Source organism: Gopherus evgoodei, chromosome 2 (genome assembly GCF_007399415.2).
Source record: "Gopherus evgoodei ecotype Sinaloan lineage chromosome 2, rGopEvg1_v1.p, whole genome shotgun sequence".
Lineage (NCBI taxonomy): Eukaryota > Metazoa > Chordata > Testudines > Testudinidae > Gopherus > Gopherus evgoodei.
This window is the reverse complement of record NC_044323.1, coordinates 243,940,276-244,070,090: the sequence shown is the minus strand read 5'-3', so window position 1 is coordinate 244,070,090 and position 129,815 is coordinate 243,940,276. Positions and strand designations below refer to the sequence as shown.

Sequence of the window (129,815 nt, the reverse complement as noted above, 5' to 3'; positions counted from 1 at the left end):
GTTTCAGAATCTCAGTACTCTGGTGAGTAGAAACTCTTTGATTTCCAGACAAAATACCTTTATGACCAGTTTATACCAATGCACTAGTTTTATAGTTCTATTTTTTCCATTGCTGCTAGGTGGATACTCTAATACTACTCTTACTACAAAAAGTAAGAAAAGGCAGAATAGGCTTTTACACTAGGCAAGACTTGAACTGCAATATACTGATACCTGATGGCTAATCAAGAGTGTCACTAAATGAGCTTTGTTCATCCCTGACAGCTGGAAGATAATTATAGGGACATAAGTTTAAATGGAAGGGGAAGAGAGGGGATGTTTCTGTATGTCAAATCTGCCTCCTGAACACAAGGCCCCAAATTATACCCCAAGTGCTACAACTTTGATGACCCCCCAGTCTGCACATGTGTGTTATGAGGCTAGAGCTCAGTGGGGGATATAGGATGATGGAGAGACCTTGAACTACTGGGAGCAGCCTGAAAGCAAAAATGATTTTTTTTTTCTTGGAGGAGAAGAACAAGTTGAAATGTGGAACACGTCTAGAAAGCTTGATCAATACTGTGTAAAAATGGGTAATTCTAGAATTAGAATTCTGTGCCTGTGCTAGGGAATAGCTGACAGAAGTGACAGACTTACCTTTTGGTGGGGGGAGGAAACCTACTGAAGCCTGAGACAACTCTGGTAGCATAACTTAGTTTCTTACGATCATGTGGAAAAAAGAAGTCTTGGCTATGGCTCTCTTCACCTGCAAAATGGCAAGCATGCCTAATGCTGATAGAAGACTTCTTAGAATATTGCATAGCAGTGGGAAGCCAGCCAGGTTTTCCCAAGAACCAGCCAAGTCAGTACAGATAAGCTGAAATCCTTCTTCCTGTTCTATATTGTGTGACTGGTCACCGGAACCTCTTGCCAGAAGCTCCAGATTTGGTCTCCAGTATGTTCTCTCCACAAGGCTGGAAGGCTGTAGTGAATAATGGGTAGTCATGGACTTGGGGTGGGACAGTAACAGAAACATTTTACAAAGCCCTTTTTAAGACCTTAAATGAAAGGGCTGCTGGGGTGAATTATGAAGTTTGCCAGGTGACTCAGTGCACTGATCCACTAATATAAGCATCTGTTGTCCAAGCAGTAACCAATCAACCTAAACTTCTAAGAGTATGGTGCACCTGGGTCTTGATTGGATGCTTCTCTCTTCTCTTGGGGAGCTTATAATTTTTATTTATAACTGTCCCTTTCTTTCAGAGCCAGGAGACGCAGGCACTGACATGCATTTAGAATAATAAAACTTGAAACGCTAGTGTTGAATGCGATTCAAAAATGTGGAAAAGGTGTGTGATGAGAGACAATGGACAATGGGAATCATTTTTTCCCTCCCTGGTTTTTATAGTTCCTCAGTGATAACTTGTTTTCTCCATACTCCTTTTGATCCTTTTCAAAGTGCTAACCCTATAACACATTCTGTTAATTTTTCATACGCTGTTTATAAATAGCTAGCCAATGTGGTGCCAAACTATGGAGGAAATAAGTTGCCTTCCCTATCCATTTGCATGGCTTTCGTAAAGGCTGCTCAGAGCAGTGGTCGATATGCATGGGAAGAGTTCAGGGGCTACTATCAAGTTGCTCCTTCCTGGAACAACCTGCTGCAAAGGGAGCAGAGAACAGGAAGAGCCATCTTTCTGCACCTCCTCTTTCCCACCTCGGTGCCAGTCAGCAGAGTCATACCTTTTGCTCTCCCCTTCCTGACCACAGATGGAGGTGCTCTGGGGAGCTCCAGGGAGCCTTGAGACTCTCAGAGCTAACATGTAACATCTAACTTTGTCTAATGCAGAGATTAATATAATGGAACATCTCTCTCTTCTACCTGCTGCGCGCATGTGTTGTTTCGTCCTGTATGTGCACCTGCAACATGCAGCACAGTGTCACATCTACCTGTAGCTCTGGGTTCTTAGATCTTGGTTGGACTTTTTTCTCATTAGTTGCATTTCCCATGTTTTTGTGATGATCAGTGGACTTTAAAATAAATCAACCAACCAAACAAACAAACAAAAAAAACCCAGTAGTGGGATAAATACTTTCCATATGAGCATTTAAATCTCTGTTTTGTGCTGCTGCTCTTGCAGACAGAAGCTGCAGGAGTGGCAATAAAAACAACAGAGCACTATTTTAATTGGAATAGAATTCCAGAAAGAGCGTGAAGAGTAAAACACAGGGCCCTTGGGAAATGGAAGTTTGGGAACGAATGAAACATGAATGAGTAGTTGCACTGGCTGTAGTAAAGATGCTTAAAAATTGTCAACAGGCAATAAGACATGGAGGCGTTTACGATATGTGAAGGATTCAAATGGAGGGGGAAAAGCAATAGTTCTCAATCTGAGCTTTGCTCAGTAAGCCAGAGTCAGGTGAGCCACAGGCTAAGATCCAACTATATAATTAAAGCAACAGGAAGGAGCTGGAATGGATTTCTGTGGATACGTTTTCACTTGATTTGATGGGCTGTCTGGCTGACAAAGGACAGAGAGAGCCTGGGGTTCATGTTTGCTGAATGTGGTTGAAAAATACATGACAGCATGACTTGTTGATCACGTTTCCTGTCAAATAATTACAAGGGGTTTATCTAACTGTGGTCGGAGCATGAGAAGAGTCTTGTAGACGAATATATTGGGAGTTTCATATGGCAGAAAAGCTGGTATGCTCAGAATGATTTACAGCAGTTCCATTGAACAACCAGCATTCTTCAACGGCTGCCCCCCTAGGTATGGGGTTACTAAAGTATTTCCCTGAATATAGGTGTGGAGCTATTGGACAAAAATCTATTTAAGTGCCTTCTGCTGTACATTCCCTGTTTCTACCCCATGGGAAATTGATTCTGTATTCCCAGGTTTGGCTAGGATCAAACTTTTACAGCCAGTTCATACCTATTTTTAATTCATGATGGGAGGAACTCCATGCCTGTGCAGAGATCTAGCATGTGGCCTAAGCAACAGTTGCACCCTGACTTGTTCTCAAAATGTGTCTTTCTGATTTTGTTGAACGTTAGGCCCACTTAGGAGCTAAGTCCAGTCAATGAAGGCATTTAGGTTAAGTGCTTTTCAGTCATGACACTGGTCAGTTGATAGGAGAGAACTGATCTACTCTTCGTTGAGGTAGTAAGGTATTGAGGAAGTTGGTTGATTGTGGGATTAAATTTCAATATTTGAAGATGAAGTAAAAGTAGGTGTGACTTACCGTTAGGAAATGGTTGTGTATAAGCACTGGGTCTTGGAGAGTACATGATGTGACTCTCTGTATAATATAAACAGAGAGTGAGGGGAATCCTAAATGTAGTAAGAACAGTTCTGCAGCATGTTAAACAGTGAGCAGAGCTATTTTTTACTTTGTAAGGAAAACATCAATTAGATTGAACAATGTTTGCTGTATAATGTAGATGCCTAATTGTCTGTAGATCGCCCCTTTGAATTTTCTTTGGGATTAGTTGCGCCTTGGGTTAGGAGGAAACTATCAACAACAAGAGGAAATCCTGTACTAGTACTGAATAGTCCTTATTCTAAAGGTACTTCCCTTCTTGTGGGAATTGTATATAATCAGATCAACACTCCATAAAACAGATGAATTATTTTAGAAGGGAGACGGCCAGCTTCTTATTTAAAAAGAGTCTGACGTTATTGTACATAAGAAATAGTCAATTGTTAGGCTGGATGACATTCTTCCACAAGTTGCCTGTTCTGCACAAAGGTGGGGCAAAGTTTAAGGCATTGGTTACAGGAAGTTTTTGCTCCTTAGAGACTTTCATGTTTTCTAGAGCACACAATGACAACTCAATGCTAAAATTACTTTTTTTGGATAGTGCACCCTCTGGAATAAATGATTAGACTTTACCCTGCTACAATTTGGATTTTCTGGGGATGTGAATGGTACATATATCTGTAACCCAACAACTAATGTCTATGGTGGGTAGCAAATTAACCTGCTGCAGAGAGCAGTCACAACTGCCACATAGAACGTGCACACAGAGGCAGAGACTAGAACCTTGGGGCTCAAATCCACAGCTTGTGTAAACTCAACATAGCTCAGTTGAAGTCCATGGCGCTATGACAATATATACAGCTAAGATCTGATCCTTGTACTTCAGATCTAACTACACAGGTTTTTGCCAGCAGCTAAGCCAGGGGTCAGCAACCTTTCAGAAGTGGTGTGCCGAGTCTCCATTTATTCACTCTAATTTAAGGTTTTGTGTGCCAGTAATACATTTTAACGTTTTTAGAAGGTCTCTTTCTATAACAGATAACTAAACTATTGTTGTGTGTAAAGTAAATATGATTTTTAAAATGTTTAAGAAGCTTCATTTAAAATTAAATTAAAATGCAGAGCCCTGGGACTGGTGGCCAGGACTCAGGCAATGTGAGTGCCACTGAAAATCAGCTCATGTGCCTCCTTTGGCATCCGCGCCATAGGTTACCTGCCCCTGAGCTGGCGTACTGAGATGGAGTGTTGGGCCAAATTTCCACTTAGAGTAGTAAAGAACAGGGATTTTTCTAATGTCTTTCTGTTGTGCCACTGAATCAGTCTCATTTTATGCAGACTTTAAGCAATAAGTTGGTTGTGATGAGACACTTCTTTAGCCTACATTGGTGCCTAAATTGTAACCTGTTTAGTGCAGATAAGGTAAAACGTTTGTTCTAGTTCATGTGCTATGTAAGGCAGTCATTTTCTTTCAGTGCCCTGCACAACAGACATGCCCAGGCTGCACCGAATAGCTACTGAAAGAGCTATGATTCATATTTCATATGATGATTTCCTTTAATAGTGTAGTCACCAGGCGGTGAAGCTACGCTACCGCTTTAGGTTAACTCTTATCTTTCATTCGGTCCATGGAAAGATTTTATTTGATTATATTTGACACCCACATGAACAGAACATAGTTCCATGGGCTTTAACAGCTGTATGTTTGATTGGCCCACCCTAGAAGAGCTATAAGAGAATGTGCTTGGTACCGTTGGAGAGGGGGTGATAATAGTGGTAGATAATATAATCACAAAAATACATTCAAACAACATTAGGAAGGTTGAAAAGTCAAGCACTGAAAAGTATCGAGATGCTGGAGCTGAAGGTACAATTTCAATTTGACACCCCTGTGCATATATACATTATGTGCACATTTCAGTGCACAAAGTGGACAGTGCTCTCAGAATGTGCAGTTATGCAATATTTGGTTTATCCTCATTGTTCCATGTGGGTCTCTGGGTGTTTTTTACTGCACTCTTTTTCAAATCCTATTCTGAATACAGAATTATTAATTTCCTCATTGGCTTTCCTATGGTGCTCCTCACTACAGTATCTGATGCTTCACACAAATGAATTAATGTCTTCACAATAGTCCTGTGAGGTGTGGTGGTGATGTTACTTCTGCTGGACAGATGGGGAATTGAGGCACAGATTAAGGTCAATAGTATCCACTAATTTTATGTGCTCAATTTGAGAGATCTAGTACCTGGTTTTTTAGAGTATTTAGCATTATAAAACACTCTCATGTTCAAAGTTGGCTTTCATGGCATTCCTCTGCAGTGGTGAGTGCTCAGCTCTTTTGCAAATCAGACACCAGAGTCTCAAGTCAAATAGACAGCTCCTTTGCAGAGCCGGTAGTCTGGCCTGGAGCATGATGCATACCTTCTGCTGCTGCCCCCAACAGCTCCGATACGACCAACAGCTCTTTTACCTCCACCCAAGAGGTCTCCTTTGAGACCTTTCTGAGCTGCTGACCTTTACCAGGACCTCCTCAGGATCTGGAAGCTAGTTTCAGTGACCAGGTCCATAGTGGCCACTGAAGGAGGAGGACCTTGTTGTAGAATCCCTGCTACACAACCCTCATCTGTTTATGCACGTGGTATAGTCTCTCTTTGTTTGCCAGAGGTTGGTCCTGGCTAGTGTCACCAGACTGAGTCCTCCTGGATTACGATTGGAGGCACAAGGTGGACCGCAGATGCTAGACCAGTGCATGGGGCTGTCCACCCTGTGTGTCCCCTGGTGTGTGCTCCAGGAGGTGTGAGCAGTCTTGCCTACCACTTCTCTTGCTTTTCTTGAGTGGTCCTGCAGGAGAGTGCTCCTTGCCTGCCCCTCATTCCAGTCTCGCTGGAACTTGTCATCAGGCCTCTTCCTCACAAGCCTCCCTGTCCACCTCCAACATGCAACCTAAGTTGTCTGAATGACATCCAGCCCCTCCATCGCTAAACCACCCCCAGAAAACATCTCATAGACTCAGAGACTGTAAGGTCAGAAGGGACCATTATGATCATCTAGTCTGACCTCCTGCACAACATATGCACTCATGCCGCATAACATCCACTTCCTCACCCTTGTGTTCTGCACTGTCACCAAGCGGCAGGACCTGTTGCCACCTTAGGAGGGCAAGGAACCCTGGTGGGCCAACCTTTGCTCCAGTCTGGTTCCATGGCCCACAGGGAATATCAGCTGGTGGCTCCTCCATGGAGCTGTGAGAACAGGAATATACCTGGGACAGTACAAACTCCCCTGACACCTGTCCTTTCTGCAGTGAGAGGGATACACTGGCACACATCTATGTCGGGTGCATCAGACTGCAGCCCCTTTTCTGGCTCTTCCACAACCTCATACTGAGGTTCTGACTGTACTTCTCCCCATACTGCCTCATTTATGCACGCTCCATCTGTGGATCTACAAAGTTGCAAGACCTCCTTGCTGACCTCCTCTTGGTGCCAGCCAAGATGGCTAGCCATCACTCCGGGAGGGGGAAGATGGATGTTGAGGAGGGAGCGCTCTTTGACTGTGGGGCCTACTTCTCATCCCTTGTGAAGTCATGCCCCCAAGCAAAGGTCCTCTGGGCAGTGTCTACTGTCTGACTCCTTAGATCCCTTTGAAGAGAAATGGGTGCTGTCGGGGAGTTCTCTTCTCAGTGTCCCCTTCTGATTCCCTGAGTTTTGCCCTATGATCTTAACTCCCATCCCTAATTTTCATTTGTTGCCCTTAGTATTCAGCAGTGACCTTTATTCACTGGCCCCTCTCTGCCCCTGGCTAAGGTGACAGGCTTAGGCCTGCCATGTTTCTGGAACTGCAATAGGTGCACAGCCCTGATTCATCCCTAGAGTAAGTCCATCATGTGCACTGAGTGAGGCTGGGGCCTGTAGTTAAAAACTGTATCATCATCATCATGCAGATACACAAGAGGGCTGACTTAGGTTTGCATTGGGAACCTAAATTCTGGCATTTTGTAACTTTTGAGGGCTTGATTTGACAGCATTAACATTGTGTGTGTGATTTCCTAGGTTTCTATAAAAGCAAACTTAAAAAAAGAGAAGTTCTGTCAGGTGGCCTCACGTAGGTCATTAGCAGGGTTGGGAACTTTAGATCCACCAAACTGACCTCCACCACTTGAGCTAATGGCATAACTGATAGCTGCATTGATTGTCATCCTCTATGTATATCAGCACTAGAGGGGGATCAGAGGTGCGCTGTGCCTGTGGTTTCACAGGTACTTGTAACAGAGCAATGGGGAGACTCGGGGATCTTGGGTTCCATTCCAGGCTCTGGAGAGGAATGTTCTCTAATGGGTACAGACTCTTCTTCCTGGTTCTCTTCCTCCGTCCCCCACAATTTGACCCCTTCTGCTCATCCCTTCCACTTGTCGCTGTCTCTTCCCGACTCCTGTCTCCTTTTCCTAGTCCTATCCTCTCTGTCTAGCTCCAGCCTCCACTCTTCAGGCTTCTCGTCCCAGTTTCTTTTCTAGCAAGTCCTAGTTCCATCCTGTGCTGCTACTCCTTGTCCCCACTCTCCTTGCCCAGCCAGTCCCAGTTTCCTACTCCCAACCCCTTGCTGGATCTGTCTCTCCCCTCCCTATGCCCACTGACTCCCAGTTCTAGTCTCCAACTCAGAGTCTTCATCCCATCTCAGTGTCTCCTGTTTCCCCTGCCTCCCGATCTGGCTCCCAGTCCCAGCCTCCTTGCCCAATCAGTTCCAGACTTTCTTCCCCCACCATTCTCAGTTTCTAGTCCCAGCGTTTCTCACCAGACTTCTTTCCCACACTACCTAGGTGCCAGCAGCAGCGTGTGTCAGTGAGAGCATAGGAGAGACAGGCTCTCATTCTTCATTCTGATGCCTGGCCCCAGCACAAGCTTGTACATATATTACAGGGCAAGTCCAACTTTGCCCCTGTAGCTGTGGGCTGGAGCATGATCAGTCCCATCACATGTTGGAGCTCTGAGTGGATGGAGCACGTTCATTCAGCATGGAATTCTTGGAGATTTTAGTTGTTGAGCTTTGCGAACAGGGGCTGCTAACAGGGAGTTTCGCAAGGGAGTTCTTCAGGTAAAGGAGGAGCAAATACAGCACCCTTGGGGTAAGTGGCTGTCTGCAGTGTGTGTTTGGGGGTTACTTGCTGTGTGCTGAGCTTGTGTTTGTCCGTCTGTCTGGCTGGCTGTTTGAAGGACCATGTGCTGTGACTGGCAGTTGGAGCTGTGAGTTTCAAAGGAAGGTTTGAAAGCTAGAAGCCTCTGTTTAATTGGCTGAGCCTTAGTCAGTGGGCAGGGCTATCAAGAAGACCAGGGCTTTACAAAGCAGTGCACAAGCAACCAGGGAGCTTTGTGACCAGGGGCTGCTAACAGGGAGTTTCGCAAGGGATTTTGGAAGGGGAGTGGGAAGGGGGCAAGGTTCACTTGCTGTTCTTTAAAACCTGTAAACTAAATTACACTCAAAACTTCTTAATTTAAACAAAACTCTTTCAATAACTAAGTAGCTGCAGGAGACAATGCAGGCAGAAGTCCAGCAGCAGAGTGGGGGCTATCCAGTTTATTGCACTGAGTGCAGTATGTATGATTACCTGCCCTGTGGGTGGGTGGCTTATGTGTGCATTCGGTGCAAGGACCTCCTGGCCCTCAGAGACCAGGTACGGGCTTTGGAGTCCAGGGTGGTGGAACTGCAGGAGCTAAGAGAAGCAGAGAGATATGTTGATAAGGCTTTCCGGGACACTGTAGAATTGTCCTACCTCCGGTCAGACAGCCCCTGCACTGTTGAGGAGGATTAAAGGCCCAGGGAAGCAGAGCAGTCAATTGGAGTAGGGGGAAACCTTCCCATAGTTGGGACCCTCCTTCCAGATGGTGTTAGAGTATCTTCTCGCACTGAGGTTACCTCTCTGGGGGAGGGAACTTCAGTCACTAGGAAAAGGAAGGTGTTAGTAATGGGAGATTTGATCATTAGAAACATAGATAGTTGGGTTTGTGATGACCGGGGTAACTGTATGGTGACTTGCCTGCCTGGTGCGAAGGTTGCAGATCTCTTGAGGCATCTGGATAGATTTATGTGTAGTGCTGGGAAGGAGCTGGTGGTCGTGGTTCATGTGGGTACCAATGACATAGGGAAGGCTAGGAGAGATGTCCTGGAGGCCAAATTTAGGCTGCTAGGGAAGAGACCGAAATCCAGGACCTCTTTGGCGGCATTCTCAGAAATGCTCCCAGTTCCATGCTCGGGCCAGGTAGGCAGGCAAAGCTTCAAAGTCTCAATGCGTGGATGAGATGATGGCATAGAGAAGAGGGGTTTAGATTCATTAGGAACTGGGGAAACTTTTGGGATGTGGGGAGCCTATATGGGAGAGATGGGCTCCACCTAAACCAAAGTGGAACCAGACTGCTGGCACTAAACATTAAAAAGGCTGTAGAGCAGTTTTTAAACTAGGAAATGGGGGAAAGCCGACTGCTGCAGAGGAGCATGTGGATCGGACAGAGACTTCTCTTAGAGGAGAGTGTATTGATAGAGATTCTCTAGGTTATAGTCAGGAGCAGAGGATGGAAGAGGATAATGTAAGGGCCAGATCAGATGAGAAACATTCACATAAAGAATCAGACATATCAGAAAAGGACAGACAAATAAACAATTACAAGTTTTTAAAGTGCTTGTACACAAATGCTAGAAGTCTAAATAATAAGATGGGTGAACTAGAGTGCCTTGTGATAAAGGAGGATATTGATATAATAGGCATCACAGAAACCTGGTGGACTGAGGACATTCAATGGGACACAATCATTCCGGGGTACAAAATATATCGGAAGGCCAGAACAGGTCATGCAGTGGGAGGAGTGGCACTATATGTGAAAGAAAATATAGAATCAAATGAAGTAAAAATCTTAAGTGAATTCACAAGTTTCATAGAATCTCTATGGATAGTAATTTCATGCTCTAATAAGAATATAACATTAGGGATCTATTATCGACCACCTGACCAGGACAGTGATAGTGATGATGAAATGCTAAGAGAAATTAGAGAGGTTATCAAAATTAAGAACTCAATAATAGTGGGGGATTTCAATTATCCCCATATTGACTGGGAACATGTCACCTCAGGATGAAATGCAGACACAAAATTTCTCAATACTTTAAATGACTGCTTCATGGAGCAGCTGGTACGGGAACTCACAAGGGGAGAGGCAACTCTCGATTTAGTCCTGAGTGGAGCACAGGAGCTGGTCCAAGAGGTAACTATAACAGGACCGCTTGGAAATAGCAACCATAATATAATAACATTTAACATCCCTGTGGTGGGAAGAACATCTCAACAGCCCAACACTGTAACATTTAATTTGAAAAAGGGGAACTATGCAAAAATGAGGGGGTTTGTTAAACAAAAATTAAAAGGTACAGCAACTAAAGTGAGATGCCTGCAAGCTGCATGGATGCTTTTTAAAGACATCATAATAGAGGCCCAACTTAAATGTATCCCCCGAATTAAGAAACACAATAAAAGAATTAAGAAAGAGCCACCATGGCTTAACAACCGTGTAAAAGAAGCAGTGAGAGATAAAAAGACTTCCTTTAAAAAGTAGAAGTCAAATCCTAGTGAGGTAAACAGAAAGGAGCATAAACACTCCCAAATTAAATGTAAAAATGTAATAAGAAAAGCCAAAGAGGAGTTTGAAGAACGGCTAGCCAAAAACTCCAAAGGTAATAACAAAATGTTTTTTAAGTACATCAGAAGCAGGAAGCCTGCTAAACAACCAGTGGGGCCCCTTGATGATCGAGATACAAAAGGAGCGCTTAAAGACAATAAAGTCATTGCGGAGAAACTAAATGGATTCTTTGCTTCAGTCTTCACACCTGAGGATGTTAGGGAGATTCCCAAACCTGAGCCGGCTTTTGTAGGTGTCAAATCTGAGGAACTGTCACAAATTGAAGTGTCACTAGAGGAAGTTTTGGAATTAATTGATCAACTCAACATTAATAAGTCACTGGGAACAGGTGGCATTCACCCAAGAGTTCTGAAAGAACTCAAATGTGAAGTTGCAGAACTATTAACTATGGTTTGTAACCGGTCCTTTAAATTGGTTTCGGTTCCCAATGACTGGAAGTTAGCTACTGTAACACGAATATTTAAAAAGGGCTCTAGAGGTGATCCTGGCAATTACAGACCGGTAAGTCTAACATCTGAACCAGGCAAATTAGTTGAAACAATAGTAAAGAATAAAATTGTCAGACACAGATGAACATAAATTGTTGGGCAAAAGTCAACATGGTTTCTGTAAAGGGAAATTGTCTTACTAATCTACTAGAGGTCTTTAAATGGGTCAACAAACATGTGGACAAGGGGGATCCAGTGGATATAGTGTACTTAAATTTCCAGAAAGCCTTTGTCAAGGTCCCTCACCAAAGGCTATTACGTAAATTAAGTTGTCATGCGATAAAAGGGAAGTTCCTTTCAGGGACTGAGAACTGGTTTAAAGACAGGGAACAAAGGGTAGGAATTAATGGTAAATTCTCAGAATGGAGAGGGGTAACTAGTGGTGTTCCCCAAGGGTCAGTCCTAGGACCAATCCTATTCAATTTATTCATAAATGATCTGGAGAAAGGGGTAAACAGTGAGGTGGCAAAGTTTGCAGATGATACTAAACTGCTCAAGATAGTTAAGACCAAAGCAGATTGTGAAGAACTTCAAAACGATCTCACAAAACTAAGTGACTGGGCAACAAAATGGCAAATGAAATTTCATGTGGATAAATGTAAAGTAATGCACATTGGAAAAAATAACCCCAACTATACGTACAATATGATGGGTGCTAATTTAGCTACAACGAGTAAGGAAAAAGATCTTGGAGTCATTGTGGATAGTTCTCTGAAGACATCCACACAGTGTGCAGAGGCAGTCAAAGCAAACAGGGTGTTAGGAATCATTAAAAAGAGGATAGAGAATAACAGGGCCGGCTCTAGCCATTTCGCTGCCCCAAGCACGGCGGCATGCCGCTGGGGATGCTCTGCCGCTCGCCGGTCCCGCGGCTCCGGTGGACCTCCTGCAGGCTTCCCTGCGGGGGGTCTGGTGGTCCCGCGGCTCCGGTGGACCTCCTGCAGGCTTCCCTGCGGGGGGTCTGGTGGTCCCGCGGCTCTGGTGGACCTCCCGCAGGCGTGCCTGCGGATGCTCCACCGGAGCCACGGGACCAGTGGACCCTCCGCAGGCATGCCTGCGGGAGGTCCACCAGAGCCGCCTGCCGCCCTCCTGGCAACCAGCAGAGCGCCCCCCGTGACGTGCCACCCCAAGCACGTGCTTGGCGCGCTGTGGCCTGGAGCCGGCCCGGAGAATAAGATGGAGAATATATTATTGCTCTTATATAAATCGATCTTTAATACTGTATACAGATGTTGTCTCCTCATCTCAAACAAGATATACTGGCACTAGAAAAGGTTCAGAGAAGGGCAACTAAAATGATTAGGGGTTTGGAATGAGTCCCATATGAAGAGAGATTAAAGAGACTAGGACTTTTCAGCTTGGAAAAGAGGAGACATGATAGAGGTATATAAAATCATGAGTGATGTGGAGAAAGTGGATAAGGAAAAGTTATTTACTTATTCACATGATACAAGAACTAGGGGTCACCAAATGAAATTAATGGGCAGCAGGTGTAAAACAAATAAAAGACAGTTCTTCTTCACACAGCACACAGTCAGCTTGTGGAACTCCTTGCCTGAGGCGGTTGTAAAGGCTAGGACTATAACAGTGTTTAAAAGAGAACTGGATGGATTCATGGAGGTTAAGTCCATTAATGGCTATTAGCCAGGATGGGTAAGGAATGGTGTCCCTAGCCTCTGTTTGTCAGAGGGTGAAGATGGATGGCAGGAGAGAGATCACTTGATCATTACCTGTTAGGTTTGCTCCCTCTGGGGCACCTGACATTGGCCACTGTAGGTAGATAGGATACTGGGCATTGATGGACCTGTGGTCTGACCCTGTACGGCCGTTCTTATGTAAAACAGGTGGGCAAACTATGGCCTGTGGGCCACATCTGGCCCATCAGACCATTTAATTTGGCCCTCAGCTCCTGCCAGGGAGCGGGGTTGGAGGTTTGCCCTACTCCGATGAGCAGGGAGCAGGGTCAGGGGCTTACCCCGCTTCACACGATTCCTAGGAAGCTGCCGGCATGACCCTCCTCCGGCTCTTACATAGTACACAGAGGCATGGCCAGGCAGCTCTGTGCGCTGCCCCATCTGCAGGCACCACCCCCTACAGCTCCCATAGGCAGCAGTTCCATCCTGGCCGCACCTCAGAGCTGAATGGGGGACAATATGCTTCTGCTTCCAGGAGCTGCTTGCGGTAAGCACTGCTCGCAGCTTGCACCCCTGAGCCTCCCCTGTGCCTCAACCCCCTGCCACAGCCCTGATCCCACTCCTGCCCTCTGAACCCCTCGATCCCAGCCCAGATCTCCATCTTGTACTCAAGACCTTCATCCCCAGCCCCACCCCAAAGCCTTCACCCCCAGCCAGAGCCCTCACCATTCCATGCCCCAACTGCTTGCCCCATCCCTGATCCCCCTCCTGCCCTCTGAACCCATTGGTCCCAGCCCAGAGCACTCTCCTGCACCCAAATGCCTTATCCCCAGCCCCACCCCAGAGCCCTCACCCCCAGCCAGAGCCCTTATACCCCAACCCCCTGCCTTAGCCCTGATCCCCCTCCTGCCCTCTGAACCCCTGGAACTGCCTCCTGCACCCCAACCCCCCCTGCCCCACCCTAGACCCCTCACTCCCCACCCCACACAACCCCAACCTGGAGCCCTCTCCCACACCTTAAACTCCTCATTTCTGGCCCCACACCAGAAACTTCACCCCCAGCCAGAGCCCTCACCTCCTCCTGCACCGCTACTCCCAATTTCGTGAGCATTCATGGCCCGCCATACAATTTCCATATGCCCATGTGGCCCTCAGGCCAAAATGTTTGCTCGTTCCTGTGCTAAAATCTAATAAATTGCTACTGAGCATTTGTGAACTGCAGTTTTTCAAAGACTTGTAACTTGGCCAAATTTGGGATGATTTTCATGGGAATAGCAAAAAGCACATCCCTGACACAAAGGCCACTGTCCTGCTAAATTTCCAGTCTCTGCTCCAAAGCATAGAGGGTGCTAGAGCTGTTCAAAGAATAGGTCACCAGAATTTCAACATGGGGTTTTTTCTTCTATCCTCATTCTCAGAACCGTTTTGGCTAAAAATTTCCAAAAAGAGTCAGCCTGAGGCAGACCTTGTTTTGGAAAATTTCAGCCCAAATGATTAAAGTTTGGCAAAGAGATATGCAACTGGAAATGTGGTCTTATAATAGGCAGAAGTTGCCCAACAGATCCCATAAGACAGAAAGGAAAAGAAGCTTCAGTTATTTAAAAAAGTCAAACTTTGGCTACTGCTGCAAACTGTCAATCACCACATACATTTGGCATAAAATATGCGGAAAAATTAGGCTGAGCTCTTGTCATAAACAGATGCTTAAGGGTTAATGCCTCTTTTACCTGTAAAGGGTTAAGAAACTCAGTGAACCTGGCTGACACCTGATCAGAGGACCAATAGGGGGACAAGATACTTTCAAATTTTGGTGGAGGGAAGTCTTTGTGCTTTTTGTTTGGTTCATTGTTTACTCTCGGGACTGAGGAATGGGACATCATTCCAGGTTCTCCAAATCTTTCTGAATCAGTCTCTCATGTTTCAAAATAGTAAGTAATAGCCAGGCAAGGCGGATTAGTTTTATGTTTGTTTTCTTAACTTGTAAATGTGTCTTTTTGCTGGAAGGATTTTTTCCTCTGTTTGCTGTAACTTTGAATCTCAGGCTGGGTGGGGGGAGTCCCTCTAGTCTATAGGAATCTGAGTACCCTGTAAAGCATTTTCCATCCTGATTTTACAGAGATAATTTTTATCTTTTCTTTCTTTAATTAAAAGCTTTCTTTTTAAGAACCTGATTGATTTTTCCTTGTTTTAGAATCCAAGGGATTGAGTCTAAACTCACCAGGGGATTGGTGGGGGGGGGGAAGAGGGGGGAAGGTTAATTCCTCTTTGTTTTAAGATCCAAGGAGTTTGGATCTATGTAAGCCTCTCAAGGCAACCCAGGGAGGGGAGAGTCTGGGGGGGAAAAGGAGGGAGATGGGTAATTTCTCCTTGTTTTAAGACCCAAGGGGTTTGGGTCTTGGGTTCCCCAGGGAAGGTTTTGGGGGAACAGAAGTGTGCCAGACACAGACTTCTGGTTGATGGCAGCATACCAAATTTAAGATAGTAATTAAGCTTAAAAGTGATCACACAGGTCCCCACTTCTTGAACCCTAAAGTTCGAAGTGGGGAAAAAACCTTGACAGCTGTAGTTTTCTTATTGCATGGGTTTTTTTTGTTTTTAAAAAAATTGCGAGTAGTCACCACAGCTATCAATTGTGGGCACTATTTCACAGGGGCTTTAAGAAAATATTGCTTCCTGTCATTGAAAGGTTGATAAATCATATTGAATGGAAGATTATATTTTTTTCATTCTTTTGTAGAGTGTTACTGAAATACCTTGTGTGTTAAGGTGAGATAGTCTTACTAAATTGTAACAGTTTATTTGTACTGGAGTCAAACTTCATAGTATACATCATCAGACCACGCTTTGCCTTTACCAGAAAGTATAAATTTCCCCCTTCTGGCCAGGGAGAAATGACAACAGAGACTGATGTTTGACACTTACTTCATTCTGACATGAAAACCATTTCCGTTCAGAGACTTGGAAGGTCCTGACTTGAAGCCTCTTGCTTTAACACTACACTGCTCTGGCCTCCTCCTCAGTGACAAAACAGCTATTTCAAAAGGCCCAGAAGAGATGCTGAGTTGGTATAATATGAGCTCACTTGGTGTTTAGTTGACAGAACAGTGCCACTCAGAGAAGCCTCAACTCCTCCTGTCATTCTCTTTAAAACTTCCTGAATTTGAATAGACTCTAATAAACAAATATTAGTTTGACCCTCCCAGCCCCTTATTTGATCAAATTCTTGATACAGCAGCTTCTACTTATTTCTATCTGTGGTACATATAGGGCTCCTATTATCACAATATCAGAAAGATGTTTTGTGAGGCAGAGAAGGGCTATTATCCCCATTTTACAAACAGAGAAATAAGGCTTAAGAGAGAAAGCTAGGCTGACCAGATAACAAGTGTCAAAAATCAGGACAGGAGGTGGTGGGTAATAGATGCTTATGTGAGAAAAAGACCCAAAAATTGGGACTGTCCCTATAAAATCGAGACATCTGGTCACCATAGATAAGGCATAATTTGCCCAGGAAACTCTATAGTAGAGAAGGGAACCGAACCTAGGGGCTCCTGATTCCTAGCCTAGTACCCCAGCCACTAGATTATTCTTTCAGTCTGGTCTCAGTATCTTAGCTTCATAGCTAATCATTTGATCAAAGGGTCTCAGTAACTGACCATGAGGAGCATATCAACGTATTTAAAATACATATGAGTAAATTAAACTGTTACACATAGGTTATTTTAAAAACTCATTCACCAATCCCTCCAAAATGGGTGCCAGTGGGAGCTGTGCAAAACATGGAGGTTTCACTCACAGGAGTATATATGAGTAGTTTCTTTGGTTTCTGTCCACGTGGGTTCCAACACACACCTTGTCTGCTTGAGTTGTGGTTTAAATTTTGGGTTCAGACACATCAAACTTTACAGGGTAATTCAATGAATATTAGAAAAGGGACCATGCTGCAATATTTTGACCTGTATTTATTTAAAATTAATATAAGTGATTTTAATATAATACATTTTAGGCTTTAACATAGATTTTAATAATTTCAAATTCAATTTTAATTTTTTTAACTAAACCTGTATTTAATTTAAATAAATTCAGTTTAAATATCAACAAAATCAGGGTTTTAAAAAAACATTAATTTTTATCCACTCTGATGCTGGAACTTCAGTCCATATCGTTTTACTACATCAGCTCTCCCGATGGCTTTCTATAAATCATTAACAACATTCAGAAGAATAGCAAGCTTTGTGAGAGTCTGCAGATGAGGGCTTTGGAGGTGGAGGAACAGGTGTCCCTATTAGTTCTGAGACTGGCCTGAGTGGAAGGCCTTCAGTCACTTTTTCAGAGTATTTTTGTCAGCAATGTATCATTGTAGAGGTGACACAAGAGTATTTGTTGATTGTACGAGATGTTTCCTCCTAAAGCTGTGAGTACCACTCTGCTCTGTATCAATTGCTGGCTGGAAACTTGTCAGTATCCTGGATCCTTCTCAGTCAATTGGAGAACATTGTTTGCTGTACCTTGTCCATTAGCCAGGTTAAAGAAAGGAGGTTAGATGCTAGAGAGAACATGGTGCATTATGGGAGATGTAGTCTGACTGGGTAACCCAGCCTATAGTGAACAATAGGATTATGAGGTACCTGGACTACAAATCCCTTGAGACACCATGGCAGCATTTCTAAATAAAACTATTTCAGTTTTCAGCCAATATATTTTGGTTTGTGAGTCCCTCCTCCACTCCCCAAAAAAGTAGTTTTTTTTCAAGGTACCCCCCCCTTTCCATTTTCCAGCTAGCTCTAGTCTTAGTGCTTATTCTTGAAGGATCATGTGTCTGAGTGTCTAGTTTGACGGTAGCAGTGTGGGCTGTGACCCACCATAGCACTTTGCCAGCTAGCCCTTATTAAAAGCGCTTCTGTGGCTTTTTTCTTCCTTTTCTTAATACTATCTATGCAAACTTTTGGCTCCTCTCATACCGGCAGCCCTTTGGTTCCCTTCTCCAGTATTATTGTTTCCTTGCTTGAATGTGCAGGTGGAGACAAGAAACAGAGCTGTTGTTATAATGCACATGACCAATTGTCGATTCTCAATGAATGGTTGTAGTAATTCCCGAATGTCCGATTGGCAACAAAATACTTTTCGTTATTGGGGAGATTCTGAGTGGGTTACACCATTTTAAGGGAACATTCAGATTAAAAAAAATAGGTTTGAAAGACCATAACTTCCTTTCTAGTGCCCTCAGCTATGCAGCTTCTTTTAGTATTAGCAGCTGAAAGTGACCAAAATACTTCCATTTGACTGGAACCAACTATCCACCTCCTCAAGTATAAGAAATTGAACAATCTCACTTAGGACCTGGTTCAGAACATAATAAAGTCAATGGACAAACTCAATGAAATGCAGCTGGAGACAAACTGTGAATTAAATCATCATAGCCCTGTGCACTGGCCCGGATTTTTTTATGTTGCCATATTTTGCTTGAAGGATATAGTTAGTTTTCAGTTTTGATTTGTGTTTTTTAGAAAACATAATCAAGACACTATCTAAGATTTAAATAGTAAGTGGAAAATATTGTAGCTGTTGGCCTGTGTTTATCTCATGACTCCTATACCATGGTAATTATATTCCTTTACAATATTCTAAATCACTATAATATTTCAAAATTGAAAAAAATCGAGTTTCCTGTTTGAATGATCAAAACAAAAGTGCTAAGACAGCATAAATCACTTCCTTTCAATGTGTCCATGATCGCCAAAAAACAGTCAGAAAATGCCATTTGTGTGCAGAATGCCCCAGCCATTTCACAGTGATCCCTATACTGCTGTAGCTATCCATTACATGATCCAAGTTGGAAAACCAGGTGTTATGTAATCAAGACTTGTGCAGCTCTAGATGAACCCCCCCACCAAACCCTAAGTAATTCTACAGCTCTTCATCTGGTCTATGTGTAATGCAGTTTATTTTTCAAAAAGTGGCACATAAAACACTTAAATCAATTTACCAACAATGAACTGGCTTCTGTACAATTTTTTGTGTGTGACTTAAACAAGTTTTCACAGGGTAAGTACAGTGCTGTTCCAAGGAGTATCACATGAAATAATGCCATCCAAATACTTAAAATGAAGTGTTACCTTGATATTTATGTTGCTTTATCCCCTAGTGGAATTCCCAAAGGAAGAACTGCTTCTGTCAAGAACTAGTCCTACCAGTGCTCTAAAACATTACCATATTGCATGACTCTACAGACAAAGTACAGGGGAAAAAAATATACACTCTGGAAACTGTCAACCTTTTCCTTTCTTTATTATCTCTGTGTTTTGGCCCCTAAAACTCTTTTCTCAGGTTATAACTGGTTTGTTATAAAGGAAATCCTTTCTGAAAGGCATCTGATCAGCAACACTTCAAGACTATGTAAAATTAATACACTTCATTGCTGCTCTACAAAATAAGAGATCCATGCCACAAACACACATAGAGATAGTCTTTCTTACTCCCATGAGTGTCAGTGGACTCTGCAGAATGGGTCTCACATTCTAAAAGATGGTGCTCTGTGCAATGGCAACTACTGCAATGGGTGTGTTCTGAACTGTTTGGCCCAGTGTTTCATTCTGCACTACTATGAAAAGCACCCAATCAGGAAGGATAGTCTTGTGGGTGAAGCACAGCAGGGAGGTCAGGAGGACTACATTCTACTCAGAGTTCTGTCACAGGCTTCCTGTGTGGTTTGGGTCATATCACTTACCGTCTCTGGGCCTCAGGGTTCCTCCTTTGTAACATGAGAATATTAAACCTTGCCTCATAGCTAGGCTGACAAACGAACTGAGATCCTTGGGTAGGAGGTTTTATAAAAATGAAAAGCGTAAGTTGCCAGATGCCTAGGTTTGATTTCTGGTCTTTTTCTCTGACCAGGATATTCACTCTGTGAACAGGAATGGGGGTAAACAGCAAAAGTTTGGAGTGGGTTGTAGCTTCTCCACAAAATTTTAGGGATAGCATTAATGAAGGATACATTGAGTTTGAAACAGTTTATCTCACTTTATTAAACGTGGACAAATTTAGTCATGAAACAAAATTGCTCAAGACAGCATTACTTTTTAAAACTTGAGTAAAAAGAACAGCTTTCAAATCTGTAAGACTTCCAAACAGTGATCTTCACCCTGGGTTTCTTGAAATGAATTCTTCAGCAACATCTGCAAGCTCTAAGTCATCAGGTAGGTCCTTGTGAACATATAAAATCAAACACCAGTTGAGTCATGATTGTCCCATTGTGGATCAAAGTCATGTTTGAATCTGATGTAGGACACCGAAACTATATTCATAGCACCGGTTACCACCACAATCAATTTTATCAGCGTCACCACTTTGGAAAACAGCTGACCAGCAAATGACTGCCATAATCTTTCTGTAAGCTGACAGTTGGCTTGCAAGGAATGAAGCTGAGAAATCAGTCGATCATGGTTTAAATTGAAGCCATACACTTGAAGCATGTCTTGAACTTGTGTTTCTGTTACATTTGGAGTTATGAGAGTTTCAAGCTTTTGAATAATTTGGAACAAACAGGTTACAAATTTTAAATTAATACTGGACACTATAAAATCAAATATTTCAAAGTAGATATATTTATAAAATTCCTTTGCTGAATTTGGATAGCTGGGTTCACCTATATGTAGTTGCATTTTCTTGACAACTTTTCTCTCTCTTGGACGCTTATGGATTCTGTTTCCGTTTAACTTTCCTGGTGCATTTGCTCCCAGAATAAGTTTTAACTTTAATCTGATCGGATGGACTGAAATGAAATTAGGTGGTATTTTCATAAGGGAGTGGCCTGTTGCTGAAATGTCTGACCCTTGCAGAGTTTTGGACAGATTGTCTAGGATTGTTTAGGACTTTCCGACCAAGTTCAATCCCAGAGAGGAAATTAAACATTTCCATTTGAGCTGTGAGGCCACCAATTGGAGCTCTCATTTCAGGATCTTTATATTCTTTGCAACCTTCCAAGTTGCACACAGTGCAAAGTAATTCTCAGAAATTGAAGCCAATGCTTTTTCACAGAAAGTCCATTTTACTGGACACAGACAGGATGTCTGGTGAGGTCCTTAACCATTCATATTTAATGTCCTGAAATATAGCATCTCATTTGGTGGTGTTTTAATTTTTTTTGATTTTTTGTAAACAGTTTCAAGAGTATCTCTTAGGATAGTATTATTTTTAATAGCGTCCTGGCATGTCCAGTTCACAGCATGCTCATAACAATGAGTATACGTAGCCCATGGTTCCTCCTGTTGCAGTTTCTTTTCTGCACTTGATACTAAGCCTGCCATACTAGGGACACCATCATAGCATTGTCCACAAGAGTTGTTGATTCTCAGATTTTTGATGCAATAGTATATCTTTAAATACTGATACAATTATCTCTGTTGATGTACAGGGTCCATTGTACAATCCAATGGACTCTCTAAAATCATTCATGTTATCACTCACAGATTTCAGGCAAAAACCCCCTTGGTTTTGTGTTGAAGTCTGTTTAATCTCCTTTTGTAGTATACCACTTTCCAGAACCTTTCTCAGAAATATCCCTCACAATTTTAAGAGCCATGATTTCTATTATCTCATTTTGAACAACTGGACTTGTGAATTTGTCTTGACTCTGTTTCAGCCACTTTGATCCTATTCTTCCTGCAAACAAAGCAACTGAATAAAGTTGCAGTCAACCTTTCCACTTAAGGGCATATTTTCAGCTTATTTAGTATAATGGCCTCACAGTGCAAATTCTTGTTGGGGATGATAACATATACTACTTACCATTTTCATTAGGATCTTCCTGTTTTCTTCTGAGAGTACTGAAAACTTAGCCTGTTACCACCATTCTTTGTGGTCTTTTGAAGAATATAAGCTGCTTTGTGGTGACATGAAGAAGCTTGGCGCCTCCTAAATTTGTCTCAAGGCTTTTTCCAATTAGATAATCCAGGCTGTGAAAGCTTCATCTGTGTATTTAGTCAAAAGTAGCGTGTGCCCAAAAGCAGTACAAAAGTAGAAACAAGTACACACTCACTAGCTTCAGAATAAGGAAACCAGTGAAACCATCAAACTGGATAAGCAGAAATAACAATTATTTTCCAGAGTTATGCACAAGGAAAGACTTAAGTCACAGTTGATGAGGTGTCTCAGAAATGCTACTGCTATCAGGCAACTGGCATTTGGTTCCTGTTGCAGGCAATGGTGGAGACAAATCAGTACTGCAACCAGCAATACTTGATCCACTTGTTGGGGGAAGCGTAGCTTCCTCCTTTTAAAAAATCAGCCATATTTGAAGTGATTTCATTTTAGCCCTTTGAAAATATACCCATTATATTGGTACTTCTCTCAGTCACTGCTCAGAAAGAGTAGTGTGGGATTGCAGGATTAAAAAGCACGCACAATATTCTCTGGCAAACTGAAACATTGAGGTGGCCTTTTGCTTTCAAATACTCACTGTGTACGTTGGAGAACAGTAGAGAATGTGGCAGAATGAAGAAAGGGGATTGTCTATACCTAATTTGTTGATTACACTGGAAAATAATTGTTTTTATATTTATGCTTATGTAATTCACTGGATTTCTCTCACCCAGAGTCTCTGACAAGAAAAAGATGGTAGCTAGAGACCCTTTGACAGCCAGGCATGATGGGACTGGAATCAGAGGCTGCAAACAGTCAGTCAAAGCATCGTAGAGCTCAAGGACAGAAGGGACTGCTAGATCAGTGGTTTTCCAACTTTTTTTTCTGGTGACCAAGTTAAAGAAAATTGGTGCCTGTGACCCAACAGAGCTGGGGATGAGGGGTTTGGGGTGTGGGAGGGTCTCAGGGCTGGGGCAGGGGTTGGGGTGCAGGAGGGGTTCAGGGCTCTGGGTTGGGAGTGCAGGCTCTGGGGTGGGGCTGAGGATGAGGGGTTAAGGATGAAGGGAAAGGGCTCTGGGTTGGGTGGTGGGGCTCAGGGCTGGGGCAGGGGATTACCTCTGGTGGCTCCTAGTTAGTGGAGCAGCAGGGGTACTAAGGCAGGCTTCCTGCCTGTCCTGGCACTACAGACAGCGCTGTGGCCTGGAAGCAGCCAGCAGCAGGTCTGGCTCCTAGGTGGAGGCGTGCAAGCAGCTCTGCTTGGCTCTCGCCTGCAGGCACTGCCCGCCCAGCTCCCGTTGGCCAGGAACTTGCCAATGGAAGTGCTTAGCCAGTGCTCAGGGTGGGGGCAGCGCACAGAGCCTCATGCCCCTCACTTCTCCTTCCAGAAGCCGGACCTGCTGCTGGCCGATTTCGGGGTGGAGCATGGTGTCACAACAAGTAGGGACTAGCCTGCCTTAGCTGGGCAGCACCGCTAATGGGACTTTTAACAGCCCCGTTAGCAGTGCTGGCCAGAGATGCCATGACCAAGTGCCTTCCATTCCGCAACCCAATACTGGGTTGCCACCCGCAGTTTGAAAACTACTGCACTAAATCATCTGGTGTGACCTCTAGTATATCACGGGCCACCAACACCAACCAGCACTCACACACTAAACCCAACAGCTGAACAGAGACTAACATATTACAGTCTGCAGGAGACTAGACTATTATGTGCCACAGGCAGAGAAGAGGTGGGACTGAGGTGCACCAGTGCTTGAGGCCCTGCAATGGGAGGGACATGATTAAATGAAATACCGTCCAGGATTATCTGGGTATGACCTGCATCCGCATGCTGCAGAGGAAGGTGAAATACCCGCAATCAAGATCACTGCCAGTCTGACCTGGAGAAAAATTCCTGTCCAACTCCACACATGAACATCAGTTAGCCCTTGTGCATATGAGCAAGAACAAGCCAGCTCAAGCACCCGAGAGAGAGAATGCTCTGTGCCACCTCAGAGCCCTGTCCAGTGTACCATCTCCAACAGGGCTATCCCTGATGCTTCAAAGGAAGGTGCAACCTCCCCCCGACCCCTGCCCCAAATACACTGAAGGGGGAAATCCCTTCCTGACCCTTGCTGGTGGCTGATTGAAACCCTGAAGCATTAGTTTTAGGAACATATGTCATAAACTGGAAATGAGCCCTGGGGCTGCTAAGCACTGCCTCCCACCATCACGAGCAACCATGTCACACATTTGCACTCCATAAATTTGTCCAGCTGTCACTTAAAACTAAGTAAGTTGTTTGCCCCCACAGCTCCTATTGGGAGACTGTTCCAGAACCGCACCCCTCTGCTGGTCAGAAAACTTTTAATTTCCAGCTTCAGTTTATTCATGGCCAGTTTATATTGATTTGTTCTAGTGCCAACATTGGGCTTTAGCTTAAATAGCTTGTCACCCTCCCTGGTATCTACCTCCCTAATGTATTTAGAGAGAGCACTTATACCTTCTCGGTCTTTTTGCTAAGCTAAATGAGGCAAGGTCTTCCAGTCTCCTGTCATAAGATAGGCCCTCCACTCCCCTGATCATCCTAGTAGCATTTCTCTGCATCTGTTCCAGCTGGAATTCAGCTTTCTTGAGCATGAGTGGCAAGAATTGTACACAGTATTCCAAAGGAGGTCTTACTAGAGTATAGTATAATGGCATTAATACTCCCCTATCTGCACTGAAAATGCCTTCCCTAATACATCCTAGGATCACATTTGCCTTTTTCACAGCTGCATCACATTGGTGGCTCATAGTTATCCTATGATTGACTCATACACCAAGGTGTCTCTCCTCTTCTGTTACTGCCAGCTGATAAGCCCTGAGCTTGTAGTAGAAATTCTTATTATTAGACCCTAAGTGAATGTTCTTGCACTTTATACTGTTGTACTCTAGTCTTCAAGGTCATCCAGATCTACCTTCCTGTATAATACTCCGATCCTCCTCTGTACTGACGATGTCTCCCAACTTTGTATCATCAGCAAATTTCATTTGCACATTCCTACTTTTTTTGCCAAGGTCATTAGTAAAAAATACTGAATACAATTAGTCCCATGGGCTCCTTGATTTCTGGCCTCCCATCTTCCTTTGTCAAAAGAGCACATGGAACTTTGAAATTGGGAGGGGGAGGAAGGAGAAGGGAAGAGTCAATCAAGAGGCTCTGGGAGTCAGCTACAGAGGAGTGGCAGCTGATTGGGCCTATCCCAGGTTTCCCTAGAGAAAGGGGATCAGAAGTCTTTGTGCACAGAGAGTGAGAAAGAGAACAGGTAGCCTTCATGAGAGAAGGAGGGAAACAGCTAGTCTGGCTGCAAAAAGGGTGGGAGAAGCACAGACCAGTAAGTCTCATCCAGGCACATAGAATTCTTCTTTGCAAGACGAGAATACTCTGTTTACTAAGCTATTTTCCAGCCAAGGAAGAAAGGATCCAGAGAGTTGTCTCTGCTGTAGGAGAGACTTTCAACCTTGCCTTGACTATCAAGAGCCAGCAGATACCCTGGGGGAAAGAGAGGGACTTTAAGCTGCTGAAACTATCAGAGACTGTCTTCCTGCTGGGTTGAACAGAACAGATTGTGAGTTATCCAGGGTCCCTGCTTCAATAATCATGTAATGTAAAAAAAGATATTCAACAGCAATCTCTCTTTTTTTTTTTTTTAACTCTAGTCTCCCTCCCCCAGATAAAAATGTTGCTACATCTCTGATAGGGAGTGATAACTGTAAACTAGCTATGGGGGTAGAATCTGTATAATAAGGAAATGGAATAGCATCTCTATAGCCAAATGCTATGAGCTGAGGTGATAACCTTCAGTAATAGGCTGGAGTTTCTTTCTTACCTATCTACCTACACTTATGGAGAAGTCCTTTTAAAAACTAAGAGAAAATATTAATCTTTCTGAATTATCCTTTAGAATTTTATAGATAATTCTATCCATGCCATAGCATTTCTTTAGGATGGTTAAAAAATGCACAGCAGGAGATCTTTCTTATGTTCTGTAGGTTTTTAGAATAATTTATACAGAGCCGTATGAAATCTCCACTGTGTTCACTCTTAAGTTCTATAGGACTTTTCTATAAAGGAATCCAGTCAAAGCCGTGGGGTTTCCCCACTCAAAGGGTAACACATTTAATGAGTCAAACTAAAATCCAGATCTCAGGACAAGTAACAGGATGTCAAACTTCGCAATGCTCCATACCAGGGCAGGGGTGCTGGAACAATTTGTATAGTGGGTGCTGAGCGCCATTGAACCAACTGTAAACCCTGTATGTGATGGAAACCACTTCAAGCCAGGGGATGAGGTAGCACCTCCAGTAACCGTAGTTCCAGCACCTATGTACCAGGGCCTTAGTGTAGGGCACTGATTACCCTAGTTGAAATGTAAAGTAATCTTAGTCACATGTTTAATAATAATATATTGCCCCCTGCTGGTCATGCATGATTTTACGTTTATTAAAAGCTTTTGTGAAAGCAAGTAGAACATATAAAAATCATTTTTAACATTATGGTTGTACAAATTTGATATTTTAATAATTTAGGGGTTATATTCCTAAAGTACATTTTAATATAAATGCTGAATGTCTGTTTAAAAATATGACTGTGTGTTTCCATAATACAATGAAGTATTGTACATTCCTGTCTGAAAAGCTGTGGCACGGCTCTTTCCTTAGTCAACACCTCCCTCTCTTGTTCTGTATCTTGGTTTTAAGGCTGCTTTCAGGTTGTTGTCTGTCTCCAGTGAGCTATGTGTGCACGCAGAACTATTGTCATGGACATAGAAACAAATTTTAGATTATTTTTCTTATTTTCAATACCATACAATGGTGCAGGGAGTTCTGATACTAGATGTAGATTATAGTTTTTACCTTTACAGGTGAATTATGGGCTGGATTTTTATGTCTACTTGTAATGTGTTCTGCTTATCCCCCATTCTAAGCCTTCTGTGGCTACGCACCTTTGTAGAAGGGAGAGTTCAGGGCTAAGCAGTCTCTTTCATCTGCTATGATGCTAGGCCTACGTTTTAAGTGCAAGAGTTACTTCTTTGTTTGTCTAGCCCACATGATCTGTTACTGAGCATCCATGCTAGCGTCATTCTCTGTTCCCTATCTTTCTGCAATTGCTCCTATCTGTTCCTTGGTTTTTCTTCTGTGTTGCCTGCTGTGTATCATCAGCTGCCTCCTAGGACTCTGACAATGCTAGGCTTGTCTAAAGTCACATTATCCTTGTTGTTCTTTTAGTTACGGAGGAGTCTGGGCAGCATAGCAAATAATGTGGTCCTCGTCCTGCTCTCTAGTTAGAATACTTTGTTGCCATGTATAAAATCATCACTGATGAAATATGCAGGTGGCCCGAAAACTGGGGGAGTGGTAAATAATGAAGACAACAGGTTACTGATACAGAATGATCCTGATCACTTGATAAGATGGGATCAAGCAAACAAGATACATTTTATTATGACTAAATATAAATACATATGCCTAGGAACAAGGAATATAGGCCAGACTTACAGGATGGGGGAAATCTGTCCTGGGAAGCAGACTCTGAAAAAGATTTGGGGGTTGTGGTGGATAATCAGCTGAATGTGAGCTTCCCATGTGACTCTGTGGCTAAAAGGGCTAATGCAATGCTTGGATGCATAAACAAGAATCTTGAGTAGTAGTAGAAAGATTATTCTAGCTCTATATTTGGCACTGAAGTTGTGATGAGTTGGATCACAGAAACCTCTTTGGGGCTACCAACTGATGAGCCAAGACTACTTCTGCCCCTGCTTTCCCTGCCAGCTTGGGACTCCAGCACCCTGTCTTGTGGAACCAGACATGCCCATCTGCCCCAACACTGACCCAGGGTCTGAACCACATGCCCCAAAGCTGCAGACTTCACTGAAAGCAACTTGAGAGGTGTTCCTGTCTTTAACACTCAGATGCCCAACTCCCAATGGGGTCCAAAGTGCAAATAAATCCGTTTTACCCTGTATAAAGCTTGTCATAAACAGATAGTTAAGGGTTAATGTCTCTTTTACCTGTAAAGGGTTAAGAAGCTCAGTAAGCTGGCTGACACCTGACCAGAGGACCAATCGGGGGACAAGATACTTTCAAATGTTGGTGGAGGGAAGTCTTTGTGCTTTTTGTTTTGTTCGTTGTTCGCTCTGGGGGCTAAGAGGAGCCAGATGTGCAACCAGGTTTCTTCAATCTTTCTGAAACAGTCTCTCATGTTCAAAATAGTACGTACTAGCTAGAAAAGGCGGATTAGTCTTATGTTTGTTTTCTTAACTTGCAAGTGTGTATTTTGCTGGAAGAATTTTTACCTCTGTTTGCTGTAACTTGTATCTTAGGCTATAGGGGAGGGAGTCCCTCTAGTCTAGTCTAGACCCTGTAACATTTTCCATCCTGGTTTTACAGAGATAATTTTTATTTTTTCTTTCTTTAATTAAAAGCTTTCTTTTTTAAGAACCTGATTGATTTTTTTCCTTGTTTAAGACCCAAGGGGATTGGGTCTAAACTCACCAGGGGATTGGTGGGAGGAAAGGAGGTGGGGAGAAGGTTAATTCCTCTCTGTTTTAAGATCCAAGGAGTTTGGATCAGTGTAGCCTTTCAGGGTAACCCAGGGAGGGGAAAGTCTGGGAGGGGGAAGGAGGGGAAATGGTTTATTTCTCCTTGTTTTAAGACCCAAGGGGTTTGGGCCCTGGGTCCCCCAGGGAAGGTTTTGGGGGGACAGGGAGTGTACCAAACACTGGAATTTCTGGTTGGTGGCAGCACTATCAAATCTAAGCTAGAAATTAAGCTTAGAAGGCTACAGGCTTTAGCATAGATGCTAAAGTTCAAAGTGGGAAAAATACCTTGACAAAGCTTATACAAGGTAAACTCATAAATTGTTTGTCCTCTATAACACTGATAGAGATGCACAGCTGTTTCCCCCCCCCCCCCCCCGCCCAGTATTAATACGTTATCTGGGTTAATTAATAAGTAAAAAGTGATTTTTATTAAATACAGAAAGTAGGATTTAAGTGGTTCCAAGTAGTAACGACAGAACAAAGTGAATTACCAAGCAAAATAAAATAGAACACATAACTCTATGTCTAATACAGTAAGCAAACTGAATACAGATAAAACCTCACCTTCAGAGGTGTTCCAGTAAGCTTCCTTTTACAGACTAGTCTCCTTCTAGTCTGGGTCCAGCAATCACTCACGCCCCCTGTAGTTACTGTCCTTTGTTCCAGTTTCTCTCAGGTATCCTTGGGGGGTGGAGAGGCTATCTCTTGAGCCAGCTGAAGACAAAATGGAGGGGTCACCCAGGGGTTTAACTTGACTTTCTCTTGTGGGTGGAGACCCCCTCCTCTCTCCTATGCAAAGTCCAGCTCCTAGATGGAGTTTTGGAGTCACATGGCCAAGTGACATGTCATATGTCCATGCATGACTCAGTTTTTACAGGAAGTAGCCATTGTTTACATGCTACCCTGAACATCCTCAGGTAGATGTCTTATGTGGATTGGAGCTTTCCAAGATTTATTGTCCTTTAAGTGTTTCTTGATTGGGCACTTAATTTGCACATTCCTTTCTCAAGAAGCTGACCAAATGCTTTACTAAGGCTACTTAGAAATCAAGCAAGTACACAGCCAATATTCATAACTTCAAATACAACAAGGACACATGCATACAAATAGGATGAATAGATTCAGTAGATCATAACCTTTACAGGGATATCTTATATGGCATATGTAGCATAAAATATATTCCAGTTATGTGATATATATATATACATTCATAAACATATTTCCATGAAGCCTTATGGGGTGCACCATCACAGAAGTAACCTGGTATACTGTGTCCAGTTCTGGTGTCCACAGTTCATGAAGGATGTTGATAAATTGGAGAGGGTTCAGTGAAGAGCCTCGAGAATTATTAAAGGATTAGAAAACATCTTATAATGATAGACTCAGGGAGCTCTATCTATTTAGCTTAACAAAGAGAAGGTTTGGGGGTGATTTGATTACAGTCTATAAGTACCCACATGAGGAACAAATATTTAATGGCTCTTCAATTTAGCAGAAAAAAGTATAACATGATCCAATGGCTGGAAGTTGAAGCTAGACAAATTTGGACAGGAAATAAGGCATAAATTTCTAATGGTGACAGTAGTTAACCATTAGAAGAGTATACCAAGGGAGGTGGTGGATACTTCATCACTGGCCATTTTTAAATAAAGAATTGGATGTTTTTCTAAAGGCTATGCACTAGGAATTATTTTGGGGGAAGTTCTGTGGCCTGAGTTATAGAGGACATCAGACTAGATCACAATGGTCCCTTCTCACCTTGGAAACTATGAATCTATGAATAAACTGACTGCTTCCAGGTCTGCAGTTGGATGAGATTTCACGTCAGTCACAGTGCAGTGCAGTGAAACAGTCATAATCTAAAGTGGCTGGCAGGGCTGGCTCTAGGTTATTTGCCGCCCCAAGCACAAAAACCAAACCAAACAAAAAAAAACACCCCTCCGAGAGCGCAACTGCCGAAGCAAAAACAAACAAAAACAGGTGGCTGGAATGCTGCCCCTGAAATTGTGCCACCCCAAGCATGTTCTTGGTTTCCTGGTGCCTAGAGCCGGTCCTGGTGATTGGACTCCAAAAGTTATCGAACGTATTAGTGAAAATATAATGCCGATTCAATGAAAACCCTTTGAAAGAAGAGCTTGACACTACATGCTCTAGACTAGAGATTCTCCCTGGTGGAGGCCGACAAAATAAAAATTGTCCACTGCATGGCGCCACTGCACCAGTATTTCTGAGGCAGTAAGGCAAACCTATAAGATTTTCAGGATTTCTATCTTTCTTGGCTATATCCCTAATGGGTGAATTGCTACTTCTAAACAAAATAGATGTTTCCCACTGCTCCCTCATTACTGAAAAACACTTAGAATGAGTGATACATTTTAAAGTGTAAGCAAACATTGCCTCTCCATTGTAAGACACAGTCCGTTTTTTGTTGTATACAGTAGTCTGAGAGCTATCCAATAGCAAAGGGCCCACAGAGACAAACTTCACTGCACTTTCTTGAAGAAGGATAGAATCGTTATTTCCTTCCTCCCAAAAGCTTGAGAAAAAGGGATTTGATTGCACAGGGCCTGTCTCTCTGTCCTCCTCCCCAAAGCCTGAGGAGGTGGAAATCTTTATTCTGCTACAAGGGCAGTTTAGGGGTAAGATCTGTCCAGTCATTCCCCCTCTTCTAGTCACCCAGCCTTTAGGAGAGGAAAGAACTTCTTCAGGTGAAGGGAGTAACCCCACCCCCCAGCTTTCAGGCTGCCACCTCTTCAGATATTCAGGAGACAGCTGATGCCAGTGGCTTTGCCTCTAAAAGGACCAGTAAAAGTAGGTTAGTGGGGGTAACTTTTTGGACGTACCATACTAACTGTTTGTACATATCATACCATAACCCCACACAGCTATTGCTGTGGGTTCGTTGGTTTATAAAGTGCTTTGTGATTCTTGATTGAAGGAAGGGATACAAGTTGCTATGGAAGTTAAGTATTGTTACAGTTTTGTTTCATTTATTTTTTAAAAACCCTTGAAATGTGATAACAAAGGGGAAAAAGTTTTAAGATGTGGACTAGAGATGAACCCAGACTCTGTACCCAAACAGCACTGAAGGTTAGGAGGGTGCAAGTTTGGGTTGGAACACAAACTTCATTTCTGGTTGCTCAAGCATTGTCCTTCTAATAACCTTGACCTAATTAATTGATAAACGAACTTAAAACACAGCAACATCTCAAGAGGCATGTGTGCACCTGCAAACTGGGGTTCACTGTGAGTGTACATAGAAAACAGTGCCTCTTTTGGAGTCTTGGCAGAGCTGCAGAGCAGAGATGTGCCGTTATAACTCACACAGCAACATTCATTTGCCTTTGCAAGGTAGCAAAGACGGTTACCAGTTGTTCTGTACCGTCTGCTGTGCCATTGTAAATTGGCGATGAGATGACGGTTATCAGTCGTTCTGTACCATCTGCTGCTGTCATGGGTGCTCCTGGCTGACCTTTGCTGAGGTTTGCCTGGGGCGCAGAGACAAAAATGGGAATGACCCGTTCCCTCCTTTATATTGTATCTAAAAATAGAGTCAGTCCTGCCTAGAATATGGGGCAAGTGTACTAGAGAACCAGTGTACCAGAGAGCACAGTGTCAGATATAGCAGAAATGATGAGCTGCATGCCATTCTAGGGGGTGCCCCTGCAACAACCCCACCCATTGCTTCCCTCCTCGCCCAACCCTCCTGGGCTACCCTTGCAGGGTCCTCCCATTTGTGTGATGAAGTAAGAAAGAATGCAGGAATAAGAAACACTGACTTTTTAGTGAGATAAAATGAGGGGGAGGCAGCCTCCAGCTGCTATGATAGTCCAGGCAGTACAGAATCTTTTCTTTAGACATAAAAGTGGGGGGGCTGATGGAGCTCAGCCCCCAGTTGCTATGATAAGGACGGTTATCAGCCTTTCTGAACCATCTGCCAGGAATAACCGGGAGTCATTCCTATTTTTACCCAGGCGCCCCCGGCCAACCTCACCTGAGGCCAGCCAGGAGCACTCATGGGATGATGGCAAGGACGGCTACCAGTCCTTCTGCACTGTACCGTCTGCCACCGGGGAAGGGAGGGGAGAGGATGCTGCTGTTCAATGCTGCGGCACTGTGTCTATGAGCAGCATGCAGTAGACATACGGTGACATTGAAAAAAGTCAAGAAACGATTTTTTTCCCTTTTCTTTCGGGGGTGTGTGTAAATTGATGAGATATACCCTGAACCACCCTGGACAATGTGTTTGACCCTACAGGCATTGGGAGCTCAGCCAAGAATGCAAAAGCTTTTCGCAGACTGCGGGGACTGTGGAATAGCTGGAGTCCTCAGTCCCCCTTCCCTTCCTCCATGAGCGTCCATTTGATTCTTTGGCTTTCCATTACGCTTGTCACACAGCACTATGCTGTGGACTCTGTATCATAGCCTGGAGATTTTTTTCAAATGCTTTGGCATTTCGTCTTCTGTAATGGAGCTCTGATAGAACAGATTTGTCTCCCCACACAGCGATCAGATCCAGTATCTCCTGTACGGTCCATGCTGGAGCTCTTTTTGGATTTGGGACTGCATCGCCACCTGTGCTGATCAGAGCTCCACGCTGGGCAAACAGGAAATGAAATTCAAAAGTTCACTGGGCTTTTCCTGTCTACCTGGCCAGTGCATCCAAGTTCAGATCGCTTTCCAGAGTGGTCACAGTGGTGCACTGTGGGATACTGTCTGTAGGCCAATACCGTCGATTTGCGGCCACACTAACCCTAATCCGATATGGTAATACTGATTTCAGCGCTACTCCTCTCGTCGGGGAGGAGTACAGAAACTGTTTTTAAGAGCCCTTTATATCGATATAAAGGGCCTCGTTGTGTGGATGGGTGCAGGGTTAAATTGGTTTAACGCTACTAAAATCAGTTTAAACACGTAGTGTAGACCAGGCCTGTGATGGCCAAGCATTTGCCCTGGTGTTACAGTATCCCCTGTATGCACTGCACTGTTTAAGGATCTACCAGCAATTTCAGTTAGTTGAAGTTCAGTGCTTAGGCTAAAAATGTTCACATCTGTCTGGAGATATAGTTAAGCTCCCAGATCTATGGCTAGTCACCTAAGGAAATGTTGAAGGTGCTGCACACACACACACAATTGCAAAAAGTTCAAATATTTAAAATGGCTGGGATAGAAAGGCTTTTAAAATGGGTGTTCTGAGTATTCTGGCCTTTCAGGAAGATCTTTAATCTGCAACCCCATTTTATAGATCAGTTTCACCAAATGTATAAATGGGGATCAGCTGGAAAGCGTATAATAATGGCATAATAGGAACGGTACTAAAATGGTGCCAAATCTTATTCGCCATTTGACAAGGCAGTAATGTGGTTCTGAAGGATCCTCAGGTGCCAGTATATTATCTTTGCTTGAGAAACGCTCACACCAAACCTGTTGATCTGAACCCCTCTGAACTTAGGAGAGCTCCTGGATGGTTTTCTAAAAGCTCTGTTCTAGGAATTATATGGGGTAAGTTCTATGGCCTGTGCTATGCAGGAGTTCAGATTAGATGATTGCAATGGTCCCTTCTGGCCTTGGAATCTGTGAATATACCTTTATAATGGGTGCAACCAAAATGCCAAATCCAAATACCTGCCAACTTTGGGAGTACGAAATCCAAATCCAAAGTTTGCTATTTGAACCAATTCCTAGTGTTTTCCATGTTGTTGCTGCCATAAAAACAGAGGAATTTAAACAACAAAACCAAGTTTTTGTGAAGGGCTTTATTCTTCCTATTGCTATATGTTGCAAAATCTGATATTTTGCTCATGCCCTTGTGCCTGTGTGGGCATTTGCTGATTGTCTGAGAAATGAGCCAAAAGCCCTGCACGGACTGAGTTTGGTTTTGGAAAAACTCGTTGGGTGGATTCTCCTTTTGCAAAACCAAACCCTGGGCTATTTCAGATTTGGGGGCTTGGAACCCCCCAAATTAATCATAAATATTTCTTGTCTTGGCCCATCTTTCTTTCGGAACCATCTCTCAGTAGCTTTGCTTTCCTGGATTTAAATCAGAAACTATTTGAAAATAATTATTCTTGATTTGGTTCTGGACCAAACCTGTGACTCTACATGGTGTGAGTCCAGATCTGGTTCTACAGCCAAACCTGCTGCTCAGCACCATCTCTAGCTATTTTGCCGTGTTCATTTAAGCCTGGAAGTGAGTTTCCTTAGGCTCTAATATCAATATGTTAACAGACAGCAAGTGTTGGGCCAGGATATGTGCTTGTTGTAGGACCTGACAGTGGTAATCCTGCATCCCCACATAACTTTTTACTGGTGGTTTCTTTTTTTATTACATTCTGTGCTCTGTAAAGTCACCCTTCAGGATTGCATTGTATCTCAGCCTCCGAGACACTTAATAATAAGCACTATGTCTCAACAATAAAAATATATAGTGTAGGGATTAATCCTATATTGGCAGGGGAATGGGCTCCTTGACCTACTCATAGGCCTTTCCATTTCTAACCTCCATGATGCTATGAAGTCAGTGGACCTTAACTTCACAGTGGCATGTGTCAGAGAAGTGATGGAGCGAGAGAACAGACAAGCCCTTTTTCAGTTCACAGAACCCCAATTCTTTATTAATCACAGCTTGCTCACAATGACATACAGGAAAATAGCACTAATGAAGAGTAGAATATGCAGGCAGCAACCTCCAGGGGGTAGGGACAACTTCAAAATGGCAGCTATTTTAGGGGTTATGTTAGGTTTGGTGATACCGTACTTGGCACAAGCACCTTGTCTAATTATTCCTGCCGCATCAGCCCTCTTTTTTTCTAGATGTCTTTAAAGTAGGTCAGGTTGACTAACACTGAAGAGGACAGGTCATGTTGAGTGGAAATCAGCAGTGTTTTAAAAAAAAAGCAACAACCAGCTCACAGGTCCCTGGTGGAAATATTCAGTAGCCTCTTGTACTTTTACACATGTAACACAGTAGCTTCAAATGAATATCATAGATCATGGCATCTACAGACAAAGCCACTTGATGCTGATTGATTGCTCCATCAATAAATCTTCAACTTGTGAATTAAGCTTGTGAGACAATTAGCATTTTTTATGGCTGTTGTGTACCATTTATAATTTTTCATAGCTAGTCTGTTTATAATACTCAGCTTCTTAACTTTGGCTCAGATTGATGTCCGTTGCCTTCTTTTATCAGTAGCTCTTATTAAAAAAGCAATATTTGTTGCCTCTGATCTGATGAAGGCAGACAAAATAAACATTGCAAATAACAATTTAATCTCCCATTCATTTTAATTCTACAAAGGGTAGATGTAAATAAATTATGAACAATGTTTTAAGAGCTTTTTATCTGGACAGCTTCATGTGGAGTCACAATACCTGTGATCTAGTTATTGTTTTAACAGAGCTTATTGATTACAAAGCCTTCTGGGTTATTAGGCGATGACTGGTCTCTAGCACCATAGACCTACTATTGACCTCATTGCATGGTTAGAATTAAAATAGCAGGGAATGGAATTAGACATGGGCTGCTTCAAATGAACAGACCTAGCAAATTCAACTGAGTGGAAATAGACAACATCAAAAGCCTGTTACAGGACATGTAAGATTATGAAATAACTTGCATAATGCAATACTTGTATTTTTTAACAAAAATGTAAGTATTTACAAAATAAGATCCAAGTTTTTTTTAAACATCAAGCAAATCATTCTGCAGAGAGACCATATTGTTTTTATTTTTGTTTTTGTTTTGTTTTTTATTGAGTTCTTGATTTTTTTTTAAACCATGTCATACATTTCCCATACTGATATCGCATGATCCATAATAATATAGGCAGGGGAGTTTACTAATGGTGGGGAGGTGTCTCATCCACCGTTGCTTTTTTCAGCCAGACAGTTCCACCTGGAGCTCCTTGTTTCTACGGACCTCTGCAGCATGCCTCTCCTGGAAAACACCAAGAAGGGAAAGGTCAAACCTCTTCTTTGCTGCACCTGCCCAGGACGATTCTTAATGGAAACCTCTTGCTCTCTGTGTAGAGTTAGCCTCAGTAGAACAACAATCTTTTGGGGGTGCTGCTCATGAAGGATGACATTCACCAGGCCAGCACACGGCTTATTCATTACTACAGTTCGACTTAAGTCCTGTTTTGAGGTCTTAAGTAGGATTTAAGAGTGACGTAGCCTCAATGGCATGCCCTCTGCACAGGAGGGAATTTCACCCTAAGGGTCTAATTCTTCTAGGTGCTGAATGCACACAACTCCCATTGCTTTCCAAAATGTCGCTCAAAAATTTAATCTCAGCTGAGGTGAACTGGCTTTAGGTAATTACCTTCTTGCTAGCAGGTTATCATATTTTTGTGTGTGAGAGGTGGTTATTATTACTGTTCATATTACAGTAGTATGTAGGAGCTGCAGTTAAGGATCATGGCTCCATCAAGGTAGCTGGAGAGCTCACACTCTAGATGACAGGACTCAACAGGAGGAAAACTAGACATATATGATGGGGAAGGGTGCAGGAATGAGTAACAAAATGAGCAGAGTTGAGCAGAAAAGCAGAAATTGCAGATCATCATTTACCCTAACCAGTGCCAGCAGGAGAAATTTATAGGCATCATTTCAGAGGTAGCTTTTAAGGATAATTTGACAGTTTTATTTATACTTATGTGGAAATGTTCCAATGCACAGGGATGGCATGTGAGGAAGCATGGAGGTGATTGAGGGAGAAGTGGACAAGCAAGCAATTAAGGTTGCCATCACTGGCAAAGTAAATGCCAGGATCAACAGCCTGACAAGGTACCATCCAGACACTGAACTCGTGGAAGACTTGTAATAAAAAGGGAACAATTCTAATTTAGGGTTAAATTTTATGCAGATGCAGTCTGAGGAAAAGGACTCAAGAATCCTTCCACTAAGGCATCTAGGCATTGTGAGAATGCTGGTCAGTAAGGGTAGCACGGCCACACTGGAAAAGAATCAGAACAACCCTCTGTCACAAACAGATGGTTAAGGGTTAATGCCTCTTTTACCTGTAAAGGGTTAAAAAGTTCACCTAGCCTAGCTAACACCTGACCAGAGGAACCAATTGGGGAACAAGACGTTTCAAAAAGAAGGAGGGAAGTTTTTCCTTTGTTCGAGAGTTTCAGTTTCAGCTGTAGTGAAAAAGATCAAGGAACCAGCCTCTGATCAGAGTAGTAAGTTTTAGAAAGGAATAAATAGGTTTATGTTTATTTCTTTGTAGCCTGTCTTATGCAAATTGAGGTAGAATCAAATTATGTATTTGGGTATTTTTTGTGTAACTAAATTTGTGCCCAGGGGAACATCCTCTGTGTTTTGAATCTATTGTCTGTGAGAGTAGCTGGTATGCTAATCTCTCCCAGAGGGTTTTCTTTTACCTTTCTTTTCTTTAATTAAAAGCCTTTTTTCTTAATACTTGATTGATTTTTCCTTGTTTTTAGATCCAAGGGGATTAGATCTGGACTCACCAGGGATTGGTGGGGGGAAAGGAGGGGGGATGGTTAATTTCTCCTTGTTTTAAGATCCAAGGGGTTTGGATCTGTGTTCACCAGGGAATTGGTGAAGTCCTTCAAGACTACCCAGGGAAAAAGGGGGTCCTTGGGGGAGGGGTGGCAACGATACCAGATCTAAGCTAGTAATTAAGCTTAGAAGTGTCCATGCAGGTCCCCACATCTGTACCCTAAAGTTCAGAGTGGGGAAGGAACCTTGACACCCTCAATGGACATTAATCAGACCTGCAGTGGTGAGCTTCTGAGAACCCTGGGCATCCTTGTCAGAAACAAGACACCAGTCATAAACGCACTCCATGACTAGCTTGCAACTTTCACAGTCAAAAGGCAAGGAGAGACCTAACTATATTCTCAAAGGTCAAAACTCATTGTGGTCTCATCCGAAGGAGCTGCTGATAGACTGAAGCAGTCATCTGGATGAATCAGACTGCACATTAGCCAAAATGTTTCAACAGGAGAGTTTCTGGCAGAGAATGGTTCTCTGTCCTATGCCTGGGCACAATAACATGCTTTCTATATGACTAGAATAAGTCTTTGTACTAATCTAGATGCTGCTGCAGGGGACAGACACCCACCCACCACCTCTGCAGTCTGTTTTAGTTTCTATAACTTTCAGAGACCACCATTATGCCTGGGCAGTATCCAGGTATGAAACTCCTCAGGGTTCAGCAGGGACATGGGAGTTGAGAGCCCCTACTCACAACTGATACTAACTGTTAGTGAGTTCATGTCCACCCTGTTTGAAAGAGCTGGGGATTCAGATATGCCTCATCACTGTGAAGGAGTCCAGAAAGAACACTATCTCAAGGACAAGCTGACATAAGCATGGGATAGCTCCTATATTGAAATCAGTGAGATCACCCAGAAGGGGCAATCTGAGTATTCCAAAGATGAGGTTCAGCCATGGACGATTTAGAGTTAGTGGGGTCCGGCAGGACCAAGCTTCTGCCCCCACAGCTGCCCAGCCCTGGAGCCCCTGTAGTTGGGGGGACCCCTGTGCCAGGGCACCCTGTGTTTCACTGTAAATCTGCCTCTGGGTTGAGCGGATGGCCAGCCCTGCAGATTCTCCTAAAACTTCTAGGTAAAATGGCAGCTGTCTTCAAGGTTCAGCTTTAGGCCTTTCTGTTCATCGCTGGCCAATTTGTCTTCTCTTTGGTCATTTCTGATTAGAATAATAACCATTAATGGCTGTAATACAAAGCTCTGTCCTAGTTAATTTTAGATTAATTGGAGCCACTGTAAATTCAGATACTCCTTATACCATGGGCCTGTACTCAGAAACAACAGCTGTGGAATGAATATGGGAAGCTTCCATCCAGAGTGTTTACAAAGCTGTATTTTTTGTCTCGCTGTTTGGCACATTTCTGGGGATTTTTTTTTCTTGCTGTCCTTTCATATAAACTAATTATCAGATTTCTATCTCATTCATGTATTTAGCTCTGAGAATATAATCTGAAAACTCAGTCACAAACACAAAATGACAACAGCAACAAAAACCCATGGCCAACTGCAAGTGAGAGTGCCTCCAGTGAGCATCCTATGTGAGATTTATACGTCATCATGTTCCTTTATGGGGACTGATCCAAAGCCCACTGCAGTCAATGTGAGTCTGTCCATTGGCTTCACTGGGCTTTGGAACAAGCCCATGGCAAACTTGTTGTGTTGTTCTCATTTGTAATTTGAAGGTCAAATTTTCATAGGTGGCCTCTAATTTTGTGTGGCAAATGTTAGCTGGCTAGGGTAGGACTGATTTCCAGAGGCTGATCTCTTGCCGTTTCCACTGACTTCGGCATCCACAAGTGGCATCTGATTGCGGGAGCCTTTGAGCACCCAAAAATTGGCGCACTTACAATTAGAGGCCAGTTCTGAAGATTTTGGACCCACTGTTTTATTTTTGCTCCCTCTTACATAGTCATGGTCAGCATTTTGGGATTTAAATAACAAACCCACAAGCACCCAAAGTTCTTAATTTTTGGTCTTCCACATTTCCCACCTGGATTTCACCTGCAGTGGGGAGAGGGCAGCCTCTTCTCAGAAGCATTCCCTTGACTTCATATATCTGTCATCTACTTGCTCATCTGGATGAACTGTGACATAAAGGGACTTCCTTCTGACATCAGTCTAGAGCATGCAGCTGCTCCTTTTGCCCTCCCTATTTCCTTTCATTACCCCAAGGACAACTAACAGTCTTTTTCCTTTGAGTTGCTGGACTTTGGGATATGTGCAAGCTTATTTAAAACAACGCGTCAAGGAGGTTAGGCACAATCCTGGGGCTCCCAGAGACTTGCTTGAAACAGCCTGTTACATCCTTCTTTAGGGTATAACACAGAATGCTGCCCTCTTTTTCTTGTCTAGCTCTGCTTCCTCATTTGCCATCTCTGATGCCCATTATCTACAGTTAACAAGGTGAGATGGTGTAAGATGGAGAAAAACATAGATCTAAAATGGACATTCCTCTTCATCAAGGACAACTGAGAGGTATATACACTTGTCTGCTGACATATTAGATGCTTCAAAATAGCAGCTTATATTGCATCCAAACAGAGAAAAATTATCATTCTCTGCAGAACAAGTTAAAAGGACTTTATCACATCTGGTGCCTTTTCCTGTGCTTTTTGCTTTCCAGGCTGGAAGGGTTGCATTAGGAATGGTAGGTACATTCAGCCCTTGGGGATGTATATTGAAGGGGTCCAAAAGATAGATCTAATCTCCCTCAATTAGGAGAGTGATTGCAACACAGTCTGTTTGGATGAATGTGGTTAAACATGAGACAAATGATTTATTCCACATTGTTCATAAATCCCGCGTAGAAGCCAGAAATTAAACCTAAGAAACTTTTCTTTGGCGTTTTTTCTGTTTTTGAACTCAGTAAGAAAATGGAACAGACAAACAGGCCTGAGAGCATATCAGAACTGGGTATAATAGAGAACTAGCTGGTACAGTCTGAGAAGGAGGCCAAGATTTATCAAAATATTAGTGATTTTTTTTGAGTTCTCGACTTGTCACCTTAGTGGGACATTGTTTTCAGAAATCCCTGAGCACTCATCCTCAGAAGATCAGCCCCCTTTAAGGTGCCTCAAGTTAAGGGATCTAAAAATGGAGTCACCCAAAATCACCAGTTACTTTTGAAAATTTTGGCCAAAATTCCTGCTGCAGGCTGTGGTGTGGAGTCATGACCTGATTACCTTTTCTTGAAGACGTTCAATAAGAGCGGCTAAATTAGCTTCACGTTTTTCTTTGATCTGTTCCATTTTCAGTATCAGCTTTTCCTCTGCCATTTTGCTGAAGTTATTGTTCTCCTCCAAAGCCTTCTGAAGGACTTCTCGCTCATGTTCTCTCTTTTCTGCCAGATGTTTCAGCACCTGGGCCTCCTGGGACTGGGAAAAAAGATACAGCCTGCTGAGGCAATTGTCTAGAGAATGTCAGAAGACAGTGCATAAGACAGTCTGAGTAAATAAAAAACACTAGTAAGCAAGTCTTTGATTAGAAAGGGCCACCTGCACTAAGTCTGGATTTTTGTGAGATCTGATGTTCTGTTTGTTCTTGAAATACTTGGAAAAACTAAATTAATAAAATATATAGCAGAGTAATAAGTAAATTTATTTATTTATAGTGGCAATAGATCTGAGGGGCATTCTGGAAAAACTGTTTTCCCCCACATCCGTTATAAGCAAAGCCCATTTCAATAACTGAGGTATGAAGACGTTGAACATATGTGAGGTATTCAAATAAGGACGCATCTGAAAGAGTATTTGAGGATTCTGGATTAGTAAGGCTACCATGTGACACTGTCTGTACCTGCCTTAAATATTTCAGTGGTAAGAGATGCAGTCATTTATGCATGAACATTTTATTTCAAAATCATACGAGATTTCAGTCTAAAAATATGTATTCTTTTATAATTGGGCTTCAGAAACAAGAGCTAGGATTTTTTTTGTTTTTCCTCAAGCTATCTTTGTTGAAATGGCCACAGATAGCTTTCAAGTTAACATTCCCTGAAGATGAATGTAGGAAGTTCAGATCTGATCTGGCTCCATTTTGTTTCTGTAAACAGGAAGAAGTTTATTTTTCCAAACAAAAGGCCTAAAAATATATTTTTTTTAATTGAAAGCTTAAATTCTGCAAAGACCATGAAATCTACAGAGGATCTTAAATGCATGCAATCTGTACCCTGTAGCCTATTACCCTTATTTATGAGCCCAATTGCCAGAAGCATGAGCTTTGCTATTAGTTTAGAATTACATTTAGGACACTGAAATTCACTTAAAACAAAATGAAACCACTGATCTTCTGATGCAAGCCAACAAGGTTGCAATGTTAAGACTGTTCCAGGAGCAACTCAAGTCCAAAGTAAATATATTTAAGGGGAATATTTGGAAATGATGAGCAACACTGTGGACTGTTCTATAAAATGAACCAGAGGGAGGAAGATGGAAGAATGGAGGAAAGGAATGAACTGTGGTAGGAGCCTGATTGTGCAGATTTCAGTGAAGGTTACCACTGTTTTGTGTGTAAACACATCAGAATCATAAATTTTAAGGTCAGAAGAGACCATCAGATCATTTAGTCTGGCCTCCAGTATATCACAGGCCCCCAACACCACCCAGCACTTGCACACTAAACCCAATAATAAAATTAGACCAACAAATATAGCCCACATTTTAGGAGCTAAATTGAGTTTTCACCAATAATTACAAATTGCAGTAATTAATGCTATTTCCTGTAAACCTCCTTGTAGTCACTGAAGTGAAGTGAAAGCACTGAAATTCTCTCACATGAGATAAAGGGTGCTGTAATAAGATTAAAAAGAAAATTCTGACAACAGTGATGAGCTACACACAAAACAAAGATTACCGACCAGAGAAATAGAACAGATTCCAAAAAATGCAGCAGAACTCATACTAGTGGCTCTTCACAAACTGCAATGAGGCACTGAGGTAGGAAATGTTCAGCTTTGGAAAGGAACAAATGGCCCTGTTTCAGATTAAAGAGGAAACCTACACTGATGAACTTCTGCCACGTGTGGTCTGTATGCTTTCATCTCTGGCATGGTTTCATGGACGTGCCGAAAGCGGAGGTGTTCAAACCATGGTCCTCAAAGCACTTGCTGGTGGTGCATGGTGAGTTGGCTGGGTACATAGCCAAATACCCCGCTTTGTTTCCCCCTGCTAAATCAGGTGCTGAGAGCTAACATCATATCAAATCTTTTCCAAATATTAATTTCCATGTAAGAAACCACTGTAGAGGCCAGAATTTCAGATGAAACAGAAAATGGGTTGGGCAATCACAAACAGAAGGGGAAGTGATCCACATGGCCATGACCAGGAGTAAAGGTACTTTATGTGACCGTGTCTTCCTTAAAATGTGGTCCACATGCTGAAGAATTTTGAGCACCCCTTACCTTAAAGGACCAGTACCTCCTTTTTGTATAAGAAGTGATTTCTGATGACTATTCCCTTAGAAAAAATGCTATAGTATTAAACAATAATATCCCCTAACACTACAGATGGTGTAGATTTAATAATTTGAGAGAGAAGTTTCATGAGGATTAAAAACATGCAAGTGCTGATAACCAAATGTACCCCATTATCTATTAATTCAATCAAACAGTTCCCCTTAAATAAAACAGCAGATATTCTGAGATATCCAGGGCTATTTAGAAGATATATTTGAAAATCAGCTTTTGCACTATGGTTCTGGGTAAAGCTTTCAAAATAAATCCCATTGGCTTTCAATGGTACTTAGGCATTTCAGACACTTTAGTTACTTTTGAAAATGTTGCCCATTTCTCAAGCTGTGTTGTCATGAATTCAAATCCCTTACTGTTTAAAACAGAATTTGTATTGGCATAAGTTGAATTTTATAGTAAAGATTTTGAATTCCATAGGAAAGTATACAGAGTTCTGGGAGGTGAGATAGCACATTGGCACTAATAGGAGTTTACCTGACTAAAAATTGGACAGGGCCTTGTTAGTCTTGTGTATTTTCATAATGTACAATATATGGCAGAGTTCTGATCTCTCAATATAAACGGCCTGGGTATGTTTATAAACTCTTCCATAAATACCCCAGGATTTAGCAACCTGGAATGGGACAGGAATTTGAATGGACAATTTCCAGTGTGAGATGAACACTAGTCTAGCTACAAGAAGTGGCAGGTAAAAAATAAATGGAAAAGAACAGGAGTAGAGCCTCAGTTAATGTAAATTTTTCCATTGATTTCAGTTTTACAGCAGCTGTGAATCTGGCCTTCAATGGTCTGATCACCACCATAGCCTAATAAAGCAAGACTTGGAGTGAAGCCAAATTGTTTTTCACACTGTAGTGGTGGAATGGTATCTGCCTCAAAAACATTTGGCAAAAGAACATTTCCTCCATGTCCGATCAAAGTCTGCTGCATATGTTGAAGGAGCTAAGGCAGTGATGGGCAGGGATGTGCTGGCTGCCACTTCCCACAGCTCCCATTGGCTGGAACGGTGAACTGTAGCCACTGAGAGTTGCAGGAAGCCGTGCCAGTGGAGTCAATGTAAACAAACTGTCTCATGGCCCACCAGTGGATTACCCTGATGGGCCGCGTGCCACAGGTTGCCCAGCACTGAACTAAAGAATGATTACTAACGTGACTGTGATTAGCAAACTAGGTCCTTAGTTACTTCTATTGGAATTCAGATTCTGTGCTGGAGCTCCAAAGGTAACACACATAATTCCAACAGAAACAGAAAGTCTATAGTTTACATCATTTGTCTCTTCCTAGGTATATTACTGTACACATTTTTGGCTAATATTAACTTATGTCTGGGATTATTATTAATTCCCAAACATAACATTTCACACTAGAGCACAAACAAGTTTCTTGCACACTTATAAATGTCATAAAATGACCATGCTGGGTCAGACTAATGGTCCATCTAGCCCAGTATCCTGTCTTCTGACAGTGGCTGGTGCCAGATGTTTCAGAGAGAGGGAACAGGGCAATAATCAAGTTAGCCCCCCGGTCATCCAATTTCCAGTTTCTGGCAGTCAGAGGTTTAGAGACACCCAGAGCATGGGGATGCATCCCTGATCATCTTGGCTATTAGCCATTAATGGACTTATCATCCATGAACTTGTATAATTCTCTTCTGAATCCAGTTATACTTTTGGCCTTCGCAACACCCCCAGGCAATGTGTTTAATCTCTGGTGCCTATTAATTTCATTGGGTGACCCCTAATTCTTGCGCTATGTGAAGGGATAAATAACACATCCTTATTTATTGTCTCCACAACATTCCTGATTTTATAGACCTTGATCTGGAAGCTGTTCCAAGCCCCTCATCGTTTGTGTTGTCTTTCTCTATACTTTTTCCAGTCCTGACATATCTTTTTTGAGATAGGGCAACCAGAACTGCGCTCAGTATTCAAGGTGTGGGCATACCATAGATTGATTATAGTGGTATTATGATATTTTCTGTTTTATTATCTATCCCTTTCCTAATGGTTGCTAACATTGTTAGCTTTTTTGACTTACAACATTATTTTGCCTTACAACGTCTGCTTACAAATGTTGTAAAGCAGTCTAGACACAGTCCTTCAACTCAAGCTGATATTCAAGTATGCTGAAAAAGAGGTGAATGCAGTAAAGTTGTTTATGACCTTATTTTTTTTTATTTTTATTTTTTTTAGTGGATGTTGTAAAAAGCAACAGCGATCCCAGTTTTTAAGAAGTGCTTTTATAGAAGCTCCATATCCCACATTTGGATGTTTACATAGACATATAGTCAACTAGACGCCCATTTTAAATGTCAAAGTGCCTGTAGTGTAGAGCTTGCAAATGCAGACTATAGAGGTTAGTCTTTTTAAAACATTCAAGTTGAAAATTGGGTTCAGCTGTACGTACATACAAGGATTTTCTATTTTCCCAGATTTATTTACTTTCCCATGACAAGTATATCCAAAAATATATTAAATCAGTTCTGTAGAGAGAAAAAGAAAGGATTACTCAAATAGCAGGAAGTGAACTAGCAGAACAATTCCTTTTAAAGCTGAAATTTGCACTTGAATGCATACCCTGACTGTATTAGTTTTAAGGATATATAGGGGCAAGTTCCAATTATGAACGGTTCACTTTGATGCTGCAAAATTAATCCAGTTGCTGGATTTTTTTTAATTAACACATTCAGTGGGAATTGCATTAACTTTGTATCTCAGAGTATTGTATATTGAAGAGATAATGTTAATGGAATAGAATGTTAAGCCAGGATAAAGGTCTCCTCCTGCAGTGTAAATGCCAAAGTAAAGACCAAGCATTTATAGAAAAACAACATTGAGATCAAGGAATGACATTTTCAGGGAAAATGAATTTAGTTATTTTCTTGCTGTTGCGCATCAAAGCAAGGGAATGGGGTAGAACTAGACACCATGCTGGCTTGCACAGCACCGGCTTTTTCACAGATTGTTGCCATTACATCTCATTCCTCGCATGGGACACAGTATGGATTATTATGTGTAGTGCAATAGTGTTTAGATGCCCCAGCTGCAATAGACACCCCACTGTGCTAGGCACTGTACAAACACACAGTGAGAGGCAGCCTCTGTCCTGAAGAAATTGTATTCTGTGTAGACAAAATGGACAAAAAGTGGGAGGGGAACAAATGCAGTGTAGTGCAGTGACTTGGTCACACAAGAGATCAGTGGAAGTGCTAGGAGTGGAATCATGGATGAAATCCTTCCTCTGTTGAAGTCAAAGGCAAAATTCCCAAAGACTTAAATGGCTGACTTTTTATCTTTGGTTTCCAGAGACCTTGTCCAGTGCCCATCTCACTAGTGAACGTCCTTTCTGGCATCTCTGTTTTCCAGTCTGTTTCCCCTGTTGAGCCAGCAGTGCTAAACTGTGTCTTGGTTTTGCAATGTGGAGAAATGTTCAGAGATGTCTTGTTGAGACTATCATTTGCTCTTTACAAACAGTTTTTGCATATAATTTATGTGTGAAAGACATTTGCAAGGAGCTTATGCATGTTTCTGGGCTTTGTGCATGTAAGGTCTATAATTAGCTCACATATATTAAGTGAATATATGTGTTTGGTTGTGTTCCCAAGGCTGCAGTCACAAAGAGAGGCTATATGTTGAAAATCTGGCTCTGTAGATTGTGAACTTCTGTATTTGACAGACTAAGAATGAGGCTTGTTTCTTCTTTAGCTATTTTAAACAACAACAACAACAATAATAAAAGTCTTGCTATTTTCCCCTCTAGATTTGTACTAGTGAATGAATATTTGTGAAAAGAGCTGGATTTACTACGCAGAAGCCAGGAGTTTTCTGTTCAGAAACAGTCACATACCATTGGTAATGGCAATGCAAAGTTCTCCAACTCCACCAACACACCTCAGCCTAATCCTGGAGTGTTCATTTCTAGCACTGAGAGCATGGGTCAGTCTCCAGGCCCATTCAATCCTTTCCTCTCTAGCAAAAGACAGTGGTGGGGGCAGAACAATTAGCGCTGACAGAAAGTTATTTTTACAATGGAGAGAGCTGTTTTGGGGAACTATTCTGAGGCCACCAACACATTTCATGGAGGCCATGAACCAGCTGTCTGATGTTAAAAACATTTAATCATTGATTGAACCAACCACATAGATATCAAAAGTTCCATAGCTCATTTACTAAGTCCTGGAGCCATAGTATTCTATTTTCAGTATATAATGCATCTTCTGAATAAGTCTGTTTCTAATTACTCTAATTTTGATTTATACTGATAATTAAATGCCATTCATCTAGTCCATTGATTGGCTGGCTCCGATTACAATTGGTATAATAAAGTGTCTGAATCTGGTCCGAAATGTTTCCTTTTAAAGCAAATTTGATGTCAGTGGTATATTAATGTAAAATGTGGGTTAGCAGTTTGACAATTGTGTCCCTTCCATGAAGCATCTCAGGGACAAGACAAAATGCATAGACCTTCCATTAACACTGATGAGTATAATGTACCTGTGTGGGGATGAGAATAGACTTGCTAGTATACATGAGTTCTGAAATTGCAATTGCAATTTTTTTTGTGAGGTTTTTTACTGGCTTCTGTGTAACTGACTCTTTGACTATATGGTATTTGATTTAATTGTTTTCTAGACTGGCACAAATCATATACAACTAGCCATGAGCTCTACTACATCTGAGTCCCTTACATTTCATTTTTGATTGCCTCTATTTTAGAACACTGTAGGGAATAATTTTGGATTTAACTGGATCCAGATATCTACTTTTTCATTAAATATGCTTTAAGGGAAAAATATCTTGCCATGATATGTTGATTTAACCTACTTCTTCCTCTAATACCACATTACTGAAGAAAATTATGGATATTCCCTGGTACCTAAGTAAATGGTAAATAGTTCTTACCATTAATTTTAAGCCAAAAGAGAAATGTCACATTTGGAGAAGAGAATTCAATATATTTTGAGGCTGAGATTTTCAAAGCTAAGGGATTTAGATGTCCAGTTTTCACTAGAAATGTATAGGAATTGAGTGTATAGTTCCCACCCTTACTGTACACAGATTTTCACCTGTAATTAATTATTTGTTATTTTGTAAAGCTTAAATACCAATATCACCTTTATAGCAGTCAATGGGACTTCGTAGTGCATAAGGGGTCATCCACATGCATCCCATTGCAGGGTGAAGGCCTAGAGTAACTACTGCAGTCAGTGACAACTTTTTTCTTAGCAGAATGGCATTGCCTAAGGCAGGGGCGACACCTTTAGCATGTGGCCCAACAGGATAATCCGCTGGTGGACTGTGAAACGTTTTGTTTACGTTGACTGTCCACAGGCATACCCCCCTGCAGCTCCTAGTGGCTGTGGTTTGCCATTCCCAGCCAATGAGAGCTGCAGGAAGCAACATGGGCCACAGGGACGTGCTGACCACTGCTTTCCGCAGCTCCCATTGGCCAGGAACGGTGAACCACGGCCACAGGGAGCTGTGGGGGACCATGCCTGCAGATGGTCAATGTAAACAAAATATCTTGCGGCCCACCAGTGGATTACCCTGATGGGCCATGTGCCGAAGGTTGCTGAGCCCCAGCCTAAGCCCTTTGGGCGGGGCTATTATAATATGAAAAGAAATGTCATAAAGAGCCATAGAGTTTGATACATTCCAATGCTATAAGACACAACTGTGCTTTGGATTAGCTGATTTTCCTTTGAGATGTGAGGACAGGATTTCTTAGTTAAGGGCCTCTTTCTCCTCAGTTTGGATTTTAATGGGTGTGCAGAACAATGTGTTTGTCTTCCCAAGGCACGCAATGTTTAGGAGTATATAGGAAAGCACTGTCAGCATTGTCATCAAAATAGCATAGATACAATGGCCTTATAGGCTGCTTCTGATTTCACATGGCCATGTAGCCCTAGTCCAAATAAAAGTATTGTTGTTTTGAAAAAATAAACCCCTTTCCATAACTATTTCAATAGAAGTTCCATTTTAAGACTCCTGTTTTCCTTCTTGTTGTTCGACTCCTTTTACAAGCCAAGGTGTCAGTGTTTGGTGGTGATGGGGAGGGTACTAAAGAACAACATCCTATTTCTGAGTATCCCACACTGTGTTTGGGAGAATTTTCATGCAAAATATGGTTGTAGGGCCTGATATTTCTAGTGGGCTTGAGATCAGAGTGTGAGTAAGACTACAATGAAATAATGATACATGAAATATAACAAAAGGAAAAATGCCTTTAACCAGCTCTCCTCTCTTCCAGAGCTAACTCAGAGGTCTGACTGTCAGTCAAAACTTTATATCTAGTGCCCAAGATCCACCTTGTAAATAACATACCTCTTCCAATGATGCTTTCTTGGGGAGAAACTGCTGTGTGAGGCACACACAGAATTATTGTAAATGGACTTTATTAACAGCAGATGGGAGAATAGTACACCAGAATATACTGTAACTTACATAGACGTACCATAAGTGGGAACTATGTTACTCATTCCAATACACTGCAGGGCTCATTCTATAAAAGAACTGCCCTTCATTTTGTATTCTGTCTCCAAGCACACACAGCTGCCATGCAGAGCAGCCAAAGGACAGTAAAGATTTTTAAACAAAAGAAAGCAAAACAGAAAGGAAAACTAGCTAAGTGGCAAATGCTCAGACTATCTATGTGCTCGTTGTTCACTTTCCCATTTCTCTCCCTACTGACCTTTCTAAAAATTTTAAGTGGAAAACAAATGTAGCCTCTTACTCCTTGGTGTTCTCTGGGAAAGGGAGTCTTTCAGGCCCAAATGTTGCACACACAATCAATTAGCTAAGCTGTCTTGGTATTTTATCATTTTCTCTCTTTGTGGATGTAGTGCACATCTTTAATTTTTCATTATTTTCCAAGCTCTTGGCATCAGAATTGTTTATCCGAAAAAAAGCAAAATGCTATTTCACACACATTCAATAGAGAGGCCACCTTCTGCATTTGTTTATTCACAAATTATTTTTTCCTGATAGGAATAATTTTAATAATTAATACTCATGCTGTCAGACTTCATGTTCTGCCAGTCACAATAAACTGATAGCTGGAGATCTGAGCTCAGGAATAACCTTGGGACTCCTGCTTCTTGATTCATACATTCCTAGATTTTATAGCCAAAAGGGACCATTATGATCATCTAGTTTGACCTCCTATATAACACAGGCTACTGAATTTCACCAGTGATTGCTTTATCAAGACCATAACTCAGGGATTCCCAAACTTTTTTGCTGGCACAACCCCATTTTAATGACGTATTTCCTGTCGAGGCCTCAAACAGCAAGGAAGGTGCCATTTGGAAGAGCAAAATGGCATCCTCCATGACAGCGTGACCTCGCACGCACCATATGCGTAAGGTCATGCCACATAGAGGACACCATTTTGCTCTACAAAATGGTGTCCTCTACACAGTGTGACCTCATACGTATGATGCATGCAAGGTCGGGCTGTTCAGAGGATGCTATTTTTGTGGAAAATCACATCTTCCATGCATTGTGACCTCACACACATTGTACATGTGAGGTCACATTGTGTGGGGCAAGCTGGAGTCCTCCTGTAGTAGAGATCACTGCAACTCCATCTGCTGATGGTGTAACCCTACTTGGGATTGCAACCTACAGTTTGGGAGCTGCTGCTATAACTTGTGGTTGAACTGGAAAAATCATGGAGCAGGTCCTCAAGGAATCAATTCTGAAGCATTTAGAGGAGAGGAAAGTGATCAGGAACAGTCAGCATGGATTCACCAAGGGCAAGTTACGCCTTACTAACCTAATTGCCTTCTATGATAAGATAACTGGCTTGGTGGATGAGGGGAAAGCAGTGGACATATTATTCCTTGACTTTAGCAAAGCTTTTGATATGGTCTCCCACAGTATTCTTGCCAGCAAGTTAAAGAAATATGGGCTGGATGAATGGACTATAAGGTAGATAGAAAGCTGGCTAGATCATTGGGCTTAACAGGTAGTGATCAATGGCTCCATGTCTAGTTGGCAGCCAGCATCAAGCAGAGTGCTGCAGGGGTCGGTCCTGGGGCCAGTTTTGTTCAATATCTTCATTAATAATCTGGAGGATGGCATGGATTGCACTCTTAGCCAGTTTTCAGATGATACTAAATTGGGAGAAGTGGTAGATACACTGGAGGGTAGGGATAGGATACAGCAGGACCTAGACAAATTAGAGGATTGGGCCAAAAGAAACCTGATGACGTTCAACAAGGACAAGTGCAGAGTCCTGAACTTAGATTGGAAGAATCCCATGCACTGCTACAGACTAGGGACCGAGTGGCTAGGCAGCAGTTCTGCAGAAAAAGGACCTAGGGGTTACAGTGGACAAGAAGCTGGATATGAGTCAACAATGTGCCCTTGTTGCTAAGAAGGCTAACAGCATTTTGGGCTGTATAAGTAGGAGCATTGCCAGCAGATCGAGGGACGTGATCATTCCCCTCTCTTTGGCATTCGTGAGGCCTCATCTGGAGTACTGTGTCCAGTTTTGGGCCCTACACTACAAGAAGGATGCACAAAACTTGGAAAGAGTCCAGCGGAGGGCAACAAAAATGATTAGGGGGCTGGAGCACATGACTTATGAAGAGAGGCTGAGGGAACTGGGATTGTTTAGTCTGGAGAAGAGAAGAATGAGGGGGGATTTGATAGCTGCTTTCAACTACCTTAAAGGGGGTTCCAAAGAGGATGGATTTAGACTGTCATCTAGGATGATACCAGATGACCGAACGAGGAGTAATGGTCTCAAGTTGCAGTGGGGGAGGTTTAGGTTGGATATTAGGAAAAACTTTTTCTTTAGGAGGGTGGTAAAGCACTGGAATGGATTATCTAGGGAGATGGTGGAATCTCCTTCCTTAGAGGTTTTTAAGGTCAGGCTTGATGATTTAGTTGGGGATTGACCCTGCTTTGAGCAGGGGGTTGGAATAGATGACTTCCTGAGGTCCCTTCCAACCCTGATAGTCTATGATTCTATAGTATATATTTTAGAAAGACATCTGTTGGAGTGAAGGAAAATATGTGTTCTGTAGTGTAAGTAAAATAAAGGGGGTTTACCAACCATGGAAAGGCTTTGAAAATATAGGAAAAATATGTAACATGGCCTTGAAAATAAAAGCTTCAAAAGTTGGAAGGAATGTGGCATCTAACAAGACAAATTTTGGGGAGAATGCAAAGCTTGGAATGTGGCCTGACTGGAACAACTGGACCTAAAAGGATGCTGATAAGAGAGGAGGAAAAGTCCTTGAAAAAAGCCTCTAAATTATAGAAGATTATCACAGTTTGGTTAAAAGTTCTGTGGTGAACTGGTAATAAACTTTGACATACCAATGTTTATACTGGAGAATGGGGTCCAGTCCCACACTGCCCAAAACTAGTTCTGAGCTACAGTTAGTGATTGGAGGTGACATCATTTGTTTGTTAGGGTATCACAAGATGAACTTTAAAGGTTCAATACTAATACCTGCCTGGTCAGCTGGAGCCAGCCAACATGAATTTAAGCACCCCTCTGTCTAGCCCATTTGTGAGTACTCTGATCAAACGCTTATGAATGTTTGTTACTGCACAGGTGTAATAAGCTTATTATTTAAACTTTTTAGGCATGTTTAAAGTAATTGTATAACTATCATTTGGCTTTTGGATTGACTAAAGGAATTTGTGGTTGAATTAGTGCCTGGCAATATCCTGTATTAATAAATAAATAATTTCAACCATATCCTACCTTTGAAGATGTGACGTAACAGAGAATCCACCAACTCCTAGGTAAGTTATTCCAACTATTAATTACCCTTATTGTTAAAAAATTGCCCTTTATTTTTAGTCTCCGTTTGTCTAGAGTCAGCTTCCAGCCATTGGATTTTGTTTAGTATCGCTGTTTATCTTTGAGTTACTGTTTGTGAAAGGTAGCTTCTGGCATTGATCTCCCATGCCATTGCATGCAAAAGCAAAAAATTAAAGAGGTTCATTGGCTCCTCAAGGTGGGGAGTGAGTAACTGTGTGGAAGGGCAGAGGCATGACCTCTTAGACACGAGGAATAATGCAAGAATCCAGGCAGAATCCCGGTCTCTGTCATATTCCCCACCTCCTCGCTGTTTGGTGTTTCCTCCACAGTGCTTCCCAGTCTCATTCCCCCATGACAGCATTGCTGACTGTGTGGCCTTAGTGCTAATAAGCCTTACTCAGTTGAGTGAAACTAACCTCTGCAGCTCCTCCTAAGAGAGTAGAAGGCATGGTTTGAAAGTTAAGGCTGCTACAATGGGAACAAAATAATTCCCAAGTGGAAATTCACAATAAAATCTCCAGCTTTGGCAAGGAAACATGTTGCACAGAGTGGGCTGCTACTTGGCTTCACTTCCTACTTCAACTGGTCAATCACCCTGAATTCCCCAAACTACTCATATGAGAGGTGGTGCTGGTGGTGTGTGTGTGGGGGGGTCTATTGGCCTAGCACAGAAGGAGAGCAATATTCTCCAGGTTCTATTTGCCTCCTCCCTTGAGGTTTGTGCCCTTGGCAACATGCCCAATGAGGCTTGGCTCATCTTTGTGGCATACAGTGGAGTGGAAAACAAGTGCCTTTGTCTCTAGTGATACTGCCAGAGAAGAGGAGAATCAAATGCCTTTTGCCAATGAATGAAGCAGCATGAAAGATGGCCTCAAAGGAGGCAATGTGTTCCGCTCCGACAGCCAGATGGTCAGTACTGCAATGGTGTTAGCAGATAGAGAGGCAAATCTAGTAAAACTGGCCACTCCACACAACAGGGGTAGACACTGCCCATGCTGTGATGCCTGGGTGGGAGCTTATCCTTCAACATTAATAAATAATAACGGTATTAAAAATGATGCATTGGCTTTACTGTATAATTGACAGCATGAATGTTAGAAAATATGACCATTATTCTGCATCCACTCTGGTGTTCTGCATTAGGGACTAGTGCAATTAATTTCCATCCAAATACAAAGCCATTAAGACAATTTCATTACATATGAGTTCTCTACTCTAATCCTAAAACTAGCAGAAATCCCTTTAGAGTCTAATTTTCATGCTGATTAATGGTGACCACAATGTATACTTCAACCTAGGGCTTTTCAAGTGTAGAAATCTGGTGTGGTAGCTAAATATTCCAAGGCCAATTCTTGCATCATGTTAGAGATCTGGTTGAGTTTTCCATACTGTTAAGAAATAAACTTCTTCTTCTTACAGTGATAATGAGCTCTCATTTCTTAATTGGAAAGGATGATGAGATCTTTCTGATTAACTACTTAGGGAGGAAAACATGTGCATCCCCATCCCCATTAAAATAATGGGATAATAATGGAATGCAGTAAGCAGGAGCCTGTAAATGGAATGGAGACCTCTATTGCTATCCAAAGTGCATCTCACTTTGAGATGCAGTATTTTAAAGAAATTCCTCAAACAGCAATACACATTAATTATAAATTGTATTCTGGTAGGGCCCACAGGAGAGGAGGAAAAGGGGGAGAAGAAAGGAAAGAAAATGATAAAGGGATGTGTATACAGTGATAAAAAGAGTGATAATCAAAAAGCTAGGGAATCTAGAGCACATATAAGGAGTCATTGAAATATATGCATCACTGTAGGGTTTTTCACATGAATCTGACAATTTATTAATGAACACTAATCAAATTAACAAAGTCCACTCTAACTCCAAAATAGTGTGAAATCAATTAATGACTTTTGTTAAAGGCAATCAATTAGTTGTACTTGATTTTATTTAAAACCATGCCCAAAAGACATGATCTAGAATGATTATGCCTGACAACTGTCAGGGACGGCTCCAGGCCCCAGCACGCCAAGCGCGTGCTTGGGGCGGCAAGCCTCGGGGGGTGCTCTGCTGGCGCCACGAGGGCGGCAGGCAGGCTGCCTCCGGTGGCTTGCCTGCGGAGGGTCTGCTGGTCCCGCGGCTTCGGTGGACCTCCTGAAGGTGTGCCTGCGGAGGGTCCGCTGGTCCCGCGGCTTTGGCGGACCTCCCTCAGGCACGGCTGTGGGAGGTCCGCTGAAGCCGCGGGACCAGCGGACCCTCTGCAGGCAAACCGCAGGAGGCAGCCTGCCTGCCATGCTTGGGGCGGCAAAATCTCTAGAGCTGCCCCTGACAACTGTAGTGCATGGGTAGAAAAGGATGATGTGGATCCTGTGGATCTCGTAAGTTACAATAACCCAGATACAGAAGGAAATGTGGAGATCATCATTCAAAATGAACATAATTGGTAGGGGAAAAGAAGGCATCAGTGCTGGCAACTCTTAAGCCAATTTCCAGTCTAATTATGTTATTAGCAGAGCCACCCACAGAGGGGGCAAGTAGGACAATTTGCCCCGCGTCCTGCAGGGGTCCCCACAAGAATATAGTATTCTATAGTATTGCAACTTTTTTTTATGGAAGGGGCCCCCGAAATTGCTTTGCCCCAGGCCTCCTGAATCCTCTGGGCAGCCCTGATTATTCAGTTTTATACTGGAAGAAATACACACTCTGATCAGTAAAATAACTTGGCCATGAAGGTTTAGATTTCACAGTAAAATATGCACAAATTATCAAGTTTCTTAACTGCTGCCATTTCATACCCATTTCTGTCTCTTTATGTCACAAGTATTCTAAATGGATTGAAATAAGGGTCAGATCCTCAGCTGGTGTAAATCAGCCTAGTCCCATTGAGTTTAGTGGGTCTAATTCTCCTTACACTTCGTTGACTTGGATGGGAGTTACTCCTGATTTAGACTAGTCAGTAACTCGGTGGAGATGGGGTGGGGATGGGGGTTTTATTTCATTCTTCTGAAAGGAAACCGTCTAGAAGCTGCTGCATGTGGTTCCAGGTTGCAGCATGAGCCCCTTAATTTCTTTGCTTATTTTCTTCCACCTTTTGACAAAATTCTACAAACTGTGCTCTTAATTTATAACAAATAAGATTCAAGAGACAGATTAAAGGCTCAGAGACAGCTGAGCTTGTTTAACTTTCAGGCACCTTAGGCCAGATTCTCTGAGGTGTAGCCACCTTACATCAACTCACCAGTGAAATCTGAGTCTAATGCCAGCTTAACTGGCCCAGGCAAGATCACCCCAAGATAACATAGATCATTTGGTGGCAAAGAGGTTAGAAGCTCTTCCTGCACTCTCATTCTGTGTGGCAGGGAAAAGATGGCCTGGCAGGAGGAAAGGGGGACTGGCCAGTACTGTCTCCAATCTTCCACTGCATTTTCAGTCTCCTGTGGTCATTGCAGCTTGGCATAATTTAGAGCAGCCCTGAGAATGCTCTAACATAGCAGAAGTCTTGTTAGTCCTCCAGAGAGCAGCCCTAAGTGCTACAGGCATGCAAAGACAAGCTTTAAATCATTTTGTACCCCATCCCCTGACATATGCACATTGACCAGTGCTGAGAATCTGGCCGTTTCTGTTTTAACATGGCCTAAAATATACATCATAAATGTAGTCCAACCTAAGCTTAAATTTATGGGATAGCTAAATCTGTCTCTGAAAATGTTTGACAAGGGAAGACTTCTTTGGCCCATTAATCAGGGTGGAAGCCGGAGAGCTGAGGTATAGTTCTGTCTGCTTGCTATAAGTACCCTGCATTTGTCTTTTTCTTTTTAATTGCCAGAAGGTCTGACATCTTTGTAGAATGTACATGAAGAACACACCCAGAAGTCTGAAATGCTGATTAAGTTCATAAAGGGGAACATCTTTATTCCACACAGTTCTAGCACTATATATATGGAGCAAAGAATGTGAATTTAAAGCTCCATAAGGTTTCCTGTCCACAGATACCTTCATTATATAACCCATACTTCCTGGCCATTAGAGCTGGTTGAATTTGGGGAGAGGGGGAAAGGTTGGCTAAAAAGTAGAAAGAATAAAACAGTTTGTTTCATTCAACATTTTTTTTTAACTTTTCTGATAAAAAATGGTCTTGCAATGAGTGTACCGTCAGCCATAAATGTCGGTGGAAATAATGTCACTATTATAATGCTCACGATAAATCTTCACTGCAAGATGATTTTTCATCAGAAATGATAGGAAACTTTGTTGCAATTGCATATGGCAAGGCACAGCTAAAAACCAAGGGTACCTTTCTCCTTTCCTCAGCAGCTTCCAGCTTTTTCTGGATCTCCTCACGGGACAGTTCTTTCTTCTTTGGAGAGGCTAAAGTCCGTGGTGCTTCTGAGACAGGAGATGGCGGCTTTAAGATCAGTTCAAAGGCCTGGCCAGAGGCACGTTTGTTGATTTGTTTCACTTCCATATCTAGAAAATAAAATTAAAAAGGTTAAACCCAACATTGGGGGAGAGAAATAGCATACTTTGGAAATGAAAGGGAAACGGCTGAGTATGTGTTGAAAACAGCTCTCATGAGAGGTACATTCCCATTTTTTAGTAACAGTGTAAGTATAAATTAATCCTATAAATATAAATACGTATGTCATTTTGGAAGGCTATAAAAGCATGTGTATATGTATATGTGTGTATGTGGGGATTTATACAGTAGTAAAGAAAGCTTAATATGGACAAATGTGTAAATCTGGTGTGAAACATTCTTTCACCAGCCCTTGCTATGTTTTGGTAGTTGCTTCATGAAAATGAACTACTATAAATTTACTCTTTGGTAATTCTCAGGGTTAGAAGAAGTTTATCAATGACTTTAGAGGGAAATACATATATAGGAAGTCATGGAGGAGTAATAGTAAAAATGTTCAAAACTATTGACACTTAATAGTAACAAACCTACTTTTGTAAACTCAATCTAGTTTTCCAAAGTTAAATAAAAAAGCAGTTGTTTGACCAAAAATAATCTGCATGTGCTTGATGGTCATGTGAAATTAATTGGTGATTGCAGCCCAGTGGTGATCAAGTATCCATACTTGAGACTATTCACCACCACATGTGATTATCATTTGGCACCATATTGCTCATCTCAGCAACCAAGCTAAGTATTGAATTGGAATGGAGACTGAACTAGAGTTTTTCATGCATCTGAGGCTGAGATGTCGTTATCAGATCACCTGGTGGTGCAGAGACTGATTCCTGCTGTACCTATCCTATGGATAAATCAATAATTTCTGTTTCCAAGGCTATCAATCCAGCAGTTTTGACTAGTGTTTAAATTAGATTTTAAAATGTTTCTTCAAAATTGTCTCCTTTTATGCTGATGAGGGGCAGGAATATCTCCTGACCTCTTTGGGAATTACAGATATGCTGTACTGCTTTTGTTTGCTGAAGCATCTGCTGAAACCCTGCTGCCTCTTAGCCTCTTTTGCAGCCCAGAGATGCAACTCCTCAAACAGTTTGTTCAATTCATAACACCCATCTACGTGCTCACAAGGAAAAGGCCCCAGACGTAATGAATTTAAAAGCATGGCATCTCAAGCCTGGGTGAGAAAAATCCAAGTTGACTAATTAAGAATTACCTCATTGGTGCCTGCTAGGGAAAGCATATTTTCTTGATTTTCTTGAGAATTGCATCAGCTGTGAATATCTGCAATTCCTGGATGGGTAGCATTTCTTGAGGTATTAAGTACAGTATAGCTAATTATAAAATAGCCAGCATTGGGCTTTTTTAAAATGAGATTTTAATATGTTGTTGTTAGGGCCAAAGAATCACCACAATGAGCAATAGGCAATTGGTAAGAACTAACAGCCAGAAATAGCAAGTGAATTGTTAAATCAGCAAAGCATTGACTAAATATTAGAAACTGTGAAAGTGAAATGAGTCATATCCCAGCACTGCCAAATTACTTAACAAGCAGGATAATTTCCAGTGAAGGTTACTCACCATCATATGTATAGATATTCATGTTGCGAGGTTCAGGGTAAAAACAAGAGCAGATCAGAGACAGCATGGACAGCTCCTTCATCTTTTCCTTATAGGCTGAAATAAGAGATTGTTAGTTTACATCTGTTTCCCAAATTTATTTCCATGAGTTTTTAATTTAGATCATAATTACAATAGTTAGCTATATGCCTGGTAGAACATCTGAATCCCAGCCTGAAAGATTTCTCCAAAATGTTAGCCTTTGACCACTCCTTCTGAATATGGGAATCTTTAATAGTATATGAATGTCAGTCACCCTGTACTGCCCAGACTGCTTCTGACCCCCATGTCTCCTACAACATGGTCTTAATTTCAGATCCAATGCCCTCTGGGTCTCTCTGACTTATATGAGCTGAGGACGGCTGACCAGCAATGTATTTTAATATTGGAATAGTGCCATAATCCACTCTCTCTGCAGCCAGAGGCAAGTGACACTCACACAAACTTTACAGTTCCTCCAAAATCTCATCAAGGTCTCTGAAGTTCTGGTTCATGGATTGTCTCTGGCAGATACTAAAGGCGTTGTCTGATACAAATGCAAATGTCATCCAAATAATTATTAAAAAAACAGAAATATAGATAATTCATAACAAGATTCTCAGCAAAATTCTTTAGAAATAATACCCTTAATACGCCAAACCAAAAAGGTTTTAACCTCCTGTCCTATTGAATTGATTTGTTAGCTCCCACATCCAGTTCCAGTGTAAATCAATCTCTACATGAAATGCACCTTAATTACCATTATTTATAATTTATTACAGTAGGGCTCATAGGCCCCAGTCAAGAATTGGAGCCACTTGGGCTAATAATAATAATATATAGATGTTATATAGTGTTTTTCATCCATACATCTTAAAACACTTTAGGAAGGATGTAAGTATCATTATCCACAATTTATGAATGAGGAAATAGACACAGAGAGGGTTAAGTAGCTTGCTCAAGGTTGCCCAGGAGGCCTGTAGCAAAGTCAGGACTAGAACCCATATCTTCTGAATAGTAGTCCAGTACCATAGCCACTGGTCCATACTGTACAAATGTATCCAGTAAGAGTGGATGGGAGGTAAATGCTGAGCATCCAAGGTTTGAAAATTTGCCTCCCATCTTCTCTTACAGGATACAAAAAGTGCATGCACATATGTGCCTTCAAAAAGTGCATGCATGCATGTGTCTCTTCAAAACCCATATTTGCATAGAGAAGTGCCTCTTAGAATGAGAAATTATCTAATTGCACACACAGAGGCAGGTACAAGTTAGCCTGTGGAATATAAAAACATGGCCTAAAATAACTATTACTGATGTTATTATAATTGACAGAAGCACAAATTCAATCTGGATGTCACTGCATCAAATCAATGAAGCTATACCAGTGATGGTATAAGTTTAAAATAATTAATAGAAATCAATAGATATATAAAACTTCCATTCAGTCCTTCATATGCATGTTGCTTGCTCTTTCTGATATTTTGTACTCAAGGAATTTGAGCATTTGCTCCGAGGGGCTGAGGGCCCTCAGCTCTCATGAAAGGCAATGGCAATTAGGGATGCACAAGTTTTCCGGGCCAGGTCTCAAATCAGCATTCAGTAGACTACTGCTTAGGGGCAACTTATAGATCTTGACTATGGGACTCCAATCAATCCACCCAGAGCACACATGACCTACTGTATGTTTCATATTAACCCATACTGACTGCCAAATACCCAGCACAAAGTTGCACCAAGAGATCTAACTGTCTGCATACTGAGGTTGGCAAGTCCTTTGTGGTTCTGTTTACAGATGTGAAAGAATTCAGTTACATACAAAAAAACTGTAAAGACAAGAATCCCAATCAATATTTAAATCAAACAATATTATGGAAAAGATTATCAAAGGCACAAAACAGGACCCCAGAAACATTTTTTGCACTGCTGCTGTTAAAGTAACTATCTTGCACTGAGAGGAATCTTTGGAATTAAGGCAGTCGTTGGGAACATTCCATCATTATGACATTCACATCTGAAAAAGAATTTTTTTTGTCCAAATGACATTTACACTAGAATCACTTGTTAGCATATGGAATCCTGCAAATGATTCCCTACATTTAAAATGGTGACATGTTTTAACATTGCAGAATAACACCTATTCGGTTAGGCCCCAATCCAGCAAAGCACCTAAGCACATGCTTAATTTTAAGAAAATGAAGAGTCTCATTGACGATTCACATGCTTAAAGTTAAGCACTCTGAAGTGGTTTGCCTGCTGAAGGCTACAAAATATTGTAAATGTGTGTATGAATTGGGTATCCTAACAATCCTGACTCTTGTTTTTAACTTTGCCAGCTATTTGATATTTGCATTTTCTAAAAGCATTCAAAACAATCAGAAAAAGTCTTTGTCCTGCTAGCTTGTCATCTACAGCACATAGTTTAAGAGATAAGAATGCCGTGCTCTGCTCTCATTCCTCTTAGTACTATAGCTGCACTAAAAGCACCTTGGGGGTGGTTCTCCTTTTACATCCTGGGCAGTGACAGAATTCAGATGATTTACTGGGCTATACAAGTACCAGGCTCTGTTTTGTATTGATTTAGTCACTCTTTGCCCTAGAAAGACCTTCAGCCAGAATTGTAAATTGGCTTGAATAATCCTGCCACATCCTAGAGGCCACTACAGCACCATCAGTCAAACATACAGATAATATAGCATATTACAGGAAAGGTTTTTCTGTTTTAGGTACTTTGATGGTCAGCATTACTGTACTATCTGAGCTTCTCACAATCTCTCTTAAATGTATCTACCCTCACAACAACCCTGTGAGGTAGAGAAGTGCTGTTAAACTATTATACTGATAGGGAACTGAGGCTAAGGGCTAGTCTACACTAGAATCGCTACAGCAGCACAGCTGTACCAATTTAGCTGTGTCAGTATAGCACTGCTAGTGCAGACACTCTATGCCAGTGGGAGAGAGCTCTCCCATCGGCATCATTACTCCACCTCAAGTGGCAGTAGCTATGTCAGAGGGAGAGCTTCTCCCGCAACATAGTGCTGTCCACACTGGTGCTTAGGTTGGTGTAACTTACGCTGCTCAGTGGATGGCTTTTTTAGCTCCCTGAGTGAGTTAAGTTATACTGAAGTAGGTGCGAGTGTGTACAGACCCTCAAGCTATGTCTACACTATGAGCTAAGGATGTAATTCTCCTGCTTGTGTATACGTACTTGCGCAAGCTCTCATTGGGCTAGTGGAAGTATAAATAGCAGTAGGCACAGTAGCATGGGTAGAGGCAACGAAAGCACAGCTTAGTTGGACTGAATACATGCCCACCAGAAACCAGTGGATATGTGTTCGGCACAGCTCAGCCATGCCTTCGTTGCCACCACTTGTGCTAGCTTGATGAGAGCTAGTGCGCATACGTGTATGCGAGCAGGGGAATCACACCCCTAGCTCATAGTATAGATGTAACCTAAGTGACTTGCTCAAGGGATGTTTGTGGCAGAACAGAGAATTGTACTCTGAGTCTCCTGACCTAAATCTTAGGTAGATGCCTCACCACTGAACCATCCTTCATGGAAAAGCAGGTTTTTTATTCAAAGAGCATTTTGGTAAAACCATATATTTGGAGACACAATGTTTATGACTGTGTAAGGAACAATAACTCACTTTATTTTTCCGGTGAAATACCATATAGCAAACCCTTTTTGATCCCTCACCATTACATTCAACTCAGGTACCTATTTAACATGTGTTTGCCAAAACCCTGTGGTTTGTTTTTTTTTAAACTACTTTACCAGTCCACACCGGATATAGAATTTAAGAACCATCCTTTAATGTAGTGAAGGGGAAGGAAGGTGTTCAATAACAGTAGTGATTCAGTTTGGTGGAAAACCCTGAAAAATGCTTTAAGTGGTAGATGATACCGAACATTACAATTTATGAGAATTACAGTAAAGATAATGAGCATATTTTAGCAATGGGGCAGGTGCAAACTCAAAAGTTGGAGGAGAGTTTTTTTTAAATTTAATTTTATTTGTTCTGAATTTTGAAATTGAAGGAGATGGGAAGAAAGATGGGCATGATTTAAAGTCCACAGGACTTTTTTCATTGACTTTGGATAAGGTTCAGACAATTGGATAACTAAGCTTTTCTGTGCCTAATGTCTCATCAGTTTTATATTTCATAAAATAGATAAGAATATAAATTGATGTAATGTGTCACAATGCAAAATGCCCTTTGTGGAAAACAGGAGAGGTGGGGGAAGGAGTGCTGAAAAAGTATTAGTACTATCCTAATAACATTGTACTTTAAGCTTTTATATGAATTGTTTTTTTATGAGCTATCATAATTGAGAGGGACCATTATGTTTAGCCTCTTCTTTAACTACAGTTAAGACATTGATGCCTGAGCAACATTTGCGTAGTGACAGCTAATTTCATATAATTGCTCTCCCCGTAACATGATTTTCCTGTTTGCATTCAAAGTCTGTGAATGAATCCTCCCCTCCTACAACCATATTCTAAATTCACATCACACAAGAATATGATACTGCAAACGACATCCACTCATTCACATGCTGTATCCATGTATGAATGCCAATTATCTTCCTCCATTTGTCATAATGACCGTTATTAACTATCAACATTTGGTTAAGATTTTCAGCTATATCATTTTATCATTTAAAATCATGTATTAACTGAAATATATATACACAAAAATGATGGCTCTTTTTGTTGATTCTTTTAAAACTTGTAAAGAAAATGAGGATTATAACAAGGTGCATTTTCCAGGGTGAGTTTTACAACTGGCTTTGCTAATTGTATGGATCTTCATTCAGTCACACGTTGTGCACATAACTGTTAACTACTTCTGTAATAAATGATGTTAATCTTGAGATTACAATAAGCTTTGATAAGGAAATGACTAGTAAAAAATGATATTGACCAATGAGGGCAATAGAACCTTCTCAGACTTATAGTTTCAATTACATATAAAGCCTTTAATTGTCTAGAACTAGTATTAAAGTTGGGGGGAGCAGGGGCGCAATGCTGCCACCCACTGGCTAAAAGCAGAGGGGAGCTCAGCCTTGCCAACTCTTGCAATTTGACTGAGTCTTGTGTATTTCTTATTACCTTGGCTCATGGAATCATATGAATATATCAGAATCCCAGCTTTCAATTTCTTTTTAACATAAGTTTCTCATTCTCATGGTTGTAGAGAAAACATGACCTGTGTGCAACCTGAAGGCTCAGAAAATAACTAAAATTTATTGCCAAATTTATTATTAAAAAAAATAATTTAAAGTCAATTTCATGATTTTGGGGGCTTGACTCAATTTTGAATACTTGGGGCTGGCAATACTGGAAGCGTCCCCTCCTCTCCCTGGCTCAGATGAACAACTTTCTGGACTGATCCCCCTTCTCCTGGACTGGTGCAGTGAGAACTTCCCGTCCTGTTTCAGTTCGCTTTAACCACTCTCTGAGTCTGAGTTACTCGTGTACTCATCTCACTCTGTTTCCCTCTCAGGCATGTCAGGCAACTGACATGAAACAGATTGTTCTTGAATTCCGAGGCTGTAGCTCAACTGGACCATCAGCAAAATTACCTTGGATCAGGGATCCTATCTATGGAATTCTCTCAGTAAAGAATCCCTCTGATGCTGCCCTCAGGCTGCTTCTATTTAGGTTGCTATATCTCTGCCCATTTTGGCCTCTCCTTTCCCACTAGCTCTTTCACTTTGGATTATTTCCTTTTGTCTAGTTTGTTTAGGAAAATGTCTAGTATCTCTAGGCTGAGTTACAATTTAATTTTACTTTTAATATTTTTGAGCTTTCTGGACACTCTGCTCACAAACAGGTACTTCAGAAATCAGTCAATGTATTGGGCGGGGGGAGTGTTTCCAACTCTTCTGATTTACTTGGGAGTTTCATGATATTTGGTGATTTTTCTTCAGTCCCCAGGGCCGGGAGTCATGAAATTACACGAGACTCTCACTCAGCTTTCATTTTAAACAAAAATAATTTCTAGCCCTCAGGGTTGTGGAGAAAAGTTTGTAAACATGAACCCAAGTGCACACTCAAGGGAGAGAAATCAAACAATTAATTATATTTTCTTAAAAATGTCATTTTTAAGGTAATTTCATGATTTCTGGGAGCCTGACTCAGGGTTTTTGAATGTTTGTCATTGGCAATGCTGAAAATAGGTTAACATGAATAGGATAGTCAACTTTGCTGTTAAAAGGTATTTCCTAATGAAGCAATATTGAAGGGCTGGAAAATCACTTGGATAATGATACATTGCAAAATAAATGTTATAAAATAGCAAATTTTGATGTACTTTACTAAGACATCATGAGGGCTCATAAGCCTTGAACCTAGGCCTGTGAGTTTCCAGGTTATGCATAGACTGTTGCTACCCAGCAGCACAATCAAATTCTTCAAGAAGGGGGTTAGTGAAGCACTAACTAACAAAGGGCCTTGCCCATGAAATTCCTGATTAGTGAAGATGTCCAGCTCTCTCCCGCTCCCATCAATTGGCTGGGATGCTCTACTTAAGCCAGAAAGAGGTTCAAGAAATTGAACAACTTAACCAGGGGTTGGCAACCTATGGCACACATGCCAAAGACAGCATGCAAGCTGATTTTTAATGCCACGCTGCTGCCTGCCGGAGCAGCGTGCCATTAAAAATCTTGCCTGGCCCAGCCCATTCTTCTTAGCCCTCTGCCCTCTTACCCCCCCACAGGAGAAGAAACACAGGCATGCGCATGGGGTGTGCCCAGGCACACCCTGATGCAGGGGTGGGCAAATGGCCCCACTCTCCCGGTGCAGCAAGCTGCAGGGTCCGTGCTCCAGAGCACCTGGCCAAGTGCAGCAAGCTGCCAGCCCCTCCCCCACCTTCCCTGGATCCGTTCTGCTGTGCATGCAGTGCTCTGGGCGCTGGGGCTGTGTTCTCTCGTGGGACAGTGTTTTTGGCTCCACGGGGAGGCAGACACCCTCCCCCATCCCCTGCAGCCATGGCGCCATGCACGCAGCGCTCTGAGGGATGGGGCTGCCTGCTCCCATGGGCCAGAGTGTCTGGCTCTGTGTGGAGCAGAACATGCTGCTAGGAGCCTCATGGTAAGGCATCCGGGACCTGGAGGGTTGGATAAGGGGGCAGGCAGTCAGGAGACAGGGAGCAGGGTAGGTTGGATAGGGAGTGGGATCCCGGGCAGGGGTGGTGGAATAGGGGAATATCCCCCCCAGCCCTCCACCTGACCTCCCCCAGCCCCCTGACCTGATCCTCCCTCACACACACTCTGCCCTGACCCCCGCAGCCCCGCACTGCCCTCTAGGCCCATGCCTTGAGCCCTGTGCCCCCCTCATACACACCCAGCACCCTGCTTGACTCCTTCACCCCCCCACGACCCCTGCCCTGACTCTTGTACCCCCCACATACCCAGCCCCCCCACTCCCCATGCACCCTCCCACATCCTGACTCTTGCACCCCCCAAATCCTCACCCCCACCCTGAGCACCAAATGAGAGCTCTTGCACCCCCTCCCATTCCCACCTACACCTCTCGCACCAAATAGGAGCTGCCCAGGTAAGTGTTCCACACCCAAACCTCCTGCCCCAACCCTGAGCCCTCTCCCTCATTCTAGCTCCTGGCCAGACCCTTCGCCCCCAGCCCTGTGCTCATGCACTCCCACTCTCAGCTCAGTGCAGAGAGAGGAAGAGACTGGGCTAGAACCAGGGAGAAGGTAGGTACCCACTGCATGTGAGCAGGGCAGGGACCCCAGACCGGCAGCGGGCTCCTTGCTGGCAGGAGCCGGTGGATGGAACCCCTGAGCAGCACTGGGCTGAGCCACACAGCCTGCTGCTGCTCTGGGGTTCTGACTGCCAGACCCTTGCCAGCCGGGGTCCTGGCTGCAGGCCCCACTCAGCCCGCTGCCGGCCTAGGTAAACAGAACCCCAGACCAGCAGTGGGCTGAGCGGGCTGGTGGCATGAGATCAACATTTTAATTTAATTTTAAATGAAGCTTCTTAAACATTTTGAAAACCTTGTTTATTTTACAATACAACGCTAGTTTTGTTATATAATATATAGACTTATAGAGAGAGACCTTCTAAAAAACATTAAAATGTATGACCGGCATGCAAAACCTTAAATTAAAGTGAATAAATGAAGACTTGGCACACCACTTCTGAAAGGTTGCCGACTCCTGAACTAGATGAATCACTGGAGAGCTACTATGGACACTGCCTGACTGCAGAGCCCTGCTTTCCAGCCTATTCCTGTCCTCCCTATCTCAGATTCCTGTCTGTCCCAGTTTCCTGCTTTCTCTCCAGGTCCCTGTTCTTACACCTGATGCTGACTTCCGACTCTGTCTCTGGTTCCTGATTCTAACTCTTAGGCATGACTGTCCTGGTCACTACAGACATATATGTAATGGAGTGCAGTTTCTTTGGACCATGGGGTTAGGTTAATCAAAGAGATAAATATGAAGATTAAAAATATGCTGGGAATTTCAAAGGAACCTAAGGGACTTAGTTGCCTAAATCCCATGGAAACTCAGTGGAAATGATGTGCCTAACTCCCATAGACACCTTCAAAAATCCTAGACTTAGTGATTAAATGGTGTCCGTTTATCAGCATTTGAAATGTTCTGAATATAATCTAGTGCCCACTGTCTGTTTTCTCAAAGTGGGCTGTTACGCGTGTGTATGTTGACTTTCTATTAATACAGAACTCTTGACCTGCGTGGTTGTGTGAAGAAGGTTGAAAAGGCCCTATGTGGGCCTCCATGGGGGCCTTCTGTTCTGTGTAAGTGGTGATAGTGGGATTTGTGAAGAGGGGAGGAATGGCTCTGCCACCTCTTGCCCCACAGCACACCAGCCAGTTCCGTGAAATGACGTAGAGGAATAAATAATTGGCTACTGGTATAAACCAGCAACTAATTACTGCCTGTCTGGAGAAAGCAGAGAAAGCAGGGAACAAATTAGGACAAAGTCACAATTCATTTCATGCTCATTGCCCTATAGTTGGGAAGACTGTTATGTCACAACATATCCCGGAGAAAGTTTCCTATTAATCATTTGGGCTATTTGTTTACATTTGAAAGCAGACTAATAAGGAATATAAATGCTATTTATTCACTGACATTTGAGAAATGAAGATATATCTATTCATTGTCCCTTTGCTGAATCTGGTCCATAAATAATAACCCATCAGGACCCTACGTGGAGTTCTTCCATCAAATCCTAGTCAATCAGTGCGCTGGTACTGACATCTCAAAGGGCCTGCACTACCACTGTGCTATTTCTTAGTAGTCACAAAGCACAACTCACAACACAGTCCACTTCCTTCCCCACATCTCTGCTCTCCGGCTTGTTGTCAAATCGTTAGCCTTCCAGGATGAATTCAAGTTATTGAACCTGAATCCAATTTTATTGTCTGCTTTGCAAACGACTGATAGGCAGAAAGGTAAGAGATAAGAGTAGATGAAGCATGAAATGCAAGATGTACAAGGTTCATATCACTGTGGTATACTATAACCACATTTATATTGATTTCTCAGGGATTTTATTGACAAAAACTGTTACATTCTGAAGGTTAACTTTGTTTATACTGACTTTGATGTGCTGGGCCCTTTTGCTTTGTAATAGTATGAGGGCTGTGTTATTCCTTTGAATGTCAAACTCAGAGCCATCTTTTAGCTGATAATTCTTTTTGTAATCCACAAAAATGTGCTGCATCCTTATTGTCAAATGAAACAGGGATTATATGATCATAATTGTAATTGATTTCTGATGGATTTAAACATAGCAGAAGCACATGGAAAGGTCAATATCTGTATTTGGCTCACATTTTGTGCTTTCTCATTCTTTTTGGAAAACATTATAGGCAACTCACAATATTGTTTATATAATCACCAGTGATTTTTAAAGGACTATTTTCCTCGCAGCATTATTCATCTTTTTATAGCATCTGAAAGTGTGCTTGGTGCTGGAAAGAGAGCACAAGAGACTGGCTTCTGTGCTGCAGATCTCCCTATGTAAATAATGGACTTGACAGAGAAATGAAATCATAACATCCACCAGGAATGAAGAGGGAGGAAGAAGGATATGGGTGTAATGGTACCCAGGGTGGTGTGGCATCTCACCACCACCTTCCCCTTAGCGTGAAGCAGTCTTGTCTGTCCCTGCTGTGGATCAGCTCCCTGAACCACCACCATCTGACAACATAAACACTATCTTCCTGATCCTGCAGGCCTTGCTCTGTCTGTACAGGTAGCAACAGGCCCACACCAGCCCCTGAATACCCTGCAGTGTTCAGCCCCTTGCCCACAGTACACAGCAGCTTGTAAGAGTCAACTCAGGACCAGCACTTTGCTTAGCACCACAGCACTTAGATACACTTATAGTGGGGGCAGGAGGGAGAGTTTTATCAGAGAATAGAGATCCAGGTGATAATGAGTAAGAATATTGGAAACAAATGGTTACATATCAAACTAAAGTATAGCTAAGTTTAGTCGCTAGAAAGCATGCTAACAGGTTAACCTGCTGTTGAAGGAAGCCTATCTCATCCAAAGTTCTTGTCGCAGCCCTAAAGCCTATGCTCTAACATGGCGTCTGTTTGGCCAATTGTCAGTCAAAAGGTCACATTGGTACCGTGTGCAACGCCGTAGTGCGGTGTGCAACATTATAGTGCCATGTGCCTATTCCCGCTCTTTTCCCCTGGTCAACTAAGGGTCAGACTAGTGCTGTATGCAAAAATACCAGTGTGCCTGTTCTCGAACCTTCTGTCAGTCAAAAGGTCAGTTGGTGCTGTGTGCAAAAGCATAGGGCTGTGTGCAAAAGTAGTATGCCGGGTGCAGCTCCCATTGATGTTGAGGGCACCAGCTTGGAACCTGGTTGGTGAAGGATCTAGGGACCAATCAGACGCTGACACAAGTAAGAGTGTCCAAATAAAACTGTACCTTGCGCCAAAATCTGCAGGAGTATCCTCGGGTTAGCTGAAAGGCCTGATCTCCCTTTCAGCCAGGGTCTCCTCCGGATTTAGCCGGCTCGATTCGCTTTCTTTTTTGGATTATTTTCCCGCCAATTCGTCATGCCCTTGGTGTCTGTACTGCTGGTCAGCTGCGCCTGGAAAGTGCTGTAAATACCCTGTTTGTTTACCTTCTTCCCTTTTTCCCCTCCCTTACTTGATACCAAGCTGTGTATATAGTATATGAGAGTCAAATTGTTGTATTGATTGCTATTGTGGTTAATTGTTGTATTTTACAATATTCGGTTAATGTGCGCACAGTTTACTTAGTTTTGTGTATCTGTTCTGGATTTTATTGAGCAGTTGATTATAGACTGCTTGGTTTCTTGTTGTTGGATGTAAATAGACTGTTTCAAGTTGTGTGTATATTCTTGTTCTGATAGTATTGTTAGTTGGTAAAAGTGCTCCTCCCCAGCCCAAGTTGCAACTCATTCCCCATTAATAAACAACCACTTGGTTTTGAATTACAATCTGTTTTTGTTTTGATTTTCCTCTCTCAATCAAATCCTTAGTCGAACCTGCATTGGTCTTGGACAGTTCTCTCCAGCATTTTCAACTAAGCCTAGCTGAGATCCCATGTCCATGAAGCAAATTCACTATCCTTTTACTTCCTAGGTGAGGGATGCCTGGGTGCCTGCTCTGCCCTCCAAACATAGGCAAAAAAGCCTTTTGAAGGGCACCTTAAGATCAGGTTCTCCCCTCCCACTATTTTCTTTTCCAGTTAGTTTCTTTCTGAAGGTCTTACAAGCCTTTATTTGCATTCAGTTCAGATTGGGGATAGAAGACCCATTGTGAATGAGACAACGCTCAATTTACATGTAAACAACTAGATGGATAGACATCTCTTTTCAGACAGAAAACCTGTTTTTCACCTTTGCTGGTGACCAGCCCCCCAGATACAGACTTTGAGAAAAAATATTTTCAGTATATATGCATGATTCTTTACACATGCACTGGGCAATGATATTGATGACCAGTGACACACCAGACTTTATTTGAGACATCACTTGCACCCCCTTGCCAGTTGGCATTAAGAGGTTACTGGGGCACAACAGGTAGCAGAAATACGGCTATGTGGGCTCTCTGCATCTGCCTTGGTGGCTGAAAGATTTTGGCTTTGGGTTTTTTATGTGTAAATGTACAAATGTTTTTTGTAGATGATGCTGCAGAAGTGAGTTTTTAGGGATGAATTAAATTGAGGGCCCTGATCATGCAAACACCTGATTGCTGTCATCACTAACCACATTGATTTCAACTCATGGAAATAAAGTTAAGCATATGCATAAACATTTTCAGGATTGGAGCCTAGACAAACAAATACTTGTGGGGATGCAGCAGTGGAGACAGGGCTGGACAATGAATTGAAGCCCACAGATTGCATCCAATGTATCCTCCTCTAACTGTAATGAGAATGGGTGCTGTTTGTAGTGTGTTCACTCTGGTGACAAGTATTGACACAGGACTGAAGTAATATGTACTCTCTGTAGTCTTGTAACTATTAAAGCAAAACAAAATCAATTTGGCCAACTCCTGAAATCCCTACTCGGCTTTTACTCAGACTTTACTCAGACTATGCTCACTCTCACTTCAGGGTTTGGCTCGTTGACTTTTATGCTGGACTCTCTGTGAGTTCTATGTGTGGGAAAATCAGTCAGAATGAGAATGAATTCATTTTCTACCAGCTTCGTTTAACTTGGGTATTAGACACTAAAATCTAATATCCAATGCACAGGGCTCGGAAACAACCAGTACTCACCGTATGCAGTACAACACCGCTCTGAAACCACTACTTTGTTCTCCAGAATCTCAGCTTTTTGAAAAACCTTTAAAGCTTTTTTTTCATTTAAAAAAGGGTAAACTTCTACCTGTTATAGTTGAAAAGAAGAACCTCATAAATATGAACTAAGTGTAACTAAGGACTTGTCTATGCAGGGAAGCGATTGTGAAATAAGCTAGGCTGTGGATTTAAAGTGCAATGGTGATTCTGCACTAGTTCTCTGTGAAGACGCTTATTCTGCACTTAATCCAAAATGGATTAAACTAAACCACACAAAGGCACTCGTAGTGTTTACATGAGGAGCTAGTGTAGAATAGCTATTCCACAATAATTAAAATTAATAATTACACACAAATATTTTAAATCAAATTTAATAATAATTCCACTCTTAGCAGTTACAGGTTATGTAGATAAGCCCTGATGCAGAGAAGTGTGCTTGAATCTGCATCGATCCTGGAAAACTAGCTCTGATTGAAGTGTGACTTGCCCAATTCATTAACTCAGCTGCCCAGCCATGTAATTGAAATGTCAACAGTTAACTATTTCATTCCTCATGCAAGAAATTAGAGGGAGGCTCACAGAGCTGCATGGTGTACTGTGAGTGACAGCTCACTTGAATGCCACAAGTGGATGGCATTTGGGAAATACTAATTTTTCCCCCAATCAAGAAGAAGCCAAGCTAGGGAGCTTAGGAAAGGTCACAGGCTTATTGAAGTCCCAGTGAGGGGGAGCACACACTATTATGTCTGAGACATCTATAGTTACCAGCATCCAGTTTTGGTGACTCACACTGCAGACCTTATTTTGTGGGTGGAGCTTGGAAGAATGCCATACCTTTCTCTCTCTGCAATCTTACCCTTGGTTGTGACTAAATGTGTAGCACAACTCAGGATGGGGTGTTGTGCACACAAAGGTTCCTTTAAGCCACTTTTGCACTACCACACTCCTGGGCTATCTGTGTACTGGACTGGTTTCTCCACTGTAAATTAGATCAACCTAAAGACTGCTCTAAATTATGCTCACTGCCAGTGGTCTGAAGGTTCTGGTATGGTACACAGAGATTAGCAGTATGCAGGAAAGCACTGGCTATGCCCCCTTTTATCCCTAGGAATGTCCCCTCTTCTGGCTGGTGGGAGAGATGGCATAGGAGCCACACTGTGGCCAACTCTGTTGGCTTTACAGTGCAGTGAGGCATTGTGCAAAGTAGCTCAATGCATGTGAGAATTTCTCCTTGTTTTCTGAATGAATTTTTGTAGAACACGGGAGAAGCATCTTTAACTGCATAATTTTATTGACTCTCAGGCAGTGTCCTCAGCTGCTTTTGAAGAAACCACAATGCTATCAACGGTGCAATTTATTATCAGGCTCAGAAAGCAAAGCAATAGGATGCATTTTTTAAAGAATCCATCACACATTGGTGTATAGGTGTGCAAGGTAACTGATGACCTGCCAAAATTGGAAGATCAGAAACTCAGGTTGGAATGACAACAGTAGAGGATACTGATGCCATATCAAGGGAAATATTAGCTGAAATAACTGGTAAAAAGACGAATCTTCTGATTCATATCACTAACATCTCAGAAAATAACATCCGTTATTGTGAGATAGTGTATGGGGCACACTGCAGGAATTAAAATCAGCAGAGGTGGGATCAAGATATATCCACTCGGACAGGTGTGTTGGGAGCAGGTTTTACCACCCACCCATGCTTTTGAGTGCAATATTGTGCTCCTGTAATCTTGTAAAAATAAAAAAAACAAAATCTATTTGACCGACTCCTGAAATCCCTACTCAGTTTTCACACAGACCCAACTCTCTCTCACTTCAAGATGTGGCTCACTGATTTTTATCTTGGACTCTCTGTGAGTACTGTATTTGGGAAAATCGGTCATAATGCAAATGAATTCATTTTCTATCAGCTTTGTTTGACTTGGACATTAGACACCAGAATTCCAATATCTAACGACTAGGGCTTGGAAGCAACTGGTATGCACCAGATGCTATACAAGCACCTCTCTGAAACCACTAATTTGTTCTCCAGAATCTCCGCTTTCATTTAAAAAGAGTAAGCTTCTAGCTGTTTATAGCTGGAAAGAAAACCTCAGAAATATGAACCAAGTGTAATTAAGGGCTAGTCTACCCAGGGAAGCTATTGTTAAATAAAGAATGGAAAGGTTTTTGGATTGGACACCATGGATCAATCCCTTACAAAGGACCCTGTATGAATTGCCGACTTCATTTACGAACTTCAGGGTCTGATTACTGCATGACAAAATGATGATGACAACCACCTTTGGCTTTACTGTGGAATAAACCAAAAGAGGGAAAAAAAGAAACGCAATCCAGAAAAACTGCTCATTGTGTTTAGAAAATATATGAAGCATTACAATTCTAATTGTCTTTTTTTGGACAATAATTCTAATAAGAATGCGTAAATGCATAGCAGAGGTCCATCCCAGTGAGAAAAAAGTAAATGGTACAAATCTAATCTGTTCTCATGGCAATTAAAGTTTTTTATTTAATATTTGTTTGCAATTTTGTAGCTCCTTTTGGAGGCTATGCCGAGATCATATGTTATAACTTAACATAAGTTATGTAGGCATGAGCAGAAGTATTTCTGATGTTTTCTATCTCTAAAGCAAGTTCTTTTTTAAAACTCATTTTAATGGAATCAAACATTAATGTCAAATGTTCTTCATAAGTTAACCTAGAATGGTAGTGCAATCAATGAGTATCATGGAATAGAATATCAGGGGTGGAAGGGACCTTAGGAGGTCATCTAGTCCAACCCCCTGCTCAAAGCAGGACTAATCCCCAAACAGATTTTTGCCCTAGATCCCTAACTGGCCCCCTCCAGGATTAAACCCCGGGTTTAGCAGGCCAATGCTCAAACCACTGAGCTATCCCTCCCCCATAATACTTCTCTAAATCATGGGAAACGATTACATTTAATGTTCAGGACTAGGTTTTAGCCCTCAGCCTCCACCTGTACATGTGCAAAATGGCATCTGCACATAACTATGCCATTTAACTATAAGCCCAGTTTCTCCCATGAATTAGGTAGCTTTGCAGTATGCCCACAGCATACAGCAGTTCTAAAGCCAGCATAGCATATGGACCCCAAAAATCTATTCCAAGCCTTGTACAAACAGATGTTACACTATTTAAAGGGTGCACTCAAATGTCTTGTTGGTTTTTTTTGCATCTGCAATATGTAAGCACAAATATGTGCATAATTAATTTTGAGCATGTAGATATAAAGGGTGGCTAGAGACTTGACTGAAAATTTACCCATAATGTTCAAATTAATCAGTGATCATTTCAGTGAGTATTCTCACCAAATTAATTACTTTATATGGCAATGGTATGATTTGTATTTAAAGTGCATAGTAGGATTCAAATATTCCTGTTCATTTTATTTTCTGATGTCATGAGGTTAATGCTCTGGAAGTCATTAACTTACCATTTTACATTATTTTTATTTACATAATTCTGTTTGGTGAAGCTATGAAAAACCAATCTACAGAATCCTGATTGTTATGGTCACTTGCAACATGAGTTAATGGAGTTATTTTGTTGAGCTAATGTAACATATTTTTAAAATGATATTTTAATGGCGTTTTTCTTGTCCTGGAAGAAAAAAAAATCTTATAGTGGTTCACAGTGCATTTGAGAACAGAAATGCATATGCTGCCCAGGCTTTAGATCAAAGCAGTTATAAAAAACCACTGGGAGTTGGGATGTTACTAACTGTGGGCCCCTAGCTCTGTGCATGGAAAGGGGACACTCCATGTACAAATCTCTCACCTGTGTGGAAGAGGGACTCTATTGTCTCCACAACACTGTCCCCACCCTGAACCCCATGGGGACCTAAGTGGTACAGGACCAAGCTGGGGGAGATATGGATATGACAGAACAGGAGTGGGCAGGATGGGTTGGGGGAGATGCATCTTCCCCCTGTCTAGCTCTGCAAAACCTCAGCAGTTAAGATAGTACAAGCCACAACCTGTATTCTCTTTTCTGCTTAGCACTTGCAGGTATCCTATGGGCCACCCTGGCCAGAGGACCCTCTGGTAGCTCAACTCCAGTAGGACTGAGAGGACTCTAATGAGTGCCAAAGCTGATTTGCAAGAGTCGAGGTTTCCTGTGGATTCCTAGCATCCATTCAGATCCCAGGGAATCTGTCAGATATTTGGATAGGCTCCAAAGCTTTTTCTTTGGAGGGCTCAAACTCTGTCCCCCTCCCCAGCAGGACTATAGGTGGTTATCTCTGGAAGATGATTCCCTTAGAGCTTTCCTCCCCAAATTCCGCTCAAACAGAAAATTCTGATCTGAGCTATTACAATGGATTAGGTAAAGAAAGAGCCAGAGGTGCCTTTTAAAATGGAGGGTGAATTCAAAGATTCAGTGTTCCTATGGTGGTTGTATTTCCTTTCCAACTACCTGTGCTCCTAACATTCCCCTTTAATGATGGTTTATAGTTGCCTGTCACTGGCGCCTCTAGGAAAATGAATGTTACTAATGCCATCCTGTAGAAGACTGAGGGGGATGTTCATTTTTAAGATACCTATCTCACTTCACAGGAGGTCACCCCCACCATCTCTAATGGACAAACACGGTGCAAGGTGGTTGTGTGTTTTAGTTCTGCATTAGTGGTTCACAGCCCAGAAAATAGCCAAAAAACATTGTCCTACAACCCACCATACCACTCACTCCCTTATGTGGCAAAGGACTGCAGGATTTGGGTCATGGGATGATATTTTTTCAGCTATTTGGTGAGTGACAGATCCAAAAGGGATTTGGGGATGTGTGCTGCTGGGGTGAGGTAGGCTGGTGCTCTTGGGGTTTCTTGTCACCTGTAAAACACACTGCCCTGAAGGTTGGTGCTGAATACTGTTCAGGGGGGAGGGGACAGAGGAGCTACTTGTGAGTACGGTGCTGGGCAGGAAGAGGTGGAGCCTGGGCAGAGGCTGCAGCAGGAGGAAAGAGTAAGGTTCCTTCCTCTACTGCCAACCTCCTCTCCAGGTCTTTGAGACCCAGAGATTTTACTGCTTTCAGCTGAGGGGCACAAAGCACTGAGTACCCCATTGCAACCCACTTTTGGGTCACACCTCGTTCAATCTGAATTGCAGTGTAGCTTGGAAATTAGCAGAGTATCTTCCGTTCACATTCTCAACTGCTACAGTCTCCTTCAGGCCAGCCCCTGTTTTTATGTGAGAAAGCCAAATACTTTTCTTCTTTTATGCTTTAGAAAATAAAAACGGAGCCCACAATTTAAAAGCTCTACTCAGTGTGGTTTTAATGCAATGACACTCATTCCAAGATTGCTTTAGCTGCCTGAGGTTTTAGCTAAATGGGGCTTTTATTATATTATGGCACTCTGTTTCTTCTCAGAGTCCTGTTACTGTGGCAGTCTTTGCGTCTGTTCTGCCATGACTTTATTTTTATATTGAGCTCTTGCAGATTTGCACAACAACTTGGAAAATAAGGATTGCAGGATCAGGTCTTAATAGGTGGGTTGGATTTTTTAATAGATGGATTTGCAGCCCTCCCAGAATGTTACTGCTTTTAAGGTGTATCCTTCATATTGTTTATTCAAATTGTTTTTGTACATTCGAATTCTTTCACATGCACACATGGGTTAGAATCTGCCACCTCCGTGACAGGTGTTACTGCTTCAATAGTGTGCTTGCAAAGTTGTGGGTACAGAAATAGGAGATGGTTGAAGTCCCAACAAAAATGAGACTCAGCATCTTATACAAATCACACACAGCAGCCAAAATATTGGTCTCCCAAAAGCATAAAGTAATATGTGAACTACAGAATAACACTTGACACTGCAGTATTTGGTATACTAGTTCCCCATGTGTGATGTACCCTAAATGTGACTTGGTAAATAAAAGTCAAATCAAGAAATAATTAGCTCAGGCTTTAAAAGCTTGTTGAAACTATCAGTAATATAATGCAATATGTACAGACGGCTTACTAAGAATTTGATTAAAGCCAAACAGTTCACTCCAGCATTTCCAGTGTCAGAATGTATTTACTAATGTGGCTTTGAAGATAATCAGCATGCAACCAGAATCTTAATCTCTACACAGCATGTAAAGTATCTTAAAGTAATTTTAAAGTTCAGATGTGAAAGCAAATGGATTCTCAACAAGTTGCCACAGCACACTTACCTCAACCCTGTTGTACCTAGGCACTGTACTATGTGTTACCCTGTGTCAAAGATCTCGAATTCTGGCCCAAGCTGCCTACATAGTGTGGAATCTTCAGGACCGCCATAGCTGCACAGGCAAACTCTCAGCCTGAGGTTTCTATCTTGTCCCTAGCAGTGGCTGTATAATGTCTATAAACCACCTAAGCTTCACCTGCTTCTCCGCTGTGTTGCCTTTTGTGCAGTGATTTACATCTGTGCAAAATGAGGTCAAAAGGGGTGTAAAATGCTGCCACTCATGAATTGAGTGGAGAATTCTGATGGGCTAGCATTTTGCAATCACTTTGCTCCAGTGTTAATGACAAAGCAGAGTGCAAGGCAATAAAGAGTCAGGCCCATGGAGTCCTTGTGCCAAAATGTTTAGAGTCTAAGCAGAAGAGGCAGACAAAGGGGTGGGAGGGAAAACAGAGAGGCAGAGAGGTGAAGCAACTTGCCTGGATCACAAAGCACATGAGTGGCAAAAATGGATGTAGAACGCAAGCCTCCTGACTCCCAGTTCAATGACCACACTGCCTCACTTATAATATAGTGGGATGTTACGCATTCTTGTTGGCCAAATACCGTTCAACATGATGCTCCTACAGATTAAAGTTAACTAAAGTATAATTGCTATTACCTATCTAATGAACCCATTTTTGATTAAAATAACATCTTTGCTGTGGGATAAATCATTGTTCTGAGGCCTGGATGATTATATGCAATGTCTTAGCACAACAGGACTATGTTGATGGAATAGGGCATTGTGTAACATTTAACTCAGAATTTCTTTGCTTTTCTAAACATATCAGTCTCAGCATCATGTATTTTGGAAGGGTAGTATTATGGTAATTTTATTTTTGATAATTATATTGTCTTCCATTTGGGATCACGCTGATATCCTAATGTGGTTTGGACAGACTTTCTCTGATGATTCATCATTTGATCTTATGTGGACCATTGGCAAACTGATGTCATTTTATTTCATGTTGACAGAGCAATGCCATGACCAGACTGTAGTGATGTAATCCTGACATACTGGTTGTCTTGCCATTATAATCTGGATTCCAAAGACTCACACTGTTGTTTGATTTCATCTTGGCATCATAGCATCTTAATTTTTTATTTCAATTGATATCTCTGTTTACGTTCTCACCAAAACTTGCATTGACATTACTATCAAATCACTGAAATCACTCTGTGGCCTTTCTCAAGAGGGCATGAAATTAGCTGTATTACCAAAATATTATGAAATATGACCAGCTTTTTGTTCTGTGTTTGGACAGTGCCTAGCGCAATGAGCTCCTGGTCCATAAGGAGGGCTCCTAGGTGCTATTGCAGTACAAATAAATACTACTACTAAATAATAAATAAAACTGCTCTTGCTCAATTGTTTTTCTCAAACTGTAGGGCCATCCTTAACTGGTGTAAACTGGCATAGTTCAATCAAATTGTCATAACTCCATTGATGAAGCCAGCCATTTTACAGCAGCTGAGGATCAGGGTCAGACACCAGATCCAAACAGTTGCTTTCAGTTGATCTGTAACTGGAACACAGGTATAAAAATGAGTTTCTTATAACAAGAAAGGATGTTGTATGATGAATAGTTGTATCCAAATTTCTTATTAATATACATCATATTCCACTTTTAAGAATATATTTTAAAATATCTTAGATCGCTTTCTAGTACTTTTAAAATTGTGCTTTGAAGGCACCAATGCAAGAGTTCAACTTCATCATAACACCAGGCACTGAAAATGAGCTTCTAAATTAAATTACATAGTGTAGCTCTCTGTTTGTTTTGGACAAATTTAGCCCTGAGTGCAATCAGCTAAATAAAAATTTCTATTAATATGTAGAATTAATGACTATAAATTGCAATACAGGCAGGCTCTTGATTTTTATTTTTGCATAATTAGAGATGTTCAGTGCTTGCTGAACCATTACAATGAGGGCCAAACCTATTGCTATTACTCTCACATTATAATTACCTTGAGAATCCATTTTAGAGATAACATATTGCTGTAAGAGCTGTGAAAGCAATGCCTCAGGTTAACCTAGATATGTCAGCTAAAGAAACTCCTATTATAGACTGTCTAAAAAAAGGACAGTTACCACCAGGATCTTCTTATTTTCAGAAAATGATTTCTGTTATCTGACATAATTTTGATTAGTATAATTTTCAGCATTCTGCATGAAACATACTTAATCCAAAAGCCAAATATGTGTAACCGTTTCCTCTTTTGTACTCCACAATTACAATTGTGTTTTGCCCCCACTGCTAAGTATCAGAATGCAAATGATAACACAGGCTGAGATTTTAAAAATCCCATTTTGTATGGAAACTTGGATTCAGGATATTCTGTGGGATATTTTAAACAAAAGATTTCCCATCAGTTTGTGGGAAAAAAAAAAGAGAGACGTTAGTTTGGATGCTAGTGTACACTTCCAACTGTCATATGTAAATGGTGTATTTAAGTGATAAAAGATATGCATTATAGTGTGTTAATTAATAATTGTATTTTAAATGTATATGACACAACAAAACACTAAATGACACATTATAGCAGACTATGGCAGCTAGTGAAGGCCCCAGTTGAGTCTTTACTTAGACTTGATGTCATAAACAGATAGCTAAGGGTTAATGTGTCTTACACCTGGAAAGAAGTACCTGAAACACCTGACCAAAGGACCAATCAGGAAATCAGACTTTTTCAGATCTGGATGGAGGGAAGTTTGTGTCTGAGTTCTTTGTCTTCTGCCTGTACTCTCTTGGCTATGAGAAGTAATTTTTTCTGTCTCCTGCCTTTCTAATCTTCTGTTTCCTAGTTGTAAGTACAAGAGATCAAATAGTAATTTATATGTTTTTTTGTATTTACATGTCTATAGTTGCTGGAGTGCTTTAAATTGTATTCTTTTTGAATAAGGTTGTTTATTCATATTTCTTTTAAACAATTGACCCTGTATTTGTCACCTTGATACAAAAAGACCATTTTTATGTATTTTTCTTTCTTTTTACATAAAGCTTTCTTTTTAAAACCTGTTGGAGTTTTTCTTTAGTGGGGAACTCCAGGGAATTGAGTCTGTGCTCACCAGGGAATTGGTGGAAGGAAGAAGTCAGGGGGAAATCTGTTTGTGTTAGATTTACTAGCCTGACTTTGCATTCCCTCTGGGTGAGGGGGAAAGAAAGATTAGTACTTCTGTTTTCCAAGGCTGGAAACGGGGAGGGTGGAATCCCTCTGTTTAGATTCACGGAGCTTGCTTCTGTGTGTCTCTCCACACCTGGAGGGGGGAAGGGAAAAGGTTTATTTCCCTTTGTTGTGAGACTCAAGGGATTTGGGTCTTGGGGTCCCCATGGAAGGTTTGGGGGGACCAGAGTGCCCCAAAACACTCTAATTTTTTGGGTGGTGGCAGCTTTACCAGGTCCAAGCTGGTAACTAAGCTTGGAGGTTTTCATGCTAACCCCCATATTTTGGACGCTAAGGTCCAAATCTGGGACTAGGTTATGATACTTGGTCTACCCACAGTTTTTGTACCGATAGAACTATGTTGGTTAGGGGTGTGATTTTTATTATTATTACAACCTCTGGTATGGATGCAGTTATAGTGGTATAAAAGAGCATTATTACAAACATAGTTTATTCTCCTTCCTGTACAGGAATAGCTATACTGCTGTAAATACTTTTATACTGATGTTTCTGCATCCCCACTTGGTGGGGTGAGGTTACACTGCTTAACAGTAAGGCACAGTTAAAGCACTACAACTTTTGGGGATAGACAAGTTGAGGCCCTGATTCAGGAAAGCATCTTAACTAAGGAAAACACTTAAGCACATGCTTATATTTAACAATAAGGGAAACTACTTTTGGTGCAAAACTCTTGCTGTTTTGAATAACTTTGAAAGCACAGCACGAAATATGCAAAGATGTATACGTAGTCAAGTCCCACCCCATATGTACAGAGCAGATTCTGTACTCAGGGAAACACAGGTCCTTCTAAGCAAAACATGAGAATAACCAGACAGCAAAACCATCAAAATCTTAACTTTTGGTTCTTTTGAAGATTGAAAACAAAGCAACTTCAGTGTTAGTTGTTAGTTTAAGAACATGCATCTTCTCTATTCACTGTAAGGCATATTTGGAATATAGTAAGGCAGGCACACTTTCAAGATTGACTAGAGATGTCCAAACATCTGAGTGCCCTTGCTAATGAAGCCAGCTATACTGCTTGAAGAGCGGAGAGGAGGAGGAGATAAAGGAAAATATTTACAAGGGTAGTAAAGAGAATAATTGTAACAGTCTTTGTAAGTATTGGCCCAGTAACATACTTAGTGGAAGTAAACCGGAAGTGTGTGAATACTCTAGTGGATCAGATGCCTTCAGGTCAGCTGGGAGAATCTGCTTGGAAAGAGTCACAGATAAAACACAGGGCCTATTCCTCAGCTGAGGTATCTCAATGGATCCTGCTATTGAACAAAAACATGAGATGGTACTGGAAGCAGGGCGTGCAGATTTTAGAGCAAATGTGTGAACCAGTACTTAGTATATTTGGAAATGTCTACAAGGATAAAACTTGAAAACAAATCCAAACGAAAATCTGTGTGATTTTATTTGCATGTTGAACTTATTTTTCTTTGTTTAGTAAAGCTGGCAATTTCAGAGTACTGGGAGTAACGATTGTCACTGTCATGGATAGGTGCTTACCCCAGACGTGTGATTGGTTTAACTTTCAGTAACCTTGACCCATGTCAGGTGACTGGACCAGAAAATAAAGGCTTTTCTCCTACTACCACTCCTGTGTGTCACACCTTTATTATGCTGTTTGAGAAGGAAACTAGATCTGGAGAAAATGGAGCCGCTGGAATCCTTCAGTATCAAATGGAATCTGGCAGAGAAATGGGGGTGGTTGTTTTAAGGATTTTCCTGCAAGTGAGTGATACTGATGAAAAGGGTTAAGTCCAATGCATCTGTTACACTGGGGAGGATTGCAGTGTATGTAAGGTGTAGTAATGCAATTCAGCTAAAGTATATGATGAGAGTGTCAGGAAAGCAGCTTCCATCAGGATGCGGGCCACAGATAACAAGTCCACCTACCTGCTGTGGCCCATAATATTCTACTATCACACATTCATCATCATTCCTATTAAAGCAGGTCTGAATTTTGATAACTCCTAAAACTGAGCTGTTATATTTAATTGGCAATCAATTTATTAAGGGATGAAATTCTGGCCCCACTGATGTCAATTGCAAAACTCCCATTGACTTTGAGTTCTGGATTTCACCCAATATTTAATCAATGGACTGGAAAGCATAATAGGAGGCAATGTTAATAATGTAACATTTGTGACCTATTTCTAATGTTAATGTCATTCTATGGTTTCCACTTCTTTCCATAGGATTTAAAACCAAAATAATGTTTTATTAATAATAATTACTTGATTTATGTTTCAACTAGTGCATTCTCCCAGTTCTTTATAAATAAATGAAAGTATTTTGATTGCCACTGTTAAGAAACTAATTCAATAATATATTGCTAGAATGTATCAGTAATAAGAACCAGGATTAGAAACATTATTGAATTATTTAACCGGAAAATATGAAAAATGTGAGGGTAACAAGATTGATTTTCCCCTATGACAAGATTTTGTTTGAATCCTGAATAGCTAGTGGTAGGGTGACCAGATGTCCTGTTTCTAAAGGGGCAGTCCTGTTTTTTAGGACTTCTTCTTATGTATTAGAACCTATTACCTCCCACTCCCTGTCCTGTTTTTTCATAGTTGCTATCTGGTTACCGTAGGTGGAGGAGCAAACAAATTTATTTAATTGACTAGAAGACAAGTGACTGCTGGAGAGAGACCTTCAACTGTAACATTACTGTAATAAAACTAGAATAAGAGCAACTGTCTGGAAGAAGCTTCCTGCATTACAAGTAGCTTTGGTCAGATTTGCATAATAGAACTGCAATGATTTTCTGCAGATCTAAAATCAATGCATAAATGTATGAGCTGTAACAATTCATGCATACTGTACTTTTTAAACCTGGTTGCAATTCTTAACCATGGCTTTCATGATATCTTTCTGCCTTCCCTCACAGACTATATGTCTTATCTACACATCATTTCCTGATCTTTAAGACTGCATTGAGAAATAGATTTCTGATTATTTAAAATTAGTGAACATCCCTAAGGCTCCAAACCTGGAAAAACTTATGCATAGGAGTTCTTCTGTCAAGTTCAGTGATGCTACTCATGTATGTAAAGGTACCCATATGAAAATGACTTTGCATGGATGGATCCCTGCACCCAGGCCCTTGGGTTCAGTTGACTTGAATGGGGCTCCACACTGGCACAGGGGTCTGCCTGTGTGGAGTTGCTGAGGGTGGGAACCATAAAGGGACATAGGCATTGAAAGGCTGAATGTCAGACTGCCTACATTTTAGGAACCGAAGAAATCACAGGAATGCTGTGATCCACAAAGCTGAGGAGGAGGTGGTAGTAATGGTTCCATCTGTACAGTTTTTATAGCACTCACCAAAGACATGGGAGACCCATATTCAAATTCTCCATCTCTGCCAAAGAGGAAGAAAGGATTTGAATAGTCTCAGGTGAGTGCTCCAACTACTGAGCTATAGTGTATTCTCATGTTGGGGTCCCTCTGTCTCTCCTTGTGAGGCAGTTCCCGTGTGGATAAATAAAGAAAGTGATTGAAACAGGGGGACTGGACTCTGGGTCACTCACTTGCTAGGTGGGTGCCCTAAATCACTAGACTACCGGGTCACTCCCTTGCTCTCTTTCCCTTTCTCTGGCCCAATGATTATTTTAGAATCTAATGATTAATTAAACCTCACCTAGTATAAATAATTTAAGCTAATTTACACCATCTGAAGATCTGGCCAAAGTACTTATTTCTTAATACATTTCAGAAATTAAAACGTGTACCCAGTACAAATTAATAGTACTAAAACAATTTACATTTTTCAAAGATTAACACTATTTTTTTTCTCTGCCACCACATCAGAAAATATGGAGTCTTGCAGGTTGCCCAATTTTTTTCAGTTATAAGGCTGTTTTTCATTGTTTATAACATTGCCAAATTTCAGCCATTTGGGCTGTAATTTTCTATGCCAGGTGTCTGCTGCAGGCTGAACTTTCTGGGAAAGTTTCAGCAAAAATAGTTCTGCCATTTCTGAGAATGGCAAACATATTTTGTTTTTCTAGGGAAACATACGTTGTTTTGTCCATTTTAAAATTCTTACAACCATTTAGCTAAGAAGGTATAGCATCTCCATGCTTTGGAACCAGGGCTTGACAGTCCGCAGGGAGGTGGCTGTTATGTCAAAAATGTCCCTTTGGCTTCTCCTGTGAAAATCCATGCAAATTTGGCCAAGTTATAAACCTTTGAAAAATCTCATCTCAATCTCCACACATGCTGGATAGAAATGTATTTGCATTTGGCTAAATTCCTCTGACAATTCCATGTACTGAGCATTCTCCATCCCAGGGCTGCAGGGACCAAGCAAGACTTTTCTGCACAGCTCCTCCCAGCTGCTGCAGGACTCTGTAGTGTCAAGCTCAGGAACTGAGTGCAGAGAGACTATCTTGTGTTCTCAGTTCTCCCCTTGCTGGCACCCATCCAGCATGAAGGAGGTGGACGCAGCCTTCCTAAAATGAAAATGGAACAATAGCTGGACCTAAGTGTCAGCAGACAGAGCAGATGTGGACAAGGAGCATCCTGGGGAGGAGGGCGAAGAGGGGAGATGGGGACTGGGAGCTAGTAATAGGGGGAACTACTGGGAACTGGTGGGAGAAAATAAGGGCAGAGGGAGCCAGCTGGGGAGTGTGGAAAGAGTGAGATGGGACGATGGGTGTGGCTGAGACACATTGGCTGGACAAGCAGATTGGGACAAAGAGTCTATGAGATACAGACTATGACTGGGGGCTGAGGTAAGAGAGGGGCTGGGACTCAGATGGGGAGCTTTGTGGGGAAGTCTGGAACTGGTTGGGCAAAGAGACTGGGATGAGGAACCAGGAGGGGACCAGAACAAAGATAAATTGAAGATGATGAAAAGAAGGGGTCATGCTTGGGGGTACAAGGACAGAAGCATCTGTGACCATGAAAGCGCACTTCTTTCTAGAACCTGAATGGAACTGTTTTTTCAGTTTTTTTTTTAAACCTAGGTAATGACATCCGAAAACAACACTGAAAGTTGGTTTGATTTTTTTATTGTTGTTTTTTAATATACTATTACATTAAAACATTTTCTTGCAGACTTACTTTAACTGTTTTGTGCATTGTCTTGTGTTCAGTGGCTGGGCATTTTTTTAGGTTGTTCAAACATCACTCACATCTTGACAGTATATTCTTTGTGTAGGAGAGGCTTTGTGGTTTAAAATTCTGGTGCACTGCTGACAAGATGTATACGTAATAAATTTGTACAGCGTTAGCAGTATCTTCACTGCATGTGACTCACTAGTATATTTACTGTTCAGGCCTCCTGCCACTAGAGGGCAAAGCCATTTATGCTAGGAGTTCACTGCACATTAAATTTCACCAAATAAGCTCCTGGCCTTCTTGAAATTTTACTAGTGAATAAACTGAATTCCACTTCTTTAGGGAGTAGCTTGAATCCCTAATTACATTCAGATTTAAAATGAATATCTTACTATTAATGTTTTCCAAGAATGAATTATTAATATTGCATTGTATTAATTTTTTAAATGTAGCATCTTGCTTTCCTGGCAAAAAGTCATTCTCTTTGGAAACATTTAGGTCTTCAATAAATGCAGAAGAATCACTTTATAAACCACAGTGAGTGTGGGCTGTAATTGTCTACTTATTTTTATATATATTAAAAAAAAGACTATGATACTGCAAACTATCAGACTGCAATCTTGACAGCAAAAAAAAAATCTAAAGGTATCTATTAAATTAGAAATGCAATCTTTTGTGTTACACCTTTTCAGTGTAATCTTTGGAGTGTCACATGCAGACTTCTGCGTAGTGTCTTATTGCAATGTGAGTACCTAGAGAGAAACTGTTTTTCCAGTGACTATGAAAATGCTGAATGGTGTCAGTTCATCTTTCTGCTCATGTGAAAGATTTGAGGATAACAAATACACACAAAATAGCTGCTTGTGATCTTTAATGAGGACTAATAAAAATGGGTTGCAAATGGCAATGCCACAAAATCTCTTTGAGAATTAATAGGGAAGGGGTGGCCAAACTTACTGGCCCTCTGAGCCGCATCTCTCAGTCTTCAGAAGTTTGAGAGCTGGTGCACACTTGCCATGAGCCAGATCTTGGGGCTTCAGCCCCACTGCAGCTGAAGCCCTGAACCCCAGCAGGTGCGTCCTGCAGGGCTGAAGCCCCTAGACCCACTTCTCCACTGGACAGAGGCTCCTACCCCACCACCTCACTGCAAGGCAGAAGTCCTGAGCTCCACCCGCCCAGTCTTGTAGGCGGAGAAGGGGAGGGGTTAAGAAGGGGGATTGTGAGCTGCATTTTAATGGTAAAAGAACCACACGTGGCTCGTGAGCCACAGTTTGGCCACTCCTGTAATAGGATCCAATTCATGTATTACATTTTAATTTTAAATATTTCCCAGTGAGATACACAGATTTCATGTTTTCATGCATGCATGTTGGGTACTGCAAGGCCGAGTCCTTATCAGGCAGAGTGTCATTTACTGGAGCTCTGACCTGGCTGGGGTCTGTAGGTGTTTCTGTAATTAAAATGTAAGTAATAACTCCCAATAATATTAGATACTTATGGGAGTTTAGTCAGAGTAAGAACTGCAGGAATGGGCCCAGTGTACATAGGAAGAGGAATAGAATAAGTGTACATTGAGAAATCTTAGGCCAAAAGGACATTTTATTTTTTAAAGAAATTTTAGAAAAGCTCGATAGACAGCTGGGAATGTATATAGAAGTACTAAATGTATATATTAACACGAATGAGTCTTTTAGTATATACATAGAGAGAGAGACAGTGTACTAAACAGATGGCAGAAAGTGAGAGAGACACTTAGGTCAGTATGCCAGGAAGTGCTTGGAATTAAGAAACACCAGCAGAAAGAGTGGCTCATAGCAGAGACCTTGATCAAGATAGAAGACAGAAAGAAGAAGAAGGCAGCAGTCAATAACAGCAAGACTAGAGCAGCAAAGGCCAAAGCTCAAAAAGAGTATGCTGAAGCCCATAGAGCAGTGAAGAGGAATATCAGGAAGGACAAGAGAGAGTATGTGGATGAACTGGCAGCAGAAGCGGAGCAGGCAGCATACAGTGGTAATATGAAACAGCTGTATGATACTACCAAGCGACTGTCTGGAAAGTTCAGCAAGCCAGAACGTCCCGTTAAAGACAAGCAGGGAAAGTGTATAACAGGAATAGAACAACAGATGAACAGATGGGCGGAGCACTTTGAGGAACTCCTGAACAGACCAGCACCACCAAATCCACCAGATATCAACCCAGCCAACGAGGACCTCCCAATTAATTGCGATAAACCAACCAGAGATGAGATCAGAAAAGCCATCACCATGATGAAGAATAGGAAGGTGGCTGGACCTGATGACATCCCAGCAGAGGCCCTGAAAGCAGACCTGGATGCTTCAGTGGAATTGCTGTACCTCCTCTTTGAGAAGATATGGGAAGAAGAAGTGATTCCGGTAGACTGGAAAGAGGGATATCTCATCAAAATCCCCAAGAAAGGAGATCTTAGCAACTGTGCCAATTATAGAGGAATCACACTCCTGTTGGTGCCAGGGAAGGTCTTCAACCGAGTCCTCTTAAAGAGAATGAAGGATGCTGTCGATCCACAGCTACGAGATGAACAGGCAGGTTTCCGGCAGAATAGATCATGCATGGACCAGATAGCAATGCTTCGCATCATAGTCGAGCAGTCTATGGAGTGGAACTCCTCGTTGTACATCAACTTTGTTGATTATGAGAAAGTGTTCGATAGCTTGGATCGAGAGACCCTCTGGAAGCTCTTCAGCACTACGGCATCCCAGCAAAGGTGGTCAACCTGATCAAGAACTCATATGACGGTATACACTGTAGAGTGATCCATGGAGGGCAGCTTACTAACAGCTTCCAGGTGCAAACTGGAGTCAGGCAAGGATGCTTGTTGTCACCACTTCTCTTTCTCCTCGTCATCGATTGGATTATGAAGACATCCACTTACGAGCGTAGGAACGGAATCCAGTGGACGTTGTGGACCCAGCTTGATGACCTGGACTTTGCTGACGACCTTGCACTCCTTTCGCACTGTAAACAGCAGATGCAAGAGAAGACCAACGTAGTGGCAGCCACGTCATCACAGGTTGGCCTCAACATCCACAAGGACAAGACCAAGATCCTTAGGATTAAATCCATCAGCAATGACCCAGTCACACTGAATGGAAGCCCCCTGGAAGAAGAGCAGTCCTTCACCTACCTAGGTAGCATCATTGACCAGCAGGGTGGCACAGACGCAGACATCAAAGTAAGGATTGGTAAGGCAAGAGCAGCCTTCTTACAGCTCAAGAACATCTGGAGCTCCAGAGAGCTGTCTTTGGCAATAAAAATTCGACTGTTCAACTCCAATGCGAAATCAGTCCTACTGTATGGAGCTGAAACCTGGAGGACAACCAAAACAACCATCAGGAAGATCCAGACCTTCATTAATAGCTGCCTCAGAAGGATTCTCCAGATCCGCTGGCCAGACATCATCAGTAACATCCACGTCTTGGAGAGGACCTGTCAACTCCCAGCAGAGGAAGAAATCAGAAGGAGAAGGTGGGGTTGGATAGGACATACACTACGTAAGCAGCCAACTAACATCACCAGACAGGCACTGCGGTGGAACCCCCAAGGCAAGCGGAAAAGAGGCCGTCCAAGAAACACCTGGTGACACGAACTTCAGGCTGATAGCAAAAAAATGGGCTATACCTGGAACCAGCTAGAGCGAATGGCCCACCATAGAGGACTCTGGAGATCTGTTGTTGGCAGCCCATACCCTGATTGGGGTGACGGGCATGAGTGAGTGAGTGAGTGATAGAGAGAGAGAGAGAGAGATAATTTTTCAAGTACAAGCTAACCTAAAGATTTTAAAGACTCCTTAGGAAATAACATTAATATAGCTTCAGGAAGGAAGTTGCCATATTCCTTGATCTGAGCACTGGGGTTTGTTTTTTTTAAACTTGTATAACATCAGACGATCTCCGAGCACTTCCATGCCTAACAAAATTGAATTTCACTTCACATCTCAGAAGTATAGGAATAGCGGTATCCTCATCTTTTTGATGGGGAAATGGAGGCACAAAGCAATTAAGCAACTTGCCCAAATTAAACAAGATGTCTGTGGCAGAACTGAGAACTAAACCCAGGTCCTGTGACTCACAGTTATGTGGTTTAACCACAAGGCCACCCTTTCTCTACAAAGTAAGTTTATTGTAATTACAGATTCTTCACATTTGAATAATTATTTATATATACATGCCGGAGATTAGAGTGATACTCTAACAATGAAAAAAATTGTTCAATAAAGCCTAATACTTGATGTTAATTCTATGTACCAGTTTAATTGCACAGGCCTGTAAGGGTAGCTTAAATTTACTTTCACTCATTAACTAATATTATTATCAGATTGCAGACAGGAAAGGGAAAGCATATAGATGTAACAAAGAATGACATAATCATAAAGCAGATATGCATGCTGGGTACTGCTCAGACACACAACATTTTGACGTACATTCTGTTTCAACAGATCACCATTTTCTAAGATGTGTTCCTATAGTTAGGCTCCTAGATCCATATGCAGGCATCTAAATAAAATTGTCCTGAGATTCGAAGATCTGAGTAATTATAACTCCCATTAACTCCAGGGTGAGTTGTGGGCCCTCAGTATCTCTTAAAATCAGGCCACTGTTTTGTAGATTCTTAAATATGGATTTGGGGACATGACAGTAGACACATCAATGTGAAAATGTTGGCACCTGTCTATTGATAGGGGGATACTTGCTCTAGGATTAGCATTGCTTATAAATCAAAGAAAGAACAGCAGCTTAGGCAGTATCAAAGGAATACAGAGCCTTAGGCCTCAGTCCTACCCTCAGATAAGTGTGTATGAATTACAGCAGATCCTGTGAAAGCAACTACCTGGTGTCAGTGGCCCCATGCACCTGAGGGCAAGACTCAATCCTGCTCATGTTGAGTTCAGTAGCAGAGCGCCAACTGACTCCCATGGGTGCAGGGTCTGGTCCTTAGTTTGGAGAGTCCACATCCCCCAAGCTGAATCCTCAGCCATCCATTTCATTGACACAGTAGTAGAATACATGTTCTTTATGCTAGAATCAAAGGACTGGAAGGGACCTTGAAAGGTTCACTGCACTCATGGCAGGACTAAATATTATCTATACAATCCCTGACAGGTGTTTGTCTAACCTGCTCTTAAAAATCTCCAATGATGGAGATTCCACAACTCCCTAGGCAATGTGTTCAAGGGCTTAACTACCCTGACAGGAAGTTTTTCCTAATGTCCAACCTAAACCTCCCTTGCTGCAATTTAAGCCCACTTCTTCTTGTCTTATCCTCAGAGATTAACAAGAATAATTGTTCACCCTCCTCCTTGTAACATTTTATGTACTTGAAAACTGTTATCATGTCTCCCCTCAGTCTTCTCTTCTACAGACTAAATAAACCCAATATTTTCAATCTTTCCTTATAGATCATATTTTCCAGACTTTTAATCATTTTGGTTGCTCTTCTCAGGATTTTCTCCAATTTGTCCATATCCTTCCTGAAATGTGGCACCCAGAACTGGACACAATACTGCAGCTGAGACCTTATCATCACAGAGTAAGGTGGAAGAATTACTTCTCGTGTCTTGCTTATAACACTCCCGCTAATCCATCTCAGAATGATGTTTGCTCTTTTTGCTACAGCGTTACACTATTGAGTCATATTTAACTTGTGATCCATTATAAACCCCAGATCCCTTTCTGCAGTACTCCTTCCTAGGCAATCATTTCCCATATTGTATGTGTGCAATTCATTGTTCCTTTCTAAGTGGAGTACTTTCAATTTGTCGGTATTGAATTTCATCCTGTTTATTTCAGACCATTTCTCCAGTTTATCCAGGTAATTTTGAATTTTAATCCTATCCTCCAAAACACTTGCAACATCTCCCAATTTGGAATCATCTGCAAACTTTATGCATTATCTAAATAATTTATTAAGATATTGAACAGAACCAGACTCAGGACCAATCCGTACAGCACTCCACTTGTTATGCTTGACTGTGAACCACTGATGATTACTCTTTGGGAATGATTTTCCAACCAGTTATGCACTCACTTTATAGTAACTGCATCTAGATTGTATTTCCCTAGTTTGTTTATGAGAAGGTCATGAGAGACAGTATCAAAAGCCTTACTAAAATCAAGACATACCACATCTACTGCTTCCCCTGTGTCCACAAGGCTTGTTACCCTCTCAAAGAAAGCTATTAAGTTGGTTTGACATGATTTATTCTTGACAAATCCATGTTGACTGTTACTTATCACCTTAGTATCTTCTAGGTGTTTGGAAATTGATTGGTTGATTATTTGCTCCACTATTTTTCTGGGTATTAAAGTTAAGATGACTGGCCTCTAATGACTAGTATTTGGCAGCAGATTTTTGGTGACCAAAAAATCTCCACAAATTTGATTCTAATAATAATAGAACCTGAAAGTATTTCTAATGCTGGACTTCAACAAAAGTTTAGAATCGTAGGATCTGTTCCTGCCCAGTTCAGGCAAAACTCTTATTAACTTCACTGTACCCTAGGCTCTCTTATTTTAATTACCATTTAAAGGTAATTTCCCATTGACTTGGTCTGATACTTTGAATATTAATTTTAATTTTCTGACATTAAAGGTTATTAAAAAGTTGGGTTCACTTTTATAAGAAGGAAAAACCTGAAGGTTTAGTAGGTTTGTACAATCTGAAGATGTATAATAATGGACAGGAACATATTTTTGGCTCTAGTCCAGCATGGTACTTAATCACATCTAAGTTTAAACACATAAATAGTCCCATTGACATCAGTAGGACTACTCATGCTTAGAGTTAAGCACCCACTTAAGTGATTTGCTGGCTGAGGACCACAGTGCTCAGCACCTTGTAGGATCAAATGCTTAGTTATTAAAATGTTATACAATATGATGTAAACAGTTACATTAAATAACAATATGCAGATTAATAGCTTCACATCTATATTTATTTACTGGATATAACAATAATGCTATATGCTGGTATTTGGGGAACACATATTTAACGTTATTATATAGTCTTCAGGATGTCTATCCAACTCTGAGTCCATAGCTAATTAGAGGGTTTTTTTAATAGAAGAAAAACTCTAAACCACTTTTATAGCATTTTAATCAATAGTACTGAAATATGCAAATTAGCTAAAGTATGATTGGTTGAGCATCATAATCCTGCCCACCCTTCATGTCACCCTTCATTACAATTTTGAAATCAAACTGAACAATAATAAAGTATTATTTACAATTTGTCAGCGTATTTCTCTTTGACAGAATCTTATTAAAATTAAGCAGATAGGAGGACCGGGATAGAAGGATAGTTTTGTGTAAGATTTTTGTCTCAACATGTTTTCATGTTAAAATAGCCTTTAAATGTACAAGACATAACATAGGGAAAATAGATTAATCTTTTCAGACTCATTTCTGAATTCTAATGAAATTACACACCACCTGAGCTTCAACCTCCCATTACCAGGATGCCAGAAGAACTGTGGGATATGGATTTCTCTGGTGCCTCCTTCACTGTGGTCATTCAGATGTATATAATGAATTATGGGTATACGAATAAACACATCAAATATATTCAGATTTTATTTGGAACAAAAATGTCAAAAGTTATGTATCATTTAGAGCAAAGGGGGGCATGGATCAACGTTCACATTGCACTGCCCATCAGTACCTGCCTCAAGCCAGCGAAGATAGTGATCCAACCAGTGGACCAAATATGGAGATGAATCCGGGCCACTTGAGGCACATACTGTACAGACGCTCAGAAGATTTAGGGTAAAATTAAAAGAAATGGCAATCCTATGTGCAGTCAGGTTATATGAAATATAGTGAATAACGCACACACATACAGAACAAAAACAACTGAAACCTAATTGGCCAATAATAAAAGCATATTGAAGCCTTGGTTTTTCATTCTGATGAAATTCCTGTTGAAGTCTAAAGGAAATTTTGCTTGAGTAAGGAGTTCAGAGTTAGGCCTTGTGTTATTTTAGTGTTGCAGAATATTAAGCAAATACCTATCTGTAAGAGCATGTTTAGTCCCATTGACGTCAATAGGACTAGTCACACGCTTAAAATTAGGCATGTGATTAAGTACTTTGCAGGACTGGGGCCATAAGCATTATGGGGAGCCTGATCTTACACAACTGAAGTTGATGAGAGTTTTGCTATTGACTCCGGTGCTGACATGATCTAGCCCTTTAGTGCTGTGTAATAATACAGTGTACAATAGGAAATTAATTAAACCACTGTGATTCCTTCCCCTCAATAGACAAGTGAGTAAAAGCTTCATGTGCTGGTCCAGAAGCAATGTGGCTTATTTAACAGCAAGTGGAGAGTTGCAAGTTGTAAATAACCCCTTTTTTCAGGTAAAACTAAAGCTTATTTTCTGAAGAAAACACATTCCTTTTCTGTAGAATCAAGCTCTTGGGATAGACAAAAAGGTCCTGTTATATTTTAGGACTTGAAGTGCCTACTAAAGTCAAATCTCTGTAAAAGTAAAGACTAGAGAAGTAGACAATAGAGCATTACTCCTTTGGGGAGTTTATAGAAAGAAACTATTTAATCCTTAATCAAATAGTTAAAAAAACAACTCTTCAATGCAATTAATATTTTAAAGAAGTTTTAAAAAATATGTGGCTGTATATCTTTGGGAGAGCAAAGAGGCTTGCTAATCAGGACCTAATTAATAGGCAGGCTGGGAAGATTTAGTCAGTCAGTCTCTAGGTAAATCTAATAATTTCAACCACCTCCCTGCTGCAGAAACCTTTATATTTGAAGAAAACCCAGATCATTAATCAAAGACTGAAGAGCCCTTTCTTCTATGGCGACAGAATTCCTAACAGGGGCCTTCTGCAGTGATCAGTCTCCAACTGACTACAAATTATCAATACTGATTACCAGCTTGCTGCAATGGGGAGGGGATGGCTTGCTCAGCACTGCAGGGCTGGCCAGACTCCCACAGCTCCTGTCTTAGTCTGTTTGCATCTACAGCTGTCCCATGCCTTTTCCCTACAGGTGACAATGCCAGGTTAAAATGGTTTCCACCCCTAGGGATTATTTCTCAGATCAAAGAAAGAGAATCCCAGTGTTGTTTTTAAATGTAGAACTAATGTCTGGAGGATTCATGTTAACTTTGGACAAATGATCAAGACTGAAACAGGGTTATTATTGCCATAGTGATTCGGTAGTGAGTACATGGGCTTGTTTGTTTTTTTTTTCTGAGGGCCAGATAAAGGCGTTTAAACCTTGCTTTCCTTATTCTGGGTGGCTGTTGTGAACGTGGGGTAGGGGGTGTTTGATAGGGAAGTATTTTGAAACTCTTTGATTTCTAAGGTATCATCCACGTTTTTCCCCTTTCCAAAGGAAGCAGAAAGGAATTTGATGATCTGGAGATCCTTTAAAAGACTGGTCTGCTGGCTAATGCATTTCGCTCCTTTCCACACCCTCCACTGCAACCTCTATTTCCACCCATTTGCACCACAAAGCAGTTAACCGCAGTCAGTGAAACAAAAGGAGTCGGGGGAGGATGTCTTGCTTGTGCCTCTTAATTTTAGCCCCAGACAGGGACGATTCCCCAGAAGGTTAAATAAAATGGCAACCATGGTTCCGAGCCTCGGCAGTCATTGGACATCTCGCCTTCTTGCTTCTCAGATACCAAAGGGAATGAGAGATTAGGCAAAGCCACGCACGTTAACTACACCCAGACCCAGAATGAGTGAGTGGGGATGGATGGGGCGGGGCTGCTGAGTCCACACATACAGTTTGCGTTCGCTCTAGTGGGACAAAGTAAAAAAGACAAGCCTGTCACTCCCGACAAAACAGGACATGGGGTGGGGAGAGAAGCTGCTGCGTTATCTAGAAAAAAATATCCTGGTAGGAGGATACCTTTATTAGCCAATGACCTACTTTTCTGTGTGCAGTCAGACTGCAGGGGTACAAGAGTCCAGGCTGCATGCAGAGCAAGAACGAGGTGGCTCTTTCAAAAGCCGTTTGGGTTTGTTCTCCTGGTGCTGTGCACACAGCCTTTGCGTTGCTAGCCCTCCCTCCTCCCCACTTCTTAATGTCTAAAGGGACTGGGGAGGTTACTGGGCGAGGGCTCCCTGGGCGTGCCTGGGACGAGACAGCTGCAGCAGCCGTATGGGTGGGGTCTGTCTGCCTGCATTGTGCCGGGCTGCTGGAGCCTGTGGCGCTAAACGCTGCAGGTGCCCTCTCCCCAGGAACAGCGGTGCACAGCGTTACACAAAGAAACCCAATGTCACCCCAGCCCCACCCCACCCCATCCCTCCTTAAAACAAAGGGCGGACCTGTTCTCTGTAAGGCGATCGGGTTATGTATCGAATTAGCGAAAGAGAAAAGTCTCTCTCTAAAGCCTGTCGCTGGGGGAGATGAAGGTGTCTTTCCTTTTCAGCAACGAAACTGATCAGTTTCACTGTGCAAGTGTTTTGCTTTCAACACATCATCTCCAAGAAATAGCTGAAATGAAGAGCGAGCAATATCTTGAGACCTGGCGATAAGGGGCTTTATAAAACCACACACATAACACATTTCAGAATAGGTAAGGGCACTTTTTTGGTGCCACTCACAAAAAAACTCTCTTTAAAACCAAATAAATCTCCTTGAAATGAGTGTGCAACTTATTTGCCTTAATCACCCAAGAGCAATCTGCCATCAGATCTTAGGCTAAGATTTCCAAAGAGCCCCGGGCTCCCAACCCTCCTCCCTGCTTTTTGATTTAAAAAAAAAAAAAAAAGATTTAACATTGTCTTGGCTTTTTCTAAACATTAAGGCCTCTTAGGGCAGCACCCAGGACAGCCGGTGGTCCTATGATATAGTGGCCGTTGCATTGGCTGAAGAAAAAGAGATGCGATTTCTTACCCATTGCTGTTTTAGCCATGGTGGGATGGATGTGCAGATTCTCAGAGGCTGTGAAGGCAAAGGGGTCCAGCTACAGCAGTGGAGAGGGAGAGAGAAGACTGAATAAGGCACTGAGTCAGCAGCGTGGGGCTGTGCAAGAGAAGGAGCAAGAGGCAGGAGCCTATGAATAATTATCACTCCTCTACCCAAGCAGATTGGCTCTAGAGGTCCCCTGACATGACTCCTGCGGAGCTAGAATCTCCAAGCATTAAATGTTGATCCACCAATGGTGCTGGAGTACAAAGTGCTAGAATGGAGTTTGAAATGGAAATCCGTCCTTGAGTGTCTCTCCCCCCCTCTTTTTAGTTTTAATAGTACAGTCCATGTCAAATGTTTTATGTCTTACATGAAAAGCCTATTGGGGTTGAAAGCTCTCCTGTTGCTACCTGGAAAATATGCACACATGCATTTTTAACACAATTTAACACCGATATGACAAAGGGGGAAATAATTCAGGGGTTTTTGGAGCAGTTTCAGCAATAACAGTAGTTTACAGCATTTTACCTCTGCACACTGCATTACTGTATATTGGCTGTTGCAACACACACATGCTTATACTGCAAGTTCTTGCTTTTCAGTATTTATTTTATGTTTCCCAGACTCATCCATCAATTATGCATTCAGTGGTAAAACCTACAGGATGGCAGGGATACTAATTAATGTTTACAAAGTGCTCTAGAAAATGCAAAGCAGTCTCCATGTGCAAATTGGTGGTATTATTTCATTATCACACTAGCCACCTCTTTGATGTACCATCAAAACAACAACGGAAATCTCCTTGGTAAAAGAATGTGGAATATGAGTGAGTGCTCAAAGACATCACCTGAAAGAGGATTGCCGGGGGCTTGAGAAATTATAAGGTATTTATCAGTTTTGGAGCATGATGAAGAAAAATCTGTTTTGTGGGCAAAGGAGAGGGAGCAAAAGAAATAATCGAGGGGGCAAAACGTTTTCCTTCATTATATTCAGGGGAAAGCCAGTGATGTGTCTGGAAACAATTTCAGAGAAATCTGGGTAGTGATCTGAAGCTATGGATGGAAATACGGTGTAACCCTAACATATGTTCTAGTTGGGAGAAAGTCACTGTCCAGGTGTAGGCAGTGTATAAAGCCTGGTATGGGGTTAAGTGGCGGATAGGTTGTCCCATCATCCTTTCTGCATTTATGTATCCTCAGCAATACCCAGCATAAGAAAATAACAGAGGTAAGTATTACAGCACTGGCACACATAGATGTAGGGATCTGGAAAATTTCTAGTTGGGGTAATGAATTTAGGGGTGGAAGGACCATGGGGCCATTCCAAGATCTCTCTCTCTCTCTCTCTCTCTCTCTTGCGATGATAGGCTTCCAGAACGTGCTTGAGCCAACAGTCCTCTTCTCCTTCCTCCAGATGTACAATTCACTATCACATTTGCCACAGCTTAGTGGTGTTCTTGTGTTGGACAATAGTTCAGTGTCATTTATCCAGTGCGGTTGATTATGCTAAGAAATGCAGCATCCGGGAACGAGGCCCAGAGGATAAGGTGAGGCTGTGGCCACTTTTCCTCTTGTCCTTGTGTTTGTCAGTTTCAATCTGCAGGGTGGTTATTTTTTTGTTAATGAGAGCAGAAGACTGGAAGTAGGGTGGAGGAGAAGAACCCTCCTACAGGCGGAGAAATACAGGCTGAAGGGTGTGGGTTGTATATAAACTCTTCAGCGTGGACATATCGCAGCGTCAGGGCTGTTTGAGGTGAGCTGTCAGCACAGCTTTAGTCTATTAGTCTACTGACGTTGGGAAGATTAGGTAGCTTGCTGGGATATGGTGAGGAGTTTAGTTCCCAGAGTGCCCGATCCAGGACTACTCAACCACACACGGTAGGAAAGTGGCTCCCACGGCCAACCATCCTTTGTGAGTGCAAAGGTTGGGTCAGAGGGCCATCTTTTCCGTGATGAGGTGGGTTGAGAAATTTAAAAGGCAGGGTGGAGGGTTTGGGAGGTGGGAAGATTTGGTAGGGGCGGGTCGTGAGTGAAATTAGGGGTGCTGCTGGGGTGAGGAGGAACAGGGATGGGTTTGTTCGCGGTTGCTGCTTCTCAGCCTGGAGTAGGGAAAGGTGCTGGAACTTCATGGAGGGACCTAGCCGGAAAGCCAGAGACTCCCACTTTAACTTCCCCCAGGGCAGGTTTCCCCCGCCCCCCGCAGTACTAATCCAGCAATGTGTAGTTCTAGTCTATAAGGGCTTATTTTGTATTCTTCTAGGCCTTCATCTGGGCCACCAACGAGCTGTTTCCTAGATAAACCGCTGCAATTGTCTGAGAACAATTATTCACAAAACAGAGAGCAACTGCTATAAAATATTTCAGGAAGAAGGCTGGAGCTCTCCTGGGTGCTGAAACTTCCCTAGGCCTCGAAAGGATTGTGCAATAGCCTCTCCTATCCCCCCTCCCATTACAGACACAACTAGAACCAGCGCAATTCCGACCCGCTGCATCAAAGGGGCTGAGGGTTGGGGGGGGAAAGGCAGGACGCTCTGCAGATCCATACACTGGTTAGCTGCTCCTGCCCCAAAAGGGCCGGTGTCACCACAGCGCAGACAGTCCCAGAGCAGCCGATGATGAATACGGGGCCCGGATAAATCTGGATTTGCTTCTTCCTATTGCCATTTTTATAATAAATAATAATAATAATAAGTAATAGCTAGGCACCCCCTAGGTCACATGCCCGCTGGGATAAGAATGCAACCGCCTCCCGCCCCCCAGCTAGGGCATCCAGCCGCTCTCAGCTCTCTGGCCGCAGCAGGGAGCCCGGGGAGTTGTCTCCAATGCTCAGCTGGCGTGCAAGGGCTGGGGGCTGCATTTCTTTGCTGCACCCTGACTCTCATAAACTGCCCATGGCATGCAGCACCTGGCACCCCCTGGGCTCTCTGCACAGCGTCGGAAAACTAGCCCCGCTTCCGCTTTGCAATAGCCTTGCCCTCCCCCAGAAGAGGTGTTTTGTTTTTAAAGCAGAGCAGCCGGGTCACCCAGCAGAGCAGGAGGGAGGGGAGTTCTCGTTTGTAAGGGGAGAATGGAAGGTTAATGGCTTCTAAGAGGAGCTGCCAGTGTCTGGGTTTCGGGCGGAGGCTTTTTCTTACAGTCCTCCTGCCAAGGACAGCAGCGAGCTTCCGATTGCCGCTGGCTTGTTACTGTGCAGTTTGGAAGCTGCTTCTCCTTCCAGGCAGCCCCCTCCCACTGCCGCGTAGTGGCTCCAGGCTGCAACTGACACACCCGGAGGACCCTGTCTGCTGTCCCTGGTCCACTCCACCCCAAAGCTTCCCCCCGCGCCACTCCCAGAAGAGAGCAACCCCCCCCACCGTGTGATTTGCAAAGGAGTCTCTGAATCGTGCAGCTGATGGTTAGCTATACAGGCTATCTGAACGGGCAGAATCACTGACACTCCTGCGTCTGTCCGAGGGTGGGGCTGCTCGTGTCTTTTCTTCTCCGGCCACCATCAGGGGAGAGAGAGAGAGCTCAGAGCCAGCCCCTGCCGCCCCGCTCCCCGCCCCTCCACCTGGCAAGGATAGATGAGGAGACCTGAGCCAAATCGGGGAAGGTTTTTCTCACCTCAGCTGCCTTTCAGGCAGCTCCCCCCTTTCTATTTCTGAGCCAATACATGTTGCAGAATAGCAGGTCCCCTTATTGTGCTGTCAGGCATGTGAAGAAAAGCTGGATCTCCCCAGAGGACAGGGGGAGGGGCACTGGACCTTAGCGAGATTTCTTTGCCGAGAAACTGGCCCAAGAAATTACTTGACAATCAATGACACGTCCAGCACTTGACAAGACAATTATTGCTGGGGAGCAAGTGATCAGACACGCTATATATCATTTGGTGAGTGCAACATGAATTTTAGAGGAAAATGTGATTTTTCTAGCAAAACCAAGCTTGTCCTTCTCTGGCAGGGGAAGTTTCTCTCATATGTAGGCCAAAGGATGTGGATTTCTAAAGCTCTTATTTGATGTTGAAGTATATGTGTGTGCTGTTTGAAACTATGCCTGCATCTTGATTTCTGAATGCACATTCTAATTATTTAATATAGAATCATAGATCATTAGGGTTGGAAGGGACCTCAGGAGGTCAGCTAGTCTAACCACCTGCTCAAAGCAGGACCAATACCCAAATGACCCCCTCAAGGATTGAACTCACAACCCTGGGTTTAGCAGGCCAATACTTGAACCACTGAGCTATCCCTATCAGATATTAAATGGAAAAGAACAGATTTAAAATCTTATTAGACAATGTTTAAAAATAAATGATACAGAGCATTGAAAATTCAGTTAATAGTCATCGGGGGGGAGGTACCATACAGAGTATAGGGGAATGTTAGTATTTTGACATTGGATAGCGCATAACACATACAGTCTGCAGTATCCCCGGGGGGGGGGGTTAAGGTGGATGAATCAAGGTACAGTCAGCAAGTAGTGAGGGTTCATCGCTCATACAGGAATTACAGGTAATCATAAATAAGTGGGCCGAGTAATGAGGATAGAATGACCCTCATATGGTGGAGTTCAGTTCGGTTTGGTGGGTTCAGGGTTCAGGGGATAACGTCCGACAGAGGAAGTCTTCAGGTCTCTTCCTCATTGTGGGTGCGCGAAGTCACGCCAGCTCACTCTTGGTTTGGCGATGGATGGTGATGTGCTCTGTATAAATGTCCCAGGACCTCCAGATAGTGTCCGAGACCATTAGACGTCGTATGAGCCACGCATAGTGATGGCCTACCTCGCAGGTTCTCAGTACGTGTTCGTTACAGGGGTCCCAGGCGCCCAGGGCCCCGACGATCACAGTGTCGGGGTATACCTCATAGCCCTTTGTCCACAGGGTGTCAGCCAGGGGAGCATACTTTTCGAGTTTGTGGGCTCGGGCTGTGCGGAAGGCTGGGGTCCTATTCTTGAACGAGACTGTCACGTCGACGAGGATGATCTTTTTCCGATCCTCGTCTGTGACGACAATATCCGGGCGCAGCAGGCTGTCGGTGCCGGGGATGGTGCAGTTGACGGTGATCTCTCCCAGGGCTGGGTCAATGGCCTTCGCTAGGCGGTCCTGGACGGCGTTGTGGTGGAGCTGCCAGGCAAGGGCGTGGGGCTTGCAGCTGCACAGGACGTGGGGCAGGGTCTCGGCGACGTACCTGCATCTCCTGCAGCGCTTGTCCCGGTTCCCGTAGTGGACGGCTCCATTGAGAGGGACGCAATTCAGCTGGGTGCAGTGTATAAACCGCCAGTTGGTGAATTGGGTGAAGCTACTCGTGGGGAGAAAGTGGTTGCTGGAGTCCCACTTGCTGGTCACCTCGGAGGCCTTACCCTGGTCTGGCTTTTTCTGCAGGGTGTCCACGTAAAGCGCATGGACGGCAGCCTTCAGGGACCTCTCCAGCATGCCTCTGGCTCTGGGGGTGACGATGGTGTTGCCGTCAGTCTCGATCTGCTGCACCAGAACTCCCAGCTCCTGCCGTTCCTCGCTCCACTCCCAGCGGCAGCCCAGTCGCTTCCCTAGTTGGCGCGTGGCGTTGCGGGCGCAGGACCACAGCAAGGCGATGTCGCCCCTGTCCCGGGCGAATTCGCCGTCCAGTGAGCTGCTCAGGAAGGGGGCTACCTCTTGGTCAGAGGGAGCTCTGCTGATTCGCTTCACTGTGGTGGTGCGCAGAGTGGTCGTTGCAACATTCTTCACTTTGGCGTCCGGGCACGTCAGGAGGCGGAAGGTGTGCGTGATGACCGAGATGTCACACAGGTCTCCCATGCAGGGGACGTTGGCGTCACCATGCTTGTGCGCAATGTACACGAGCTCGTTGTTGGCTTTCTGGGGCAGGGACAGCCATTTCTTGACCAGCTGCCGGATGGTATTGTCTGCCTTATTGAGGGGCACCTTTGCCACAGCAGATCCTCTCAGAACGAAGGCAATGAGGTGGATCAGGAAGGTGTTGAGGGTGTTGATTTTTGCCACGGCTCCAGCAGGGATACGTGGATCTTGGCGGCATCCTGCAGAATCTCCCGGATGGTGTCCTCGGGGGTCTGCTGGATGCAGAAGCCCGTCGGCCCGTCACCCCCCTCTGCCAGGGGAACGATGGACTCGCCCTGGATAAGGAACTCCGTTGTCAGCACTGAGTCCCTCTTGCTCCCGTCGATGTGGAGAGACGTGCACTTCTTGGCATTAAAATGGAGTCCCATCCAGTCCACGGCTCTCACGATGGTGTCGAGCATGCTCTGGAGCCTCTCGGGGTCATCCATGATCAGGACCAAGTCGTCCGCGTAGGCCAAGATGTTCACCCTCTCGCTATGCAGGTCGAAGCCATCAGCGCTGTCGGAGATTGCCCGCAGGAGTCGCTCCATGGCAAGGTTAAAGACGATCGGACTGAGGGGGCAGCCCTGCTTCACGCCACTGTGGATCGGTATCTCGGCGGTCTCCCCTTCCATCGAGCAGATGGTGGTGCCACAGTCCTCATAGAGCTCCCGGATCAAGTGAAGGAAGGTCTCTGCTATCTCGAACTCCTGGAGTGTGTTGAAGATGTGGTGGTGGGGGATGGACCCGAAGGTCAGGTCAAGCCACGCAACCGAGCACAGATTCCACGCCCTCCTGGTCGTCTGGATGACGATCTGGAGCAGGAAGTTGTGCTTGTAGCACCCCTCCGATGGCATGAAGCCCTTCTGGGCCGGGTTGATGGCTCCCCCGGTCGTCGCCCATTCCGTAATCCTAGTTGCCAGGCAGCTGGCGTACAGTTTGTACATTGTAGAGCAGAGGGAGATGGGTCTCCAGTTACTGGGGTCATCTCATTCACCCTTCTTGTGGATCAGGATGTTCAAGGCCTTCTTCCTGGAGGTGGGAGACCAGCCAAATTGCCTGCAGAAGTTAAAGATGCTGGAGAGCACGAGGCAGCTGGGGTCATGTTTCTTGAGGAGGCTATAGGGGATGCCGTCTTTTCCAGGCGTGGTGTTTTTGGTTCTAGAGAGTCTGGCCATTATCTCTTTAGGCGTGAAGTCGGCCTCCAGGTCGCCTACATTGGTAACATGGGGTAGGGGCGGAGGCACTCTGGGCACTGCGCGTCATTTTTGGGCATGCCGTTGAACACTCCGTGGAAGTAGTTGTAGAGGCACTCTGGAGGGATCGTGCAGTAGGACAGGAGCCCGTCAAGGACTTCTCTTATGGCCTTGAGGCAGTTCATTCGGTACAACTTCTGGATCCTTGAGGCCACTGCCGGGTCATAGTGGCGGCTGGTGTTCCTCCTTCCAGCTCCTCTGGTGTTGGCATCATGGTTTGGGACAGGCTGTCTGAGGGTGGGCCATGTGGTCTCCTGGTTCTGTGTCCTCTTGGAGGCAATCTCCGCAGACAGCTCATGGGTGAGCCTGTCTATGAGCGGGTCGAATTCCTCAAAGGAGGCTGCCACTTGAAGCTCCTTGATCCAGGCGGCCTGCCGAGACGTGGCTGGTTTAACTATCGGCTGCTGGTCCTCAGGTTCTTCGGTCAGCGTGGGCAGTGAGTTTGCTGCGTGGTCCATATGTTGTCCCTCTTGCGGCTTAGGGGCCCTTTCAGTTGGTTCCCGAGGCATAGTCTCTGGTGGGATGGCATCGTTGCTGGTTGTTGGTGGGACCTGGTTCGGGTCGGTGGGGGTGGGGGTGTCGTCTGGATTTCTGTGTGCGGCTGTCGTCTGGGGGATTGCTGTATGAGCGCGTGACCTGCTGGCGGCAAGGTCCAGTCTGGTGTATTTTGAGGCCATGCCGGTCCGTCTGACAATGGGGGTCTGGTGCTGTGGTCTGGTCATGGTGGTGGCTCCTCTGATGGTAGGAATTTGCAGAGCAGTCTAGGGGGTGGTCCTCGCTCCCCTGGTGGGTGGGGTTCGCAGTGTGGGCTGAGGGGTCATGTTGGCTCTTCTTGTGATTGGTGCTTGCAGGGTGGTCTGAGGGACGGCGTCGGTTCTGCCGGAAGCAGGATCTCTGGTGGTCACGCGCGGTGGGGCACTGGTCCTTCTTGGGACGGAGTGACGCTGGTTGGGAGTTGAGGAGGCACTGAGATGGCTCAGCTCAGAGAGTTTCCAGGCGACCTGGGAAGATGTGACAGGTCTGCTGCTGGCAGGGGGTCGGTCAATGTTTTCCGCTGCGGTAGGTGCCGTCCCGATGGTGGGGCCCTGGTCCATCAGCCTGGGGACTGGAGTGGGCTTCTGGGCAGCGGCTGGTGAGGTCGCCCTGTTTCCTCACGACGCAGGAGCAGCAGGCCGGGGCACTGATCTTATCCCCTTAATTACCTCCAAATGGTTGGCAAGGAATGGGCTGAAGGAAGAGCGCTGGTCCTGGTTCTTCTGTGATCTTGGTCAAGTCTTTGAACCTTTTTCTTCAGTTTCCCCAGCTGCAATAATAATAATCGTGCCTCTGGGTAGTGTTGAGAGGATAAATATTTACACAGCACTTTGAAGAATATTGGTGCTAGAGAAGTGCTAAGAAATGGAAAAGATTTATATTAGGGCATCCTATCCATTGTTCTGCCAGTGCTCGGTGATTCCGTATGGTATATGCTTCAGAGTTTTGCCTCACCTAGTTTAAATAACTCCAGATCTGGGACTCCCACTACGTACTTTTGGAATACTTTTATACAGTCTAATAGGCATCACTAGTAGAAAATGTGTTAGGCCTCATTTAGAACATCTTACATTTACCTTTGGACACTTCCATGCTCTTTGACAACCCCAACCAATAATTCACTCTCTTCATGGTTTTTATGTCTACCTGATCTCAGAAAATCATTATTAATTAATTATCACAGGTTTGTGTCCTTGACCAAGGCTGCTTCTCACTTCCCTTTTCTCTCACTAGCAAGGCTGTGTTCTTGCTCTAGCATTATTTAGCATCATGTTGTAGCTGTTCTAATTGATGCATTCAGAGACATTGACTGTGGCAGTCGTATGCAGCATTGTATGGATGAAGGTGTCTTGAAGCTGCATCATCAGCATGTGATGACAAGAGTTATGAAGACAATTATTAGAAAATTGCTGATGAGTGTGCCTTATTGGCCCATAACCTCAGGGACATTCACTGACTGCTTTGAGTATGCAGCAAAACATTTTGGCTTAATGAGCAGACTAAAGAAGGCAGGTGAAGACTAAAGAAGACTAAAGAAGAAGTACTGCAACTACTCCACTTGTGTCCATTGATAATAAACCACTCAAGATTGTTGGCAAGATTTGCTACATAGACAGTGTCATTTCTCAAGATGCAATGATTAACAATGACAATATGAAGCGCATTGGTACAGCCAGCGATGCCTTTGGAAAACCTATGTTGTCTCTGGAACAAGCAGGGTTTCAAATTGCAAACAAAAATTGATGTTTACCATGCTGTTGTCATCACCACACTGCTCTATGGCTGCAATAAATGATCTACTTATCGATGCCACATAAAACTGTGGACCAATTCCATCTGTGATGTCTGTGACAGATAATGGAAACTAAATGGCAATATTTGGTTCCAAAAATGAGGTCCTTGAGTGCTGCAACATCAAAGGCATTGAAATTTTTATATTGAGAGTGCAGCTGAGATGTTGTCATCATGTGGTCCCTATGCCTGACAGTAGAACATCAAAGGCCATCTTTTACAGAAAAATGCAGACTAGAACTCAGGGGTATAAGAACATAGGAATGGGCCAGACCAGTGGTCCATCTAGCCCAGTATCCTGTCTTCTGACAGTGGCCAGTGCCAAATGCTTCAGAGGGAATGAACAAGGCAGGGCAATTATTGGGTGATCCATCCCTTGTCATGAAGTCCCAACTTTGGGCAGTCAGAGATTTAGGGGCCCCAAGAGGTGGGGTTGCTAATAACCATTGATGAACTTATCCTTCATGAACTTTTCTAATCTTTTTTTGAACTCAGCTGTACTTTTGGCCTTGTGTGAAGAAATAATGTCATTGGGTGACCCTGGTTCTTGTGTTATATGAAGGGGGTAAATAAGACTTTTACTCCAGTATCAGGGGGGTAGCCATGTTAGTCTGGAACTGTAACAGCAGCAAAAAGTCCTGTGGCACCTTATAGACTAACAGACGTATTGGAGCACTGATATATTGTCATCAAATTTGAAATAGTTGTGTGTGAGGATAAAGGCACAGAGCTGAGCAACCAGTTGTGCTGTGGCATCATCAGGGATACTGTTCCTGAAAGCTTGTATTCCATCTGTGTGGGGAATGTTTGTGTAGAGAGCCTCTACATCCATGGTGGCTAGGATGATGTTTTCTGGAAGATCACCAAGGCATTGTAGTTTTCGCAGGAAATCAGTGGTGTCACGGAGATAGATTGGAGTGCTGGTGGCATAGGGTCTGAGTAGAGAGTCCACGTTTTACTCCACACCATTCATGATTTTATAGACCTCTATCATAGTCCCCTTTGGTTGTCTCTTTTCTAAGCCGAACAGTCTCAGTCTTTTGAATCTCTCATCACATGGAACTTGTTCCATACCCCTAATCATTTTTGATGCCCTTTTACGTGCCTTTTCCAATTCTAAAATACCTTTTCTGAAATGGGGTGACCAGAAATGCATGCAATATTCTAGGTTTGCGTGTACCATGCATTTATATAGTGGCATTATGATGTTTTCCTGTCTTATTATCTATTCCAGGGGTAGGCAACCTATAGCACGTGTGCCAAAGGCGGCACGCGAGCTGATTTTCAGTGTCACTCACATTGCCCAGGTCCTGGCCACCAGACTGGGGGGCTCTTAAATGAAGCTTCTTAAACATTTTTAAAACCTTTTTTACTTTACATACAACAATAGTTTAGTTATATATTACAGACTTATAGAAAGAGACCTGCTAAAAACATTAAAATGTATTACTGGCACGCAAAACCCTAAATTAGAGTGAATAAATGAAGACTCGGCACACCATGTCTGAAAGGTTGCTGACCCCTGATCTATCCATTTCCTAATGTATCCTAACATTCTGTTAGCTCTTTTGACAGCCACTGCACATTGAGCGGATGTTTTCAGAGAACTATCCACGATGACTGCAAGATCTTGTCAATCACCCAGTTTTGTTTATAACATACATGTATAGATATTTTTCATTAGTCACAGGGGTCTCTTCCCTTGACACTTGGACTATATTAATAAAGTCAGAGTAAAAAGCAGGGTTAAAAGGTTACACACATTCCATTACTGATTTCAATTTTCCTTCACCCATTAGGTTCAATTGAAGGACAATTAACATTTTAGTTTGCATAAATACAGGGCACTAAATATACCAATACCCAATGTAAAAAGGATTTGGTTAGCACATAAAAGACTTATGAGAGTTTAAAATTTGCTTCACTGGGTCATCACCCTTTTGACAGGCATCTGACCAAAACTCTTTTTCTGATTTTGTTTTCTGTCATAAATTTGTGAAGCGATGATGCCACTGAAACCTCCCACAAATTTGCCATAGTAGTTAGCCAAACCTATGAAGTTGGTCATGTTTTGTAGTTTTAGGAACAGGCCCATTCAAAATAGCTTCCACTTTCAGGGGATCTGGGTGGACTTGACCCTACCTTGACTGAGAGGCCTGCCTCCCTGAGGCTTTTCAGTCCCTTCCCCATATGTGCTTCATATTCCTCCCATGTGTCGCTAAATACAGCGATATCATCTGTGTAGCTGAGAGCAAAGGTCCTGGGATCCATGTAATACATGATTAGCAAGCCTCTGGAACATGGCTCCTGCATTAATTAATCAGAGAGGTAGTACTTACATTCAAAGAGTCCAAAATCAGTAATGAATGCAGACTTTTTCTGTGATTCAGTATCCAAAGGAATTTGCCAGTACCCCTTGGTTAACTCTAAGGTAGTGTGACAGACCCAGACCAGTGGTGTACAGTAGTCTGGTAGAGGGCAAATATACTGGTCCTATTGGCATCCAGCGGGGGTGGGCGGGCGAAGCCCGCCCACTTCTAAAGGGCCTCCCCCCAGCCTAAGGGGAGGACCCACAGGTCTGGGACACCAAATAATTACGGGGGACAACTAATGAAAAAAACAGGATCGGGAGTGAGGTCATAGGGCTAAACGAAGGGAACCCGATGGGGACACCGAGCAGAGAACCCCGGACAACGCCCACTGCTCCTCGCAAATATACTGGTCACTGGATGAGTAGTTTTCTGTTCCCAGAGTGACCAGATCAGGGGCTGCACTAGAGTAATCAGGAACCTGCTAGGACCAATTAAGGCAGACAGGCTGATTAGAACACCTGCAGCCAATCAAGGCAGGCTAATCAAGGCACCTGGGTTTAAAAAGGAGCTCACTTCAGTTTGTGGTGTGCATGTGAGGAGCTGGGAGCAAGAGGTGCAAGGAACTGCTGGAGGATTAAGGAATACAAGTGTTATCAGACACCAGGAGGAAGGTCCTGTGGTGAGGATAAAGAAGGTGTTTAGAGGAAGCCATGGAGAAGTAGCCTAGGGACTTGTAGCTGTCATGCAGCTGTTGCAGGAGGCACTGTAGACAGCTGCAATCCACAGGGTCCTGGGCTGAAACCTGGATTAGAGCATGGGCCTGGGTTCCCCCAAAACCTCCCAACTTCTGATCAGACTCAGGAGGAGTTGACCTAGACTATGGGTTCTACCAGAGGGGAAGATCACTAAGGTAAGGAAATCTGCCAATAAGTGCAGAATGCACCAAGGTAGAGGAGGAACTTTGTCACAGTAGTTAGACATACATATCCTCCACAAGGCAGAGGGTAAGCATCTGGGACTGTAACCACACTACATTTTCTATAATCCACACAATGCCGTATTGTACAGTCTTCCTTTGGGAGTAGGACAACTGGGGAAGGCCAGGGGCTGTGTGAGACTCCTGATTTCCATGTCTAGCATACTTTGCATCTCCCCAGTGATCTGTTTCCTCATGGTCCCTGTTGTCCTGTAAGCTCTACTAGTTATTGGGTGTGCCTTAATGTAATGTTTTCACTCTTGAGTTAGACCATATTTGCTAAACAACATCCTTTTTATTAGCTTTGTAACACAGCCACAATTTCTTTCTTTTCTCATGGGATTAGTCCTTTACATAAATTACTGCTTTCTAAAGGGGTCTCATCTTGACTCTCAGGCATTCCAATCCAACATCTGTCTTGTTATGACATTCAGTTATTTCCTGCATGTGTGTCCTAGCCATCTCCATTTTCATTCCAAAATTTCCTGTCCTGTGTGTTTCTGTTTCATCCTCTGCCAAGCTCTTCATTAGTAACTTTTTTTTTTCTGGCCACCTGATGCTGAGGATTTGTTGAAAGCAGCTGTTTATTTAAAAAGTAAAATGGAGTTTGGATTATAAGGTCTTTATAAATCTCCAAGTTTCAGTACCATATAGTAAGACTAACTTTACAATGGTGTTAAATATCCAAAGTTTAGTTTGGAGAGCAAGGTTTCTGTTTCTCCAAATTGGCTTTAGGGTTGCAAAGGCACATCTGGCTTTCAGTGTTCTGACTCACTGTCTTTAACTGTTCAACTTGGTTTGCTCACGATGCTGCTAAGATAGAAAAGCTCCAACGCTACTTATGTCAATTCCAGAAAGTGTTATTGATGTTTCTCATTGTGTGTTGGTTCTCATGGTTTTAGTCTGTTGATTTTCAGCCCTACTAACTGTACCTAGTTCTGAAGATCATTTGTTTTAGCTTGCATGTCTGTTTGGGTATGGGACAGCTGGTTGATGTTGTCTGAAAAGTTGAGATCTAGCTTTTGTGTGGAAGTCCATTGTATATGGCTATTGTGTGACCTTTCTCATTACCCAATCCATTACCTGTAGGAATTTATGGGTGACTTAAGACATCCTTGTCTGATGCCAGTAGGTTCCTTGAATGGCTTAGTCAGTTGACTGTTATGTATTACTTGGCACGTTATATTTTCATAGAAGCTTTGAATAATAATAATACATTTCTGGGGGATTCTATAGTGGCGAAGCAACTTCCAGAAGACTGTTCTTTGCAGTGTTCTTGTAGCTGTGTTGGTCCCAGGATGTTAAGATGCACTATTTTTGGTCTAATAAAATATATTCTCACCCACCTCTCTCTAATAAGACTGTTCCAGTGACTGTGTAAAAGGCTTTTTGGAAATCTATGAAATTCATGTACAGTGGTGGTTAAAATTTGACAGTTCTATGATGACACTTAGGGTTACTGTTAGATCTATGCATGATTTTTCCTGTCTGAACTCTGCCTGTTCTTATTGTAGCTTTAAGTCTACTGCTTTCTTTCATTTGTCTAGGATAATGAGTATAAGTATTTTTCTTGGGATGGACAGCAATTGACTTCCCAGTTTTTTCACTGACATAAGTTGGTCCAATAAAATGTTACCTCACCCACCTTTGTTTCTTTAGTGTCCTTTGTTTGGCAGCTTCACTATATGACCATTTTCTCACTCACTTAGTAGTTTCTTCTTGCCATCTCTTTCGTAAGAGGCCTACCAAAATGCCTACAATATTGGTTGAGTCTGCCTTAAAGTCCTCCATTGGGATTTGGTCTGGACCTGGTACCTTTCCAATTGTTAACCAATTTACTGCACTCTCTACTTCTACTCTAGTGATAGGTCCTAATTCAACATCCAGATATTCTTCTTGCTCTGTGTCTGGAGTGTTGTCCACTGGCTCAGTAGCTGACTTAAATACTACCTCGTATTTCTTTGTTCTGTTGTCTTTGCTGTTAAACTACTCTCATTGTCATGGACTGTTTACCTTGCATTTGTTCTTTTTCTTGACAACTATCTAATGTTGTATAGTGTCATCTTGTCATTTTGTGCTGCACAGCTCTGTGCATCTGTTGTCATTTTGTCTATAGAATCTTGTTTGTCTTTCCTTTCATTTTTTTTTATCTTGTTCTTTGTGGCATAATCCTCCTCAAATCACTGTTCTTGTTCTGGACAGAGTTAGTTTTACGTCTTCTGTCTTCTACCATGTATCCTCAGACAACCATTTATTGTGGTGGTGTTTTTTCCTGAATCCCAGCATTTCTTTGAAGGTTTTGATTAAAGTTTCCTTTACACATTTCCATTTGCCTTCTACTGGTCATCCTTGTACATCTTCAAGTGCCTAGTATCTGTTTGGGCAATCCTAAACTCTTGTTGTGTTGTAGTCTTTTTTTTTTTTTTTTTTTTTAGCTTGATGATGTTATAATGTGGGCATCTCTGTTGTTCACTTCTCTTTTTTTTGTTCTTATTTTTATTCCCCCTTAAGACACCACTAATTCATGGACCATTCCCACATCTGCTCTATTTCTGCTACTTACTTCCTCTAAAGTTCTTTGCCAGTTGTGCCAAATTGTAACATGACACATTTGGCTCCCAGTTCTGTGATCTGGTGACTTCCAAGTTATCTGGTGAATAGTATGGTGAGGGAAAATAGTTTCTCCAATGACTAGGTCATTATTTACTGATTTTTGTGGAATCATTTCACCATTTTAATTCATTTTACTGAGGCCTTGTTTCCCCATAATTATTTCCTTGCCTGTGTGAATGCTTCATACTTTAGAATTAATATCTGCAGTTACTAGGAGGACATCCCTTTTTGGGACCTATCTACTATTCTCTGTAGCTGTTAATAGTTTTCTTTTCCTCCTGGTGAAATTGCTCTAACAAATCATAGCACTGAATAATGGACACTTTCTGGAACTTTGATGGAACCCATGCCATTGTAATCCATTACAAAACTGGTGCTCATCCTATCAAATTTTTAGCTGTGTCCACACCATTTCTGTGTACATCACTGACATTTTTTAGCCCAGAATATAATAGGATATGTTCAGCTGACAAAATTAATTGTCATGTTACTCATCTTACTTCATGTAGGCCTAGTGTATCTAGTTTATATCTGTCCATTTCTTTTGTTACTTGGGTTATTTTACCAGACTCATGCAATGTCTGCACGTTCCACATATCAGTTTTAGTTATGGATTTAGGAGAGAGCAAATTGATTCATTTATCCTTCTCCATGGACTCTGCATTTCTGTGGTGGGAAAGCTTGTGTGCTGTTCTGACCCTGAGAGCTATGCTTGCTGGAGTATAAATATTAGGACCATGCATACCAGACATGTCAAAGTGTAGGAGCCAGACCAAAGGCAGTCCACCAGCCCTCCTGATAGGGGTGGGAGTGGGCTAATGACCCATTTCTGTTTAAAAATACAAAACACAAACAAAGCTGTTACTGAAACCTGCATTACCACTTAAGTTAACAAACTCAACTCAGCTCAGTTAGACCTAGAGAGATGATGTGAAGTGGCCAGACCTGTAAGGTAGCTACTTTGCTGATGATTTTGTTCTCTCCAAAAACAAGGCCTCTCAGGCAATTTGAATTCCGGGATTTCCTGACATTTGAGTGCTTGATTTTGTAACCTTAATAATGTTCTTTAGCTGTTGTGTTTACATGTATTTTCCTAGCTTTAAAAAAAAAAGAGAAAATTGACACCCACACCTGGGGCATCTGCAGGACTGGAACCTTTAAATCCACTGCACAGACCTCTGCCACTTGAGGTAATGGAGTAACTGATAAGAATAGTAGTTAGTCATCCTCCTATATGGGCCAGTGATAGAGAGGGATCAGATACCTTGCTAGTGGTTTCACAGGTATCTGCTGATACCAGAGGAATAGTGAGATGCAGGAATCTTGAGTTCCATTCCAGGCTGTGAAGAGGAGTATGTTCTAGTGAGCACAGACTCTTCTGCCCATTGCCCCTACACTTGACACCTTCTGCCCTGTTCCCCACAACCTGTCCCAGTCCCGTCTCTTCCCCATCCATGGCTCCTTGTCATAGTCATATTCACTTCACTGAGCCAATCCCAGTCTCCTCTCCTCAGGATTCTCATCCCAATCCCAGTTTCCTTGTCTGGCCAGTTCCTCTCTCTCCTCCACTTCCAGTCTTAATCTCCTTGTCCAGCTATTCCCTGGGCCCAGCTCCTTGTTTCCAGTTTCTGTGCCCAGCCAGTCCCAGTTCTTTGTAACCCTCTCAATGTGCAGTGGCAGAGGGCCCACTACACTGTAGCTCATATCAGACCTGACACACTCACTACTCTCAATACACGGTTGTCATAATATGTATCTAAATGGCATCTTGTAAGGTATCATATGTAAACTGGTGACATACTGGTCCTGAAAATCACTGCATGATATAAGTACAGATTGTGTGCAAAGAGTTGTGTGTGCTGGAAATCTGGTCTTAAAATACATTTGGGTGGGAGTGCATACATTGAGCCTGCCCTAGACACAGGAATGTTGATTCCCCTGTCTGACTGGCTTGATTACAAGCAGAGGACAATGGAAACAGTTTGTTTTGTTTTCCACATAATATATATATATCAAGTTAACAAGCAATGGAGGAAGAAGCTTAGTGAGCTCAAAGGGGATCAGAATCTGCACCTCAGGAAATCTTCTTGGCTCTTGAGGAAGAGACACTAGACTTTGGGTAATGTAAAGGTAACAAAAAGACTTATCTGTCACCTTGGGGACATAAGATACAGCACCTTCTGACACTGAAAGTTGGATCCTCTAGCCTGGAGGTCTAGAAATGACAGTAACTCAATGCAGGTAAGAGACCTGCTTAGCCAAAGATTGTAACTTGCTCACATTAAGTTTTAGTCACTAGAAAGCATGTTTGTTTTGTTTATAACCATACCTGTCTCTTTCTTGCTTAATATCACGTATATCTCTGTTCTTTGTTAATGAACTTGATTAGTTTTACATAAACCATCTCATGGCTCAGCTAGACTAGCAGTCTGGTGTATGCTCTCTTCAGAGGCAGCAAATGTAGTAGTTTCTGTGAGTATCCAGTGAGAGGGACTGGACACTGCAGAGAGACATCTGATTGTTAACCTGCAAGGCAAGGTTTAGACTGGCAGAGTCTTGAGGTGTTGCTGGCAATGCACATAAACTGGAGTGTCAGGGAATGGCAGTATAGCAGCACCAAAGCTCTCACTTGCTGAGGCAGAGGGGTAACACTGTGGTTTACCATTCTGGGTGTCCTGAGCAGAATGTCACACTCCCCATACACTCAAGCTCCTCATTAGATTTGTTTCACCTCCAGCAAAGAGGTGGGGGGTCATTGAGAACACAGAAGAGACAAATTCCTGCTGTCAGTTCGGGTGCCTGGCCCGGACACAGCCCAGAGCAGTAATTGCAGAGAAAGTCCAACTTCACCCCTTTAGCCCCAGGCTGGAGCATGCCTTTTGCCAATGGAATCTTGGGGGAATCTAGATACTAAAATCTAAGTATTGACTACTGGGCAAGTATGAACTGTGATTTCTCAAAGGTTTATAACTTGACCACATTGGGAAGATTTTCACAGGAATGACAAAGGGTAGTCATGACACACAGACCACCTCGTGCCTATTTCAAGTTCCTCTTCCAAAGCATGGGGCTGATAGAGATTTTCAAATTAAGGATGCCAGAATTTAAGAGGAGCAAAACAATGTGTGGGGTTTTTTTTTGTTTTTTTTCCCCCCCAGACTTGTTCTCAGAAATGGCTGAAATTTTCCAAGCTAGGTGTCTTCCTCAGTTAGAATTTTTATAAAAATATTTCAGTCAAAACAGCTAAGTTGGCTAAAGTCATAAGCAACCGGAAACAGGATCTTAGCATAGAAAGTATGAGGCAACCTTAACAGGTTGTTTTACCAGCCTTGCCTATAATATAGACATAAAATGGATTCTTCTTTGTTTTTATAAATAAAATAAAATGGGCTAATTAACTCCATATAAGATTAAAAGAAATTATTCCTTATAAATCAACCCTTACTGTCCAAAAGAGTCTTTACACTACTCCTGTCAAATGCTCTTCTAATGCATTTAATACGCTTGATTAGTGGCCATGGAAGATGTTGGCAAAGCTACTTTAGGGTCCTGTGGTTGCGTTGTGGGATGGATGGGCCTTTATCACCCAAATTTACAAGGAAAAAAAATTACCAACTATCCTGGGACTGTATTACCTTCCCGCTAAGCCTCATGCATGGTAGGCCTTCTCCTGTAAGGGAGGTAGTACTGGGGTAGCTGTGGCCAACGAGAATACCTAGTATTGTTGCTCTAATGGGGTGAGGTGTGGGGCATATGCCAGCTGTGAAGGTCACAGATTTACCATTGATTCCCTAGGATCTGTGCCGACCCATGAAAACAAGCAGCCATTGGGGCAGGATCCAATGGCCTGTTCCATGACAGGTAACTCCAGTCCCTGATGGAACAATGTGGAGGGGAACCTCGGAGAGGAACCACATAGAGATTTCCTTCTCTTCACACAGATTTAAATTGGAAGGAGGCTATGTAGACCATAAGTGCCAGCTTTTGCATTTTGGGGCACCTCCTATTTATTCTCCTGGTCCCTTAATCTCCTTCTCCTTTCCCATTTCTTTCAGTAATACACTCCCAAATGAGGAAGCTCATGACCATGTGAGTATGATGGTCTATAACACTAAGAGTAGGCAGAGCTAGCTCAATTTAATGCCTGACTCAAAGCCCATTGAAGGCAACATAACACTCCAGTCTCACATTCCAACCAGGCCTGTCTTGCACGTAAGAGGGTCACACACAAATTGGGCTCCTTCAGTCATAAACTTTGGAGATCTCCAGAAGCTGCCTGTGGGAAGAAACAGGCTGTAACAGTATGATTGAGCTCCTCTCTTAAACCCTGGAGCACTGCTATTTCTGAATTATATCTACTTGGGGAACATTCTATCTCTGTGCAAATGAGCAAGTTGTTCTAATTTGTTTGATCAAATGAATGCAATTTGTGCCAAGGAGTCATTGGCCTGAAAGGTATATGCAAAGCGTTGCTGAAATAAAGCAGTTGGCTTATTGCATTTTGACAAATAACTGTTCAAAAGGAAAAAGTAATTGCCTTAAGGATTTGAAGACTTGCATTGTAATTTGAATGCTGTATGGCTTGCACTAGGTGCCAAAGAGTGGACTGTGTGCTGGTTCTATCTGTGTAGGACTGGGAGGGAAGACATCCTATCTCCTCAGTTGGTGGAGCTGTGAAGGAGCCACTCCATGTCTGCTAGTGAAGCTCTGACCCTACAGGAGCCCCATGTTGCCTGTGACAACTCTATGGCATCCATGGACAAAGCTCCTGCCTAGTGGCGTGTGTTTGTCCTGCCCTTTTTTGACTGTCTTGTGCCCATTTCTCAACATTCTCTGTATGATTACCTCATGGAGCTGTGCCCCATGCCATACAATGTATGCTCACCCCAAATTCTGCCTTTATCCCCCTCTGCCTAATGGAATCATAATAGAATCTTTCTACCATGGAGAAGTGGCCAGAATGACAGTGTTACCATCAGTCTATAATGAACACAGTTTTTTCTACTGCATGGCTGCGTCCTTTTTGAAATCTAGAATTCAAGGCTGGAATATCAGTGTAATCGCTATGGCCAGAAGGAATGAAACTGCTCCAGTAAATCATCAGAAAAAGAAGCAAGAGTCTTATTAAACCACAGAACTTGAAAAGACCATGAGCTATTCATGAGAGCTAATTCAACAAGCCAATTAAAGCAGTAACTCACTTATCTTTTTCTGGTGCTAAAAAATTCCTGTTCTACTTCTGATTTTCAGTGAAATATTATATTCTAATCATGTAAGCACTCAGACTTTAGTCTGAAAGTATAAAGGGCAGAAGCTGCCTTTCTCAAACACCTACTCCATGGTGCTTGTAACATTCAAACCTATAAGATGATGATATGCTTGGAGATCCTGGCAATTCATTAACTGACCAGGGTTGGGTAGGCATGGATTTTTATTCTGAAACTTTATTCTCTGAGTGCAAATAACATCCTAAATTTTCTCCAAAAGCAGACTTTTGTGACTTAATTTATTAGTTCTTCTTCAGTGATACTGGCAAAAATAGATGCTTGGATGGATCATGGATTGGAAACCTACCAGTTCTAATCCACCTCAGGGCAGCATAAGTATAAAGTCATTACCATATGAAGACAAGTAGGTAAAAGGGGTCTCGGAGCAGTTCCTAGTGAACAGGTGTCTATGTCTCCCAGCCTGAGAGCTGAATGAGGATGAAGAATGAAGCATCCTATTGCTTTTATAGATAATCCATCCAGCTCATATCTGAAGAAAAGACATGTTGGAAGAAGAGTTTCCATCATTCCTTTTCTATGGCTGAATGTAGGACATCGGTTTCCCCAGCTCTGTTTGACAACTTTCACAAGTAATTGAAGTATCCTTGATAGACAAGAGGGCTTCCCAGGTCTTTCGGTCTCACGGGCCTGTTATGCTATTAGGTAAGTCTTGTATCATATTTAGAGCTGGCTGGAAGACAATTCTGTTTCAGGGCAACTTTCAAGATTTCAAAATTTGTCTTGTTGCCTAGGTCATATTAGCCAGTTTTTTTTACCTTTGCAGCATGGACCGTGGCCAGCTGCTGGTTCAGACTAGAGTAAATGGTGGATTCTCTGTAACTTGAAGTCTTTAAATCAAGATTTGAAAACTGCAGCAGCTCAGCCAGAGGTTATGGGCCTATTACAGGAGTGAACAGGTGAGGCTCTATGGCCTGTGATGTGCAGGAGATCAGACTGTATCATCAGTTCTCAAATGTCATTGCACCGCAACCCCTTCTGACAACAAAAATTACTACATGACCCCAGGATGGGGGACCAAAGCTTGAACCCGTCTGAGCTCTGCTGCTCTGAGCTGGTGGCAGGGAAGGAAGGGGGATAAAACCTAAGCCCAAGCCCCTCCACCCTGAGGGGGGAAGCCAAAATCCCAGACAGTGGAGCCCAGACTTCAGCTTTAGCCCCAAGCAAGTCTAACACCAACCCTGGTGACACCAATAAAATGGGGTCATGACCCACTTTGGGGTCCTGACTCACAGTTTGAGATCCCTTGGACTAGATGATCATGATGATCCCTTCTGGCATTAATGTCTAGGAGAAAGCAAAACCTTTTGGACATTTTCATGAAACAGAATTGTGTAGAAACATGCATTTTTGGATTGGAAAGGTCAGGTTTACAGTTGACTTCTAAGTGACTGGAGAATCATCCTTGTACCTCAGAAACCTTTGTGTTGAAAACTTTGCCTAAATTTGGACTTGGGTGCCTAACTTTAACCCAGTTTTAAAAATCTTGGCATAAGAAAAGTTGTTTTTGTTTGCATAGAATTATTCACCCTGATATTTTAGAAATACAAGCATCTCCAAATACTAAATTTCTGCATTTAAGACATGGTATGCATCCTATTTCTCAATGTTTGGATACCTTCTTGGGATGCAGCAGGAAATAAAGTTGTCAAACTGAGATCACTGTGACATGCCATGCTACAAGTTAGACCAGTGGTTCTCAAATTAGGGCTGCCACTTGTTCCGGGAAAGCCCCTGGTGGGCCGGGCTGGTTTGTTTACCTACTGTGTCCGCAGGTTTGGCTGATCGCAGCTCCCACTGTCCGTGGTTCGCCACTCCAAACCAATGGGGGCTGCAGGAAGTGGCGTGGGCCAAGGGATATGCTGGCCACCCTTCCTGCAGCCCCCATTGGCCTGGATCGGTTAACCGCAGCCAATGAGAACTGCGATTGGCCGAACCTGCGGACACAGTAGGTAAACAAACTGGCCCGGCCCACCAGGGGCTTTCCCTGAACAAGCGGCGGCCCTTGTTTGAGAACCACTGAGTTAGCTGTGTCACCCCAACCCTCTAGTGTGGGGTGGCCTTTATGACATTATGCTGCTGTAGCTTCCAATGTAGACTGCTCACAAACAGCCTCCAGCATGCAAGTCACTTACAGCTATGTCTGTATGTGATCTGCAGCCAGCCAGCCATACCTTGGCTCGTAATACTGGAGAGTGACCTCAACACATTCCCAGTTGTAGGTTCCCCCAGAAATGTGAGACATGTCCTGCCCAGCCCTCTCCCCAACAATGCAAGTTTTATATAAAGTCATTATTTCTTCAATAGGAATAATATACACATAACTTGACACTCCAAATGGAGTTTCCCAAACATTTCAGTTTAAACACATTGGATTAGATAAAACAGTAAAATAAGCTTATTGACTGACTACAAAGAGCTTTTAAATGAGTCCAAGTAATGATGCATAAACGTCAGAAATAATTACAAGAAAAGTACAAAGAAAATGCAACTGGTGCCTGACTTAACAATGTATGTTTAAGGCTACGATTTAGTGATGGGTATTTTTAGTAAAAGTCTTGGGCAGGTCACAGGCAATAAACAAAAATTCATAAATACCTCTGACTAAATCTAGGGGGGCACTGCTTGGGCGGGACCCAGACCCAGCAGCAGTTGTTCCAGCCACCCCCTGGGATTGCTGTGGGGGTAGGGGTGGGGGGAGGGCACTGCTGCTTCGGGTGGCCTGCTCCTGGGGGAGCAGGGCCAGTGGCACCAGTTGCTGGGTACTGCTGAGCAGCAGTCACTCCGGCCACCCCTGGGAAGGCTGCTCAAGTGGTCCCCAGAGCCAGCTGCTTGGGCAGCCCTGGGATTAGCCACACTGGCCACTGCAGAAGTCATGGAGCCCTAACTATGATAAATTCAAAACAAAGGTTTCCCATCACATGCTGCTAGCAGTCTTGCTTACCAAACTTCTTAGGTCAGGACCCCTTCTCCCAGAATCCAGCCAATGGTTGCTTTGTTGCTATAAGTGCTGTGAATGCAAGGGGCAGGGAGAGAGAGAAGGGGTGTCTTGGTGTGTTTGCCTCTGCTTTTGATAGTTTCAGTCCCCCTTTTGAAAAACATTTCCAGCTGGGTACCAGGAGACAAAAGTCTATGTGGAAGGATGTTCCTTGCTGCTTTTTTTCATCTGTTTGAGCAGCTTTTGTCTCCCCATTGTGTCTGGGTGGATGACTCTGTTCATTGCTTAAATGCAAGTGAAGCAGAGTACACATTCCTTTGTTTAGGACAGACCTGGTTGCCAATTTCTGCTTGGGTAGGGCTGTGATTTGGATCATGTGTTAATAACATCCTTCAGGGAAATCTTATAATTTCATATACAGCATTGCCACACATTTTACCAGGACAATAATGACCAGCAAATTATGAATTTTCAGATGATACCTCATGAAGCATACTTTGTACCAAGATTATTACAATAGTGTGCAGGGTGTGGACATGGGGTACATTCTGTCACAATCGTTTACTCCCAAGGCCCTTTGCAATCAACATGGGTCTTAACACATAAAATGAAGTAACATTTTGGTGCTGTCTCAAAATGTAGACAAGGAAATTAAGACTGTAACCTCATCTCAACTGGTGCAGTTGCATTAAGATATTGCAGCCCACTATATTACATGATCCCATTTAAAATATGGGGAGTACACTGCAAATATAACAAGTTTCAGGAAGACAACTGTGTAAGTCCTTGCTTCTGTCAATTTGTGCCTTAATGACCTTAGTAGACTATCAGTCTAGAGTCAGTAGGCTGGGATGGATTGAGTTCCAGCCCTTAATGATCTTGTGGGCTTGCTTATCATATGCATCATTAATTAGGTACCTGGCTGAGCTGATAGGCCTGTTCAGCATTCAATTTTTTGACACAAGAGAGTCATTCAGACAACTTTAATTCTCCCTTGGTGAAATCCTGGCCCTTCTGAAGATCATAGATTTGAAGAGTTTGAGTCCCGAAGGAACCATCAGATCATTTAGTCTGACTCATGTATGGGCTGAATAACTTGCATCTGGCTAAAGCATATCTTCCAGAAAGGCATCCAATCTTGATTTGAAAACATCAATAGGTGGAAAACATCAATACATTTAAAATGCATCACTTCCCTTGGTAGTTTGTTCCAAAGGTTAATCACCCTCACTGTTAAAATTTGTGCTTCATTTCCAAATTGAATTTGTTTGGCTTCAGCTTCAGCCATTGGTTCTTGTTGCTCCTTTCTCTGCTAGATTAAAGAGCCCATTCACATCTGCTATGCTCTGTAAAGGTATTTATACCCTGTAATCAAGTCACCTCTCAACCTTTTTGATAAACTAAGCAAATTAAGCCATTTAAATCTCTCACTCTAAGGGATTTTCTGAAGTCCTTGGATCATTTCTGTGGCTCTCTTCTGCACACTCAAGTTTTCAACATCTTTTAAAAAAAAATGTGGACACCAGAACTGTAAACAGTATTCCAGTGTCAGTCTCCAATGCTATATACAGAGGTTGCTACTCCCCTCTCAATGGGACTTCAGTGGAACCAGAATTTCACCTCCAGCATTTTACCTTTCTTCCACCCTGTGTGCCAGTTGCATTTTGCATGTCAATATGTCTCTCAGGAACATACACATTTATTAGACCAGTTTGTTATCTAAAGCAGTATTCTATCTGGTAGTGGCCAGTGCCACATGTTGGCCACTGACCATGACCAAGGCCATGACTGAACTTACAGTTCACGGCTGGACTGACTTACATGCCTGAACTGACCACTCCTGGTTGGGGATTTTTTAGTACATGGGGTTTTAAATTAGAGGATTGGAGGTTATTGTTAGAGCCCTACCAAATTCAGGGTCCATTTTGGTCAATTTCATGGTCATAGGATTTTAAAAATTTCATGGTGTAATTGTAGGGGTTCTGCCCAAAAATGAGTTGGGGTGGGAGGGTTGCAAGGTTATTGTAAGAGGGTTGTGGTACTGCTACCCTTAGTTCTGTGCTGCTGGGATCCCAGCGCTGAAGACAGCTGCTAACAGCAGCAGGCAGAAGTAACAATGGCATAGGGTGGCAATACCATACCTACTTCTGTGCTGCTGCCTGCAGAGCGGGGCCTGAATCAGCAGCTGCAACTCTCTGGCTGCCAAGCTGTGAAGGCAGCAGCGGAGAAGTAAGGATGACATGGTCTGGTATTGCCACCTTTACTTCTGCGCTGCTGCTGGTGGGGCACTGCCTTCAGAACTGGGCACTCAGCTAACAGCCACTGCTCTCAGCCCCCCCGCTCTGAAGGCAGCGCAGAAGTAAGGGCGGCAATACCATGTCCCCTCTAAAATAACCTTGTGACCCCCCCCACTACTCCCTTTTGGGTAAGGACCCCCTATTTGAGAAACACTGGTCTCCCCCCCTGAAATCTGTATAGTATAGGGTAAAAGCGCACACAAGACCAGATTTCACAGGGGGAGACCAGATTTCACGGTCCGGGATGCATTTTTCATGGCTGTGAGTTTGGTAGGGCCCTAGTTATTGAACAAGAAAATTCCAAAAATACAGAGTTTTAGTTGAAAGAAGTAAAAGCCAGGAATTCATGCATGCTACATGCTGACTGTTAGACTATGGCCTTAGGAAGTCATTTAATTTCCTGGCCTCAGTTTCCCTATCTGTAACATTGACGCAAATATCAGAGGGGTAGCCGTGTTAGTCTGGATCTGTAAAAACAGCAAAGAATCCTGTGGCACCTTATAGACTAACAGACGTTTTGGAGCATCTGAAGGAGTGGCTATTCACCCACGAAAGCTCATGCTCCAAAACGTCTATTCGTCTATAAGGTGCCACAGGATTCTTTGCTGTTTTTATTGAGGCAAATGTAATTAACCTTCCATACCCTTGAGAGAGAGTCAATTAATGCATTAAAGTGGTTAGTATTACTATAGCAACAGAGCTTTTCATTATACTTGAAGTATTCAGGTAATTATAATATTTGAGTTTACTGTAAATTTAATTTTACACTAATCTCTCCTTCTATATAACGTAAATGACACAAACAAAATCCTTAGTTCTCAGAATTGCCTTGTAGACAGGGTAAAAACTATTATTCCATTGGTATAAGGAGAATATATTTAAGCACAAAGACAAAACAGCATGTGTTGTATTAATTCACACCTAGTGAAACTTTGCAGATATTGATCTGACATAATTCTCATTTTAGAATGCATTACCACTATTTAATAATGCTATTTAAAATATTACTGAACTGAAATATGTACTATATTCTATGCTCTCCAAAAGTGCTGTGTTTACTTTGAAATGATTACTTCTAAGTAATGAGATGTGCTTTCTGAGGAGTGAATTATTCTGCATTTCAGTCACTGCTCTGAATTCTTATCAGACGATTCAAATTCCTCCCCCGGTAAAATATATTAGTCAGTAAGGATTGCAGGATTGGGTCCTGATATTGGGTTTAATACTTCTTCAATCTAAGAGTACTTCACTGAGCCATACTAATCTAGGAAACCCATTTTGAATTATGGTATTTGTTGAATTTGAGAATTAGACCCTGGGCAAAATCATGGAAAGGCTGACATGGGATGTAATTGGTTAGGAATTAAAGGATCCCAATGGCATAATTAGAGCCAATCAACATGGTTTTAAGGAAAATAAGTCTTATTAGACCAACTGCTGGAGGATTCTCTGTAGCTTGAGGTCTTCAAACCACAATTTGAGGACTTCTATAACAAACCCCTAACCTATGTCTGAGTTATTGAAGTGGATGGGTGAGATTGTATGGCCTGCATTGTGCAAGAGGTCAGATTAGATGATCATAATTGTCCCTGCTGACCTTAAAGTCTGAGTCTAACTGGATATCTTTTTTCAGTGAAATTACAAATTTGGTTGACAAAAGTGACTGCTGACATAATATTATTACTTAGATTCTGTAAGGCTGTAATTTGTTAGACCCAAATGATGATGTTTTGATTAAACAAAATTAGCACTATACTAAATCAATTCAGTCCATATTAAATGAATAAAAAACCTGGTTAGCTGAAAGATCTCAGATTGTAATTGTAAATGAGGTATTATCATCCAGTGGTAGGGTGTTCCTCAGGGGGGTCCCACAGGGAGTTGTTCTGGGACCAGTGCTATCCAATATCCAACGATACAGAAGAAAATATAAAATTATTGTTGGTAAAATGTGCAGATGATGCAAAAATTGATGGCATGATAAATAATGATGATCCTTACTGGACTTAATATCTATGAATTGATTAAAAACTTACTGTTAAATGCCATGTTTACTACACTTTCAATCATCTACTTTTTCCAATGTCAAGGTTGGGTAGGGTTAAAGTTTTGAGCTGATTCTATCAGTGTCTGTTTGGAACTCCCATTTCATCCTGATGGGGTTGCTTGGATATTTATATGCTGTGTTATACAATTGTCTTCTTGGATGTGCATGGTCTCTCACCATGCACTGTTCCATAGAGAACATTTTTAGGCAATTGGTATGGGGCCATTCTAGCAACATGACCAAATCCTTGTAATAGGTGACTTTTTGCTGACTATGGTCATGCACTGAACTTTCAGTCTTCTATGGCTGTTGTCATTTCTTTTATCTAGCCTTGTAATGCCTAGTATATAGAACAGGTGCCTCATTTTAAATGTGCAGCTTTTTGCTCCAGATGCTTTGTCAGTACCCATAAAGTAATGTAGGTACAATGAGTGTTGTGTATATAATCTGGTTTTAGCTGTCATAGACACTGATTAAGGTTCCAAATGTTTTTATTCAGGCATGTGAACATTCTGCTGGTAGTTGCTATCTGCTTGTTGATGTCATCTTCATAGTGCTTGTCATATATGTTATGATGGAGGCCAAGTAGCAGAAACTGTCTACTTGTTTGCTGCCTACATTGTTAAGGACTAGTTGAGCCTCTCTGATTAGTTTGGTCGTTTGCTCATTTATTTTTAATTCCCTTTCTCTGGCTGTTGTGTACAGGTTAGTTTCTGTTTCTTGGTTGTATTTCTTCATAGACATTATTTAATAATAATAATAATAATAATTAATAATAAAAAATCATCTGCCAAGTCAAGGTGGTTCATAATTTGCCCCAGTATCATACAGCCTCTGTCAATGTTAAAAGGGAGTCAGACCAGATATTTTCTAAACATAAAACAAAAAGTATTGGACTGAGTGTGCACCCCTTTTTGACCCCAGTTTTCACTTCAAACCCCTCTGTCAACTCAGCACTGACTCGTACTCCACGCCAAGCTATCCTATAGAGACTCTGCAGTATTTGAACCAACTTGTTACTAGAACCATCCTACTTGAGAACTTTTCACAAGGCCTCTCCATTTAAGAGTCCAATGCTTTCTTAAAGTCGTCAAAGTGCATAACAGGAGTTTGTAGAACTCTGTCTCTCCCAGATCTGATGGAAAAACAAATATTTGATTTACGGTGGAATGTCCAGGCCTAAAGCCAGCTTGTGATTCAGAAGGGATTTCCTCTACTTTTTTCATTCAGATTAGAATCACTCTGCAGAATACCTTGCTAGGAATGTTTATAAGCCTCCTTCCTATGTAGTTGTCACAATCTGTCTGGTCACCTTTCTTAGAGTGGTAGAATGAATGAGCATTGCCAGTCTGCAGGAACTTCACCCTTCATCCAAATGAGGTTAAATAGTTCTTAAAGGAGCATGACCATGCCTCTTGCACCCTGTTTTAACATTTCAGTCAGCATAACATCTGGGCCAGGTGCCTTGTCTTTCAGGGACCTCATTGCAGCTTCAATTTCTGCCCCCATTATGGAGGTTTCTTTTTTGTGGTTGGCTTTTCAGTTAATTTTCTCAAGGACAGCTGAGTGAACTTGATGATTCATGTTCAATAGACAATAAAAATATTCATCCCATCCTTTATGCTTTTGATCTTTATCTGCTATATGGTTCCCTTGAGCATCACGTAACTGTCTTGTTACTGGTGTTAAATTCTTTGATAGTAATCTGACTTTCAAAAAAAGTAACGTGAGAGGGCTTTTTCAGAAAGTGGTGTTCAAATGCTTTTCCTTCTCTCTTCAGCCAGTCTTTCTTAGTCTTTGTAACCAATCTTTTTAGTTCCTTGTTGAGTTGTCTGTATTTTTCTGCTCAGGGCAGTTCTCAGCTTTCAGATGTTCTTGATTCGCTTCCTTTTTTTTTTTTTTTTCTTCATAGGTTTTCAGTCTCTGGCATCACTCAGTCTTTTCTTTGTGGATATGACCTCATCCCTATAACCTCCTTGCTTGAGGCATTAATGATGTCTATTAACTCTGTTCAGACTTGTTCTATTGTATCTTCTAGGTCTAAGAGGGGCAAAGCAGCCACTGATGGTGTTCTGAGTTGCAAAGCATGAGTACATTTCCTGTTAGCTGATCTTACTGACAGGTTAAGCCCACAAATTAAAATAATATCCATTCTGGATTCAATGATACTCATCTTAAAAATGTTCACGCCAGCCATCTGAGAACTTCAGCTGCTGTAAAATGTTGGCTAGGAAATAAGATTGTTTAGCACCAAAACAAGAAAGCACCTTGGAACATGGGATATGAGAACGCTATATGAATCCTAAAATGTTAATTGATGAACTAGAAACTAGAGCTACATCCTTTTTCCATAGACATTCTTGGTAGTCGTGAAACATATTGGACTGGAAGCAGCAAACTTTCTATAATGTTCCATAAAATCATTTATGCTGGATGGACAGACTATGCTCACAGAATTGCCCATGCTATCAGAAAAATCTTGCTGTTCTTTGAAAAGCTATACGGGTATCTCATCACACATAGCGAGAATACAACTACAAGGGAAACATGGCTCTTTGGCTGTAATATGAAGTTACACACCATAAGGGATGCAAAAGACTGTTATGCAACAGAGTGGCTCACCCTTCGAGAGCTGGGGCTTGCCAACCTTGATTACAGAACCTAGACAGTGGCAGATAATTCCCTATAAAGGGTAGTAGGTGGCTGTGGTTTCAGGGGAAGTTAAAGAAACTGTGGCAGAGTCTGCAAAGAGTGAGAAAAGTCTCCTACAGGGAAGATCCTGAGCCAGGGGAGTTTCATAGATTCATAGACTCTAGGACTGGAAGGGACCTTGAGAGGTCATAAAGTCCAGTCCCCTGCCCTCATGGCAGGACCAAATACTGTCTAGACCATCCCGGATAGACATTTATCTAACCTCCAACTCTGGAGATATTTAGAGTAGATTCCACAACCTCCCTAGGCAATTTATTCCAGTGTTTAACTACCCTGACAGTTAGGAACTTTTTCCTAATGTCCAACCTAAATCTCGCTTACTGCAGTTTAAGCCCATTGCTTCATGTTCTATCATTAGAGGCTAAGGGGAACAAGTTTTCTCCCTCCTCCTGATACCTGTAGGAGTTGCCCTACCCCAATGTAATGCAGTCTCACCTATAACACGGTGAGAATTTTTTGGCTTCTGAGGACTGCATTATATCAGGGTAGAGGTGTATGTTCTAAAGAAAATGGTGGTTGATTACTTCTTGTTCTCCATGTCCACTGAAGAACAATCAGCTTAATCCAATGCAAGGGAGATTTAGGCTAGCTATTAGGAAAAAAGTACTGGCAGGGCTGGCTCCAGGCACCAGCCTAGCAAGCAGGCTTTTTGTCAGCAACTTGGTGGCGAGTTCCTCACTCTCTGTCGGAGGGAAGGACCAGCCGCCGAAGACTGAAGCAGCGGTGGTAGAGCTGATGGTGATCGTGGTGTGTGTGGTGGTTTGTGGTGTGTGGGTTTTTTGTTTGCTTGCTTGCTGCTTGGGGCAGCAAAAACCCTGGAGCTGGTCCTGAGTACTAGAATAGGTTGCCAATGGAGGCTGTGGAATCCCTGTTATTGGAGGTTTATAGGACAAAGTTAGACGCACAACTGACAGGGATGTTCTAGATATACTTGGTCCTGCCTCAGTGCAGGGAGCTGGACTAGATGATCTCTCAAGGTCACTTCCAACTCTACATTTCTGTGTTTCGATAATAACCATTAATTTTCCAAAAATTCCTTTTATAAAACTGGGTAAAATTAATAGGCCCAATCCAATGACCACTGAAACTAGAGGGAATCTTCCTATTTGACTTCAGTGTGTATTGCATTAGGCCCGGCAGCCTTTTACTACATGGTGGTGAATTTTTAAAAGAACTTTGTGTTCTCGCTCTGTTTATACATGAGAATAATGTCAGTGTCCCGTCACATAAACGGAGCAAACATATGTCTTTCACAGAGGATTTTAGTTATGAGGTTTGGCTTGACTCACTAAAAGTCTGCTGCAATGCAGAGCCTATTCATGGCTGTAGAAGCTGTTATAAATCAATTTTCCATGGCTGCTTGGGCCTTGTGCAAAAGCTTAGTGGTATTTTTTTGGGAAGCAAGTCTTTTATTTTATTATTTTGCTCTAATTACAAATTGTTAGGATTGGACTAACAGTTTACAAATGACAAACTTACCTTGCATGACAGTTTAATCACCTAATTAATGCCTCAAGTCAAAAGTTGTATTGTATTGCATTCCTGGGGTTTTGTAGATTAACACCTGATAAACACATGTAAAATATATCACATTCTTATCAAATGTCAAAACCCAAGACACAACTTAAAACAATCATTTTTATGGTGAAACCATAATCTCCGTTGTAACATTAGTTATATAGAGGCTAATGTAGAGCTACATGTCAATGTATTTTCTCATATTAGTATTTGTTCTCATCTAATTCGATTTTAATATTACTCTGTGGAAGTCCAGTTTTGCTCCCACAGAATTCATTGTCTTCAAAGGGAGTAGGATAGGATTCCTGA

At 42.5% G+C, this 129,815-nt stretch overlaps 1 protein-coding gene across 1 annotated transcript; it reads right to left on the bottom strand.

Annotated features, from left to right (window-relative positions):
• Window positions 1–35,061: 35,061 nt before the first annotated feature.
• Window positions 35,062–97,663, bottom strand: STMN2 (stathmin 2). Its single transcript, XM_030553321.1, has 5 exons — window positions 97,405–97,663; window positions 59,234–59,329; window positions 57,536–57,708; window positions 41,173–41,364; window positions 35,062–36,408 (listed from the first exon to the last, which is right to left on the bottom strand). The coding sequence occupies exons 1-5, from the start codon at window positions 97,421–97,423 to the stop codon at window positions 36,349–36,351; spliced, it is 540 nt and encodes a 179-aa protein (XP_030409181.1). The 5' UTR covers window positions 97,424–97,663; the 3' UTR covers window positions 35,062–36,348.
• Window positions 97,664–129,815: the final 32,152 nt, after the last annotated feature.

Coding starts and splice junctions, on each gene's coding strand:
- STMN2 (XM_030553321.1), bottom strand. Junction 41,365..57,535: donor CTGCTGAGGAAAGGAGAAAG/GTACCCTTGGTT, acceptor CTTTTTTCCCAG/TCCCAGGAGGCCCAGGTGCT. Junction 36,409..41,172: donor TTGAACGTCTTCAAGAAAAG/GTAATCAGGTCA, acceptor GGTGTTTTCCAG/GAGAGGCATGCTGCAGAGGT.